The sequence below is a fragment of the Neltuma alba genome, unplaced genomic scaffold, assembly GCF_004799145.2.
Source record: "Neltuma alba isolate B1F8T4 unplaced genomic scaffold, ASM479914v2 tig00011245_pilon, whole genome shotgun sequence".
NCBI classification, from domain to species: Eukaryota; Viridiplantae; Streptophyta; class Magnoliopsida; order Fabales; family Fabaceae; genus Neltuma; species Neltuma alba.
In genome coordinates, this window is record NW_021635962.1 from 161352 (window position 1) to 290615 (window position 129264).

Below are 129264 nucleotides of genomic sequence, written 5' to 3' on the forward strand. Positions count from 1 at the left end.
AATTGGGATCTTATATCTAGAATTAAATTAGCTTTTGTATTAAGGGCGAGAGGTAGTATATAATTTTTCAAACTGATTTTTTTCCTTTTAACTTTACTCATTAAATGTTGTAAAGGAAAAAAAATTGTATAAAACTGCATTTAAACATTAACCCCATTGTTTGGATATTCTAGATCAAGAAACTTTTATAGAACAAACTTATATTGTGGAGCAGGTTTGGATATTTTATTAATGTTTTTATTATCAATTTTATATAGAAAATCATGTATAATTTTTTTCAAAAAAGATATTATAATGTTATAGAGATATTTTATTGGATGATATGATTTTAACTCCCCTTACGTGTTATAATAGGTCCCAAACACATAGGGTTGCGTTAAGCTTTCAACAGCCAACATAAAACTATGCTAAATTTTCTATGACATGTTGGGCCTGTTGTCCAGAAACAACTCACTTTATGACTCGAGTACTGTGACACGTGAGCGAACGCCGCTATATTGACGGGGTATCGTGTTACTTGCGCAAAGCCTCAAAGGCTGTTGCGTTTTTCTGGACAAATGCAGCTATCAAAACTCAAAAGTTGATCCCCGAGAACAATATCAGATTTGGCAGTTGGGATATTAGGACCTTGTCTCGAAAATATATGGAGGTGGTGGGCGTTATGAATTAGAGAAAAAGGCGTCATGTTGTGTTGTGTCTTCACGAAATTAAACAAAATGCAATTCTCTCACTGAAACAAAAAACGCAATTTACACATATATATTGACACAAGGACTTATTTGAACTTGCAAATGTATATGTAAATATTTTCATAAAACTCTCCTCAATTTTTTTTTTTTGTATTTCATAGAACATAATTTAAAAATTGTTCATAAGTCATTTCAAGCAAACGCTTGAATAGCCACGAATCAGAAGCCGGCAAGACTCTTCATGGGATATTTTCCTTTATTTGTAAACATTTCATTCCTCTATTTTGTTGGTCCGTATCATTTGGCGCCAAAAGACAATCAAATCAACAAATTGGCAACCCTCGCCCTTAAGCATACAATATAAAATTCTATTGATCAAAATTCACATCCTCCGTCAGAATATGTTAATTCACACAATAATCGTACACAGCAAGGACGAGAATTACACAAAGCAGCACCTTTATGATACATGAATAATGGACCCCCCATGATTTTTGATTTGTATATCTCACCATGACATAAAAAAGCTCTCCTGTCCTCTTGAAGGGAAAAATTAAAAAAAAAAAAATTAATAACAACAATAGCCTAAGGACGAGGGAAAAAATATGTAAAAATAAATGACAAAAATAGCCAGAACTACCAAACCATGAGAAACAACCGTGACCTTGACTTTGCCTATGGCTCAATTTACAAGGGGGTGGGGGTGAGCCCCGACTCCAACTTCTAGCTTGTCAAAGTAAGCCTAGCTGCAGCTATCAACCTGCATCTGGAACTTGTATCTTGCTCACAGGGACTGCGGATTTAAAGGTGAAAACCAAAATTATGAAAGCGTTTGAGCTTTCGGCAGGAATTGAGAGTACAAGTTCGCAAGCCCCCATAGTGGCATCATGATATATACAGAACACCAGAGAACCAGGCGATAGCACAAGCCAGCAATGCATAAGTATTAGGGACAATCTTATCGATCATTATATCCAAGCAAGAGAACCTCGGTCATTTGCCACTGGAGGTCGGCCTCTAGTTGGTGTTGGCGGTCTGTTAGCATTCAACTCCTGTCCATATAAATAATGAAATCCAGAACTTAATACCATACAACAAATAGAGTACATAGCAGCAACGTGAAACTTTGTGAAGTCGAAATACTGTAATACTCCGCTTCCAAGAGGATGCGAAAAATCTTCCTGTACCTGCATCCATGTATCTTCAATATGACGTTCTGGTGATGCTTCCGGGGAAGAAATTGCAGGGGGCAATGGATGAATCAGTTTAGGAACCACAACAAGATCTCTACCCAAAACTAGTATTGCCCCGGCATTATTGGCAGTACCTATTAGAACAAAGAAGTTCTAAAATTTAGTGGGCAAATAATCCAATGTGGAAAGAGCTGTGCGCTGGTAGCAGCCAGAAACATACCGCAGTAGTTTGTGGCTGAGAAAAGTGTTATAAGATGTCCCTGAGCAAAGCGCTCAAAACCATCCATGACACATTCGTGTGCACGGACAATCAGCTGAAGATCATTGTTGTTGCAGAATTCCATGACACGGTCAGGCTGCAATAGCAAACCTCACTTCTATGAGCATTATAGCAAACATGAAAAAGAACCCAAAGCAGCACAAGTTTATATACAGAGAATTTAAAGAGTATATACAAAACCAACCAAGTACAAATGCTTATAGTTAAGTAAATTCCCAAACCAGTAAATATAGAAAACAATTATCTCAAACACTATAATATCAGGAAAGGGGAAGTGGAAAAATAAGAGGAAAGATGCATTACAGTTGCTTTAATCGCTAATAAATGACATAAAATCAGATTTATCATCTTTTCAAATTTAACTCTACATAATATATAGCTTTCAATTAAGTGATAGCTGCAGATGAAACTTGCAGAAGTTTCAAAAATTGATAAAAATTTCAAGAGGACTTGAAAATCCAGCAGCAGCAGCAAATCAATATTGACTTGAAGTATAAAGGAAAAATTATTACATGAAAACAAATTTATCAAATTCTAGTATACACCGAAGTATCAATGTGGTAAGAGGTATTAATCATGTCAAACGTATTTATTGCTGAGTCATTCGGTACTCTGCTAAAAACAAAGCAAAATAAACAAGCGGCTTGAATTCTACGATTTTATCTCTAACAAATGTAAGACAAAAGGTCCATGATTGTATTTATTAATTTCTCAAATATAAAACAAAGCACTTGTGGAAAACGATGAATTCCGTTGAAAATGATAGTCCTGATTTACGCTGCTTTCCATGTGCACAAAAGGTGGGGAAGATAACCGTTGGCTACTTCATGGAATGTTCACACGATTCAAAGTAACAGGTAATCAACACTCACCCCAAAAGTAACCAACCCTGGACCTCTAGCATTGGGTCGTAGACCTTCCACACTGTCATTCTCTGTAGGATCAGACCTAGGGAGAAACATCTCACAGTCACTTTTCTGAAAGGACAGAGAACATTTGCACACAGGAATACAGATAGTAAACGGATGCACTAACCACAACAAATCCATGAGCACAATTGACCCTGCTTCCATTGTAATTGGACGCTGAATGTTCTCAATCTGTTCCACATGATTAATCGAACGGCCAATACCCCCGTGCATGCAAATAATTTTTTTCTCAATCAGAGCAGCTAGAGGAAGCCAATTAAACAACCGGTTTATACGATGCCATGCCCAAATTCCATCTCTCTCACCCTGATCAACAAGTTGAACCAGATTCTTGATTAACATGATAGCAAGAAAAAGCTTTGGAAGCTTGTTCAGTAGAAATAATACATAACATTCCTTACCATCCTTTCAATGCACTCAATCCGGAAACCAAAAAGGGCATTAATATCTGCTGCTTCATGGTTCCCACGTATTAAATGCACATTGTTTGGATACTCAACCTGCAATGTTCACACAAGTATGCATAAGTCTTGGGCTTCCAAACCCAACCGGGAAAAAAAAAACACAGAAAAGCTCTGAAAGAAAACCCAAATAGGCAGAATACCTTCAGGGCAAGCAGAAGGGTTATAGTTTCCAGGCTGTGTTGGCCTCGGTCAACATAATCTCCTAGGAATAGATAGTCAATATATCTGATAATCATTCATACACATTAGCAACATGGATAATTGAACACCTAAATCACGATTGCTATAATACTCGAACAAGAATATTAAGTAACACAAAATCATCAATCAAAGAGCACCATTAACAAGAGAAAATGCTTTGGCTAAAAGAAAATGTCAACAAAAAAAGGAACCTTAAAGACCATTAAATATTAAAATTTCTAGAGGATCAAAGAGATACAAAATCCCGCAGGGGCTTGCTGCATGGCCTTGGCTAGCAACATCCTTCAGGGCGGAAACCACAAATAAGACATTTTCTATATTAACTATAGGCCCTTCATGGATGATTAGTATGAAAAGACAACAACCATTGCCAAGGTAGATTGTCTTCTGCTAGTTGTCAAAACAAAATGCCATATAAGTAATACTTGGAAGAGCATGAGATGATCATGATATGTAAATTTTTTATTGTAAATTTCAAAACATAAACTAATTAGTAAGAGCTCGAGAATGCATCAAGTTTGAAACCATCTGTGATACTAAAGAAACTTACGCTATGTCACCAGCAGTTGATGGTGCACCATACTCATCAAAAAGCCGCATAAGATCCCCAAATTGACCATGTAAATCACCAAATATTTTAATGGGTGCCCTAAGTTGTAAAACACTCGGTTCACTTGAAAATATCCGCTCTGCATTATCACAAAGATCTGCAATTTCATTGCAGTCTAAGAAAAATTGCCGGCGAACTGGTGGTTTCCAGCCTCGAGGCTTTAAGAGGTGTGCTATGACCTGACAAGTCGAGAAAACCTCCATGAGATACAAAAACAAGCAAAGATAAAGCAAAGAGGCAGAGGTGATAGCAGGAATGAGGCTCTGAATATAAGCTAGTGTCGCTACACCAGTTCAAGTGCAAATGAAGGTCAGACTTAGACCCAAGCCCAACATAATGTAGACCCATCAATCAAGGGGGTAGTTTCCCAGGCCCATGGATAAAGCCCATATTATCCACATGCTAACCTGGTCTGCATACAGCTCTAGTCGTGAAAATACCCAGTCCAATAGTTTTCAAAAGCATTGTGTAATATAACAGGTAGAATCCAGTCCTCAATGACAAGAAAATAGAATTAATAATGTACATAAGTTCATACCTTTTTGGGAACACTATTAATAGACATCTGCCTATCTAATAGTTTTCTGGCTGCAGTTGCATTTTCTGGAGTTCCATAACTGACCCTCCTGCCTTCATTTTCAAACTGGTCAATGGAAAGCTGTCTAACCATCCCACCTAACGCCCCCCCAGTCTCAGCAGCAACAACCACCTGAAGAAAAATCTAGCTAATATCAGAATTTGTGCTAAAATATTCAACAAAAAACTCACATGCATGTTGGGAAAATAAAATGTGACTCACAGCTCTATGATGCAGTCTAACTCCACCAGGAGTAATACTATTTGATACTGCAGAATCAGGCTTAATCAAAGAAGATATAGGCTTCCCACTTGGAGTAGCCTCAGCCCCACCATCTCTGTCAGGCAAATCAACTTCACCATTCACTTGCCGTGCCTTAGCAGCAGCCAATGTGGCACTGATAGCTTCAGCTTCAGCAGCTGATGCTTCAACTAGATATTCAACACCTTTGCTAGTTCGCCTGTTAAAAGTTCTTCCAATACATGACAAATCCAAACAAACAAAAATCAATTGCTAAAATACAATCTCAATGACAAGTATCTTACCTTGATCCCTGTAACATGGCATTTTCAGTGCTAATATCAGTATACATGTCACCATTTATAGGGGGAGCAACGGGATTGCCCAGAACAACTGCCCCATCAGCAGCCGCTTCAGGCATTGTTTGCCTTGATCTATCATCAAACCCATATCGTCCAGGCATGCACCCTGGTTGTAAATTAGTTGCAGCAGCTGCGGCTGCATGTGAAGCAGCAGTTGTGGTTTCAGCAGCAGCAAGATCTTCAGCAACAAGGAGGTCATCCAGCAAAACTCCTGCAGGATAAACAACTCATTGTCATCAGCCCAGCTCATGCATAGTAAGAATACTTATAACAAATTTAATTTCAAGGGAAGTACTATATTCCAGAAAACTAACTAAAAGCATTCATTTTCAAAATCCTGCCTATGACCAAAGATCTCAGCATGAAAGATGGACAAGTATTTACTAATAATAAAGGCAATAAGGTGAATTTAAAGAATAAAGACAAAAGAGATCCTCTCAGATAAACACAAGGGGAAAAATGAAAACAAGCTAATAGCATTGTCGAATCTGCTTGAGCATGCTTACATAGCCAGAATAGCTTGTGCTACTTGATTAGGATTGCCACAACATTGTACACCCTTCATCTTTCTTATTACACTCTTACATGTGAGGTATTCTCCAACATTCCAATGCTGGCTACTTTTTTTTTCCCAAAAAAGAAAAAAAAAAAAAAAGATATTTGCTCATGTTCTTTGACCTTGAACCTCGAAAGGCCTTTGGTCTGTCATTTTTGCTTTTAATAAGGTCCCCCCAATGTTGCAGCCGTTAGACTCTGGTACCATGTTAACTTTTTGTTTGGGCTTTCTTCTTGGTCATGTTCATTTCACCAAAATAGCTCAAGCTACTTAATTAGGATTGCACAAGCATATGTACTATCATTTTTCATGTTACTTTTCGATGTGGGACTTAGCATGTAAAGGAAACCACCCAGTGACTAGTTTAGTGGAATTCCCTACTATAACTTATTAAATCGGTGTTAAACCTAACTGAGTAGCATTCCCAGATTTTTAACACAGATTGGCTGTGCCATAGTTAGTTTAATCAAACTTGATTTTTATTTGAAACAATTTGTCAAACCATAGTGTTCAACAGCATGAAAGCCATGGCTATTATGCTTAATGAATGATCCCTTGATAGTAGCCATCCACCTACTCTTGTAGCATCGATTAGAGACTTTCATGTTCCGACTGTAGACACTAGCATTCCGTGTCATCTGAACAAGAGTAACTATCCAACTAATGTAAGGCACACACTACATCTAAGATTTAAATGTCCCTTTTCTTTCAAGCTTACACAAAAATCGAAAACAAATTCAACCAAAATTAGCAGAAAAATCAAATATGAGATATAAACAAAGTTGCTAGAAAAGAGCTTTAAGCAATAAGTGTAATCAACACAAAGTAAACATCTAAATTGTCATTTCAATGCAGGAACTAAATCAATCAAACTATCTCATGACATTGACCAAATAATAATAATAATAATCCAGCAAGAGAATTCCACAAAATCTCATAGCTATGTCTTACCACCACGTAAACCACCATAAATAAAAATTAGGTCACCAACAGCAGCGGCTGCATGCCTACAACGCCGGGTCAACTCCACTGAAGCATCCCCACCAGCTGCATCCGCACTGTATCGTCCTGTCCTTGGACTGGTAACAACAGATTTTGTATCACACCAAACGCCAGCTGCAGTATCCAACACTACAAACAGGAGAAACATAAATGATTTTCCCTAAAAAATTAATATAAAAATCCATTGGCACATCACTAGATCAAACATAGAAGCGAGAAGGGGAAAAATATGGAAGAAAATGCAAAGAAAAGAAGAGGTATTTGGTTAGAAAGAAATCACTAAAGACTACAACATCAACTAAACATCAAAATACCGCCCTCACAGCAAAAGACAATATTTATGAAAGTACCCAAAATATTTGTTATCGCTAATAGTTTTTCTCTTCTTTTATCTCATTTAATAAGAAATTTCCTGTCAGAATGTTCAACAGAGAATAAATATAAACAAGAGAGTGGAGGCAGAAGATTGAGAGCAAGGGCATTACTAATAGATACTAGATTATAACATTAGCAACCAGAGCCTGCAATCCACAAGCATCTTCCAACAACCAGAAATTTTGAAAAAGTAACACCATGGATCCACGATCAATTACCTGCAACACTTGACGAATCTTCTACCATCCGCCCTCCACCAAGAGCCCCTCCAGATACATGTAGCCTTGCATTAACAAATACCTAAAATCGTTGAAACAAGAGAATTATGATCCTTAAATATATAATCAGCTAAGTAAACAGAGAATAAAATGAAAGAAATGAACCCTACAGCTGCATGCTGATATCTCGGAGATGGTGAAAACCAGGGGCAATTGCCCATTCCCATCGGCCATCCCTATGCTTTGCAAGACCGTATGCACTTGCCAACGGCTGCAAGAGTTGAAGCGTCCCCCAAAAAAAAAAAAAAAAAATCACAGCAACCATAAATTTCTACTATTTAGTGCGAGACTGCTTGCTGATATGAAAATAGGTATGTTAAACAGAAAATAAAGGCAAAAAAATATTTGACAGGGACAAGTCACTCTGCACATGTAAAATTGAAAACGGCTATCAGAAGAACATTGAATTTTCGCATGAAGTCTTAGACTGCCTGAGTGATTTGGTCGAGTCTGGATTTCAACTCCAATCAGCAAAACAATATAACAGTTACTACTGAATTACTTATTTTGATCCTTTATTTAAAAAATATAAAATAAGCACTAAAATAAAAATTAATAGATCCTAACATGTATGGAAAATAAATGTTAGTTCCTGCAATTCAATGGGGTTTTTTATGGGCAAGCCAGAATATATTTGTCATTCTAGTAAAAGATACAACAAAGAAAATTAATTCTGCAAGAGACAGATAAATATAAGAACCCATTATACAGGCTAACCCATTCAATTGGGGTGGGGGGGTGGGGGGACAGTGACAAACTAATGAAAACATTTCCAGGTATACAAAAACATGGGAATGAGAAAAATGTCTGATTCAAAATGAGTAACTCACCACACTATTGGCATCCCTCCCCCCACAAAGTAAAAGAAGCCCATCAGAGCGTGCACTTGCAGTTGCATACCTATTCAAAATAAAAGTCAACATGATAACTAATCGTTAGATGGTCTTATCATACATAACTAGAAAGTGTTAAATAGTATCCAGCTTAAACAACAAACAAATCCATAAAACCAAATAAATTGAGCATGTAATACCCACGTAAACTCAAAAAGGAGGTAGTCAGTCACTTTTTTAGAATACAGAACATGACTGAACAAAGTGTGTTAATCTAACCATGCAATTTCACTAGAATGGAAGATAATAATATGGAAAACGGAATCACCCAAATAAAATACTTCAAAATCAATTCAAGAAGTCAAAGGTTTCAAAATAAACATGGTTTCTTGTATTCATAATAAAATCACGTTCACAAAGGAGTCAAAATGTTAGGTTGAAAGGAGATAAGGAAAATACATGCATGGCGGTGGCCCCTCTCCTTCTGGCTCCAACTTGCGCCATTCATAAGGCTTGGCAGCTGTGTCCAAGGCCCATACATCAGCCAAAGGTCTCTTTCCTGGAAAGCAAGCACAAAAATAATATAACATCCATTAAACTTACACAAAAAACAAGAGACGAGAGAATAAACAGCTAAAACACACAACACAAAAAGAGCTGCATTTGACTGTTACCATCATTTCCTCCAATAGCCATTAGATATCTCTGCCCCACCAAAGCCATCACATGTCCATAACGAGGTCCTGGTCCAGGACCTTGAACAACAACCCTACAAAAGTTCAGCACCCCAAGATATCAGATAAATGCCAATAGAAGCACAATTAAAATAATACATAGATCAAAACCCAACCTATGCCATCGTGGCCGCTGCTGAGTGAGGTCAAGAACATGAAGGTCTTCTGCTGACAAGCCAGCAGGACCGATGCCACCCTGATTATTAATGGAAAATTCAATTAAGAAGTAAGATAGGAATTAAAAAGAAAACTAGATCGAAAGAAACTAAGATAACTTAAATAACGTCTTCTGCATGCTACCTGAATAACCACCATTGTTCCCACAGCAGTTGCCACATGAGCAGCCCTTGGAGTTGGAGGTTCTCCATAGGGAGTTATCCTGTGTAAGAACTCCTTTATAAGCACCGAAGACAGGTAATATAAACAAATACTCAAGTCATACAACAGGCCGGAAAGAAAATTATTCAAGTCCTACACTTTACCTGGACCATTTATTTGTTAAGACGTCATAACAATGGACATCAGCCGTGGCACCAGCTAGACCTGCAGAGTAAATTAACAATCACGAACATGATATGATTCAAGCGTAGGACTTCTCTATCAATCCAAATCATCAACCTATTATATAAGCATTGTCCTTCACAAAAGTCTCTCTTAAGTACAACAGCTATTAATTACTTAACCAGGAAAAAAGTTGATCATCATCTCATACCACCCTCTACAGGCAGATTAGCAGAGTATGCCAAATATCTATAAAATCAAGAATAACTACTGAAACATATTGGGGTTGCATGGATTCCAACACCAAAACGAATCAGAAACATTAAATAAAAACGACATCCAACAGGGCTAGCTGGGACTTCTTGCAAAATATTACGTCAGCTTTTGAAAGATGACACAGAAAATAAAGCGGGAAACGGACTCACTGTCATCTTCAACAGGTTACACTAATTTGCAATGTCATTTGGAACAAATATTGCTCACAACATTAACTGATGGTATGACCATCCTAGAGTAAATTAATGGGGTTCATTGGCTTTCGTTCTACTGAAACCAGCGATGCAACATGATAAGGACTCATAAACTGTAATCAAAGAACCTAACGCAACATGGAAAACACAGTCCAAAAAATTATTAGGATGCTTTGGATTGCTGGGAGCTACACACGCACAAACAGGTAGATATATAGAAGGGAGCAAGTTTATCCCATTACAATAGAAGTCAGCATGTATTGGCAGCTTTGAAGTAACAGCACATTGAAGTTCAAACACGACTGCTTAATGTGAAGATAGGATTGCTTTTATACAAACAATCAATATAGTGCCACTTGAATTGTCATTGCAATCAGAATTAATGCCCCCTACTACTGGGGCAGTACCTTTCTGCAAAGAAATTTACTGTCAATAGTTCGTGTTAAAGAACATTAATTGGAAAGGCTTCATTGAATACTGACAAATATTAAAATCCAATTTTATCTACCAACAGTAAAAAATGAAAGATTTGTAACAGTCAGAATGTTTGAATTTATCTAGTAAATATCCAATTCACTTTAATTCTATTTCATAGTATTACCAAGCAAATATAATGATATTAATCTCTCACACAGTGGGATAAAGCTCGTCGTTGTAATCTCCCACCCCTCAGATAGGCTATCCAATCAAAGGAATTCTCAATAGTATATTTTCCATACCCATTTCTTTCCATTCAATACAACAAAGCCATCCTAATGAACTGTCACAGGGTTCTGCTAATCAGCAAAATTAAATCATACTTTTGAAGGAAACAAATGTTTGTTCAAAAGGACCAAAGACCACAGTATAGAATAGAACTAAAAGCCACAGAACTGTTGAATAACTGCTATTCCATTATCTAAGCAATGAAATTGGCGTCTTCACATTCGAACAGCTGGGCCCAACCCTAGACACTCACATCGTTTCCCAAACCTTCTCCCATTTCAAATAAATAGACATAACAATAGAAGCATCTCATTGAGATCACACGATATTAGCTAAATTTACTTCAGCTCTAAAGGATGCAAGCGACAAATTTATTAGACTACATTCAAAGTGAAAATCCCCAAATCTAAATGAGAGGCCACCAAGTATATGCAGCTTCTATTTCACAATATATCCAGGAACCAGAAATGATATGTGTTACGGAGAATGAAAAATGGTTTATAGAAGAAAAACATACGTATTCCAGCATTTCCTGCCGAAGAAGGAGTCCCGGAAGCTGCCGAATTCCCTTCAAGTGCAGTGGCACCACCGAACAAAATAAGCCTTGGGCCAATGTACCCAGGTGTACCTTCCTCTCCAACAGCTGCGACGGCCGTCAAGGTGTGGCCACACCTAGGCCCTGGTCCGTCCTCCTTCTTTTCAATTATTGCATTCACCACGGAGTAAGTTGGCGCGAGCCTAGGTCCAATAACAGAACTCTGCTGCCCCTGAGAAGACACCTGCTGCTGCTGCTGCTGCACCGGTGACTGGGTAGTCGATGGAGATCCGCCGGCTGACGCCGGCTGCTCTTCAAGCTGCTCCCTTTCCATTGCCGCAGAAGGCTGAGCTGTGTTGTTATTCTGCAAAACTGGATCCTGATCGGTTTCCGACACCATCGAGGAATCGACATCCATTGCTTAAACTCGAAGATTCGCGCAATTCCGCAAGATCAAAACTATAATTCCCGCAATATCGCATTACGAATCAACATTTTTATTCACGTCGGATTCCAAACCCTTCAAACCGTCCCCTGCCTTCAATTATATCCACAGTATATATGAAAACCCTAGGTCAGATCCTCGACACCTTCATCAAATAAAACTATATGTTAATCATGAGGAGCAGCAATGGTCAGGCGAAAAATTTTCTAGGTTTCCCTCCTTCTATCTTTCTCACACAGAACAGAACCTCACAGAATAGAAGAAGAGGTCGAAGAGAGAAAACAGAAAGGATACAACCAAATTCACACTCACAAACCCAGAGCAGGGGAAAAAAAAATCAATATCAATAATAATAATAATAAAATAAAATCCAATCACTTTCTCTGTCTAGAAATTGCTGGCGGTCTCATTCCCTTTTTCTCGCATTGTTTCTTCTCTCTCTCTCTCTCTTTGAGAAAATTAATAATTTTTGGGGACATGCATATTCTCTTTCTAAAATAGACTGACCGAGATCAACCGGTTACAGAATGCACAGAAGAAGTGGAGGGGCGGCGCCAGATGGTGTAGGATGAGTTACTGCGGCGGAAAAAGGAGATCCAGTGACCGGAACAACCGGGAAATTGCTTTCAGTATTTAACGGTGTCCACCGGTTCCTGATCATACGGAGGTTTGCCTCTTAGCCACCTTCCCGCGAAGGGATCGCTAAGCAACGAGTTACTGGGAGCAACAACGACAGTGGGGCCACGCGCTGTGTTAAATTAATAAATGGCTTTTTTCAAGCATGATATTTGACAGATTATGTCATTGTAATCGTAATGTAATGGAACGATAACAAAGCAGAATTAACGGAAAAAACAGTTTTTTTAATATTTCATCTAATATAAGTAATTTAGGCATCTACTACTACTAGTATTATATTAACTCACAATTTCACAATTAAAAATTTAAAACAATGCTTAATATAATTGGACCAGAAGGCCTCAGCAACCAAAAAAATAATAATAATTTCATTGGAAACTGAGCATTTTGGTGTGTTTGTAAGGAGTGAGAATTAAATGAGATTTTAGTTGTTACATCTTAACACTAGATAATTAATTAACAGAATTTCTGGTTTTGAATATGATTGTTTCCTGCAATTTGTGAAATTTTATTATATACTCTTCTGGTCCTAAATATAAAACTATTTTTATACTGTAATATAAAACTATTTTTATACTGTAAAATTACAATATAAAAATAGTTTTATATTTAGGACCAGCATAAGTACTTATTAATCTGAGTATTCATTATTATTATTTGTTAACTAATAACTGGTGAATCTGATCAAAATCTTTTTTGAAAAAAAGGGTATTTGGAACAAAAGGTTTACCAGCCTATGTCATGTGGGTGGCTTAGAAAATAAGTATTGGGAGAATTACACCAAAAGACTCAATTCACGGGTTAATTATTAAAAGAATTCTCAAATTTATTACTCACGTAGCGTAATTTATTAACTAAATTGCGAATATTTACCATTTACATAATGTTAATTTACAACTAAAAATGTATCTAACATCATTCATTACTCTAACAACGTCAATTTATAAATGAAAACAATGAATATTTGCTATTAATGATCCTTGTGAATAAAAGATTTATAAGTTTGATCTTGGGAAAATGACACATAAAGAAGTTTGAAAAAGTGAAATGTCAATTTAGGAAGCCAAAGAAATGTAATAATAGAGAAGGAAGTTTTTCCCAATTAAAATTTTGAAATTCGGTGAAATAAAAAAAATACCTTTTGTTTTTTTACAAAAAAAAAAAAACCTCAACTCCTCATCGGCAACCACCGCTGGCAACTGGCCGCTGCCGGCCACTAGTGTGGTGGCTGCTGGTGAATTTTGTTATCACAATATATTTTTCTTTTAACATGGGAGAATATGGTTTAAAGTAGCGGGGGCGAGATTTGATCCCACAACTCCTTAGTCGTAAGGGCAAAAAAAAAGAAAAAGAAAATGACCATTGGCCCATCAAAGATTTTTTTAATCTTATAATGCAAATAAAAATATAAGTTGACTCTTTTACTATGATTTCAGCTCATGATAACAATTTACCTGAGAACGACAAGTCTTAATTGAGAAATAACATGTCTAAATTTAATATTAACAAAACAACTTTCCTGATACATAACAAAAAGTAGCATGTACATTAATAAAAAATAACTATAATTTATTTGAAAATGATACGTTTTTACTAGAAAATAACAAGTCTAAACTTAAGATTAACAATATGTCTTTTCTTGATGCATAACAAGAAATAACATGTACATTAATTAAAAATAACTATAATTTATTTGAAAATGACACGTCTTTATGAGGAAATGACACGTCTTTAGTGAAAAATGTCAACAATTTATGTGGAATGTACATATTATTTCTTATTATGTATTAGGAAAAGTTGTCTTGTTAATATCAAGTTTAGACTTATCATTTTCCAATAAAAACGTATCATTTTCAAATAAATTATGGCCATTTTTAATTAATGTAGATGTTATTTCTTGTTATATATCAGGAAAAGACATATTGTTAATCTCAAGTTTAGACTTGTCATTTTCAAATAAATCATGGTCATTTTTAATTAATGTACTTGCTATTTCTTGTTATGTATTAGGAAAAGTTGCTTTGTTAATATCAACTTTAGACTTGTTATTTTTTAATTAAGATTTGTTATCCTCAGGTAAATTGTTGTCACAGGATGAAGTCATAGTAAAAAACTCAACTTTTTTTATTTTTTTGCCAAAGCATAGGTATTCTCCTATTGGAAGCAATTTTTTTTTTTGGCTAAAGTATAGGTATCTTCCTATCGGAGGCAATCCTATTTGAGGCAGGCACTGTCGGGCACTAAATGTGGGCACCTCTCCTAGCAGGGATTTGAACCTTGGCTCACCACGTTGTAGGAGACTAGCTCCTTTTACTAGACCCAATCCCTGTTAGTGTCAACTTATATTTTTGTTTGCATCATAAGGTTAAAAAATATTTGATGGCCCCAATGGTCATCTTCCTTTTTGTTGGCGCAAATGGCCAAGGAGTTGTGGGATAAATCCCACCCCGCCGCTTTGAACCATATTCTCCCATGTTAAAAAAAAAAAACATTGTGACAAAAATGCTTCACCAGCAGCCACCACACTGATGGCCGGCATCGGTGGGGGGCGCTGGCTATCGGTGAGGGACTGGGGTTTTTTTTTAAAAAAAAGATAAAGGTATTTTTGTCATTTTACTGAATTTTAAAATTTTAATTTAAGAAGGACTTTCTTCTCTGTCATTACATTTTCTTAACTTCTCAAATTGACATTTTACATTTTCAAGCTTCTTTATATGTCATTTTCCTTTGATCTTTGGGCATAAACGTCCTTTCCAAAGTGCTTATCATCTTTTTATAGGCTGGAGGATTGATGAAGAAGATAGAATAACTTTATACACTTGCATGGAATTTGAAATAAATTATGCTGGTGGAAATTAGAAAAATGAGATAAAAGTGCACGGCACCTTCTACATCTGTATTATTTCATATTAATATTGATTACGTTAAATTTTAGAGACAAAATAATTTATCTATATATTATTAAATTTAATAATATTCTCACTATTTAAAATTTTTTTGGACTAAAATATGTAATTTTATTTGCGTATGTTTAAAATGATCAACTACATTGTGAAATATGATAAAATTATATTCATTTGTGAAAAAATTTTACGACACTATGGATAATTAAACATTTTTCCCTCCAACCATGAGGCGATTAATATAGAAGGTTTATTTTCAAACAATTAAGTTAGGTAAGCTGTTGCGTAGATCCTGTTTCGCAAGTATATTTTGGAAGGAAATATCGAAGACGAACACCCAAAAAAAAAACTATTAATGCTTAAAATTAAACTGAACCAAGTCAAATCGATTAAAATTGAAGTAATAAACAAAACAAAATATTTTTTTACATGTCATAATTGATCTTGTCCAGTTGATTTCATAATTTGGTTTGGTTAAGGTTACTCAAATCAAATCAGTGGGATTAAATAAGTTCTCTACCTAACTTCAAATATATGACGCCTGAGTGATGCGTTATCAACGGCCAGGCTGCGACAAGGTCTAATAATTAAATAATATAACGAGTTTTTTGACGAGAAAATAATACTACTTTTATAATTAGGTGTTATCTTTCCTAAAATATCCTTACTAATTAAGTGTATTGACTAGAACTACCATTATTAGAAGAACTACCCTAGAAAAAAATACATAAATATGAGAGATAAAATAGATTGAGGTTTTATATTTATAATTAAAATAAAAATCAAACAACATCAACAGCAGGTAGTATAATAAGCTAAGCATGATAAATTAAGATTATTGGTTATCGAAGAAATCATGTCCAATCAATCTCTCTCCCCCCCCCCCCCCCAAAAAAAAAACATCAACAATGATTGAACGTGGACATTCATCCATGCCTTACCTCATTCTTACCTCATGATCCCCCCCCCCCAAAATTTTAATCGAACTAGATAGTGGATCTATGGCAAAGAATTTAAAATGATTTTAATGTTATTGGTGACTTGTTGAAACTGATGTTGATCTAAATATGTTTTTTTAACTAAAAAACCCCATATTTAAATTTAACGAATAGTATAGTTGAAGAGAAAGGAGCTGGTACTTGAAGGTGAACTCATACCTAAAACTAAATTCAAGCAAGTGATCTGCTAATGAATCAATCATTAAGGAGAACATCAAAACATTGTGCATAATCTCCGTAAAAGACAGCGAAATTTTCTAAGCGCCCGTGATAAAACAATTAAAAAAAAAATCATCGAAGCAATCTAAACTCAAAGTAGTAAAATATGTAGATATATACATAATGAATAAAATATAAACAACTTCATCCCACCTGAAATAACTGTAACTACTGCTGATGAGAATGCTTTAAAAGAGGATGTTGCGAGATTTGATCTGGATTCTGGAGACCGGGAAGAAGGAAAGGAACATTGTACTACCTCAAGGGGATGCTCATCCCATAAAACCCAAGCGAAATTGAGGTGGAATTCTCTTCTTGACAAATGCCACCACAACCACCAATCGACTGCCACGTCAACTGCTGTCGCTTTCTCTAATCCGCCTCTTCTCTTCACCCTTTATTCCTTTTAATTATTTGGTATTAATTCTGTTTGAGTTATTTTTAACGTAATCTATGGTAAGTAAGAAAAAACTTAAATCTTATTAATTTTATTTTAAAATTTAGTTTTTTTTTTACTTTATTCCTATTTAACGTGTATGTTTTCTAAGAAAATATTAATTTATATGATAATAAATGAAAAGTGAATGTGCTAAAAGTTTAATAATATGAGTTATAAATAGAATCAAAATAAATCTTATCCCTGTGCATTATAGAGTTACAACACCACATTTCAAAAGTAGTCATCATTTACACAATTCAAAATAAAACTCTCTTCATAATTTGATAATCTCGTAATTTATAATTGAAAAATTGTTTTAAAAAACCCTTACGGATCCCAAACAGCCAATAAAAAGCTATCAAGAGCATGTAAAACCTTGCTTGGGGACGTGTCAAGACACCAAGTGCTGACAATACACGAAGTGCGCATCAGAATCTCTAGCTTTTTCGCCGGCAATCACTCTCAACGGAATCCCAAAAATCCTAACAACTCTCACCTGAACGCCCCGTTGCAGTGAGACCCAAGAAGAATAGAAGCGCTTGGGCTTGGATTGGATTCCATGGCCGCCAACAAGCTGGGACGCATTATTTTTTATCTTAATTTTCTATCAAATCCAACCTTTAAAACAATCTTCTTTAATTTTCCTCTTTTTAAACAAATTATAATTTGATACCTTGTTACTAATTATCATATCTCACATGTTTAAAAATGTTTTTATACAACGCTTATATCACTCAACTTTATATTTTCTTTGTCCTGAAATATATGTTTGAATTACTACATCCAGTTTTTAATATAAAAATTAGTTTGACTTTTAATGTAGCAATAAATATCAAAACACAATTCACTTTGTCTTTCATATATATCTATTTTTTTCAAAATCGTCCATATAATAGTTGTACATGTTAAATATTTTATCAAATAGTAGTTCTAGCTAATATATATTATTATCAAGGATATTTTAGGAAAGATAATATCTATTTATTACAAATAACTAACTTAACAAATTTCTTTAATATGTTCAAATCAATCAACTAGCTTTTATATAGCACTTATTATCGTATACTCAAATGTTTGTCCAAGGAATCAATTTCAAGCTTCATATACACTCGGTGATTGTAAAAATTGGTTAAGCAAAATAAGGTCTGGAACTTGAATTTACCTAAAGATAAGTTGCTTCCGGTCTTTAATATAAGAGTTTATTGATTAATTTGAATATGCTAAAAAAATTAAGTTATTTATTTATAATAAGTAGATGTTGTCTTCTATAAAATACTTTTGCTAATCATGTGTATTAGCTAGAACTATCATTACAAATATTACTTTGAAAAAGAAATAAATAAATATGAGAGACAAAACAAAGTGAGATTTTATATTTAAAACTAAATTAACTTTTATATTAAAGACATAAGCTAGTGGCTATGTTCTGTTTTACGGTAAAAGCTTTAAAGATCCACATTCCACAAAAACCTGCAGCACCCATTTCTTCTTGTAAGCGTTGCGCGTCCCACGTAATTTAGAGAGTCTTGCGAGTAGTTTAGTGATATTCTTTTCTTCTTCTTTTTTTTTTTGTTTTTTGAATTAAGCAGGTGTTTGGATCAGTGAAAAATGCTTTTTAAGAGTACTTTTTTTTAAATCCAAATAAACTCCTCTACATATTTACTTCATATGTTATAAAAACATTTTTAAAACCATAATTTTATTTCTACCTAAACATCTTCTGAGTTACTAGTAGCCGGTGCAACTTAGATACTGCGCTTCTTTGTGGCCCAGATTTTTTTGGTCCAAACAACCGACTAATCCAGCCAAGGTATGAGCAGTTTAATGATATTCCTCCCCCCGGGTTTTAAGGTTTTGGGACTCAGAACCTTTCTTCGATCTCTACCTTCAGTATTCTGGAGCCAGAGTCAAGTCCGAATGACCTGGAACCCAAAAATACTTCAAGGAAGATGATATGGAAGCGGAATTTATATTGTTGCAATTTTGACAGTTGGAATTTTCAAATGTAAGCAATCAAATACTACCTGTCCGATTTTAAATATAACATCACTACAAACTAGAACTAGATATTATATTAGGTAGTAATTGAATACAATCACTTAAATAAAACAGTTTCTCCAATTATTCAAATACATTACATCTTTCAAGCATTTTTCAACGTCATCTATCCATATACCCAAGAGAAACCTTATCCTCAACTTGACAGTTGACCATTTGTAATGCACCCAAACCATTAACTAAATCAAAAATTTAAAATAATAAAAAAGAGAGATATAACATGCTCCTATCAAGCTCATGCATTCCGACCCTAACAGTTATTTAAATTTCCATCTGACTTATTGCTCCAATACAACATATTCTTGCTTCAGTGGCTGTATATGCAATGACTCGTAAACAAACGCCATTAACTTCACCCCACGCCCCAACCTTGACTACCCATCACCGGGGAAAATAGATGAGCAGTTGGGCTACTGCCAGCGGATATGACCTTTATCAGACTTTCATTGCACCTGTGTTTACTGGTTTCTGAAAGAATCTGCCAACTGGCATCCCATCCTCATCATCATCGTTTCCTACTCTCCATGAACGATCTTTTTTCCTCTGAGGCTTCTTATGATGTTTGTGAGAAGCATTAGACTTCTTGACAGTAGCTTTCTTTGGAGCAATGTCATTAGCCATGTCAAATGAACTGAGATCATCCAATACGTGCTCAAGACTAGGTGCAGCTTCGCTGTTGACATCCGAAGAATCTTCAATATGAGAAGAATCTGACTTGTTTAAGTTAACTGAGTCAAGTCCTCCGGGTTTGGCCACAGTTTGTTCCTCATTCAACATTCCAGGAGGCAATTCATAATGAGGCAACTTTCCATCAATGTAATCTTTCAGTATCTGACGGGCAGCTCTAGTTTCATCGGGTAGCCCACTAGAAGCAACATAGCCACGAGAAGCACAATAAGTTCTCAGAATTTCAGACGCTAGAGGAGACCTGGATTGGGGTTCATATGGCTTAGGCTTTGGAAGGGTGATCTTATAAACTTCCTCGATGACATGTCTTGGGACTTTATCGGCCACAACCTGGACAGCCTCCCTGTGTTCACTAATCCTATCAATGGGAAGCACCCCACAAGCAATCATCTCATGCCTGGAGCTTGAAAAAGACGGAAAAACTAACCCAGGACAGTCACAAAGGGTTAGCCTATCAGAAATTATTAACGTTTGGAAGTGTTTTGTCTTCCCTGGAGTGGAGGTAACACCTGTCCGTTTTTGGCCTACCAAAGCATTGATAGTTGAACTTTTACCCACATTAGGATAACCAACAAATCCCACAACTACATTACTTGATGACAAACTACCAGAAGCATTTTCACTACAAGATTGAATATCAGAAGGCCCTGTGTCAGAGGAGCTTGATTTTCTCCTCCTCTCCACAATCTCTTCTGCTTCTGACTGTAACCGAGCCAGGAGTTCGTCTCTGCCATATATTTTTGTATCTGGGTTACTGCACTTCTTCAAATTATCAGCATCCGATGATGAATGAAGCTTTTTGCCTTCCAGAGCTGCAGAAGCAGCTTTAGCTGACCAGAAGATGAAGAGAATATCGTGAGCCCGGAAGTACTCTGCCCATTTCTCTCTGCAGGGGGGGGAAAAAAAAAAGAGGTATAAGAACCTAGGCAGGACAGAAAACTAAAGAGTGAGTTCACACATTAACTTCAAAGGGGAGATCAGAACCTAATAGGAGTGGACAAAAGATCTGCCTTGTTAACCAGCAGCAATGTCCGTTTATGCTCGTCAACCTCTCTCGCATATGCCTGAGCCAGAGCAGAATTAATGCCAAAATAAATTGAGTAGCTCTCATGGATTTCTTTTAAACATGATGATATGAGATTTGCCACGGGAATTTAAGGTTAGATATTTCCTTAAAAAAAGGCTAAATGGTAAGAGTTGAAGTAGTAAAAGATAACGCTTATAGTTTGAGTAAAGTTGAAGGTTTTTTAAGTAGCACCTGTGACTTTCAAGTAGTGGCCAAAGAAGCACAAAAAAAATTAACAAGCAATAATTTGTGGCTTTTATAAACATGATTTGATGATGAGCTTTAAGGGGTGGTGCAGATATTAACTTCCATCAAGTAAAACCAGTTAAAGTATCATGCAACCCCAAACATCATTATACTCCATTAACTAACGTGTGTATCATTTTAAAACACATCAATTGTTATAGATCTGCCAGGGACGAGGAAGATCTCAATTCTCGAGATTTGTCAGCTTAGTTTGAGTACACAATCCAAACTTCATCAATCAAGAAAATAGTCTCCTTACCTCAAGATCAGGACAACGGTAAAAAAGCGGATCTCGCGAATCAACAACCATCACAAGCTGGCCAAAAACACAGACACATATATACATGAGATTTACATACTCAATAATAGTACAATAAATTGGCTTTCAAAAGAATTACATGGTCTTGAAAACATAGGTAGACAGAAGTCAACATCTGGGTAGATGGCAATAACCAGTTTAAAATGATCTTATTAAGTCTATTAATATCAACTGTAAATGTCAAAAAGGAACAGACACTTGAGACTTCATAAAGAGGATCTTGCCTTTAACTTGCCAGTACATAACAACCATTCAATATGGAAGTTACATGGAGAAGGTACATTGGAAGCGAAAAGCAAATGCAATTATAGGATGCTAATATTTTCTACCTCTAACATCAAAACGTGCATCCTCCCTATGGCAGGAGTAAGCACAGCTACAGAACCAGCAATAAAGTAAGATCATAATAGAATAATAGCTTATTCGCTTCAGAGAAATTAATAAGTAACCTATGACTATCCACAGACTCATAAATAACAAGAATAGTTTTCCTCTGGGGCTAAGAATGTTTTTTTTTTTCTGGAGATCATTATTGACCATTTTTCAACTACTTCTCATCAGAACGAGCACTCCAATCTCAATTGAAAAAAGAAAAGAATTTTCAGCCTTATCCCAAATAACTAAGTCATTGAGATGCAGGGTATCGACTTACCAAATCACTACGCTCAACAACTCGCCAAAGCTGTCTCCAAATATCAAGATTCTTCTCAAAGGGTGTAAGGACAAGCTTCTCATTTTCCTCAAGTCTGAAACATAATGATTAAACACACGTAAATGAAACTATATAAAAAACTGTCCTAGTATTTTATTCTTCTGAGTTCTGATAAATCAGTCATCTGTAGCATGAATTCATTACGATTCAAATTAGCTAAGATGATTTATCAACCAGGTAACCACAAGAACTCAACCTTGCTAGACTGCGACGCCAGGTCAAGAAAGCTTGTCTTTCATTGGCATCAAGCTCCTCCACGGACATGTTCGCACTCCATGGCGGCCTAAAGGAGAACAAAGAGTCAGAACAAACAGACAAAGGAGAGTTGCAGAAATAATTTGGTTAAAAGAAATACCGGCGTGGAACTCGAAGACTGCCAGCATGGAGAGCCTCCTCTCTCTTCTGAAGATCTCTCCTCTCTTCAGGAGTCATTTCACTAGTGCTAGAGCTTGCATCCCTTCTCCCATGCAATAAAATCGCTTAATATTCAATATTCAGTATAAGCACTACAATTTAATAGGAGATATGTCTCCCTTAGTGGTACATGCTCACTAAACAGAATAGACACTGTAGCTTTCAAATTCCGGAGCAAGGATCGAAAAATAATACGAGATGCCAAAGGCAGCGTGATTTTTCTTTTCTTTATTTTAACCAAAAGCCGAACAAGGCCTTCGCAGCACCGCTCAACCTCGAAAAGGTAAATTCATTGTCACCCAAAAAAAAAAAAGGCAAATACATTACCTTTCAGGGAAATTTCGAGCTTAACCGTTAAAATACCCAGCTTAGATATCGAGATAAAATTGCAATCTAAGTAGGAAAAAAAAAGGAATAAGAGGAAATTACAAGCTCTTCTTGCCGCAAATTCGATGGAAAATAACTCACAGACTAATGGGGAGGTCAGGGGCGGGGTGGTTGGCGACTAAGAGACGCTCGGCCTCGTCTGCTTGTTCAATGATGGCATCAATGTCGGTGACCTCTGTGACCGATTCTAAAACCTTCTTTTGCTGATTCTTGTAGAACCGACCCTTTTCCTTACTCTGCTGGATCATCTGGTTGCGCTGCTTAACCAGAGCCCTCCCCAGGTCCGACTTCTGATTCTTTCCCATTGTAGTTAGAATCGGAAGGAAAGCCCCAAACAAGTGTCAGCACGAAACTATTGTCCAAAACCCTAAAATCCTACCTGTCGTCTCGAAAGCTTTTCTTCTCCGTTCTACACTTCTATTCTCCGGACGAGGATCGAGGGGCACCGTTTTTCAATATCTATATTTTCACCTCAAAAAAAAAAATCCATCTGTTTTTTCCCTGGTCAGGTGGGGTTTTTTGCCCAGGCGTCCCGGGGGCGCGGCTTTAAGAGACCATAAAAAGCGCAAAATGTCACCTTAAAAAGAGGGAAAATTAAAGCAAGAATGAGGGGTAGCGGGGGAACGATATATATATATATATATATATATTTATTTATATACACACACATTTTTTTTTTTATACACAAAAAGTTTAAACAGATTGCCCACCAACAAAGTCTTTACAAATTGCTTATTAATAAGGTCCTTAACATCAGCAGTGGGATTTGAATTTATAATCTTATGGGTTATGAACTGACTTCTTACCAGCTGGATCAACTCGTGTTAATGGGGGAGTGATATTTATTAGAGAAGATTGTAAACAAAATTAACTCTTGTACACTATAACGTGGACAACATTATACTAACCTTTATTCTTAATATAAATTTAATTAATTAATTTTAAAAAACTAAAAAAACTAAATACATTATTGGATAGTATTTAAATTTATTTATTTTTTCAAATTAATTTACTTGACTTATAAATTGATAATACTACCTCCGGTCTTTAATATAAGATCTCGTTTAATTTTTATTTTTGTTCTAACTATAAAACTTTAATCCACTTTATCTCTAATATTTATGTATTTTTTTCAAGATAGTCTTTTTAACAATGCTAATTCTTGCCAATACACTTGATCAACAAGAATATTTTACAAAAGACAACATCTATTTATTATAAATAATTACCTTAGCTTCTTTGTTTAATCTTTTCAAATTAGTCAATTAGCTCTTATAATTTGAACTAGTAGTACATGATCTAGTGATACACATAATATTTTAAAGAGATCATAATATATATTATAATTAAATAATTTATTGAGTTTTTTTAATCTCTCCAAATTAATCAATTAAATTTTATATTTGTATTAAGGACCAGTAATATGATTTGTGAATATGGTGGATTAAACAAGTGAAGCCACAGAACTTGTGGTTTGATTGTTTAACTTATGCAGCATGATTCATTTTATTGTACCAGAGAACTCTTGAATAAAATCTCAAACCCGCCCCCCTTCCTTGAATGGGTAAATTAAACTGGCTAACCTAAATTGATTTTGACACCTCTAGCTTGAAATGGCATTCGCACAGCGCCGTGAGAAACGAAGAGAGCTAGGTTGCCTCCAAAGAATAATAAAAACAGAGGGACATGTAAACAATTATTACTCCTAGTTCATGTATTAATGAACAAGGACAACATTAACATCAGATTTCTTATAATTATTATATCTCTCATTTAAAATTCATCAACTTTTCAACTTTATTCCTATTTAATATACATCATACCTCATCTAAACAAAATCAATATAATAATAAATGAAGGGTAAAATTTTACATCTATATAAAAAATTCTCTCAATGCCCTATAAATAAGACTAAAAAATGTTTTCCCTTTCTACCTTATAAATAGGACAAATGTTTTCCCTTTCTTCCTTATAAATAGGACCAGAAGAGTACATGATTAAAGAACCTTGAGTTTTGTAATAGTATATATACGAATCATTGAACTAATGTATATCTTTTTGCAACCTATTACCTCCTTGGATTCTTCGTATAAGAACTAATTTGATCTTAAATATAAAATTTTAATGCATTTTGTCTTTTATATTTATTCATTTCTTTCAAGATAATCGTTGTAATAATTGCACATGTTAAAAATTTCATTAAATGACGGTTTTAGCTAATACATATAATTAGGAAGGGTATTTTGAAAAAGATAACACATATCTATTATAAATAACTAATTTAACTAATTTTCTTAATCTATTCAAATTAGCCACTTTTAATTTAATCCTAAATATAAAACCTCAATCTATTTTATCTCTCATATTACTTCCGATCCTTAATATAAAAGCTAGTTGATTCATTTGAGTAGATTAAGAAAACCAGTTAAGTTGGTTATTTGTAATAAATAAGTTTTATCTTCCTAAAATGCCCTTATGGATTAAGTATATTGACAAGAACTATCATTATCGCAAGAACTATTTTTAAAAAAATGAATAAATATGAAAAACAAAGTAGATAAAAATCTTATATTTAAGACTACAATAAAAGTCAAATCAACTCTTATATTAAAGACCAGAGATAGTAGTTATTCATTTTTTTTCTAAAATAATCCTTATAGTTATTGCTCATGTTAAAATTTTTATCAAATGTGAAAGCTAATACACTTGATTGGTAAGAGTATTTTTAAAAAAAACAATACCTATTCATTACAAATAATTAATTTAACAAATTTTTTTAAGCTACTTAAATTAACCACCTAATATCTAGTGTCTGTAATATGATTCTTCAAATCACGTCTTTCGTTTTGGGACCCCCGGGCCCCGGGGTTTTTTTCTCTCCCTCCCCCAGCACGTTTAAGGAATTAAGGTTTTGAATTTAAGAGCAGTTCCCAGAACTGCAAAGAGCTGCTGAGGCTTGAAGAAATGCAACGCCAAGAACAAGAGGCTCCGATGAACGAATACTCTCGAGGGAAAAACAGTTTTTTCCCTTTGGCCAAACGAGAGATACACACGTAACCATTTAGAGTCAATACATTCCTTAGGCATAAAATAACAAATAAAATCTGAAGGCATCGTTATAAATCGCAAAATAAGAACAAATATGTCAAGAATCAGCAATAATAAACACAAATAGCAGCACCGAGAAATTACAAGACCGTCTCAAACAAGCAAACTCCAGGGAAAAATTGAAAATTTCTGGCTAAAAGAATTTGTTGTACTGGCTGGTCAGGGAGCCCCTCAGATTTGAATACAATCCATAAAGTGAATATTGGCGCATGTTTTCGACTTCGTACCATGAATTAAGCACTGTGAGATGCTTGTCTGTGCCAGAAAACGCTAGCTGGATCCCAAGACTACAATCCACTGAACCTCCCCGATTCTTACAAGATGATGTTCTAATTGCGCAGTCTTGTTTATTGAGGCAAACAAAGTTAGATTTTCCTTTGCATGAAGCACATCCGTCTCTCTTCCAGTACAAATTCTGTAGCCTGCCCTTCTTAAACTCGAGCACCTAATTTGACAAATCCAAGATGATCAAACAGGTTACGAAAAAGCCAAAATCTCAAATTGTCATGTCCATGATTTAACATTCTTACCAGTGTAGAACTTGTCACAATGTATGTGCTGTTTGCAACAAACGCAGGTAGAGATCTTGCAGCATATTTCCGTCCAGCAAATGCCACCATATACCCACCATAAGAATCCTATGTATCATGAAACGAAAAAGAATCCAATTCAGTAATAATGAAGAAGATCCTCGGATGCAAACTTTGTTTTTAGCTTCTCTAGTTTTTCTTTTCAGAAGAACATAAGATTCTCATCTACACAAGCAGTTTGCAGACATGCTAGTATTAGTATATCTTTTCAGAACAACGATTGTATATCAAAACATTCGTGCTGTCTGAGTGGCCCTGTCCTCAGAATCTCAGTCTAACCACCAAGTTGTTCTGAAGTACTGTGGCTTCTCAAAAGTCCAGTGGCTGAAACACTTAAGCGGATTTTTCTTGAAAACGAAGACATTGACAGTTTTGTTCATGTATAATATGCTCCCATCTATCTTGTTTATGAGTCACTATGAATATTTTTCACTGGAATCAAGAAAAACCTTTAAACTCGTTAATTTTGTTTAAAAAGGTCTTTTACTTTCCCACATCAACATTAAATAAGGGTAAAAGGGAAAATTGGTAATAGATAATCAATGTGGTGCCTTATGTAAAGGACCCAAAGACACCTCCTCCAAGTGTCTTATCAATAGAGCCAAAGGGAGTAATAGACAGACAAATCATATGTCAAACTAAGTCTACAAAGCCCCCCTAAGATTCAGTCGCCTGCAAGAATCCGTTTTATCATCATGTGGAAATAGATTTTTTTGCCACTCATCTTACTAATTTGAACATCAATTAGAGTCTTCTTATATACACACAAATTAACCTAATGATACATTACGCATAGAAAAATTTCATTCGGTACAGTTGCTTTCCTACTAAGGAATAATGATTCTTATTTCTTAACTTTACTATGTTTCCTTCGGCAATTCAAAATAATATGTTCAGTACCGTGGATAATTTGTGCTCATAATCCAGGTTCTTCGTGAAGAAATATAAGTGAAAAGGAGACATAGTAATGCAACTAGGTTTGTCGAGATTGAATAATATTCTACAATAAAATAATAATATAATACATACTGACATTCACAATCAGGCATATGGTTTGACGTGACAGAAATAGCATTAGCAGAAACTGAATCCGAGCATGGAAAGATAGAAGCAGGAGAAAAATAGATAATTTTAACAATCAAGAGTGTGCAGGCGACTTCAGTGGCAATATCAATGAACAGAAGTCAACGAGAAAAAAAAAAAAAACGACCAGTTTCAATGTGAAGTCCAACAACGTTTGTTGCCATCAAGAACAAGGCAACACTATTGGTAGAAAACAAATGAAGTGACAAGTGCAGATCAGAACTTATAACAATGATCTCTCTTCTCTCTTTCAGCACACAACTATACTTATAAATTGATTTGTTGTTTTTTTAAAAATGAAATATTGTTTTATCCTGCTTCATCCTTATCTGTTAGTAAAAGTCATTAAAAAGTTAAAATGCTTTTGGGAAACATCTTCAAGCAGATTCGAGTCAAAGCAGAATTTAAGTGCTCTTATAAATTAATTACAGCAAAGAGGGAAGCAGCAAATGGCAAACAATAGCTAAGGCATCTATCCGGATTACAGTAACCCTGGGTTGCCATCCAATTTACAATAACAATATTTAAACCAATAAATAGTAGTAACCATCACATTCATTCTCTGAATTCCAGCTTCAGAAACAAGATGAAATCGAATGCAAAAGTAAGATCTAAGAGCAGAAATTAGAAAGGAACTGCATCCAATACTGGGAACAAAAGAAGGGAAAGTGAAATGCACGCGTACCGGGAAGAAATTAGAGGTGTTGATAGAGAGGAGGGAGATCTCATCGACTTTCGGGCGGAACAATGCGAGCTGCGAGTTCTTCGACGACGAAGCCAGACCGAGACGGCTGTCACATGGAGAGAGCTGGTGGGACTTGTCGTAGAAGAACGAATCCCTGGAACTGAAAGCAATGCCAAAAGTGAAGCCATCAGATCTCTGAATCTTGGTATCAACGCATGGGTGGTAGACCCTGTTGGTGTTCTGAGCGTCGAGACAAACTACCAGCAGCGTCAGGATGAGCATCACCAATGCCGCCATTTTTGCAACCATAGTAGACCCGATTGGAATCTACGTTAATGATAGCTTTGTATTCTTTAAGGCTTCTTTTCTGCAAGGTGGAGGTTGCAGAGGAGTGCTGGCAAAAAAACAAAAAAGAGAAAAAACAGAGAGATTGCAGAGGAGTGATAGGTCGGTGACAACCGGCGAAGGGTAGTGTTACTGTCAACTTTATCCTACTAGTTTCTCGCTTAGGAACTTGGGTCTCCTTTTTCCGTCTTTGGAATTTGGAAACGGAAGGAAGAGGGGAAGAAAAATAACTGCATATCCGAGGAAAATAAGAAGCGGAAATAGTTAATCCTTTTTTTCAAGAAATTTATACCACCCATCACTAACTATTTGCTTTTTCCCCCCCAGTTTTGATATGCTTCATTTTAAGTAAAAAGTCATTAATTTTTTTTCGATACAGGGAAATTGTATTACTCAGTAAAAAGTTATTAATTGCTGTTCGAATCAGGTGGCTTGTATATTCCATAAAGCATGCCTCATATTCGAAAAGGAATGAGTACTTATTATTGTTGCTTGTAAACTTTTTACTATTAATAAATTCATTCTGCCTGGTTGACTAAAAAAAAGGAAAAGGAATAAGTACTTATTTGAATCTAATATTAATTAGTCATCTTCTACTAATTTGATTTAGCTCAGAATACAAGGTTAACTTGATATATGACGATTGATAATTAATGTTACAGCTGCTTTTTAATTATTTAGAATGGCTACATATAATATGCTAAATGATTAATTCATGTTTAATGTGGGGATTAAGTCAAAATAAGGAGAAAAGTCGTTGTAACACTAAATACAGTAATTACAGTGATGGAGATACACAGCTAAACAATCCCATCACCTTATCTCATTTAGCTTTATTTAGCTGCTTTGTTCCTTCAGGTGACATTCTTAGATGACCCCGCCTTTTCCACGGAGGGAGGGGGGAAAAATGGAGTCTGAATATAAAACATAGAAAATGAAAAATTTCGAACTCTTCTTGAACAAAAAAATTAATGTTTATGACTAAAATCAACTTTCTAATTAGTTCTTATATTTAGATCAAAAAATTATTATAAAAATACTGAAAATATATTACAGGAAAAATAACATTTTCCCTTTTATTCATGCAAACAAACAAGTCACAGAGCATCCAAGAATAGCAAGAGTTTCTTTGATTTTGCAATATTAGCTCTTTAAGGTAAATAAAACTAGATGCCTTCCCCTGTGTATTTCGTTTTTTTTTTTGTCCCTCACATCAATCATAATGATACAATAAGCATGAATAAATAAAAGAAACAATAGACACATATCCACGATGGAGTTATACCAGCTAGAAGTTCTATATTTTAACATTTAAATGAATTTAAAAAATTTAGAAATATGCAATTATGATGGACTTTTTCATCCGAGTATTTTGTTTCTATTTTTTTTTATTTGGCCAGTTTTATGGATCAACAGATATAATAATCAATCAATATCCCCAAAAAAAAAAAGCCATAAAAATCCCCCCCAAAAAAGCAAATATCTCAATTTTTTTTGTTTAAACCGAGCCGATAAGGATGGACCTCCTTCCACTGACTTTTACATTGACGGTAATGGTGCCGGTATCTGTACTTATAATTCATAATTTTTTATTTTTCCTTAATCAAACTTTTTTCTTGGTACATCCTTACTCAAACTTGACAACAAGGAACTTTTCAGGCCAACCCGTTCCGCAGAGGCCTAAAAGCAAAAGAGGCATAGCCTTTTGTTGTTGGGCCCAAGGGAAACCACACCCCTTTCCACTGAACGATTCGTTTAAAGCCACCGTGGTGATAAGATCAGACTATTATTTCGGGACAGATAACTAGAAAAAAGAAAAAGAAAAGGAAATTTAAAAAGATTAATAATCACCCACTGATTGTGTCAATCACCATAATGCTTTGCTTGTATTTCCGGGAAGGTGAAGGCCAACAACACCCAAATCTAAATCCGAATCAGCAACACCTTTCTTTCAACCCAAGTAAATGATAACATCAAAATACTAAATAAGACCTTCTTTATGGATTAAAAATAAGACTTTATAATTAATACCAGAGGTAGTATTTCTCCAATTCTAAATATAACAGTCATATCATCAATTTATAAATATTAAAAAAATTAAGTTAATTATTTGTGAAAAATAACAAAAGAGAGGTGGCTTTGTTGAAACATTTCATTCAAAAGAGAGACGACGCGGCACCACGACATCCATCTTTCTTTGATGTTGTCCCACATTTTAATTTTAATTAAACAAATAAATCTAGTACTATCAGACGATAACGGCCATGTGATTGGCAATCGAACAAAGTTGAGGCCTTCATCATTAGGTGGCCATGTGTAAGATTTTCACGGCAGATCCAATAACTTGAGAACAAAATGTCCATTTTGATTAGTTGGGACTCGCCCAAATATGGTGGCAAGTTAACAACTTAATTACCTAACGCAAACCCTTTTCCTATCCCCGCGGCGTCACTGCGACAAATTGACTCACATAACCTCGTTTAGGTGAGTAATAATACAAAATAATAAACATCCTTGTCCCACCATCACCTGCAACTGAGACTAGATCAGAAAGCATCCACCACAAACATAATTATAATCTTTGGTCCAAAATCAAGAATGTGAGCTTTGGAACTGCTAGCCTTGACAATCGCCATTAGGAAAAGGGCGCATCTCCTCATCCGGGGGGAAGACGGAAGATGGGTTGCGACGAATGTGCTGGAAGGATGAGTTATTGTCGGTATATACAAATGGCACACCATTCCCATTAAAGCCAGCAAAGCAATAAACGCGCCACTCGAGGGGACCATATCACCGTCTCTCTAGTAATCACCCGTTTGGTAGGATGGAATTGAGACTGAAGAAGCGGAAGCGCTTTGAATACTTCCAGGAAGCCTCTCGCTAAGCAGACTCCAGCTGGCCGCACACACCCCCCCCCCCAAACAAAAAAATCGCCATCACATCTCAGTCGGACCAATTGCTCTTTTTCAAAAAAAAGGAATCTCTTGGCCCCGCCCCCCCAGAGTTTTGGGATTTACGAAATTTATCATATTTTTCAATGGACATTAGTTACTTAGTTTCATGAACCTTACTGTAACAATTGAGTATCAACAGTGACACACCCACGGCCGTGGCCATGGGTTCTACAGGCTCATGGCCTCAACTGGCCTCGTTTCTATGATTTTGTATTTTTTGTCGGTGATTTTGGCCGTAATTCCCAGGCTTCAACCTCTAAGCCACATCAAACTAAAATGTCTGATCCTTTCTCACAGGAGAAAAGGGACTAAAATATTGTTAAAAGCAGTTTCCCAATGAACAAAAAAGAAAACAAGTGAAAGAGGGGGCAGGGAGGGAGCGACGAAACTCATACAGATACATAAACACATCAAGTAAACATGGTGTAAAAAAAAAAAAAAAATCTGCTTTCAGCATAATTACATTATCTCATAAATAGCTCAAATAAACATCATCATAAAATCTACTTTCATCATTTCTACGTGTCTCTTGGATCTACATTGAATTTCTTTGAAGAGTGGAAATAAAGGTAAATAAATTAGAAGGAATAAGCAATTGGCCAGAAGCATTTTTTTTCCCTTAAAAAAAACTACTTGCAGCGTCCGTTCCCCCAAGTTTAGGCAACAGGATTCGTTTCATCCTAAAGTACACTGTAGATCTTTGATCAATGTTGTCCACAACTCTGTACAGAAACATCCCACAAAAGGAAAAAAAAAAAAAAATTGACCAACGTAATCTTTCATAGCAAGTTGGCAACTAATTGAGCATTACCGTCTATTTTACGCCAACAAGATACACATGACCCAAGTACCTGCCTTTTCCTTTTAGGTTTTAGCTCGCGTTGGTGTCCAACATCCACCTGCTTTTCTGATTCCTTTCCTGAATCAGTATTACTTTGTCTCGGCTCTTTGCGTCGGAGATCTTAAGTGGTATAGGTTGTGAGCTGTTCATGCCTCTTCAAACCTTATAGCTCCCCCTCAAACTATTCCAACGGCAAAAAATTCCAATATCATTAGAGAATTCTTAACCCTTTTCGCCTGCAAGAATAAAATTAGAAATGAATTGGTTAGCACCGCTAGCTCAAGTGGAGCGTGTGTGAAATTCTAGGAGATAGGGCAGAAAAACACCCCTAAAGAAAACAAGAAAAGTAACTACAAGCACACTTATTTTAACCGCCAGCATTTAAGTAAGATGGCATCAAACGTTTTACTCTCGTCATAAACCAAGCAGGCATAAGTGCCAAAAGCAACGACACAATCTATAAGCAAAAAGGAGAGAACACTTCGCTTCATCTCAAAAACATGCCCCTAATCCCTAAAAATAATCTATTCTTCAGAAGAACGAGCCACTCACAAGTCACAATATAAAGTAGGATCTTTCTTTGACTCCGGAACTAATCTCAGGCGCATCTTTAGCAGAGAGAACGAAGAGAAATTGAACCAAGAATGCCAGGCCAGCCAATGTTAGTGGATAACAGGATAAAGTAAAAGCATCAAACCTGAGATCTAATATCTAATGCCAGGCGCATCCGTCATAAAAGTGAATCTGACATTGGCTTATATAGAAGTAAAGAGTAACTCCCAACCTGAGAAGCATGCATAATGATACGAGAAGATATGGACTGATGCACATGACAGAGTATGCAAATGTTCAAGTAAACAATTTGGTAGGCATCTATTAGGTTTTGGCAAATCCATATTGTTTATCCTTTAATCAACTCAAACTTAACAACGCCCCCAACAAAAGAAAACAGAAACAGGAACTCAACATACCCTGTTCAGATTTCAGTCCTTGAATATGACCGATTTAGCAATGCCCATCAACTTTTCCAAGCAATTAGGGGTGAATTTTCGGGCAAACAAATAAGATTCCGAGTGGTTCGACACCCGGAGTTGATGAATCAGCTCCGGCGATACTTCAGCGGGATGATACGTATAAGGGTGCCCATTCACTGTACCCGTCCAATTGACACGCGTTAGGGTGTATTTGGTGCAACCATCTGGATCTGCCATTGATAACAAGGTAGGGAAATAATGCTCTTCTGGGTAGCACTCGTCGTCTCTGTAACAGGGCAACTTGAATTTTCCCCAGAGGACCCGATCTTTTATCACCAACAATGCGTGTCGGCGGGTGAGCGTGAAAAACTGAGATCCAACTCGAAATTGTTCGAATGTCACCTCGGGCTTCATTGCGAATCGACCTCTAGCAATGTATCGTTTCCAAAGGCTACGCTCCTTGGAGAGAATCTCGATGAAACTCTTGTACCTCAGTCGTACACCCAAGCGAGCCGCTTCAGGATCATATTCATAAGAGGTCAAATCGAAGGTTGGGGACACAAAAAGGGAATGATAGACATATCGGAAAGAATGGAGAGGGACACAGTATTGCGAGAGGACGGTAAAATAGGAATTGGCGGGATCGTCTAGGAGTGCGGTGGCGAGCAACCGGCGGGTGGCAGAGATGAGCGTGGGAGACGCGCGGAAGGTCCGCTTGGCCGGGATGAACCGTCCCTTAAAAACGCCGCTGGTGGGGCGCGTGACATTTACGGCAGGATCTGCGTGAACATAAATGTTATACAAATCGGTGGGGTTGCCTTTGAAGAATTGATCCCAGAGAGGGGCAAAATGGAGGTCAGAATTTGTGAGGAATAAGAAAGCGATCTTGAGCTTCGGGTTCTTAGATGACGAAAGATGGAAGTGGCGGTTGGGGTTATTAGGATTGGACGACGTGGACGATTGTGCAGCAGCGCGATGGAAGAGAGCAAGATCGTCAAGCTCGTCGTCAAGGGAAATGGGGACGGAGTGTCGAGGAGGAAGGATGTGAGGGGCGAGGAAGAAGAAGAGGATTGGAAGAGACAAAAGAAGAGAGAACGAGAGAACAAACGGGGTCGAGAACATTGAACTAGGAGCAAATCTCAGGGGGGAAAGAAAGTGAGGTGAAATCGATGAAAAGGGTTTAGAAACTCGTGGGGATAGAGCGTGGGATACATGGTCTGGAATTGTGAAAGAAAGTGCGGGAAATTCAGGGAGAAAGTGCGCAACTGAATTTCAGCAGAAAGGCCTGGAATTGTGAGAAACTCGGTGGGAGAGAGCTCATAAAGATGTGAATTTTATTTTCCCGGGAAAGTGAGAGAAAACTGAAAAGGAGCTTCGGTGGGCTTATGTTGGGTGTCTGCGAACACTGTACTGGTAAGAGGCGAATGAGGGAAGAGGACGAGAGCCGGTGGAGAGGCAACGGGGAGTCTCATTTCAACTAGTATAGACGAAGACATGGAAAGGGCGGAGTCGATGATTGGGAAAGCGTCGCCTAATCCCTCAGTACGGTTGGTGCAAGGTGGGAAGGAAGTTCGCCGTTATATGTGACGGCGTAGCTCCCTGAGGTTACGGTAACACGAGCAACGGCGTCTGTTAGGGCGGCAGTAGTAGAATGCCAAACGTGCCAAGCCTCGGAGGATGGTTATTGGGAAAATAATAACCATCACATCAGAAGAGGGGAAAAAAATGGGACAAATTACAATGAAACTGAAAATACAATTGTTAATAATTTAGGATATAATAATTAATAATTATCAAGACAAATATTAACAACTTATATATTATATTTTTATGATGCTCTGAAAAAATGTGCTGTAAATACCTATCTTGATAATTATTAATCATTACAACTTAAATTGTTAATAATTACTCTTTCAGTTGCCAATGCATATTTAAAAAACAGAATAATTTGGCAATTAAACAAATAGATCTCTTACAATGAAATTCTTTGAAATTTCAGAATAATTTGATAATTTAAAAAGATTTTTTTATATTTAATTCTCTTAAGCAAGTCTTTATTGTTATTTTCTCGGGAAAAAAAAGGGTGAACTGTAAATTTGACATTCATTGTTTTATTGTAATAATAGTAATTCAAAAGATCACGCATAAAATTTTAAGGGGATTTCGGATCATTCCTGGTCCTGATTCTCTCTCCCACTCAAAAACAAAAAGGATCATTCCTGATCCAAGTGGGGATAAAATAAAATATCTCAAATGCGGAAGTCTTGAAAACGGCAGGGGAGTGTAACTGTAAGTAACTACATTTTTTTTTTGGGGTACAGTAAGTAACTACATTTGTAATATGTGCTTTTACATAAAACTGGCAAATGTTATCGTGCGGAAGCATGTTACCGTTCATGAAGTAAGATAGGTCTCAAAATATGCAAAATAATATTATAAAACAAAATTATAAGGAAGAAAAAAATTAACATATCAATATATTTTATAAAATATCAAAAATATTTCGTATTATATTTTACTATTATATAAAATGTACTCTTCGGTCTAAGACTTATTTAATTAATTTAATAAGATTAAAAAAGTTATATAAATTAGTTAATTATAAAAAAATGTCATTTTTTGTAAAATACCATAATTATTTTCTTTAATATCCTCTCTTCTTCTCCTACTTGATTATGATTAAAAGAGTATCAATAGAAATGATTTAAAAAAATTGATAAATATGATAAAAAAAATCTTATATTTAGGATTAAGATCAACTCAATAATTAGATGGTATATTAAGAATAGGAAGAATACTTAATAAACTGACTTTTATTAAAATTAAAAGCAATATAGACGATGTTTTATTTAACTCTTTCCTCATTTTCTCCAGCTTCATCCACAAAAAAACACCTGTATGTTCCTAGAAAAGAACACAAAGAACTGATACCCCGCAATCGCACTCCAGAGGTTGTACAGTTGAGGATAAATACCGCATTATCACAACCGACAAGAATAAATAATGCATAATTACAACAAACATTTGTCAACTTCGAAAACACTCCTCCAAGCCAATATCCTGGAACCCAAGCAACCAACCCGCTCACTACCACAGCAAATCAGCATCTCCATGGAGGATCTTGTGCATACCGATTTCAAGCCCTAATAATCACAAAGCATGGATAGTATGTACAAACAGACAACGGGCAGGTGCCTAAGTTGGAGAGAGGTGGGGCTATTTCTCTAGCATTACATTTCTGCGTGTTGAGGAACAGTTTTTGTTGAATTCACATCGCCTCTTCCACTGAGCTTAGGCTTGTCACGAACAGCTTTTTGAGTGCTGATTGCCCCCTTCACATTAGTTCTGGCAGGATTTTTGGCTGTTTGAGCTCCGGCGCCTCCCCCTGCTGAGACAACCAGATTTATAAGTTTCGCTTTCGAACCAAACACAATCTTTAATTAGGCTTGGAAATTTCATCATATTGATTGCTAGATGTTTTCTATTTTATCTTCGCAAGCATCCTTGAAATCAGGAAACTAATTTTTTATAGAATCATTCTTACCAGAAGACATTAACAGAGTTTCTACATCAAAATTGCAAAGGGATAACATCAGTGGTAACGTTAAACATCAGTCTATTATGTCATACTCCTCCGGTCCTTAATATAGGACCTAATTATTGAGTTGATTTTGATCCTAGCTATAAGACCTATTTCTCATATTTATCAATTTTTCCTAAATTACCTTTATGGATACTCCCTCAACCATAATTAAAAAAGATGATCATGGTGTTTTAGGAAAATCATCTCATATTTCTTATAATTAACTAACTAACTTAACTTTTTTAATTTAATCAAATTAATTAAATAAATCTCATATTAAGGACCAGAGGAGTAATATTTAAGAACCTTTAGTTAAGGAGATGCCGGGTTAGAACCACACCAAGTAAAGCCCGAATTCAGCATAAAGAGGCTACAGTGAAATTGGCCTTGTGCCACACGTGCCAACATTTTTTAACAAGAGGCGAATTCTACGAAAGGTAAATATTTATATAAACAAAGGTGCTTGAAGTCATCCTAAAGGGAAAGAACAACCTGCACGCTTAGCTGTTCACCCATCCATCTAAGCTACCAGCATTAAGGTGAATATCAGAGACGTGTAGAGGAAGAAGGCAGATAGAGTGGCTCACCATTGTTAGGCAGAGATAATCTTTTTTTTGCCTGTTTATCAGCTTGTGTGGTTCGCTCCTTCGGATTACTATGAGATCTCGAACCAAGCCCAGGTTTTGAGTTGGCTTCTTCAGTTGCAACATTTGCATTAGATTTCGTCTTAATCTGCGGTTTTGATGCCTCCAGCAAACCAGCAGACTTGCTAGGTGAAGAGTCACAACCATCAGATAATGATGGCCCGGTTTTCTGACTGGTAAGGTTTGGACTAATACTTGGCAGAACCGATTTCTTGCTAGCAGATCTTAATTGAGATCTGATTTCATTTTTACCCTCCACTGCTCCATTTTCACACACCATTACTCCATCCCTTGTATTAATGTCAAGAAAACGATTCTCCCAAGGACGGACAGCCATCCATCTTTCCAGCCAATTCCAACCCCAGCCACTCTTATCTGGTTCAAATCCAGAAGAAGCAGCCTGCTGTCTTGATGCCGCCTGCCACTGAAATAAAAAGAGATTTTGTTCACAAACGTTTGGGCAGGAATAAAAAAAAGTATTACAACTCCCGGGCATCAATAGAATTGAATGGTTGTGTTGTTGCTTTGTAGTATTTTGGACTTACAGCCCCGTTTGTACACCCACAAAAAAAAAAAAAGGGTGTAATTGAATAGTTGAGGAACTGATCTTCAAAATTGAATTCCATTTTATAAGCACCCTTTACAGTCAATATCACATAAATCAAAAATGAAAAAAAGATAAACTAGACGTTGGAAGTTGGAACCTGATAGAACCCTCTACTAAAGAAGCTTATAAACAAGAGTAAAAACCAAAAATAAACAACACAGAACAGGAATACTTAAGATTTACTTTTACTGCATAAAAGACACTATATATGACAAACAAAAGACACAATACACTCAGATACAACTCTCACAAGATACAACACACAGTAGGATACCAATCTTTCGAGAGGATTGGCTCTCTCCCACCAAAGAACTCAGCCACACTTGTCAAAATTCTTCTCTGCCCCCTTGCTCAACCAAAAGGGCAAATTTATGGACCCAAAAATGACTTTCGCAGCCCCCAACTCATAGACTTTGACTATAGCGATCCTATAGCTACTCTACTTTCTAGTTCTTTCTTCAAACTAGCAAGTCAAACTTCTGCCCAACAAAAAGTAATTTTCCCTCTTCATGTATCTTCCTAGGTCTCTGAAAGTGGTCCTAACAAAACCACAACCAACATAAGATTATAGGCCAAATCGATTGCATGTACACGGACAATTCATTCCAGGGTTTTACAAATATAATGTTCCCACATCTAATGGAAACTCATTATCACAAATATCAGAAATTTCTCACATGTAATGCCAGAAAGATTCAAGGTAAATTTCTCACATGCACATTTCCAACCTGCATGCCTCGACAACAAGCAGTAACTTACCTGATGTGCCAGAGCGTATGCCATTGCTCTCTCTCGTTTAGCTGCAGCCTCCTGTCTCTTCAATAATTTGGCTTGAATTTCTTCAACAGATCCCATACTGTCACACCAACCTTCCTGTATCAAACACGTATGATGTTTAATTGTTAAATTGCAAGGCAGCATTAAACACGCACCTCAAAAGCAAACTACAATAAAATTTTACACTATAATATTCTGCAACAATAACTGAGTAATCATATCATAAATATAGCTTCTCCAAGACATTTTCACCTTGACAGAACATTCTAAGCACAAATGGGATTGATATGAAACTAGACCCAAACGTATAGTAGTTTCCAAAATCATGTGCATAGACATTGTTTAAGAAGCTAGATATAGAAATGCCACAAACAATTGTATAAGTTTACTAATTTTAGACATCAAAAGAGGCGGGGGGGAATCCCTTTTCTTACACATTTTCCGCCTTTTTTTATCTTTCATTAGGATGCATTAGAAGTCATTTATGAGACTACGAGCCATTTGTGACTACAAAATAACTATCGAACTTAAAGTAAAAAAGTTTTATCGGACTACTGTATGATAGTCAATGTTGGACATTGGAAGGATAACAAGAACAAAAAATAGAGGCAGTATACATGAGCATGTTAATATGACTATGTGGTCATACAAGGGAAAAAAGGATCCAAAATAATTGTATGCAATGAAAAATTGATGCGGTATCTGTTGGGAAGGAAAAAATAGAAAATTGATCAGGGCGATTTAAACATGCATTCAGAAAACCGCTAGAGGTGCTAGTGAGAAGAGTAGAGCAAATGGTCTGGTAACCTATGAAAAGATGTAGAGGAAGACCGAAAATAAAGCACTTAAAGAAGTTGTGAAACGGGATTTTATGGTGAATTATATATCTAAAAAATTAGTAGCTGATAAAGCCTAATGATATTGTGATCCATGTACCCAACGTCACTTAGTGAGATGAGGATTGCCCTTGCTGCTGTTGTATCTTTCCATTAAGACATTTGGCTAGAGCAAGAAGAGACTGTCCTGCCATAATTAAACTAAAGAAATCTCTTTGAATGCTTTACTGCCACAAATAGCATTTTTGAACAAGTCAGGAAGTGAATCTGACAATGGTTCATATAGGAGTAAAGAGCAGAAAAATGGGCTTCCATATTTGTTTTTGAATGTATCTAATTTGAAGAGCAGATTCCCAGGTCCAAAATCCATTCTCGTTCTGTCTAATTTCTGCTCTCACTAGAATCATCTTATATCTCCAACATCTAAGCTTTTCCTCCCAAGCTCCCAATTTCCATCCTTTGAAATGTTTCTAGAATAAACTCTCCAGACTCAACTATTTATCTCTGGCCAATTTCCTAACTTTTGCAAGGTTAATATTTTCTAGTTTTCCCTTCTAGTGCTCCCAATGAGCAAGTGTCTGAGAGTTCAACATGTCAAATTGCAGTTAACTCGAATCTCAGTCAGGTATCCTACCTGAGCAAACACTGGGATTCTGATAATTATCAACATATGAATCAATAGTGAAGAAAAGGATTCAGAGTTTAAAAATTCAGGATAGAAGACTCAGCTAATCTAGAATACAATAATCAAAAGAATATTTCAACAAAAAATTAGATCTAAAAGCCTGTATCATGGGCTCAGCCTAACACATAGTAACACATTATATCAACTAACCTAGTGATTTAATGAAACAGGATAGGCCTCACAATTCAATGTCACCAATCTAATAATAATCTTTTTTCAAAACATTTCCAACCCCTAGCAAGTGGATTACTAAAGAAGCTATCTCATATAAATGGAAGCAAGATATTTTAGGAAAGGCCTGCAACATATACAGAATTACTGTTGGAATGATCTAATACTGCTTACTTCTATTTCTCGAACACGAGCTTCATTTGCAAGTTGTTGCTGAAGTTTCTGTTGTGCTGATTGACTTTCTAAGGCTATGCGCACACGCCTTGCTCGAACACGTGCCTGGACTCTCACCAAAGCTTGCATACAACGGAGAGTTATGGCAGCTTGTTTCCTCACAGCATGACCTCTTACAAGGGCCTGAAGCCGTACCAATCCTTTCAAAGCCCGTAGTGCTCTTCGGGCCTGACATGCATAACAAAACATTCTAGCACGGTCAAATAAGTACGGTAGTAATACTCACTGGACCTCCACACATTCAAAAACTCCTCTAAACACGCCAAGGCAATAATGGACTCCAGAACATAACATCCCCATATAATAAGCCCCTTTAATCAGGTACTGAAGTATACGATTCTTCAATAATAAAAGTAATTTGTAATCTAAAGCCAAACCACAATACTGTCAGTGAATATAATATTGTATAGCTGTTGGAGATTAGTTATGGATTTAAATTTAAAAGCTATTCCTAGTTTACTATCTAGTTGTATCAATCACCTAAAGAAATTAGATTACTCAGTTTGCACCGGCATGCAGTTAAAGAAGGCCACATAGAGGAAAACTTTGCAGACAAGGGCATCAAAACATGAAGGAGAACAGAAGATAGGACTATCAAATCAGATTAAAAACAATCGCTGAGTTCCTATTTGCACAGAGTTAAACAAGATGAAATAGAGGAAAAACTTTCAGACAAGAACCCCAAAAAAATGAAGCAGGAAAGATGATTGGAGATCAAATTGGATAAGAGAGTGTGTCTGCATAGAAAGGCATACTGCAAGGGTAATATTGCCTATGGGAGATCTTTCTCATAATTCTGTTTCAACCAGACGACAGGATTGGTGCAATCTTTTATTGAGAACTCATGTGAACAAGCTACGTGTTTCTTTGGTTTCTCATAAAAGCAAAGTTACTTCATAGCTGTATGAAAGGTTAAAATATCGCATCAATACCGCCCTCTAATCATTTTCAGGTAGAAGAAAATAATTCACAAATGATTTTTTGTGCAAATTGATTAAGCTTGAAACAATATGGAGCAATTACCAAAAATCCTCGGAATGCTGTTTGAATGCGTGTTGCTGCCCATTCCTCCCTCATAATTTGATGCCCAAATGCGGCACCCTGTACTTGTTGTGAAGTGGAAGGTGAATCTTGGACATCAGTGACTGAGTGGATATTGGCATCCCCAAAAGGAGCAGCGTCATGGTTAAACTCATTTTGGAGTTTTTCATTGTCCATGTCAATGGATCGTTTCCTTCGGTGCCGTATTTTTCCAGTCCTCTGATCATTGGGAAACCAAAAATAGCATAAGTTCTCTTTAGCAGCGTGTAACATGCAGTGCTTTAAATTTTGACATACTCAGTTTCTCCAAAAGCTAGAAGGAGGAAATTCTATAAGCGAAGTACCATAAGACCTCATACAAGAACATCAAAATCAGGCACAACTCAATGAAATGAAGACTGAGAAAGTTTGAAACAATTCAAATTGATCTTAATTGTAAAGCATTCTCTAAACTATTTCACAGAGGTGAAAGAGAAGATGGCTTTGCTCCTGAGCAGAACCAGGCATCGGTTGTCTTTTTTAACAACCAGTCTGTAAATAGTGAAAATCCTAGATGAACTGCCAAGGTGTTTAGTCCCATATGAATATAGTGCATGTATAAACACACATAATCTAAAACTTGTCCCTATTACTTCCTAATTGAGTCAAAACCCAACGATGAAATAGAAAAAATGTTTATATGAACTTTAAACAGCCATTCCCCAAATGCCAGCAGATAAAGCCGGAGAGCTGAAAGTTCGTATACACCGCACATTAGAATCCATGCTTCAAATATGGGAATCAAGTCCCAAACCTCACAATTGGGTCATTACAGTTTTTTCTTTTATCTCCTAGTGTTGAGGTTAGCAGAGAGGACTTTATTTGATTCCAAGTTCTGGAGTTTGTTATGAGTAATAATTTAAATGCTACAAGCAGGATAAATGAAATATTAAAATGGCAACACATCAGTGCCATGTATGTTGGGATGGATACCCATAAGTTAGCCACTAATCTTGGATTAGGACCTACTACACATGTATATCTGATTTCCATGCTACAGCTTCATAGATAGTATGAAAAAAGGGAAAATAGGGGATAGAGCAAACTAGTAAAGAACAATAAGAACTGGAGCATCATGACAAAGGAGTACAGGGATGCCCTGCAAAACTACATCATGAAGATAATGTATTATCTTATTAACGTAGGATACATAGACTAAAGACTCAGGTCTTTATACTGGTTCTAAATCTCTTTGTGCATGGGACTTCAATCAATTGAAAGATCTGAATGAAAAAGTAATTGCATTTATATTTAAGGAACATTCTTTCTCCATCGGTTTAAGGAACAATGGGATAATCCGATTCAACTATATTATTCACATATTGAGGCTGAGATTTATACAACAAGAGAGAGGGTTTGGCCGATTAATAATAGGCCGAGATTTGAGGGAGCAGATCGGGGAATAAACAATCAGATCAAAATGAAATATTTACATTGAAAAATCCTATAATACCGAATCTGGGTATTAAGCCTGATTCGGTATCTCCTAAAATCATGGAGGATTTCCACACTCCCCCTCAAGATGGACCATAGATGTCTATCATGTCCAGCTTGTTGACGAAATGCTCAAACTTGTCTCTTGCTAGTCCCTTTGTGAGAACATCTGCAGTTTGCTCTTTTGAGGGCACATACTTCAGGCAAATGATGCCATCATCTATCTTTTCTCTGATGAAGTGTCGGTCTATCTCCACATGCTTAGTCCGATCGTGTTGGACTGGGTTGTGTGAGATATTGATGGCTGCCATGTTGTCCGAATAAAGTTTGATAGGCAGATTTAGATTTTTCTTCAGTTCTTCAAGAACCCTTTTTAGCCATATTCCCTCACAAATACCAAGAGCAACTGCTCTAAATTCTGCTTCTGCACTGCTTCTGGCAACTACACTCTGTTTCTTGCTCCTCCAAGTGACAAGATTACCCCAAACATATGTGCAGTACCCTGATGTAGATTTCCTGTCTTCTTGATCTCCAGCCCAGTCTGCATCAGTAAAAATTTCAATATCCTGTCTGTCAGATTTTTTGAATAGCAGTCCACGACCTGGAGAACCCTTTAGGTATCGAAGAATTCTGTAAACTTCATTGAGATGTTTCTGCTTGGGATCATGAGAATGTTGACTGACCACACTGACTGCAAATGCAATGTCAGGTCGAGTGTGAGAAAGATATATGAGTTTTCCCACCATCCGTTGATATCTCCCTGCATCTACAGTCTTACCCAGGTCCTCTTCATCACTGATCTTATCAGTTCGTATAGGAGTATCACTTGGTCTGCATCCCAACATTCCTGTCTCTTTCAGGAGATCCAGGATATATTTTCTTTGCGAGATATAAATCCCTCTTTTTGAACGAGCCACTTCCATACCAAGAAAGTACTTCATTTCTCCAAGGTCTTTGACTTGAAATTCCTGAGCCAAGGCTGCCTTGATATGTTCTATTTCTGTGTCATCATCCCCTGTGAGGACTATGTCATCAACATAGACTGCTAAAACAGTTGTCTTATCTCTTTGATGTTTGAAGAACATTGTATGATCACTCTGCCCTTGATTGTAGCCTTGTTTCTTGAGGACTCGTGTGAATCTCTCAAACCAAGCTCGTGGGGATTGCTTTAACCCGTACAATGACCTCTTTAATTTGCAAACTTGGGTAGAACTTTTTTCTGGGAACCCTGGTGGCAATTTCATGTACACCTCTTCCCTGAGTTCTCCATTGAGAAAGGCATTCTTCACGTCTAATTGGTGCAGAGGCCAATCTAAATTAGCAGCCAACGATAATAGGATCCTGACTGTGTTAAGTTTTGCAACAGGAGCAAACGTCTCTGTATAGTCCATCCCATAGACCTGTGAAAAACCCTTTGCAACTAACCTCGCCTTGTACTTATCTAGGCTCCCATCTGCGTTATATTTTGGAGTAAACACCCACTTGCACCCAACTGGTTTTTTTCCTTTAGGAAGATCTACCACTTCCCATGTACCATTTCGTTTCAGTGCTTCCATCTCATCTATAACTGCTTGTCTCCACTCAGGTGAGGCCATGGCTTCATCAATATTGTTTGGTACCCTAACACTGTCAAGATGAGATACAAAGGCATGATATTTTGAAGAGAGAGCCTTATATGAGACAAACTTTTCTATAGGGTGTCGAGTACGGGGCCTTTTCCTTACTGCAATTGGAAGATCAAGGTCTTCCATAGTCTGGTTGGGACCATTTTGTATAGCATGTTCCCTTTCTGGACCTGTTGGCAGATCTGACTTTTGACAAATACTAGGAGCCTGTGGTTCATTACCTATTCTTGGTTTTCGTGTATAGGTCTTAACTTGTTGGTTTGTGTCTCCCCCCGAATTAGGCTTTCCCTTATCATCTATGTGGTCAAGGTTAGGTTCAGGATCAAATTCAACAAATAGGTCATTCGTCAGTGTAGGTACCGCTGTTTCACAAGTCTGAGATTCATTCTCACTCTCCCCCTGAATCGTAGACGGTGTGTAATAGGGTTCATTCTCATGAAACGTGACGTCACAGGTAACAAAGAGACGTTTGGAGACAGGATCATAGCATTTATACCCCTTTTGAGAGGAAGAATACCCAAGAAAAATACACCGAATGGCTTTGGGATCAAGTTTATTAGTGTGATGGAGGTGAACGTAGGAAGTGCACCCAAAAACTTTGAGGGGAAGAGTGTTTTCAAGGTAGGGAAGGTTGTAGTGTTGGTGAAGGACCTGACTAGGAGTTTTGTATGACAGTGGCTTACTAGGCATATGATTTATCAGGAAGGTAGAAGTGAGGATGGCATCATCCCAAAAGTATTTGGGAACGTGACTACTGAACATAATTGCCCTGGCAGTTTCAAGGATGTGGCGATTTTTTCTCTCAGCAATACCGTTTTGTTGAGGGCTATTGGGACACGTGCTTTTGTGGATAATGCCATGAGAGGTGAGGAAGGCAGAGAGTGTGCGGTTGAAATATTCTGTGCCATTATCAGTATGAAGGATGTGGATTTTTGTTTGAAACTGGGTTTGAATCATGTTATAAAAATTGATAAAAATTTGTGGGACCTCAGTTTTCTCTCTCATTAAGTAGACCCAGCTCACTCGTGTGTGATCATCGATAAAAGTGATAAACCATTTTGATTTTGTTCGATTTGGAGTACGTGATGGACCCCATAAGTCGCTGTGAATAGTGGTAAAAGGTTTGGATTCTTGATACGGGAGACGAGGGAAAGTAGTTCTATGATGTTTAGCTCTCTCACATGAATCGCAATAAAACTCAGAAGAATTTTTATTAGAGCAAATGGAAGGAAACATTTGAGACATATAATTGAAATTCGGATGACCTAACCGTTTGTGCCATAACTCCAACTCACTAGTCCTAGGGAGAGACACTTTATTACAAGATGGAACACGTCTTATTTCACTTTCATCTAGGTAATAGAGACCATCAAACTCATTCGCACTGCCAATCGTCGTCCCCGTCAGCAGATCCTGAAATAAACAGTAAGTGGCAAAGAAGTTAACATGGCATCGTTCTTCTCTAGCCAATTGGCTCACAGATAGGAGATTGCATTTAAGGTTTGGTACATGCAAAACATAATGAAGAGTAAGTGCAGCGGAAATTCTAATGGTACCAATGCCAGCCACAACAGAATCAGAGTCATCAGCAATTTTAACTGTAAGTCGCTTAGTAGTAGGCTCATAGGATGAGAATAATGTTCTGTCATCAGTCATATGATCAGATGCACCGGAGTCAATAATCCAACAATTTCCTGTGCATTTATTCTTAATAGTGGTAAGGGCCGTTAGGAAATTACCGCGTTTGACAACTGTAGCAACTGGTTGTTTTCGGGGCTGCTGGGTATTTTGAAGTGTAGTGAGCATCTCAAGGATTTTGTTTAACGGATCACTTTGAGAAGCAGAACTCTGTGATGTGGTTGCACCTTCATTCTTTTCAGCAACGTAACCACGGCCTCGGCCTTTCTTTGGCTTCCAATCAGGAGGCTTACCATGAAGATCCCAGCAGGTATCCTTTGTATGGCCCTGTTTCTTGCAATGGTCACACATAGGACGACCTCTATTGTTGCGTGGCTCTGTTGAGCGAACAGCAAGAGCAGAGAGTTCAGGGACATCAATCCGAGGGACAGACTCCTCTCGTAACATTGTTCTGCGCCTAGACTCTTCCTTCCGTAGCATAGCAAAGGCTACACGGACTGATGGTAAAGGTTCTTGACTAAAGATACGGGCCCGGATATCATCATAGGTTGAGTTAAGCCCCACAAGAAGCTCAAATAGCCGTTCTGTTTCTTTTTCTTTATGGTCTGTCGCAGCATCCGCATGACAATGGTGTACTTTGCTTGTGAGGGAGTCTAATTCCTGCCAAAGCGAGGTTTTTTCGAGATAGTAATCATTTAAAGATTTGTCATTCTGTTTTACCTGCCAGAGCCGAGACTTAATGTCAAAGATTTGTGAGATGTTTCCTGTTTCTCCATAGGACTCACGTACAGCTTCCCATATATCACGTGCGGAGGGAAGAAACATGAAGCTCTTTTTGATCGATGGTGTCATTGTGTTCACCAACCATGAGGAGACCATTGAGTTTTCGGACTTCCATAGCTGAAATTCCTTTGTGTCCGTCGATGGTGGTGCCTTCTTGTCACCGGTGATGTAGCCGAGTTTGCTTCGGCCGTCGAGAGCCAGAGTTATGGACTGGGCCCACTCTCTGTAATTGTCGCCGGTGAGCTTCTCGGGGATGATCATCACGGACGAAGTCTCCAGACTCGTTGAGGCAAGTCGTGAAGACCCATTCGAATTTGAGGAACCCTCAAGTCCAGACGACATTGAACGCGATGGGTCTGAACGAAGGTTCAACTCTGTATTAGAGGAAGAAGAATCGGATGAAGCGGACGGTGTGTTCTTCGGTTGCTCTGATACCATGAAGAACAATGGGATAATCCGATTCAACTATATTATTCACATATTGAGGCTGAGATTTATACAACAAGAGAGAGGGTTTGGCCGATTAATAATAGGCCGAGATTTGAGGGAGCAGATCGGGGAATAAACAATCAGATCAAAATGAAATATTTACATTGAAAAATCCTATAATACCGAATCTGGGTATTAAGCCTGATTCGGTATCTCCTAAAATCATGGAGGATTTCCACAAGACATACTCCTTCGGTTCTTAATATAAGACATAATTAACGAACTTGAGTAGATTAATGATGTTTGTTAAATTAATTAATATGATATGTTTTTTCTAAAACACCCTCAGCATCTTCCTTAATTCCCTCCCTCCGTTTCCTACTTGATTATTGTTGGGGAAATATTAATAAGGTTAATTTAGGAAAAAATTAATAAACATATGAAATAGGTCTTACATATACGACCAATATCAATTTCTCAATTAGGTCTTAAATTAAGGACCGAAGGAGTAATAGGCAAAGGAACATATAATGGAAAAAAAATCAATATGAATGTTCTATCTGGCCAAGAATGTTATTTCAAAAAATTTCTATATATACACATAAACTAAACCTTGTCCTTAGCAAGACCCACTTAGCAAAAAATCAAGGGTGAAATTAGAAAAATGTAGTGCACACTTGGCAAAACAGGAAACAATTCACAAAAGTAGTTTCTTTTCTGCCAGGATTGGGATAGGGAATACTAACAGAGATGGCTTGATTCTAACCTCAGCGAAAAGCAACATATGTGACAGCCATGTTTGCAAGAGGGAATGAAAAAAATAAAAATGAAACTTGGGGGGAAAAAAAAAAAAAGTTGCTAAAACGATGAAAAGAGGCTAAAGATAAACAGAAAGTTATACTCACATTTACATCCTTATCTGAAGACTCTGCCTTTTCAGATTTCTTTAGACCAACCAAAGCTTTAATCCACTTCCCTGAGACGCCCATAGTATCATTCACTGTTTCTCAACCAGGCACAAACTTAGCAAGGGAATTTCCTGGCAAAATCAATGCAGAAGTAGTGATTATTCTAGATATCATTAACCAGCCGTAAGTTGAACTCCATTGAACTATGGCCAATGGCTCATAAGAGGATTCAGAAAGCAAAAGGTCAACTAGTGAAAACTGAAAACTATCTAAAACCAATTCAATTTTGGTGAAAGTACCAGGTCTAAGGGAAGGGACCTAAATAAACTACAATTCAATAATAATAAGAATGATTTGATTTCTCAGGTTATTTCATAAATATTCGTTTGCTGATCTTGTTTTAAAAGTGGGATGAATTATGAGCAGCATAAACATTCACTACAGGGTAAAAATTGGTGAAATAATTGCAGCAGATTATATGAGAGTCAACTTTCTATCATTCCGGTTAGTTGTTTGATCAGGACATTGCACAAAAAAACAAAGAACGTTTGTAGTAAAAAGAAGGATGGTCCGTGAGAAATGGTGCCAACATCTCAGAGCCAAATTTAGTGCTGTAGAAGATCAGCCATAAGATGCAAACAGAACACAGGATGCCAGGATACTAATCTTGAGATAAAGCAAATTTTTTCAGAGACATGTATGTCACATGGAAGGAACTAAATGAAACAAGTAATAAAAATTCAATCACAAAGACTTTGAGCATTAAAGGGGGGAGGTAAAAGCACGAAATCCCTTTATAATGTGGTCTTGAGATAATGAAAATTTCCTTCAAAAACACATCAAGACATGTATTTTATTGAATTGAACAGGTAATAAAATTCGAAAGCAAGATGCTCAGGCAGTCAATTTAGAATCTTCAATCAAACAGTTTGAAGGAGGCCAATTGGCCTGATTCAATAAGACCAAGAAAAAAAATTATTCGTGTGAAAGAACAACGAACACAGGAGGACTAAAGAAGAAAAAGGAATCAAGCAGCAATACAGATTACCATAACAGTCCAATACTAATTTGAGTTCACTAATCATCACAACGTCCGAGCACCAACTGCATTCATAATTCCTTTTACAACTGCCTTTAGATATCAACGTACTAATCAAAAAAACTATATGACTTAAGTTTTTGAGCAGTCATTCTGAGAAAAAATATCCAGGGGAGCCAAGACCAATCCTTAACTCATTAATTGCTAAATATACCAAATCCTACATTAAGACGATAGAACCGTGCTATGCAAATAAATGAGGATTAAGATGCAATAAAAACACAAGACTGATCTGCACAGGAAAGTAACCAAAAATGCAAATCCCAGGAGAGAAAACATAAAAGCAACGCGCTGTCCACGAACCATATAGCAGTCTGAAAATCCGAAAAAAACTTGCACGGACCCGCATAAGGCAAAATGACAAGGCAAACTTTCTTCTCAATCCATGTACAAGTAACCGTATACATTAACAAAGCAGAAAATATAATGATAGATCCACAACGATTAAAATTGCGAGAAGTAAAATAGCAGAAGAGGTAGCTGGAGTTTACTACAACTCTCCTTGTTAGTTGTAGTTAGTTATGCTAAGCAATATACACTTGACCCGGTTGTTCGTAGATGACTGACTCGCTGTTTGTTATAAAGACCTAGTAGATGTGACAGCTATACAATATGAAGAACATCGGAGCCGATAATTCCAAGTTTTGGAAATGGCTGACAGATAAGTTCAACATCGGGGAAAAGAATGGCCAAGCAGGACAATCTCAAACACTGCACAAGCCAATGAACCAGTGCAGATCAAGGGATCAAATAGCTGAAGCTCAATTCACCTAAGATTCATATGAAGTGAGACTGAGCTTAAGCATCAGTGAGGAGAAAAGTGCGAATACCTTTTGAAGCGTTGATCCATCAATCAGTCAAAGCAGTAAAATGGCTTCTTCTCACAGCTTTTGAGACGATTTACAAGTGAAGTGAGCTGGAGAGAGAGTTCTATCTATCTATCTCAGTCTCCCTCCGGAGGCCTTTTTTTTTTTTTTTTTTTTCCTTCCCAAAGTCCCGCGAACAATGCGAAGGCCGGCAAAGGGGCAGGACCGGTGTTGTCTAACGTGCGCCGGGAGGGTGCGGGAGCACGAGAAAACGGCGTCGTGCGGTGATTGGCGACGACGTGTCGTTGTCAGAAGAGAGAGCCATAAGAGTCAATCACGGACGTGTTTACCCCACCTCGCTAACGAACCCACATCAGCTTTGTTCCTTTTAGGAAGGTGGATGGTGCATGTTTTTGACGGTCCATTCTAATGCTAATATCCCGTCACCGGGCGGGGGTCTCAAGGGGGGAAAATAAAAAAAATCCAATTTAATACTTTTAGACAAGAATAATAATGATAATACGGTCTTGCGTTGCGGGGGAAGATGCTTGAATTTGTCAATCTCTCTTTTGAAAAGGTTGATAAAGTGAAAAATTAAAAAAAACAACAACGAATAAAATGAGGGGGGAAAAAGCTTACAACTTTGGTTTTTTAAAAATTATAATAATCGGGCTTTCAATAAAGAAATCATCATTCAATCAAATCATCAACAATCCGCTTTAGAAAAATTAGTCTCATTTGACGGCAGCATTTCTCTTTCCTATTAAACGTTAAATGGGATTCATTTCATTTCATGTGTTGTGCGTGCGGCTTGCTAATTAATCGTATCCTATTATTTATACCATAGTACTTGTTGTGTATTTTAAATTTAAATCATATATCAATTTCATATCATTATATCCAATATTACCAGTTTTTTAATATAAGAACTAGTTGACTAATTTGAATAAATTAATTTTATTAAATTAGTTATCTGTAATAATTATGTGTTGTGTTTCATACTTTTGCTAATCATATGTATTGGTTAAAACTATCATTTGATATAACATTTAACATGTATAATTATTATAATGAATATTTTGAAAAAAGATAAATATAAGAGATGGAATTGATTAGAATCTTGTATTTATGATCAAATTAAATGTCAAGGTAACTCTTATAGTATTAAGAACCAGAGGTGCAAAATATAAAATTTAGGGAGAATTAGCAAAAGGTCCTAAAAAAAATTTAATTACCAAAAAATCTCAATAACAAGTAGGCAGCCTAAACCTATTATCATTTTCTACTCTGGATCTTATCATTATTTACTCTTCACTTATCAATAGATTTGAGGGTAATTAAATCCTTCCTTAGACATGATTGTAATTCCCCCTAAAAATTTAAAGTAGAGCATGGTTGTTACAAAACATAAACAAGAACGCCGGCCTTAAATTTAATATGAAGGACCCTGTTGTCGAGTTAATATGCTTTTCAGCTGAAGCTGATATTGTTCCTCCACAAGTGCACTTACAAAATCCAATCTGATTCTCTGCGAAGTTAGATGTCAGAATCTAATCTTAAGCTGTGCAGAATAAATAAATACGCGAGTAGGATTTTATTTTATAAAAACATTAAAAAAAACTTTTTTAAATCGATTTTGAGGAGTGACCGAACAAGCACAGGTTCACGTTGCTTTTTGCCCCTCCTGTTGAGAGGCAACGAAGCCTTCGAGTACGGGAGATTCTGATTCTGGGCGTCTGCAAGAAAGGGAATTGGTTGGCTAGATTCCAAGACAGGGGCGGAGCAAAATGGGGTCCGATGCCAATAAGAATTGATTTAGTTGTTAAGTAATCGACTCATAACTTATAAAGTTATAAATTCAAATTCCACTACCGATTAAATATCTTGTAAGTACTTCTATAAATATTTTGAGCCTGAAAATATATTATAGTTCTGATGAGCTCCCGAAACCGACTCAAGTGAACTTTTTGGTTACTAAAAAAAATTGGATCCAATGATAATGCCTGTATTTGGCCTGAAATGTATTTCATTCTTATCGTTGTTCAGGTTTCGAATTTTGATGAATGATGATACGCATAGAAGCGCACTTTAACTTTAAATAAAGGATAAGTTTTTGAAATGATCCCATCTGTCAACAATCTCATCTCATGTCTCGAGAAATTTGATGCAGTTGGCGGGTTTTGATGTTGCTTTCAGGGGCTTTGTGGCTTGGCAGCAAGCGCGCGCACAACGGCGGCACAAGGCTCATTATATATTCGAGGCAAGAGCAGCAAAATGACTTCTAAATAACAGAAACGATCATAACAAAGGGCTCGCTATAATGATATGCGTGGGTGGAAAAATTACAAAGGGCAATAAGTTTGTGGTAAATACTACATGTAATTTTTCATTTAATTTTAGTGGATTAGAAAAATTAGTTAAATCGTTTATTTGTTATAAATAAATATTGTCCTTCATAAAATACTTTTACTAATAATGTGTATTGACTAGAATTATTATTTGATAAAATATTCAACATGTGCAATTGGTACAATGATTACTTTAAAAATAAATAAATAAATACGAAAGATAAAATTAATTGGAGTCTTATATTTAAAATCAATTCAAATATCAAACTAGCTTTTATGTTAATAATTGGAGTAGTATTTGTTTATTGGTACCTGGAGTTGAGGCTTGATGGAGTGTTGCACGTGTTGGCCTTTCTGAATCAAAGATCTCAAAAGCCACGGACTATGGTGCATCCAAACGGTATTCAAATTTTGTTGGTAAATCCTTTAATCCGGTTGTCACCTTCGTTTTGAATTAGGCCCCCGTAAGTTGATTCACACCTCCAATCCACAAATCCACCCATGTCGTCAAGACATACCCATATAGCTCGAGGAACCGATGCTCACTTGCACAGCACATTTGGTTTAGGTGAACTGTATGGAAGTGAAGAGGAAGAAAGGCACTAAAGAAACTTCTCCAGTTTCACAGGAGTATATTTGAGAAGCATTCCATCAAAAGTAGAAAAGGAACGGTGTCCCATAGACATGTAGATTATATAAAGTCCAATTACCCCCTAACTCGGTTCAATTGTATATCATGCGCGCTCGCTCATCATTACTTCCCTCGTTTTTTAATTCTTAAAATTAATTAAAAATCAAACCTATATAATTCATCCGGTCCTAAATATAAGACCTCCAAAAGAGATCTTATATTTAGAATCGAAGAAGTATTAGGAAATGCTCTCCCCCTACACCCCTCCGCAAAAAAATGACAGTACTATGTCAAAACACCTTTTTTGACAAAAGAAAAAAAACATCTTAAAACAGTTTAGAATAGCTTAGTAATTTTTCAATAATGATTTATGAAATGTGAAATAAATAGGTGGAAAGAGTTTTATTTTAACTTATATAAAATATATTTGTAAATATTTTTAAATGCTATTTTAAACATGGCCTTGCTTTGCGCGGACTCCAGCTCTTTTCAAATCAAATGACAACCACACACGTTGGAGTGTACGCAGCTTCACACGTATCTTCACTAAAGCTCTATTGAGATTGTAATATAGCAATACTTGTAAATGAGAAAATTTTCCGTGTGAAATAGAAAAGACATGGCACTGGTGCTAGTAACTTTATAAGAAAATTACAATCAAGTTTTATATAAGAGAAATAATTATTAAAAGATTCAATAATAATCTGAGCAGTCTGTAATGACAATTTTTAGAGTGGAAAATAACAACTTCTGAAATTTGTTTTGAAATTTTTTTCCTTACACAGGACCTCATTGTGATTTTTTCTAACTTTATTGAAGTGCTTCAAAGAATAGGGAAAATTTTTGGGAAGTTATGCTCAAATAATGAAGACAAAAAAGAAAAATATAACCCTAATCATAATTTAAAATGACAATCTCTAAATATAACCGGAATCTCTGCTCTATAACAGATATCCTCCTATCTATCATGCAGAGATAATAGACAATGATAAGCAACAAAGTAAAACTAAATCGAGGAAATCTTGAGATTTCCATAAATAAGCTACTTTGAAGGCTACATTAAAATAATATGTGCTCCTAGACATGGTAGTAATTAATCCAATAATAATATACTGCCCTCCATTTTCAATACAAGAGCTATTTTTATATTTTAATTTGGTTATAAATATAAGATTTTAATTCACTCTATTTTTCATATTTATCTATTTTTTTAAAGTAGAATTTTTATAATAGTTACATGTGTTAAAGGTTTCATTAAATGGTAATTATAACTAATACACATGCTAAATAAGAATATTTTAAAAAATACTTATTTATTTCAAATAACTAACTTAATTAATTTTTTAATATATCTATATCAGTCAATTGGTTTTTTTAATTAAAGATCAAAGTTAGTATAACAGAGGAAGCAATGATTTCGATCTTTTTTTTTTTTTTTACAAACTGATTTCGAGTTTTTAAATATCAGTTCTTCGCTTTCTTTAAAAGGTGAAAATAAGAGACGAAAGCGCAGTATCAAATAAAATTTAAAGTTCTAAACATATTTTTGCGGTCAATGGCAATTAAGTTGGTCAAGGTCAATGTTGGTTTCTACCAATCAAAGTCGTTATTTTTTTTGCTACATGGGTTATTCACTTTTGTCAGTCACAACAATGGGCCGTAATAATCAAAAAAAATTTTTGGGGTCAATAACAATTAATTTGGTCAACTCTGGATGGCCTAAATAAAAAAGAAATTAAATCACAAACACAAGGGGAAACGCTCGCGGTCTTTCCCAGAGCTTGCCAAGAAGCATCTAGAACGAAATCGTTGATCGATGAGCGTCACATCCAACGGTCTACATTTATCAAAGGAAATTGCTGGGAGGCTTATAAAATTCTAGACCCTTCTTCGGTCCCACTCCATTCACAAGGGCAATCTGAGCCGTTTATTAAACCCTATTTTTAAGTGAAATTAATCTCGTGTCATCGTATATATGCGAGGCTGAGAATTTCTTCGTCCTTGTGCTTCTTCTACGGAAAAGTTCTCTCGCCTGCGGCATCAGATCTAGAGTCTTCTTCGCTTGGGCCTCACTGCGTGGGTTATTTAGTGGTTTCCGTTCGGGGATTTTCTTCGATCAATTGGTTTAATTTGTTTCTTTAGTCGGCGAGTAGAAAGGTAGAAGCAAAGATGTTTGGGAGGGCACCGAAGAAAAGCGACAACACGAAGTACTATGAAATCCTGGGAGTTTCGAAGAACGCTTCCCAGGATGATCTGAAGAAGGCTTACAAGAAGGCAGCTATCAAAAATCATCCCGACAAGGGCGGTGATCCGGAGAAGGTAAACTTTTTTGTTCTTCTAGCCGGATTTGTGGTTGTTCTTACAATATAAATATTGGTTAGTGCAGTTAGAATATTTCTCATTTAAATTGAGTTGGCTTTATAGTTCATCTCTCCTACTGGATGGCTGTGCTGTGGGCTATTGTATCAGCGGTATTGTTACAATTCTCTTTTTAGCAGAAATTAAGCGCTTCTGATGTCTTACTAAGCTGGGTTTCCAGGTATATGTAAATTGTACAGCTATTCGAAATCTAAGAAGATTTGGGGGAGAGAAAGTAGGGAGGGATTGTATGGATTGATTTCGGTCGGTTGGGTTCTCTTGTTTTTAATAATCTGCGAAAAACCTTGATCCAAAGTTAGCTTTGGGAATGGAGTTTAATTAATCAGTGGATTAAGATCCATTTGTGGGTGCATTTTATGCGCGCCGAGTCGTTGTTTTAATGGAATATCTTTGTTGATTTGTTTACCTTGTTATTATTTTATATGGAACAGGTAGTATCAGCCTGTTATGGTTGTAATTTTGTGTAAGCCGATGAATTGAAGCCTGATATGTTTATTTTCCTGTAGTTTAAAGAGCTGGCCCAAGCCTATGAAGTGCTGAGCGATCCTGAAAAACGTGAGATATATGATCAATACGGGGAAGATGCTCTTAAGGAAGGAATGGGCGGTGGAGGCGGCGGCCACGACCCATTTGACATCTTCCAGTCTTTCTTTGGTGGCAGTCCTTTTGGAGGTACGGTTTTATAAAAAGGATCCCTTTTGACAGAGGCATACTTATGATTCTTTATCTCGCCTCGTAAGGGAAATACTTGAACCGGATTGTGTCATTTGCGTGAATAGGTGGTAGCAGTAGAGGACGGAGGCAGAGACGGGGAGAAGATGTGGTTCACCCTCTGAAGGTCTCTCTAGAGGACCTATACCTTGGAACATCCAAGAAGCTCTCCCTCTCGCGAAATGTGATATGCTCAAAGTGCAGTGGGTGGGTGTCGTGGCTTGCTTTTGTCTTAATGTCTGCATGCTTGTTCACTTTGTTTACGGCATAAAATCTGACATAATCGTTGATTGTTAATAATTGACTACAGTAAGGGGTCAAAATCAGGGGCCTCCATGAAGTGTGCTGGTTGTCAAGGAACTGGTATGAAGGTTTCTATTAGGCACCTCGGTCCCTCTATGATTCAGCAAATGCAGCACCCTTGCAATGAATGCAAGGGTACTGGAGAAACTATAAATGATAGAGATCGCTGCCCACAATGCAAGGGAGAGAAGGTTGTCCAAGAGAAGAAAGTACTTGAAGTTATTGTGGAGAAGGGGATGCAGAATGGACAGAAGATTACATTCCCTGGTGAAGCAGATGAAGCGGTAAGCTGAGGACTTATGTGTCTTACAAAGAGTTTAATGGAGAACACGAGTAAAGCTAATATCGTTGCTTTATGTTTTGTTGGGTGTGCAGCCAGATACAATTACTGGGGATATAGTCTTTGTCCTACAGCAGAAGGAGCATCCCAAGTTCAAAAGAAAGGGTGAAGACCTTTTCGTAGAGCACACTTTATCCCTCACTGAGGCTTTATGTGGCTTTCAGTTTGTGCTCGCTCACTTGGATGGAAGGCAGCTCCTTATTAAATCCAACCCTGGTGAAGTTGTCAAGCCGGGTATGTATCTGATTCACATTGGCTTAGCCACTGCTAATTTTGCCTAGAGACTAAAGTGGTTTTTCTGTATGCTTGATAATGCAGATTCTTATAAGGCTATCAATGACGAGGGAATGCCGATGTACCAGAGGCCATTCATGAGAGGAAAGCTTTATATTCACTTTACGGTTGAATTCCCTGACTCTCTTAGTCCCGACCAAGTTAAGGCGTTGGAAGCTGTACTGCCTCCACGGCCTTCATCACAGCTGACAGACATGGAGCTGGATGAGTGCGAGGAGACGACACTTCATGATGTTAACATGGAGGAGGAGATGAGGAGGAGGCAACAAGCTCAGCAGGAAGCATATGAGGAGGATGAGGATATGCATGGCGGTGCTCAGAGGGTACAGTGCGCCCAGCAGTAATGAGTCGATTTGGCCAAATGTAGAATCAAAGACGATAAAGATTCGAACTGAAAGCAAATGTAGTGTTTGATGATGGATTTTGAAAATTTTAACCGTCTACTTATCTGTTGTCGAATGGATAACATCCATTGTGACGTCCTAAATACTCTAATCTGCCTGTAGGGAAACTTGTCTTTCTACGCAGTTTCAGTTTTATGGCTCATTTTTGGTGTTTCTTATTGGAGATCTCTGGTTTTACTAGCACTAAAGTCGCTTCTGAAGACTTGTAACCGTACGGGTGAGTGCGTGCATGCTTGTTTTTGCGTTGCAATATTTGGGTATAGTACTTTAGTGACATTTATGTTTAGACCAAGGTGAAACTGGATATGCAAAATGTAAAATTATACGAGAGCACGCCAAACCACTAATCTTAAGCATTACTATAACTGTGATGCTATTCCTGCCTGCTGTTTTTCCTTTAAGCCAAGCATTTCCTCGTTTTTGTTGCGGGGTCAGCCACGGCAGGAGGGTAGCGACGACAGTGAAATTGGTGTTCGAATTGATATGAGAATGTGAAACTGTAAACGGGATTGAAATCAATGGTGCAAAATCATATGCTTATTAAATATTACGAAAGAGCAAATGAGCACCAGCATCAGGCGAAGATGGCTTTCTTCTGTGGAGCGATGGAATTCCATGAAGTTCCATGGAGCTATAGATGTTGGACCTTTTGCCCTCCTAGGAGACCCATAGATGCACGGCGACCGTAAACAGTTATTTTTTGGGGGGGGGGGGGGGTTGAATTAAACTAAGAGTCTGATTGGAGTAACAGTAAAAATTATTTATAAGTATGTTTTATGTAAACTAAGATAAGATTTCTCTCACATGCTTGTTTTATATTTCGTAAATCACGATTAAAAAACTACTTATAAATTGTTCCAAACGGGTCTTAAAAAGGGTGTTGAATTAAACTAAAGGCCTGTTTGAAATAACGATAAATTACTTATAAGCACCTTTCACGTGAGCTGAGATAAAACTTCTCACACATTTGTTTTGTATTCCACAAATCATGATTAAAAAGTTACTTATAAACTGTTCTAAAGAGGTCCTAAGAAGGCTTAGCAATACATAACAAATATTTCTTTGGTCATATTTATAAAGCGGTGAGAAAAGTTTTTTTGTCCTATTTATAATTCACTTCATTAAATTTTTAGTGTAAATGTACTATTTTATCCTTTATTTACTATGGTGTAAGTGATTATCTCTTTTGAAATGTGTATATATTAAATATGGGTAAAGTTGAAAAATTATTATAGTTTAATGGAGAGTTAATACATTTTAAGATTTTTTTTATTTGTATGAAATATACTAAAAATACTTTATAAATCGGATAAGGGGAGTGATAATTAGTAAGTTGATAGTATCGAAATGACTTTCGTCTGGACTTACTACAACCTCAATTGTTTTGCTATTGTCGTGATTCGGCCCAAATGTTTTGAGTGTTCGTTTGAAATAATAGTAAGATACTTCAAAAGCAAATTTTCTAGACGTATCTGATAGTACTTCAAATAGGATTATTTCTAATAAAAAGATACCTATATTTTAGAGGAAAAAAAAGAAGAAGAAGCAGATTTTCAACTATAATTTATGAAATAGAGAGAAGTTTTCGAATTACGTGGATCACGGTTTTGTCCTGTTGTTTTCTAAACGAGGACTACATAATTTGTTAATGCCTGCCAGTGAGTGGCGACCCTGCAAAATTTTTAACGCATTGTGGAGTCAAATCAAATGCTCTTTTGATTCTTATTGTAAACTTCAAATAGTTAATTTATAAATAATAAATTGTTAGTTAAAAATACTACCTCCGGTCCTTAATATAGGACCTTGTTTGACTTTTATTTTGATCTTAAATATAAGATTCCAATCCCTTTGGCTCTAATATTTATACATTTTTTTAAGATAGTCCTTCTAACAATGGTATTTCTAGCCAATACACTTTATTAGTAAATATATTTTAAGAAAGATAACATCTATTTATGAAAAATAACTAACTTAACTCCTTTCCTCAATCTCCTCAAATTAGTCAATTAGCTTTTATAATTAAGACCAGAGGTAGTAATAAGTATATCAGAAATATAAATTTGTTTTTAAATATGCTGCTTTTAATAAATAAGAAAAAAAATGAAAGAGAATGTGTTAAGAAATATAATAGAAGAAAGTATGGTAAATGAAACAGAATAACTAATTAAAGACAAAATAAAAAAAACATACTCCTCCGGTCCTAATTATAAGACCCAATTGACTTATTTGAGGAAATTAAGGAAGTAAGTTAAGTTGGTTATTTATAATAAATAAGTGTTGTCATTCCTAAAATATCCTTGCTAATTAAGTATATTGGCTAAAACTATCATTATTAGAAGGATTATCTTGGAAAAAAATGCATAAATATAAGAAACAAAATGGATTGGGTCTTATAATTAGGACTAAATAAAAAGTCAAATTGGGTCTTATAATAAGGACAGGAGGAGTATTAAATATTAAGACAAAATCAAATTAAAATTTAAAAAAATAGACCACGTCCTTTTCTAAATTTAAAACTTATAAAATAGGGTGAGAGGGAACATGACGTACGAGGTGATAATAAATTGCATGATTAGTCACATAGTTGCACATAGAAAACTGGGAGAGAGTAGGCTTAATGTCTCTTTTAATTGTTTTGAAAATTTTCCTTTATTCTACTAATTCAGTTCTTAATGTAAAATCTATTTAATTAATTTAAATAGATTAAAAAAAATTAAATAAGTTAATTAATTATAAGAAACATCATATGTTTTTTTAAATATAATAATCATTTTTCTTAATATCTTTCTTTTTTGTATCAATAGGAATAATTTAAAAAAATTAATAAATACAAAAAATAACTCTTATATTTAATATTGATATCAAGTCAACAATTAAGTTATACATTAAAAACTGAAAGAGCATGTCAATGAATTGAGTATAATGTATGTTTATATTCTTCAAACTTCCGTGGGAAGCAGGAGAGATTCCTTACTCTCCCTAAGATTATTTTTTGTAGTCTTCAATTTATAAAACAAAGAAAAAAGATATTTTTTTGTCCTATTTATAGGGCACTAAATTTTTTTTATATGAATGTACTACTTTCAGTCCTAATTATAAGACCTAATTGACGAATTTGAGGAAATTAAGGAAGTAAATTAAGTTAGTCATTTGTAATACTCCTCCGGTCCTTAATATAAGACCTATTTAACTAATTTGATTAGATTAAGGAAGTTAGGTAAGTTGGTTAATTATAAGAAAAGTGACACATTTTTCCTAAAAGACCATAATCATTTTTCTTAATACCCCATCTCCCTCTTCTATTTGATTATGGTTGAGGGAGTATCCATATGGGTAATTTAGAGAAAATTGATAAATATGAGAAATTGGTCTTATATTTAGGACCAAAACCAACTCAACAATTGGGTCCTATATTAAGGATCAGAGGAGTAAATAAGTGTTGTCATTCCTAAAATATCCTTGCTAATTAAGTGTATTGGCTAGAATTATCATTATTAGAACGACTATCTTGGAAAAAATACATAAATATGAGAGATAAAATGGATTGGGCTCTTATAATTAGGACCAAACTAAAAGTCAAAAGGGGTCTTATATTAAATACCGGAGGTAGTATAACTTAATAATTCATTTATTATTGTATTAACTTTGTTTACATAAGGTATAATGTATATTAAATAGAGATAAAGTTAAAAAATTATTAAATGTTAAAAGAGAGTTAATAAAATTTAAAATTTTCTTAGTCGGTATGAAATATGTCATGAGTAATTTACCCATCATAGTAAATTGCAATTTTCTTAAAAAAGCTAATCTCTATGCACCACGGAATTTTTTTTAAAAGCGTGAACAGTACTCGTGCGTGGTAATCGGTAAAGGTGTTTGATTTGTTAAAAAATAGCATTGCACGCACAACACGCAATGCGCGGGTGATTTTTTTTCTTTATTGTTTTCCGTTTATAATACTACCTCCTATCTTTAATATAAAATCTTATTTGACTTTTATTTTGATCCTAAATATAAGAACCTAATCCATTTTATCTCTCATATTTATGTATTTTTTTTCTAAAGTAATCCTTCTAATAATAGTGGTTCTAACCAATACACTTGATTAATAAGGATATTTTAGGAAAGACAACACTTGCTTGTTACAAATAACTAATTTAACTTCTTTCTTTAATCTCCTCAAATTAGTCAACTAGCTCTTATAATTAGGATCGGATTTAATATTAAAAAGGTGTTTAAGAAACTGTAAAAATACTTTTCAATAATATTTTTTTATAAATTAAGACAAACTTTTCAACGTATTTATTTTTAAAACCAGTATTTCTATCTAAATCCCTCCTAACATTTTGTTTTCGGATAAAATAGGAATTAGAGACCGTCTGATTTGTTTTCCTAAAAATAGGGTGTCAGACTGTCAGCAAGAAAGTGAACACACCCGCCGATGAAAGTCTTACACCTTACAGGTGAACAAATGAGTCGACCTTCTAGCAGGGAGGACCAAAAAAGTGTTTAATATATGTTAAAAGTAATTTTTTTAAAAAATAATTTTATATAAATAGAGATAAGTTTTTTTTAGATATTTATTTTGTATATTATCAAATTATTTTTTAGAATTATAATTTGGTTCCCATCTTCTAAGTGTTCTCTAAATGTTCAATTTTATTGGTTCAGTTGGGACATAATTTGGCCAATTTCCACCAACTTATGTCTTATAGCATTATCGTTGGCGCTGCATATTCTTTTGGTCTTGACCACAACAAATGAGAGTTTCAAAAATTTTAAAAAAAATGTCAATCCAATTTTATATTTGTACCACTTGTCTTTGTTCAACGAATAAAGATTCTATTCTTTTTTTGGGTTTTTTGGTTAAGGCCTCAAAGGATGCTTTGGTTAATGACTTGGGAATGGGCCATAATTTCAGGACGGTTACGAAAAGGGTATCTGTGTAATACAAAATATTGCTACAGGTGAAAGTGAAATTTTGAAAAAGATTCAGGACCAAAACGAGAATTCATCCAAGAATTAAATAAATATCCGGCCTGTATATTGTTTGGAAGCGCCACGACGTTCAGGAGTCGAAAACATCTAGACGGGAGTTGTCCGGTACAGTGGCCGCCTTCTCTCTCAGTTTTCCTGCTCATCCTGCTTTCGTTCAGCGACCCATGGCGATTCAGTCTGCTCTTAAGTTCCACCTTCTTCTGTGCTTATCAATCCTCTTGCTTTCATCTCCTCATGCTCAAGCTCGGAGGGTCAAATACTGCGGTGAGTTTGCTGTTCCCCACTCGTTTGACCTGTCTTTTTAATCGAGCTGAGTCAGTTGAGGATATGAATTTAAAGTGAGTTTCTTTAATTACTTATACTGTCCCGTTTAATTTGTTCTGGTTGCTGATTAGTGTTACTTATGAATCTTATCTTTGATCCAAACTGATGATAATTGTACCTCTTCTCAGTTCTCACCCAGTAGGTTTTCTTCTCTTTTACTGGTTACTTTTCGTCTTTTGAAATTGCTAGTAGAGTCTCTTTGCTTTCCATGTTTTCATTTGTGATCTACAGATTTTTAGTTTATTTTTCTATTTAAATCTGCTTTTAGATTTCTATTTTTGGTTAACTTTTTCTTATATCCTCTATACTTGTGTCATGTCGATTTTGAGCTTCTGGCTGGCTGACGTAGTTAACTAGCCACTTCGATCAACTTCTTTCAGGTCGTGATATATATTTTGTATATTAATATTTCGTCTCAAAATCCATGCAGATAAAAAGCAAAACTATGCTGTGAAGGTGGCTGGAGTTAATATAATGCCTGATCCCGTGGTGAGAGGGAAGCCTGCTACCTTTAAAATATCAGCTTCTACTGGTGATCTCTCTCTTCTGTTCCTTCTTTCTATTTCTCTTTATTTTCATTTTATATTGGTGTTTTTCCAATTTCCGTCATGCTCTTTCTTCTCACCTTTTGGCGCATGATAGACTGTTTTCATTTCCTTGCTAGAGGATGGACTCTGTCAAACTTCTATCAGGGTGAAGCTAACCACACTTAATTACAACATGGTTGAATTTGTTTGTATTTCCTTTTACAAAGAAATAGAATGATTCATATATAAAATATACTTAAAGATTCGGGATTCTTTTAACAATTAGATCGAACTTTTTTTTTTACAATTCATTATGTGTGTGAGAGATGCTTGTGTAATTTAATTCTCACCGTTTGGTTGCTTCAACTAATAACAAGTGGAGTTTCTGCCCATCTTTCTTGCAGGTGAAGCTATTTCCGGTGGGAAACTAATAATTGAAGTTTCATACTTTGGGGTGCATGTCCATACAGAAACCCGTGATCTATGTGATGAAGTGTCCTGTCCTGTTGCACCAGGCGACTTTGAGATTGCTCACACCCAAACACTGCCTTCATTTACCCCGCCAGTTAGCTTCATTATACCAACTACTTGTTCTTTGCAATATTGATTAAATACATTCTAAAAACAGCAATTTATCTCATTCGAATGATGACAGTTTTTTATCAGCTAAATTAATTGTCCTCAATTATATTTTCATGATCATAAGTTTTGTTGACATCTGTTTGGGGCCCGTTGAAGTTCCATTCCATGCATGCTGGCATTACTGAATATGCTTAATAGGGCATTTACAAAATTGAAGTTGATATGCTATCTCTCCTCGAGGATCTGAGCTGCTAAAACCGTTGCAATGTAAATGCTACAGTATTGATTTCTTCTCTTATAGTGTTAAACATCACTGGTGCATCTTTGATGCTTGTAGAGTTAATAGCCTATGCAATTGATTCACTTGTTGCCTCTAAAGTAACTTGGATGTTTTGCTTGCCCGATTTGGACTCTTTGATATCTACGCCAAGCTAGTTGGTAATGGTTAATTTGCAAGCCTTTCTGGAAAGGGATAGTTGAGTAGGTTCTCTTACAGTTCCCCCCCCCCCCCTATTTTATCAAGTTTTTATCCTTTCTTGTGACACTAAGTTCATCTGATGTTTCACTCAAAAAAGTTCATCTGATGCTAATTATATTGACAGTGAGTATGTAAAAGATAGCTGAGCAGTATCTTTTACATTTTTCTTTTACCCCTTTTATCAAGGTGTCAGCCTTTGATGGTTTCACTTTCTTGTGACACTAAGTTCATCTGAAACTAAATACCAAATTGTCATGGCAGCAAAACGTCCAATATTTCTTGACAGCATGAGATTTATGTTTGCGTTTTGATGGCTTCTCACTCTCTTTCACGCACACCATTGGCTCTCTGAAAGTGCATAATACCATAACTAGTCATATCATTTTCTTAAAATCGCTATGAGTGCACTCTTTCTCTATATTTTTCTTTAAGTACTTGCAGCTCTAGCATTTATATTGGCAATTCACCCTATGGTTATAAAGTTGATATTCTTTTGAAAACTTCTAACAATAGCTACTTATTGACTGTCTGTCTATCTTAGCATATGCTTATACTCAAATCCCTTTGTTAGGTTAATCGATAACTTCAATTTTGGAGTTTTTAAAGTTATCCTGGAAGCAGAATCATTATCGACTGTCAATTGGTTCAATTCCTTCTTTGCTTGACAATGAAGAATAATTTAAATTCCCATGTGTGAGAGGGAGCCTGTAGTGCATCGTATGTGCCTTGAATTTAGCCTTTATGCATTAGGCCTTACTTTTGTGGGAGTTGTAAATTATAGAAGACCTGAAATGCCTTCTCCATAAACAACTATTAATTGTGAGACTGTAGAAGCATAGGATGGGATAGGTCTCTTGTGTGCTGCTAATTGCATATTCATGTCAAGCTTCCATCATCTAATACCCTTCTTTTAGATCAACGCCACTGACATCCAGTGTAACTCCTCTTCCCTTGTCAGAACTTTTTTTGTTTTAGTTTAATGAATGTTTTAGCCATTTTTGCTGCTTGAAGGATTGATTCGCCTTTTGTATGATTTGTATCTTTTACTCTACATCTTCTTCATGAGTAACTTGGACTCTTTTTCTGTTGTCCTTTTTACCTCATGTTTGATTGTTATATGAATGTTTTAGCCATTTTTTCTACTTTAGCAAATGATTTGCCTTTTGTACAATTTCTGTTTTATGGTTTAGCACAAGTCTGCGTTTTAATGCTGTTAATTTTGCAGGGTTCCTACACTTTAAAGATGACGATGGAGGATGTGAACGAAGAGCAGTTATCTTGCATTAGCTTCAACTTCAAAATTGGTTTTAGGTCTTCAGTGTCGGATGTTTAAACGTGCTTTCCATCATTGATCTCCTATGTTCCTGTAGCCTTCAATTCGTAGTTGTTGAGTGTCTTGTTATATGTGCTATGTGTATGTCAGCTGTCCCAACGCATGAACCAATGCAAATTACTGTGCGAACATATATTTGATTGTATCAGTGGGTCTGCTCTGCGGACTCTGAAGTGGTATTTGCATAGCATGACGCAGTTTCATGTTAACCTGATTTCCTCCATGAGGATATTTTTCTCACGCCAGAACGTCTGATGTGGCGTAACGTTTTGCCCCTGGGAATTCACCGGGTAAAAAGTAAAGGTTCGATGCTGGCTATTACTTTCAAGATCATGTCCAGGATCTTGAAATGAGTACGGCTTGAGCTGTAATGAGAAAAGGAATCTTATAATTTCAAATGCGAGCGTGTTTATTTTGTTTTTGTTTCCACGCTGTAAGATCGCCTTTCTCCGAAGTTTCTGTGATGCTGACAAGTAATCATTACGTCTTGAAAATTGACCGGGAGTTGTATTTAGAAATAAAATAAAAATAAAAATCATGCCTTATAATATGAGTGGAGATAAAGGAAGCACATCTGTACTAAGTATGTCATGTTACAGGCTCGCTCAGGCGCCCATTTGCATATCCACAAGTCACGGCGGCCCTTGGGCCAATGGCCTTCTATTAATCTTGGGCCAGTCACATGTTTTATTTCATAATTTATAATTTTGTAAATTTAGAATATATAATTACGTATATGCATACGTTTCTTTTAATTTTTTTTTCCATGCTTATTAAATATGAATATGTTGATAAATATTGTCTCTTTTATTATATATATTTTTGGATTCAAACATATAATTTTATTATTATACTCTTCCAGTCCTTAATATAGAATCCAATTTTTGAGTTGGTTTTGGTTCTAAATATAAGACCCATTTCTTATATTTATCAATTTTTTCTAAATTATCTATATAGATACTCTTTCAACCATAATCAAGTAGAAGAGGGAGAATGGTATTAAGAAAGATGATTATGGTGTTTTAAGAAAAATGTGTCACTTTTCTTATAATTAACTAACTTACCTAATTTCCTTAATCTAATCAAATTAGTTAAATGGGTTTTATATTAAGGATCAGAGGAGTATATATTCATGATTATTTCCAATATTGTTATCCCATAATTTTTTTTTTTCGGTAGGCTAACTTCTCCAAAATAGGAGAGCGTTTTTTGACCAGCAAAACAAGGAGAGCGTTTGCATGTTTTTTTTTTTTGGCCAAAAGAGTTTGCATGTTATTCACCGATAAAATCTTATATTAATAATAAGATTCGAATTTATGAGCCACTCTTTATCAAACGCCTGATGGACCTTAGTGGTAGCATTGTCCCATTGGATGTCTCCAAAGAGACTCAGCACTATCCCATAATTGAACCGTGCCTGTTGATGAACCTCGTGTAATCATTCTGAATTGGATCCAGATCTTTACACCTGATGGTTTGGATCGGATGGATTATTTACCCACCAATGTGCCGGATCTTTTTCTTATTTAAAAATAGATAAAGTCCAGATTCAAGGGCATTGCCATTTATCGCCAAGCTGCCAACGCTGTTCTGAGTTCTGACTGTCACACTCCGGTCTCTGCGTCACCTTCCTGGCCCCAACTCCGACCGAAGACGGAGAAGACAGACGTAGACGCACGTTAGTATGCTTATTTTCCTGCTTATTTCTATCTTCATTCTTCTCATTCATTGTTTTATTTTTTGGGGAGAGTTGTAATTTTCTAGGCGAGTTTCGCTGAGCCTCTGCGAATTTGCCTTTTTGCTGACACTTAGGGTTCTGATTAGCTTTCGCTGGGATATATGTCGCTGTTTTAGCTCCCATTACTTGTCTCATTTGTCGTTACTTCTTATAATTTGGTTTCCTTACATGTATCGGATAAGAATTGACGAACTGGGAATATGTGATAGCTGCCTATTTTGTATCTTCAGCAACTGGGATGCATGGGTCTATGGTATACGCTCGGAACTGGGCAGTTTTCTTGCTCACAAAACTTATCATGCAATGGAGGAGGGATTGTCGATTCTTTTAATATGGCAGATTGATTAAAGTTTAGAACTTTAGAGCATTATGTCCTTTTTCATCGATGCTATCATATCTCTCTTTTTCCTATCTGATAGCTTAGTTGGCTTGTTGACTTGTCATATCTTCTTGTTTCGCTTTCCCATCCTAATATTATTACGCCTAATATGATGTTTATGCTTTTGATTATTGTGCTTTCTTAGTTTCTTTGGGACTAATATTCGTACTCTTCGTTTGTAATTAATTGGTAGGTTTTACTAAAAAAAATGTATCATCGATGGTGGACTTAAGCTGAAGTTGATTTTCATGTGTTGGTCTTTTCTCTTGTCTGGAGGCTGTAATATGTGATGCTCAGTTTGGAAGTTTTGCAACATATCTAATGTGATTGCGCTTTGAAACTTGAGAGATATCAGTTTAACTTCTCAAAGGGTCTACTTTATAAAATCCCATTATAAGATGTCTTTTATCAGGTGTTCACTTTCTCAAGTTTGTAAGAATGATTTTTTTTTAAAAAAATCTAATGCATTTTGTCAGTGGACTATGCCTATTTCTTCATCTGGAAACAGTTCTTATGATAGCAAAACATACGTACCTATACTTGCAATCTGGTTCATGTCTGATATGGTTTAATAAATTAATCTTGGGCTCCTGTGGTTCTTGTGTCTGACAGGTCTATATAGGAATAGTCTTCATTATTTGTAAAAATGAGACAGCAGGCACAGTATGGTGATCCATCGTCCAATGCTTATGTTGCTGCTCAGATGCATCACATGGCTGATCAGAGGATGGAAACCAAGCCTAATAATTTTGAAGAACAGCTCGAGGCCTTCACTCCAGAGAGAGAGAATCCATACGCAAATTCCAAGCCAGAGGTTCAGCGAAGATGGGAAATGGATGGATCAAATATGATGAATTCGATGGCATCTTGTATGTCAATGTAGAAAATGTGCTGTTTGTTGCTCCTGCATGCACGCTTGTGAAGTTTTCTTTAGATGGAGACATAACGAAGTCAAAGCTAGATGTCTGAATTACAAGCTTTTATAATTTCAAGTTTTAATGAGTGAATTTATTTATTCTAGATGCAGTGAACATGTTACTTGTCTTTTTCTTTGTCACTGTAAATACATCCAATGCTTTGGTCTTGATAGTCTTGGTGGCCAGTGCATAGGTTAATAAGCGGTGTTCTGAATTGGTGGGGGCATTCACTAAATCATTAGATGTGTAGTTTTATTCAACAGCATCTGTCTCAGTTCTGCCAATAAGTGCCAATGCCTCATGCTGCTTGGGGTGAGGGGCCTGCATTAGGACCCATTAATGAAGGACTTAATGATGTGTTATGATACAGTGATGCCTATTTTTTTGACACGTGCTTTATTAGTGATTGGAATTGAATAAATGCGACATGCTGATCGTTTCTCAGGGAATTAGGTATCTAGAATGGGAAAACACTTTCCTGGTTATTGTTATCTTTTTCAAAATGTTAAATCATGAAGCATTCTGTTACTAAATGAGATATGGCGTACCAATATCCCATGGGTCAATTAGGTTAGTTTCTTTCTTCCAGAGCGAATTGCTGTTGGCGTCATTTGATTTGGTTGAGCTTCAAAATCTGTCTAAGTGCCGCATTTTTTGGTTTAATATAGTGTGCTAGTCTGTATGCATCTTTTTTCTTACCGTACATTGCTAATTATAGAAATTACTTACATCCTTAGCATCGTTAGAATCAATTTGTAATATATTGGAAAATTAAAAATTTCTTGTTTGTTCATTGATTAAACTTTAATAATATTGTTGTTCACCAACCATTGCCACATTTGCAGAAACTGTCTCACTTTTGAATTTTCGTAACATTAGTTTGTACGTGTGTAATGCCAAGATCCTGATGTCCATATCCATCAGGGACAGCATTTTTGAATTCCTAACTTAAGGAAACCATTGTCTGTCAGGTCAAGGGGGTGATGCTCCAAGATCCTTTTTTCAGGATCAGAGGCCGGATCATAAGATAGCTTTGCAGAATCAAAGCAAAAACCTCAGATCTCTGGTCCATAAAGAAGACACAGATGTTATATATGAGGCGAATAATTTATCACAAACTTATGAAGGTCTTGAGCAGAGGTTTCTGGATGACATTCTAAAGCTATCCAAAGAACAGAATGATGCTGAAGATGTAGAGAACGCCAGGCACAGAGAGGTTAGTTAGGACATTTTGTCTCCATTGTTTTTTCCAGTTTATTTTAACATTGTTAATTTATTTCTTCTGTTTTTGAAATGACTGAATTCTTCTCTGCCTTTCATTATCTTTTCGTCTTTCATCTCTTATTGTCTTGATATGTGATGCTTCAGAGGTCAGACCTCTGATGGAAATCGGAGCACCTTGTGATCTTTGCAGTCTTATTTAGTATGGATTTTTTTTTTTGAAAAAAAAAAATCAAATGAGGTGATATCAAACCAATTAACTGATTGGTTAGACTTCCACACACAGTGAAAGGTTTTGATTAAGGCCACTTAGGTCCTTCTGTATGGAACTGTGATATTTCTTTTATAATGAGAATGAAGTAAGTCAACATTAAATGGGTGATGGAATGTGCTGAGTGTTTTCACTTTGTATTAAATGCGTGACGAGTGTGCTAGTTTATTAGGAAAGGAGTTAGCAAGCCACTAGGTTTGGTTCATTGGTGAGAGGTATGAGTTCGCTCTTAGCAGGAGGGAATTAGCCTGGGAGCTCAGGTTTTGACAAGTTTTACTTGGTGTCCTTTAAAGGGAAGAGCTTGTCAGTTGTATATAATATGTAAATCTTCCAACCAAGGTTCTGGCATATTAACATAACTCAAGCTTGTCCGTTTCCTTGATATTTAAAAAATTTAAAGTGACTATGGCGTTTTGCAAATTCACATAAATAGAAACTTATACACTACATTTGCGTCTTTTAAAGCAGAAAGATAAATTTTCAGTATTGTATGATCTTGATATTGTATTGAATATTAGTTCTATGACTCTGATCCGTATCTTTCTATGCTGAGTTAGGTTCATCTTTTAGCACCAATTCAACCCTATTTAGTTCTTGGCTGCTTGTAGCTGCCTACTGCCTCCCCGGCCTCTTCTTGGAAATTCACCTTTACTGAGGATAACTTGCATTCATAGATTCACAAACCAAAACCGTGAACAAAATTTTGCTTACTTGAATGCTTTTTGGGAGCATGGTGAAGGTGGGGGCAGATGATGTCCCCCCCCTTCGTGTTTTTGAGAGCATGTTATCACAAATTTTAAATGTTCTCTTAAATCAATTTTATGTTCTAGCCATATGTTAACGTTGTTTCTGAATTGTGTAATTTCAGAAACTAAATGCTATCAATGCTCGGTATGAAGAAAAATTGGCGGCACTTCGAGCTCAGCATGCTGGCAGGAGAAATGAGTTTCTTCAAAGAGAATCCAAAGCAAGACAACACCAATACCAGCAAAACATAAGAGATCCTCACCCAAGTAGTGGCATGCCTCCCGGCGATCCTTGTGGTTACAATTCTGCTATTGCTTCCACGGCAGTTGGAGATATGCAAATGCAACGTGGCTATGCAGCCGATCCCTACGATCGATATGGGGAGCGTAGTCGATTTCTTGGAGGAGGTGCAAGAGTTCAAGAATTTGAGCCTAGAGGATCATATCCTGGGGGCCGTGTTTATGACACTGGATCGCGCCACTACAACTGAGTTGCCATAGCCCATAGGTTCAAATTAAACTGCTTATATAGATGTATCAGTGATATGCTCAATCTGTGTCTACGAAACTGTATCTTACGCATTTATTTCCCATAACGAGGATTTCTGGCTAGCTCTATATAAATCAAGCTGTGAAAGTATATTAATAATCCTTGGGGAATTTATTGAAGTAAATTTTGACATGAAAATATTTTTATTTTCCTGGATCAGAAAGACAAAAGGACCAAGCCAATGACATTCTTTGTCTGGCCTTTGTCTAGTACCGGAGATTAGAATGCAATGCAGAATTATTCTTTTAAGTGAAAAATGGAGGGTTATTCTTTGAAACATTAGATGTATCTATTTTCTGATTTACATTTTTCGGTGTTTGTTCATTTGGTTGTTGACTTCGTGGAAAATGTTGGTTATTTTGAGTTTACCAAATAAGCAATAAAATTCATAATTCGAGTCCATGAAAATTTCTCAATAGACTAGACTGTGAGCGCATCTATATAAATTATAATGTCACATCTGTATGTATACTTATCGTTGTCCGAGTTTGTGTTCTTGCAAGTGACTGAGAACACTCAAAAAATCACTTTGGGACAAAACTTGTAAAATTACTTAAAATAAGCTAAGCTAAACACCTCCTAAATTGTCTTCCAGTCCGTATCGTATTTAACCAAACTTCTACCTGGGCTGGAATATGCCATTGTTCGAACTCTTGATCAAGAGAGATCTTTTAGGAAGACTAAGATGATAATTAACGTTGTATATAAAATTAAATATTGCTAATTTAAAGTTGTTAAAGAAGTTTTGATTTAAACAATGATATGTTTAGGGTGAAAGGCTACGACCTCAAGTTATGTGCAAAAAGTTAAACATAAAAAGCATTGAATCAATTTATTTAATTTTGGCCCAAAAAAAGCCAATTAAGTTAACGAAGGATTTCCCTGTTCCTTGTCCTATGGGAGGAGGAGACAACGATATGCTTTGATAAAAGATCTCTTAGCCCCAGATCAGTTGTCACTGTCAACCCATGAGTGACCATCCTGGTGCTTCTTAGTATTTTTACCCATTTTTAAGGACTACCTTGGTCTTCCATCATTTTGACTTTTTAAATATATATATTATAGCCCTTTTTACTGGATTGGTGTAGATCCTATTTAAGTAGAATAAAAAAAAAGAAAATAGAGCGACGTTGAGATTTTTTCGGGTGACAATGAAATATTTTAACAAAAAGAAAAAAAAACAGAGAGAGAAATAAATTTCGTAGGCGCGCACATACATGTACATAATATCTGAATCTCGTCACGGAACAATATATGATGTGTCGAGCAGAAGAGAAATTACTTTAAATATCGGAATTAAATGTCACGCACATTACTAATGATTCGTACCAATCATAAAAGGAAAAGGACATTATTATAAAACAATAATTATTTTCTCATAAATTGCACTGGATTAATTTGATTGATAGTTTTGATTTTTCTCATTTCTGGCATTAAAAATGATTCCCTCATTACCGGATTGTCCTAATGCATGAACGTTTTTCATGTCATAAATAACTGCAAATTAATCATTACACTTTTTATCTTTTAAAATTACATCAGTTGATTTCAAGAGTATTAAAATAATAAGTACTTAAGTTTTTAAATACGTGAACAGGCACAAAATTTAAAATATAAATGTGTTACGATTAATGAGATTCTTCCAATATTTGCTAATATTTTTTTGAGACAGCATATAAACATAATTTTAACAAAACTAAATAAAATAAAATTTCCAATTTAGAAAATTTAAAGGCAATCAAACTACAGCTGATAAATACTACTTCTGATTCTAAATATAAAAGCTAATTGACTAATTTGAAGAGATTAAGGAATGAAATTAAGTTAGTTATTTTTAATAAATATATATTGTCTTTTTTAAAATATCCTTACTAATTAAGTGTATTTGTTAGAATTATTATTATTATAAGGACTATTTTAAAAAAAATAAATAAATATAAAAAACAAAACAGATTGGAGTTTTATATTTTTAATTTTTTTTTTGACCGAGAAAATTTTCAATTTGTCCACCTATAAATAACGCAGTTTTACTTATCGATATATTTTTCCCTCCGTGTATCCTCTTCACAGACAAGCTCCACTTGTTTCCCTGCAAATCGGCCATTCCCTGCTTTCTCTCTCCTTCTTTCTTGAAATGATCTGCATTTTCCCAAGCAATTCCTAAATCCCCCCTTCTCTTTGCGATGGACAGTACCTCCGAAGATATCTCCGATAACACTCAACGCCCTGAAGACAACGACCAACGAGTCTACTTGGTTCCTTACAGGTCTCTTTGCTCTCCAGATTCACTCCTTTGTCACTTCAGTTCTGTACTTTCCTCACCAACTTCTTCGAATCTGAACTAAATTTTAACTTTCTTATTTTAGTTTCATCATTGGGGTTCGTTTGCTTTTCAATAAATTGCACATAAATCCCAATAAGTAAAAGCAAGTTTGAGAATGGCTATTCTAATTGGATGATTAACTGCCAAACGAAAACAATCAAGAGCAATCAAGCTGCGGCTTAATTGCTTGCCTCTATGGATCAGCTTTGTATCTTTTTCACTATTCGCTATCAGCCACTGTATCGGTTTTCTGCTTTACTTTTTACTTCTATACGATCTGGCGTTATCTGCATTGGCAGATAGTCATTGAATGTATCAACAGAGTGGGTTTGGGTGTTAGCGCTCACTTGCGTGTTTCAGGTGGTGGAAGGATGCACAGGATTCAATTGCCGGAGATTCGGATGGGAAGAGAGGGATCTTGTATACTGCTTTTCCATGTTCATCCTATGCGGTCCTATGAAGATAATCAATAACATTTTCAACTCGGATCTCGTATTCAATCTTAGGAGAGAGGATGATTCAGCCCAGAATCGTGAAGATGGTGAAGCAGGAGTGTCCGGACGGGACTTTGCTTTGGTGCCTGGGGATATGTGGTTGCAGGCACTGAAGTGGTGAGTGGTTTAAACTTACTTCCCCCCGTCTCTCTCTATATCTATCTATCTATCTATATCTGGCTGTTTTGAAGATTGCACATGTGTGTAGAGAGATGGTTGTATTAAAGCTGTGTGAGATTTTAGGTAGAAAGTAAACTGGTGCAAGTATTTGACTGAACCTTTAGTTTGATTTCCATTAACTTTGGGCAATTTAGATAGCTGCATCTGCTGTGCGAAGTTCTCGTAGGTTTTCAAAATTATGGTTTATGTTGCTGCATTGTGCTTATGCCATCTTAACCGTTCTCTCATTCTGTGTATAACTGATGAACGTCCTTTGTATCACTCTCACTGAATTACTAGGCAAAGTCATCGTTCATTATGATTCCATTAAATTTAAGATCAAATTGGAATCTTCAGTTATTTGCCATCTGATTTGAAGCCACATCCATATAAGTCAGAAAATGTCATGTATATTGATCTGATTGAGGTTTTTAGCTGACAATTTCATATAACTTTCATCCCCTTTTTATAGCTGTTTCAGTAGTTCCTTCTTTGCTGTGACATGATGCATTTCTATTGTTCTTCCAAACATGAGAGGGAGACCTTTGTATCTATTGACAGGATCATGATTTTTTGAACAAATAGTTTTTCAGTTATTCAATGAATCAGGTCAGAAATGTTGTTGCTTGCTATCATTATTAAGAATTTGTAAGTTGGAAGAAAATGACATGCATGGTTTCTGACTGCAACAATTGGTTATATGTCTTGAAGTGTCTATATTCCATGCTTATTATTAGAATATCTAGTAGCGAATGGTATAGCTGTATAAATAAATGGGTTAATGCTGGTTTCTTTTGTGTTCTTTTATCAAAACATTATTAATTTTTTTGGTCGATTTGACATTAGAAGTGGTTCATGTCCCTTTATGAAACTGATGAAAAGTTTTCTGGTATTTAGAGTACTAAGTTCGTTAACACATTCCCTACCACTTGCTTTGAAATTTCATTAGGCATAGTGATTCAAAAAATACAATGAAAGACGGTAAAGCCTTTTCAGCTACAGAAGATGACATTGCAGAGGTCTATCCATTACAGCTCAGGCTTTCTGTCCAGAGGGAAACAAACTCATTGGGAGTAAGAATAAGCAAAAAGGTAAATCTCCTTCCCTCCCTCTCTGCCGTTGTTCTTATCTAAGAGGTGCTGTAGTTAGTGGAAATGCTTTTGGATTGATCAACCTCCTTTATCTGTGGTCTAATTCTGTCAGTAGAGTTTTTCATGAAATGTTGGAGGAGACTGATACATGTGATGAACCTATGGCATAAACTTGGATTTTGTAATCCATTAAAATGTGGTTTGAAATGATGATATCTCTACTGGAACATTTACTGTCTATAAAATTAGTCGTGTTACCTTATTCAGTGCATCAGGATGTTTTGGTGGATTTATGGTTTTCAGTTTTGAGGAAATAGTGAACAAAACTGAAATGTTATCATTTTTGGACAGTTTGTTCATGTTCGAGTTATTTTTATGTTCACTTATTATTGGTGAATCATGGATGCCATTGTTAAAGTGTTCTTTTTGCTTTTTAATTTCATTGAATTGTGAGACGTTCTTCCATTTTTTATTCTTTCTAGGACAATACAGTTGAGCTCTTCAAAAGATCCTGTAAGATATTCTGTATGGATTCAGAGATGGTAATGAAATATTCTGTCTACAATTTTACTTAATGAAGAAAATCTTTGTACAACAATTCATATATTGTTGCAAGAGAGGGATAACATTTTAACCTGTAATTGCAGCTACGCATTTGGGACTTTTCAGGTCAGACAACCTTTTTTCTTTTGAATGACAATAGTAAGGTCCCAAAGGACTGTCAAAGACAGTCTGATCAGGAGGTAGGTAGCAATGTTTTCAAGAGCAATATTCTGTTTGTGTGTTTTTTTTTCCTCCCTTAATTATCATATTTCTGAAGTGCTAGTCTGTTGAACATCCCTTTGGTAATTTAGCAAGCTATTAAATAAAGCATCAATATTTTTGGATATTTTGACTGTTGGAGATTGTTTGTTGAAATTTCTGGACAAGAAGGCCATGAAGGTTTAAAATCACAAGTTCTTATGCACTTTTAGGTTTTTCCTACATTTGATCCTCCTTTAGGATTTGTTTTATAGTTCATGACATACAACTGAGAGTTCTGGAGGAACTTTATGAATGCATTTATTTGTGGCATATTAGTATTGTCATAATAACATGTGATACTTGCATTTATTGTTTTGGTTAATGACAGCTCTGTCAACCTCATTCACTTGATGTGGAGGACATCTCTGTTTGAGTTCAAAGCCATTGGTTTGATTCATATATGGTTAGATATCTGTTCAGGCAACTACTTACCATGAGTTTTGTTAAGTACCTGGGTAGTATCATAAGGCTGTCCCTAAAAAGCAGGGGGGAAACCCTTCTCACTGGTTTTTTGTTAGTAATTGTAGTTTTTAATTTTTTGGTTGCTGATTCTATGTCAATGTGTCCTGAGTTAGATTTGTAGAACTGCAGGTTTATGATTTATCAACTTATATTGAATGTGAAAGGAAGGGAACAACAGTTTCATGAAGTCAATTACTTGTGTGTTTTGCATGCTTCAAATGTTAATTTCCATCTTACCTTTGCTAATTGCCAGTATCACTACTCTTTTGCAACTTAGCTAGGGAAAATACAAGGACTATGAATTATGAAAATGGCTTGACTTTGAATCATAGACTATGATTGGACACCTTGTGTTCCTTACTGATGTGTGGCTCTAAATGATATACAGATTTTGCTGGAGTTGCAAGTTTATGGGTTGTCAGATTCAATGAAACGAAGGGAAGGAAGAAAAGATGATATGGCCAGTTTTTCTGGTGGTACTTCACTGAAGATGAATGGAAGTGCCAGCAGTATGAATTCTAATCACACTCATGCCAATTCTTGGACCTTCTCTTCAAGCCCTAGTGAAGCTGGTTCCTTGGGATTAACTGGATTACAAAACCTAGGAAATACCTGCTTCATGAATAGTGCACTGCAGTGCTTGGCACACACACCAAAGATTGTTGATTATTTTCTTGGAGATTATGGTAGAGAAATAAACCATGATAACCCATTGGGAATGGATGTATGTATATTGCCTTCCAATGATTTTATATTGATATTTTTTAGCATGGCTTTTGCATTTACCTTTGTTATTCATTTGTCTTTGCCAGGGTGAGATAGCTTTGGCTTTTGGAGATTTGATAAGGAAGTTATGGGCTCCTGGAGCAAGTCCAGTGGCACCAAGAATGTTCAAATCAAAGCTTGCTCGATTTGCACCTCAGTTTAGTGGATTTAATCAACATGATTCCCAGGTCAGTGTGTCTTATTCTTTCTTTCATTCTTTCTTGGTTTTAACTTTTGGGTTTGTCTTATGTAGCCTTCCATTGTCATGATCTTATGTCCTACAGGAGCTTTTGGCCTTTTTATTGGATGGACTCCATGAAGATCTGAATCGTGTTAAATGCAAGCCTTATGTAGAAGCCAAGGATGGAGATGATAGACCAGATGAAGAGATAGCTGATGAATATTGGCACAATCATTTGGCGCGCAATGATTCTATCATTGTTGACGTGTGCCAAGTATGTTCCCATCTCATTCTATGCAATTGCATTATTTTATTTTATTTTTTTATACCACATCATTTATTTTGCTGAGATATGTTTTAAGTCTAACGTAGGAAATTACTTAAAATATTTTAACTCTGGTGTCACCAATCGGCTATAAGTAATTATGATGTCTTTATTCCTGTCATGTTAAATTCTGGCTCCCACAAGACATTATAGGATCGTTATTCACTACCATATTTTTCGTTTATTTCAGTTATATGATGTAAAGGTTGTTTACTCTGGAAAATGTACGTTAACTTGCATAAGAACGTCCTTATAGAGATCAAAATTCTTGGTAATTGTAAAAGTAGTTGTCATTGAACTTGGGGTACGGTGGTCAGAGCACATTGCTCTCACCTGTTAGGTCCCAAGTTCAAATCTTTGATGCTGCTATCTCCAACTTCTATTTCCATCAAAAAAGTAAAAGTAGTTAATAATAACAAAACCTGTCACAGATTTTTAAATCATCTAAAGAATGGTTTTCCTTCACGGTTCCACTGCAGCACTTTATACTTCGCTTTCCCTTGGTTTTCATAATTGAAAGGGGTCAGAAAGTAAGATGACATTTGGTCCAAGATGGTGAGAAGGTATAATGGAATGAAGAAGGTGAGTGAAATGGAGAGAAAATGACACTCCTGCCCCTGCTTTAAAAAAGATAATAAAAAATAATATACTGTTGAGTAGTAATAACAGAGACGGATATTGCATTATAATCCGCCCTCGCCCCATTCATCTCTCTCCCTCCAACCTAGCATGCCCATAAAAAGATTAAAAACTTAGTAAATATTGCCCAATCTGAAATTTGTTATCTTCTTTCATGTTCAGGAGAACTAGTCTATATTTGCTCCATTCTTCCTAGTGGCTGCTTTGTTTACCATTTTACCTGATCACATGCATCATCTTGTTCAGGGCCAATATAAATCAACATTAGTTTGTCCTGCATGTAGAAAGGTCTCTGTCACTTTTGATCCGTTCATGTACTTATCATTACCTCTACCCTCAACAACTATGCGGACTATGACTTTAACTGTTATGAGCACTGAAGGAGTTACTCAATTATCAACATATACCGTTTCTGTCCCCAAAAATGGGAGATTTGAAGATCTGATCAGAGCTTTAAGCATTGCTTGTTCTTTGGGGCCTGATGAGACCATAGTAGTAGCTGAGGTACATTGTTTCAGCTTTGAATTCTTTTCCGTTTTCTTTTTTGAGTTTCCTTTATGGATATAGAGTATAGGCCAATGCTGTTCAAATGCATCTGAAATTATGGCATTGTTACAGGTATACAACAACCGCATCATACGTTTTCTTGAAGAACCAGCTGATTTGTTATCATTAATCAGAGATGAGGACCGACTTGTTGCTTACCAATATAAAAAGGATGTCAGGGATGACCCTTTGGTTATCTTTGTAAATCAGCGGTTGGATGAGTGAGTTGATTTTTCTATTAATATTGGTGATCTTTAAGTTGCTTTTCTTGTCTGATAGAATTAGACTACTAGGATATTATTTCTCTTGAGCTGGTCTATACCAAACTCTTTTTTTTTTTTTTGGTGAAATATATCAAACTCTCTTTAATCATTGGCGGTTTAAAATAATCGGAATAGCTCATCAATCTTCTGAAACATCAGATAAGCCTTCCTTTCAAAAGCAGCAATTGGAAGCATGTATAAATGCAGCATTCCATAAAATGATGAGCCATTGGTTTGGATCACAGAGACAGTTGAATTATTTGATTAAGACACATTGCCAATACGGTTGTCAACCTGATTGCTTTTTATTATGTCTACTGAACAACAAGCTTTGGCATTAAGGCGATTGATCCTAATGATCATTATTTCGATGCAATTAAGTTTCTTGCAAAAGCCAACCAATCACACCCAATACAAATTCTATGATAACACACCTTATTGTTATAGTCCTGAGTTAATGTAACCATAGTTTCTAATTTGTTATTTCATTCCACATTGATGGTTAATGTGAATAAATGAGCATGTCAGTAAAGTTCTTGTTGTTTTAGCAAGGATTCGTTTATAATGTTTATTTAGGCCCTGATGTGTATTTTCTTTATACTCTGGTTGTCTAATCATTGTTCCATCTCTATAACCTGTCATTTAACGTATCAATTCATGGAAATTTGTTTATTGAACTGGTGATTTTATAGGATTCGAATGGTGTCAAGACCTTCAGCTTTTTATTTTATATGTCTTCTCAATTATAAAAATGTTATCTAATTTCCTTGAATTTTCATGAGCTATTGTGGTCCTAAATTGGTAGCAAATTTGTTGGCTTAAACACGAGGCATTTAAGAAGAATTAAAGGGTATGCAGTCATTTGCAGGCTGAAGTAGTTCAAACTTTGCCATCCTATAATCAATAGAACATGTGATTTTATTCTTGAACACGGCCAATGTTAGAGGAGATTTTATTTTCCTTTGGTCCTTTGACCTTTACCTCCTTCAACTTAAGCCAAGGAGGCAAGGACAATGCCTGAAACGGATGACCAAGACTTTTCTCTTGTTACCTTGTATTAACTGATTGCGAAGAACTTTACTTTCTTATTTCTTCTATTTTACGTTTTACTGTGCCTTTGACTATATTGCAAAGCACAGTAATGATGTATGGCGTTCATTAGTCACCACCGAAATCTCACAAGCCTTTAAAGAAACACAGTTAACATAAACATGCATGCTTTAAGGCTTGTTTCGCCTGTCATTTCCTTGGATTAATATAAATTCACTGTTTGTCAATATTGTCAGGCAGTATATCCATGGGAAATTGGCTTCAAATTGGAAGGCATTTGGAATTCCTCTTGTTGCTAGGTTTTGCAATGTTACGAGTGGATCTGATCTCTCCAATTTGTATCTAAGGCTGCTCGATTCATTTCTATTATCAACTGATGATGCCTTAAGAGCCTCTGAGGCCTCCAAGAAAACGGAAGAGGCTGCTGGAATAGAGGGCGTCATAACTCCTAGTTTAGGTCCAAGTGAAAATGATTCAGATTCTCCTTCTGATGGAGGACTGGAGTTTTACCTTACAGATGAAAAGGGGGTTATTAAAGGCTCCAAGATTTTAATGGATGAACCATTCCCAATGAAAGAGGATTTAAGGCAGTTGACTGTGATTGTGTGTTGGTCAGATAAACAGATTCAACAATATGACACACGACGTCTTAGTTCATTGCCTGAGGTTTTCAAGCCTGGCTTTTTAGCAAAGAGGCCTCAAGAGTCAGTTTCTTTGTACAAATGCCTTGAAGCATTCTTGCAAGAGGAACCACTTGGACCGGAAGATATGTGGTTAGTGAACCTTAAACCTTGAGCTGATTGTTGTTACTCCGTTGTGTCTGGAAAAAGCAAAAATTAACTTCTTTTTTTTTTTTTTAATGAGAACAAAGATTAGCTTTTTCTGAAGAGATGATTGGATACATGTATGAAATCCAAAATTTACATTACTTCTGTTCCATGATGTTCTGATTACTTTTTAGTACTCTATAAAAACTGATGGGCAGCAGCTACTTGTTGTGGAATTTTATATGCGACAAATCATAAATTAATCTTTTTTCCCAGCAATTGTAGTTAATAAAAGTTTATTTTAGTTCTATGCTGCAATAGTATCTTATGAAACAGCATTTTTCAGCCATAAATATGGGTAATGTTTTATTCAACCACGTCTGGTCAACTGTTGTTTCTTCGGTATCTGAACTTCCCATACGCCCAGGACAGACCCTTTTATAAGATAACCTCCAAGTCTTCCAATTTGAATGATTATCAAAATTTATTCTGCCTAGAGCATAATAACTATTGTGAAGCAGTCTAATAAGGTTTGGTTTTCTGCATTGTTAGGTTCTGCCCTGGCTGCAAAGTGCATCGTCAAGCTAGCAAGAAGTTAGATCTGTGGAGACTTCCTGAGATCTTGGTTATTCATCTTAAAAGGTTTCAGTATAGTCGCTTTATGAAGAACAAGCTGGATACATATGTTGACTTCCCCATCAATGATCTTGATTTGTCAGCTTATATTGGTCATGGGCATGACAAGACTTCTAACCGTTACATGCTTTATGCAATCAGTAACCATTATGGAAGCATGGGAGGTGGTCATTATACAGCATTTGTTCATGTAAGTTCTTGTTATTCTTTTCCAGCAATTCTTTTTAAGCAGATAAAATTTTTACTAATAGATCAACGTGAAGCCTGCAAATTATAATAATCAAGAACTAGAAAATCCAGAGGATTACCTCCGTGAGGGTCATCCTGAATATGTTTAGTGTAAATACTTTTAAACTGTTGGCAATATTTCTGATAGTAGGGGACAAATTGACTTCTTGAGATAGTGACTTATATGCCATCTGGGAATTTCACTATATTTGGTTGGCGTTGCTATTATCATTTTCAAACTGTGGAAGGAATTTTTTTTTATGCAGATTGTTATAAATTAAACTATATACAACAGTAATTTTCACACTTCTCTGATCTTGCATTTCATGTAGCATGGTGGAGATCGATGGTATGACTTTGATGATAGCCATGTTTACCCCATCAGCCAAGAGAAGATAAAGTCTTCAGCTGCTTATGTTCTTTTCTACAGAAGAGTTTTAGACGCATAACATAATGGTAGAGTAGCGATTGATTTGAACAGCCTATTGAAGCTAGATGCTATTGATTAACATTATTGCCAACTTAGTCTTACAAGTATACCTGACAAGTTAGCATTCTTTTGTCTTGCATATTTTTTTTGAAGTTTTAGACTAGTTGAGTTTACGGCTGGGAAGAATTGAAGGGGATACTGTAAAACTTAGTGGGGTTCTGAGGAAGAGTGTAACATAGTCACAATTGAGAGGTGAGCGTGCAACTTGCCCACAGGCTCGAAGAGAGGTGTACTAACTTCTACGATTTAGTTTTTCTTAAATAGCAATTTTTTTTTTCCAGAAGCCTGTGAACCAAGATTTTGAATTCTGTTATTGTAGTTTATGATTTGTGTTCATCAAAATTTACCAGTTGTCATCACCACGGGACTTGGCCAACATCCTGAGCAATCATTGTATTACTCTTTCAAGTAAGAGCTCATTGTTTGTAGGATATTCTGCCTATCCATTTATAGTGGAAACCCTCAAACACGATAGTCTTTTCACTCATAACGAGAAAATTCTTTCTTTTGGTCTTCAATGTCCCACTTTACAGTCCCCAGCATCAAGTAGCGGGCAGAAAAATTCATATTTGCCATAGCGGCAGAAGAAATATAAGGGAGAAAAAATTGTGAAAACTAGCTTCTGTATCTCCTGGAAAATTTCACAGGCTCTTGTTTCCCCATAATTGAATACTTTATTCAAGGAAGAAACGCATATTTAATGAGTTTTCTAAAAGGGAGAAGCTGATGTACTTGACATGTTTTTCTGTTGCCACTTGGGGACGGATAATTAACCGAAGTGACAGGGTCCTACTATAAATAGAGTTGGTGGTAGTTCAAGTAAAGTCTGCCATGGCAGAAAGATCAGCGGCAAAGCCATGGAATTGATGGAGACCAAGGTGAGTGAATTCGAAACTTGAATTCAATGTAAGTGCTGAGAGAATATTTCTTGACAATTCTTTATTTTTCATTAGAATCTAAAGATGGGGGGAAAAGAAAAGAAAAGAACAAGCGAGGGGGAGAAGTAACAGAATTGCACACCTCTCTGTTTATACAGCAGCAGTGGATCTATGAAGTATACTGTATGATCTCTGGCATTTTGTTAGCACTCAGCAGAATGGACCACCTCACCATGGTTTCCAAATTGGTGTTAAGTGGTGGCTGACCCATGTCTGTGATTATTGTAGTACAATGGTACCTGAGCCCAGTCTCAATCAACTCTAGGACCACTCTCTTTCGACCCTCTTTCACATTATCCTCAGAATTCTGTGGTTCCTACGTGGATACCCGCCGAATTGCCCATCGGAGCTCCAAAGACCAATAAATAAAAAAATGATAGTGTCAAGAAACTAATGGATATTTCGCATTACATTCCACTAAAAGATGACTCAACTGATTTTGCCCCACAGCCCTAACGTTGAAAACAGAGATGGAGCCCGGTTATTATCATCAAGATGACAACGCATCTTTCATATCTCTGGGTCCATTTTAGTTGCGCCTAATATTTTCATACTCTTCCGGTTCTTAATATAAAATCTATTTAACTAATTTTATTATATTAAAAAAATTAGATAAGTTAGTTAATTATAAAAAATATGATATTTTTCTTAAAATATTATAATCATCTTTTTTAATATCTTCTTTCTCCTTTTTGATTGTGATTGAGAGAATATTTATAAAGATAATTTAAAAAAAATTGATAAATATAAAAAATATGTCTTATATTTAAAAGTAAAATTAACTTAAAAGTCAGATTCTATATTAAGGATAGAAGGAGTATTATTTTTGAAAAAAAATATTTCCAAATTTACTCGGCAAGATATTAAAAAGAAAATACAATGAAAAATTAACACACGCGCACAGGAGTCAGAGAAAAAGGTAATCTTACAACCAGGTGTATTAATTAATCGTACCCTGAGGCATTTACTTTTCTTTACGGATTTGAACGTGATTTTGAAGAAAGCTGGTCATAATGTTCGATAATTCTGATGGAGCTCTGAGCTCTTAGTACACCCCAGTAAATATGGAAATAAACGTATTGTAAAATTAATCTCATTTTAGTCATCCCCAGACATGATATGCTTAAGATGGCAGTTAAAGGTGTTCGATGAAGTTGTTGTTTAGTGTTTAGCAATCACATAGAGTTTAACCCTTTGTTTCCCCACGCCAACGAACCCATTGTGTTCCGCGCGCCATCGAACTGACACTCCAAGGATCAGAGAGGGAGCTTCTTCCATTGCATGACTGTTTGTCAGCTCTTGTTATTCTCAAATCTTTGTCTGTTTAACAGAAAAGATTCTTTTATCTTCTTTTTTTCCCACAATCTAATTATCTTGAGTGATTCAATTACCCAACAAATCAATTTTTATAGTTAAACAGTACTCCGTTTTTAAATAAAAAAACTTATTTTTTAATATAAAATTATACTATAAAATGGGTCTTCAAACCGGAGGAGTATTTTTTTTTTTAACCAGCCTGACAGCTAATGTATATTCATATTCATATGCGAAAATAAACAACTTCAGATGAACTCGATCTGGTTTTTTTTTTTTTTGGTTGTTGTTGATTTTATTGCCTAAATTATATATTTACTCTATTTTTAAAGACTAACTCGTATAATGTATAAATTAAAAGATTAAGAGTTTACATGTATTCAATGTGTGTGTGTGTATATGAGAAATTGATTTACTGAACAACCAAGGCATATATAATTAATAGCGGACGGTGTTACGATATGAGAAAGAAAGGGGACAGTGTCAAGGGCTTCAGAGACACCATTCATTTATCGTTTTGATGTTTTCTGTAACTAAAGAAAAGACGAAGGCTCTGTTTGGGTACTCTAAAACCGTGGTTTCAGAAGCACTTTTTCGCAAAATGAGATAACCTTCTCCACATATTTACTTCGTAATCCGTAAAAGCACTTCTGAAACCATGGTTTGATTTTTATCCAAACACTAACGAAGCCAACTTTCCATTCAAAAAAAAGACGAAGCCAACTCACAGCCTCACACTCATCTCTCTCTCTCTATAAATATATATATATAGATATATAGATATATGGGGTTCAGACAAGACCCACTTGGTGAGCAGTGCCACTCATGGATCCCCATTAACATATCGACTCTCTTTGATTTGACGTTTCAGATTCTGCACTTTTGAGTTTTTAACTTCTTCTCATGCCATCGAACAAGAAGCCCCGTCTACTATAATATGTTTATTTTTTCCTTAATCCTTGCAATTCGAAGGGGGAATTCCTGCCAAGTCTAAAAAATTTAATTACTTAAAAAGACTTAATAATAATGGAGCAGACTGTAATAATAAATTTCAAAATAATAAAAAATATACTCGCTTGTCATTAAAATTTATTAATACTTACTTTTTTATGTGAAATTTTATTGTAATTCTTCCTAATTCAAGTCAATTCATTTTTACTATTCAAAATATATTACATCTTATATAATATATAAAAATACATCTATCTTGTAAAATAAATTAATTAATCACTATCATGTTTCATCGTGTATAGTGCATGGGGAGGAAAATAAAAAAAATCAAAGCAATATTGAGGGTGAACAATAATTGAATATGATTTTTGTATAGTATAACTAGCTGTTATAAGTTTTAAATATTGCAGGGATCACACCATAGAAATATTTAATAAATAATATCATTTGTTAAAAAGGCTAATATTATATATAAATAAGGAGAATCTTAAAAGAATATCTTTAAATTTCAAATTTTCAATTCAGTTTTATTTACTACACAATTGATAATATTTAAAAAATAAATAACAACACAGTTTTATAATTATTTTTCATTTAAGATTTTGAAATTTTAAAAATATTTTGTTGACTTTTTTCATATAAATAGGGTATATGTATCCTAGCTATTGGAACAATCTTCAATTCGCTGGGTGGGAGCTCACGCATGCCACCACTATTTCTGATGGGACTGTGTATTTCCCAATTAAAAAACGTGCTTATTATAATATAGGCAAAATAGTATCTTGGATTCTCTACTTCTACACAAGCTTATGATGTTTTATTTTTCACAAAGTATATTTTTGGTAATCTAATATTATTAGTTTCAGATGAGCTTATCATTAAGCTAAAATGATACTCCTCTGATCCTTAATATAGGACCTAATTCTTGAGTTAGTTTTGGTCCCAAATATAAGACCCATTTCTCATATTTATAAATTTTTTCTAAATTACCCTATAGATACTCCCTCAACCATAATCAAGTAGAAGAGGGAGAGGAGTATTAAGAAAGATGATTATGGTGTTTTAGGAAAAATGTGTCACTTTTATTAGAATTAACCAACTTACCTAACTTTCTTAATCTAATCAAATTAGTTAAATAAGTCTTATATTAAGGACCGGAGGAGTATTTTTTATCATTCAAATTTATTTTTAAAAATTTAATGTATATGCTAATATTTTTTAATGTTGTGTTTTCATAAAATTAAGATACAAAATAAACCTGGCATAAATTTTATTATATTATCATTTTTTGGGGTACGCTTGTCTGAATCAAAGGCAGATCATTGAGTTTTGACCATAATAGGCGGAACCACTGTGTCAACCATTACACGTCATGTCAGCATTGCTGTAGCAGCATGTTGTAATAGTAGTTCACTGTTCCTAATACACTTTAAATTTTATGATTTAGAAAATATCTTTTTTGATTCATTAATGTTAATGTGAACATATGATTTAAGCTGTGCGGGTGGATTATCAAATTAAGTATGCATTAGCATTCTGCTGATGACGACAACATAATAATGCCATCGAGGCCGTAATTTGTCAACCCATTATTATGGGATGAATACTAGATTGATGGGTGTCTGTCAATTGTCTCTTTTTCTGACCTTATTTAATATGAGGAGGACATTAATATATTTATTGAGCAATCAATTTCTGCAATAGCTTCATCATTAATTGCATTCTGTGAACTAACAAGCTATGGAGGTGTTTGGAGGACTGAAAAAAGTGTTTTTACGGAAATTAAAATAAAAACTTCTCTTATATATTGATTTTATATATCATAAAATTACTTTAAAAATTATAATTTAATTTCCACTCAAATATTTCATAAATAACTCTTCAAAATATATATGACCTCATCTTACTCCGATAACACTAAATTAAATAACTGCTCTTTTTATTCTTGATGTAAAAACTATTTAACTAATTTATAAAAACTAAAAAAGTTAAATAAATTATTTAATTCTCATAAATGTGACATGATCTTATTGAAATACTTTTATGAAACATTAGATTAGTTTTTAAAAAATGATAAATATGTAAGAGATAAAATTGATTAGAGGCCTATATTGATAACTAACATAAATTTTTCAACTAGGTTTTATATCTAGAATATAATACATGCCAGGGCAAGAGAATAGACACTCAGGCGTCATCCAATGAGCTTGTAACACAGAGAGGAATATTGGGAATAATAACACTACCCAATTATTTCCAACCAGTTAAGTGGAACTATTCCATTATTCAGATATAGATGGTTTAACTGGCATAAAATTAACGCCCTGTTATAAATGGGTCTTTCTGTGGTTGTTCCTGTTGCTATAATTGTTTCTGGAATCTTTTCATGTGACGGAAATGATCTGTCTTTCACTAATGACACGATGCAGGTAACAGTAAATTAAATGACACAGATACCGCAGCACTGGCTAGTTAAAGGAAATACATACACTGCGATATGTTTCGTTGCACTTTTTTCGCCTTTCTTTGTTTCTTTCCCTTGCTGCGTAGCTGCTTTGCTTTTATCGAACTGTGACCTGGTTTTTTGACTTTAACAAGTCTTGATTAGGAAAATTAGGGTTTTCTCAACTTTTATCTCATTCTTCTCGCAATAATTTTCTTGGAAGAATAAAAGAAACTGTAACTGTGTCAGGTCTAGACATGCATGCAAAACCTGCATTACATGTTGTTCCTTTAATAGGTGGCTGTACTGTATAACTGAACAAAGCGGTCCAGCAAGAAAAATAGAAAAAATCAATTATAGAACAAAAGAAAACCAGCCAAAAAAAAAAAGTCTCCCACACACACATCGCAGGCCAGCTCGTACCATTATTTATTTTCTCCTTTTCCTTCTGTCTACAATATATATATATATATATTTATATTCTGGGATTGTAGAACCACTGTCCAGATAAACCCAGGCCAGAGCACAAGAGACCAAGGCAAGGTGGAAGAGTAGCAGAGATAAAAAGTAGAAACATCTCTCGTGCAATATGGAGGGGTTAAAAATCACTGTCCCTCTGCAGGTTGAAGCACCGTGAAAGACTCAAATGGTGACTATACCAGCAATGAAAAGCACTATTCATGTGGTCCTATCTATATATGGAGAGTGGGACTGATACGTTACCCCCCATCCCTTATTTTTTGCAATTATTATGGAAAGAATAAAGAGAACAGGAAAGAAAAATTAAAAACAGCTGCCAGCAATGATAAGAATACTTTGAAAGCTTCTTAAATTATGACCGAAATGGCTCATCATCAGAACCAACGTATTGTTTACTTAACTGCTTCAACAGTTATGATAAATGCAATCATAGAAACGGCAATCATATTCATTTCACAATAACAACTAATAGAAAAAGGGCAATACATGATTAACTAGCTAATATACTGTTATAATTATTATAGTTAACATGTGAGGCTCAGGTTTTCAGAAGTGTCTCTCCCCCATATCCAGTTGTGTATGGGTGAGACATTTGATCAACCTCACTTTTTTCTTTGACACGATTTAGGTCAATCATAGAGGAAACTGGCAGAGACTCAGCCTTCTATTTATATCTCAGCACAATCCATTAGACTTTTCAGTTCCCTCCCCCTGGTCCAATTTGGCTTTGCTTGTTTCCATCCACCTTTAGTCCAAAGTGAATGTGAGGGAAATGTGCCCACTGCACCCAGAAACGACACACATATTACGGGGTAATAAAATCCAGACAATCAACCAGCATATGTAAGAAACATAGGATTAAAGTTATTTGTTATAATGAACTGATTATTCACACAGCACCAGTTGAAAATAAATGTATATATCTCACTTTAAATTGACAAGTGAATCTTGAAATGTGTGTGTGTGGGTTTGTTTTGTATAATGGGTGCACCAACTTATTATCATGGTGAAGAGGACGTTATACAGTAAAGGAACTATATATATATATAGTACTTCCCGTGTCTTCCTTTTCCTTTTTCCTTTCTTACTGGTATGCTAGCTTGCTAAGCAAAGTATATGATGGGACGTCACTAAACTGGAAGATTCTAAAAAAGATGCATTTATGTGTAAAATTTAAATATTCTCTGCATATATGAACATGGGAGATTGGGGACTATCACCATCAATGATAAGGGCACAGACCCGATGTATGCAGCTAGCGAAGAATGCCTGAGAGACTATTAATTATAAGGTGATGCACATGCAGGTGGAGAAAACACAACATAAAGTTTTCACATATATAATCTTACGTGCAGCGTATTGATGCCCTTAGTCGCAGAAAAGAGTTAGAGCCTGCTTATATATATGTACTATAGAGATATAAAACAATAGTATAATACATCAATATAATGACTCGTTAAACAATGTCAGGGATGTAAGGTTTCATGATAACTATATATGCAGCAGTCAACAATATGTGTAATAAGTATATATTTTTATGGTAGAGGTCGTTTTCTGCTGTAATACTACACAAAAGTGAAGAAACTTTGGCTAACTTGTGACCCTTGTTCTATTAACTTAGGTGAAGAATATTATTTTGTTGTGCACAGTGCACCAAAACCCTACATAATATATACTGTACATGAGAAATATTATGTTTTTTCCCCCTTAATTAATACTTCCTAGAACCAGTTAAGGAATTATATTACGTAAATATATGAATCTTCTGATGAGGCCTACCGCCCCTTGTGATAGTACGATTTAATATCCCTCTCTTGAACCAAGGAAACAACATACAACACACACATGCGGGCACTTTCTCTCCTTAACTATGAGGGAAAAACTTACTTAGCATCGCATATATATGACGTATTCATTGAAAGAAGACTCGCTAATAATATACACAGGACTTTGTCTAGCTACGGTTCTCGATAAATTAATACATTAATCTCAGGTTGAGCGCCAGGCACTCCCTTTGATCCTATATTCAAATCTTGTTGGAAGCAGCGGATTCTTTTTAGTATATATGATTTGTCTCCACTGGAGAATACATAAGGTGAAATATATCGTAGTACTTTTATGTTTGATCCATTAATACAGACAAAATTAACATTTGAAATTTGTTACTATGTACGACTTTGGATTATGACAAACACATGAACCTGGAGGTGGTGGTTTTATTACTGCGTCTTTTGTCCAGAGTTTTAAGATGACTTTGATTTAATTAATACTACTTATTTAATTTAACACTTCTGTTTTTGGCCAACCTCAAATAATGATGTTGTTTTCCTTTTTGTTATATTCCTATATCTAGTTCATCTATATGAGAATGCTCATGAAGATGTATATGCTAAAAATTAAAACAAATGCAATTTTGTTCTTAACAAATAAAAATAAACTTACATTTTTTGCTGCTGTGCTAAAAGCCTCCCTGTGGCTGATATCAGGATTACTAGCCTTAATCCTTTGGATTTCCTCCCTGCAAAACCATAATAAGAAAATTACAACTTGTTCCTTTGTTTTTTCCCCCCTCTTTCGACTGGCATCAGATACAAGATGAAGATATAGCAGTATATGTGAAGTTAACTCAAATAAAAATTTTTTTAAAAAATAATTACTTACTTAATGAACCGATTATAAGCAGAAGGAACACGTTGTCTCTTCTCAGGAGCTGCAATATTGAATTATTGATCATAACTAGAGCATGAAATTTAGAAGGTAATGAAGCACAAAATACCAAGTTAGTAGTATATATGTCTACATATATAGATATATATAGTACACATTAAATAACTCAGCATAGATACTTTTTTCCTTTACATCAAATGGGATTCATTTTGAACTAATGTTTTGACAAGCGCAGGCCCCATAAATAGATCACTGCACTGGCCGTGGCATGATCATTTACGTCTCATCTGTTTACCTGAGAGTCCTTTATGTGCCCTACCATTAGTCGCTTCTCTTTATTTTTGCTGTTATATATATTTTTCCTCAAATTGTCGCGATTTTACTTTTAAAAAAAATTCACATTCCGTCCCACTGAGAGAAACTCATGATATGTTGTACAATTATCTATCATTTTCAGTTTACCTCAGCAAGCTTTTACGGTAAGTGGAATCTGTAACTGTATAAATTGATTTTACATATATATGAGATACGTTCTAGGGCACAGTAATCAATTACAGATGGGTCAATTTGTTTTTTTATGTACGATCACCATCTAGGGGGGGCCATAGCCATATACAGATCTGGATACCCTTTGTACCAAAACAGAAATTGGATAATACTCAGACATTGATTCTCCACTCTTGTGAAAACTAGTTTAATGACAAGTGGGCTCAACTTGGGTTGTTCTGCACAGTTGCTTATTAACATATGCCAGTTTGTGAAATGGGTCTTAATTAGTGTCTTTGTCCTTGAAGCTCCTGGGTGTATGGTTATGCACCATTCGATGCAAAAGCAACGCGTGATACAAAAAACAAAACTTCAAAGGAAATAGAGAATGGCCCTAGTGAGCACCGCCTCAGTTATGGACCACAAATAATCACACAAGGTTGTTAAGCAAGACTAAATAGGGGCTCCATTGTGTAGTAAACAATTGTCTATGTTAATTTGTTGTTAATTCATTCAGCTAGAACTGTGGTCTATAGATGACATGGTAGACAACACAGCCTACTTCAAAAAAATTAAAAAGAGAAAAAATTACAGAAGAGAGTGACTCACGGCGAATGGGAGGAATCCTAAGTTGCTCATGCTCTACCGATTCAAACGGGGCTAACTTGCTGCATTTTGAGGATGATCCCGGATCTTTGTTACTTGGTTCCTCAAAAGTCAGATGCTGTTTCTGTGACTTGTAGCAACAGAATAGAAAAGTTAATGAAAACACACCACTCTCACACAAGCACAAACTAACTTATATATATAGATGTTCTTCTTCCCTCTTCTTTTCAATAAAAAGGAATGCAAATCGATTGCACAGAAACACTGAAAAAAGAAGTAACATCCAGCTATCCATTACGCCATAAAAAGGGAGCCCAAAAGAGTCTGAAAAACCTGAGGGTGACTCTGGTGAGGAGGAAACGCTTGAAGTGAAGCACCCACGTTAACTGAGAGCAAATTGGCACAATGCCCGCATCTAACCGTCACTATGGTCAGTAAGCTGTTGCATGGAACACTAACCTGCCAATACCCATTTTGGAATACAAAACAAATCATCACTCGCAGTAATACTAGAAAACCACAACGATTCTCTCTCTCTCTCTCTCTCTCTCTCTCTCTCTCTCTATAAGACACAGACACGAGATTTTCTCAGACGATAGAGATGTAAGACTAACACAGTTAAGCAGTGGGAAGGAACCAATATATAGCAACTAAAGTGGATGTGTCTCATCCCATCAGGTTCTATATCCGGTTTATTGATGAGTTTTTATTCATTGGCTTCTTACATTATTATTTGACAATCCAGAGTGTACCTAAGAATTATACTATCTACACATACAACAACACAAGCGCTCAAAACTCTATAAAATCATGCACGTGTAACCTCAAATTTTGGGATTTCTAACAAACCCTTCTTCAAATTCCCCATATATCATTTTCTGAATCATTACTATAGCCACAGATCAGCGAATTTGAAAATATAGTTGCAGGGAAGCTTCCACATTTCCAAGAAAGGGGCTTGCAAGAACTAGTAAAGTGATAAGATGAAAACAGAAGGAAAAACAAGAAACGAAGTTCGGAAGAGAAACCGACGAAAGAAGTAGTAGATGATGATAAAGAAGCTTTCTTTTTCATGATTCTGAGAGGTCATGTTGCTTTTATGGGCTAAGAGAGTGAGCACTTCAATACATCGCTCGGCCAGCAATAACATCAGGACCTGACATGAGTAATAACTAAGAGGGCTAGAGCTTATCTAACTTTGAAATTTTAAAAAGTTAGCACTCTCACGATGCGTAGTCTATGACTTTTTGAATTATCTGACACTGCAAGGCAAGATGATAAAAGAAAGAAACAGTAGGGGTGAAAAGGACTTGACACGAACGGAAACCATAATTAAAGGCCAAGAACTGAATACCATTAGCCCGCTCACCTATATTCGAATTAAGACACGTACATATGGAGAGAACCCAAGAAAAAAGAAAACAAGAGGGAAGCATCATCATTGATGTAGATTAAATATTTCACTGCTCTTTTTTGCTACGGAGAGAGGGAAATAAAGATGGGATCCCAGCGAGTGCTTTCTCAAAAGGAGTAATATCACAGAGATGTTATGATAAAGAGAGAGAGGGATCGGTAAAAATTTTTAAAATGGCTAGCTTAACTCCTGAGATTTTGTGTAGATAGAAAGAGAAACACGGCTTTGAGTACCTTAAGGAAGCAGAAGGGTATAGGATCGTAAACACAGAAGCTTTACTTGCTAAACCATGACGAACTGAAATACCAACCTTCCTTCTCATCACTGAAACGGAAGGCATTTGAGGAGAGAGAAAACCATACTGCGAGCCATCACATGGACTCCCTATACGGATTCTTTGTAACCACAAAGGACAGAAAAAAACAAAGAAGATGTTGAAAAACTTAAACAGCAGTAAACTTTCTTTATACTTTATATATATATATATATTTGTATATTCGTTCATCCTGCTGCAAAGAAGAAAAGTGGGAGGAAAGCTTTACAATAAACGGAAGAACCCTAATCCCTTTAGTAGCCCTAGTCATAAGGGCTCGCAGAATAATACTTTGTGCTGTCTATAAAATTTAGGACATACGTGACTCGTAGCTTCTTTTAGTGAAAGATCGAAAAGTGTTTTTAGGTTTTGATTTTGCATTTCTTACCTTACACCGTATGTATGTAGTTGGGATTAGCGGAGCAAAAGCCAGTTGCACTTTCTCATTAAAGATAAGATACGATTCAAAGTTCTCGGTCTGAATTACATGGGTAGTAGTAAATTAAAGAAAATCACTTCTAATTAATGGATTCCAACTCTTATATGGGGAAAGTTACCCAGAAGAACACAGACTTGGCTTTTCTACGAATCGGGGTAACAGGTATGCATTTCGACATATAGTTCAATTATCATTCTCTCATGTACATTCATAATTGAACAGAATTTGTCTTTCATGGCTACCCAGAACAGCTCGTTCCTTTACAAATCTTAGCTGGATGCCGTAATAGAACTGATGAAGGACGAAGCGGCATCATGAAAAGCTAATCAGAAGAACATGCAATTGAATTAAAACACAAAAATGGTGTGTGTGTGTGTGTGAGGGGGGGGAGAGAGAGAGAGAGAGAACAAAATATAATTGATGAGAAGGCTGTACCGCTAGAATGGTGTTGCAGAAGTTGCAGTGAACATAACAAACACGTTCGGCTGCCATCATTTCCATTGACATTTTTTCTCTTGTTTTTTATTTGGGACTGAATAATCTCTGGGCTTCTCTAAGAGTAGAACTAGATTTATAAGCAGATCACAGTGTGAGAATTCCTCAACTGAAAGAAGAAAAAGCCGAACAGGATCAAGAAGAAAAACAACAAAAGATCAACAGTTCAGAGAAAAAGATAGAAGAAATTAAAGAAGTTCCCCGAGAGAGAAAGAGAGAGAGATGAGTACAAAAATCTGAAGGAAGAGGATGGGATGGGACTAGTGAAGGGTGATGTGAAGCGGGAGTGATGTGAAGTGGGGTTGGGGCTAGTGGCTTGAGATTGATGAAGAAAAGATGGATTATGGGAAAGTTGAAAACTTGTGTGTGGATTGGATATCTGAGAAATAATAATGTGAAAGTGTAATTTGTGCGCGTGTGGGTGAGAGACAGAGAGGCAGAGAGTGGGGGAAGCAAGGGGGTGTGGATGGTGATGAATGATGCGTTATGATTGAGAAAATGAGTGGGTGGGAGTGACCCATCTCTCTTACCATACTGGCAGCTCTCTGTAGCGGACGAGGGGGGCGAGATATTAATGCTTGGAATGTTATAGGGATTAGAGAATTCAAAAGACACAGAACATAACTTGATTCTCTTCTTATTATAGGGATCCGAGTCAATAATCCTTTGAATTTGTGCCATTCATTTCTTTGCTTGTCACAGTCAGCCTAAGATTCCATCCTACTTATCTAAATCAGCATCTAATCATTTTTCTAACTACCTATCAGTTAATGATTTGTTACTTTTACTGATGAATCTAGTTAAGTACGTAGATTTTGAAATATGGGTATATCAGTAGAACGAGGATAATTAACTGGGGACCAACTTGGAGTCTGATGTTTTGCGTGACAGTTGGGGGGGCGAAATGGTTTTTCTAGGTTGTAGTTTTCCTTCAGTCACTTTACTTCTTCTTCCCAAAGATTTGAACTTTATTATTATTATTTTTCTATTGAGTCTACGCCTTCACAAGAGAATCTTGTTTCAAATCAAAAAATGATCTCAGGTGATGGGGAAGTGCTAAATAAACAAAATCAAGCTGTCTTAATCAGGTTATTCTGAAGCTTCTTTTGGGTTAATTGCATGATAAGTCAACAAAGCGCAGCGATGAGATTACTGGGGTACGTACTAATCATGACGTTGAAAAGACTGCGAAAATAGCATGTAATTTGAAATTATAATCAGCTTAATCTTGTCCAGTTTTCCGTATTTGGGTGATCTCTTTGTTGTGTCGTATTTGCCCAGGTGATCACTGATTAGACATTTTCCTGTGCGGTATTCACGTATTTCCCAGAAAGACGTCTAGGTCGGATTTCTCTCTTACTTTTAATTTGGTAGGATTAACATTTTCCCTTCTAATTTCTTTCCTTTCCTTTCCTTTTTTATTTTATATTAAAATGTCTTTATTATATAGATAGTAAAACTCTACGTGAGCACTTCAAAAACGATCTTGCATTCCGAGGATAACATATACCTCTTTAATTTTTTAGGTATATAAAAATAACATGCACATATTGTTAACACATATGCAAACGTTATTTATGGATAAATTTGATTAAATTTTTGGTATTCTAAATTAAGAGCCAGTTGTTCTACTTTTTATTATTAGTCATTGATCATTGAATTAATTAATTAATTAAGGTAGTGAAAGTTAATTAGGTGCATAATTTAACAGTTTAACTAAAACGGGATATTTGAACATATGGATTTCACCTAAATTGTCGATTATTCTAAAATAAGCACCCCGCCTGACTTTATCCAGTCCGATGATTAATCAAAGAGGAATTCAATTAACTCTCGCTTCTTGAAATGGGAATGCTTTCTTGGTATACATTATCATTAAACATAGAGATTGATAACATATCATCTCTAAAAAGAAAATAAATGGCTAGCTAATTGAGACTTATAAATTAATCCAAATAAAATGATTACATCTAGTGGGAAAAAACAAAAATATCTTATTCTTCTTTTTTGTGTGTAAACTCACAGTTTTTCCGAATCACTTTGGATTTGAGACTAATTTCTATCAAGCTGAAAACATTAAAGTTGAAACTTTTTCAACAAGTACATTTCCCAGGATTTCTTGACTCAATTAAAACTACTCTCTAAACATTGATCCAATGCAATTCTGACATTACAATTTTAATTTGATTAAAACTAAGTCCCTAAACCTTAACTCAATACAACTTAGTATTCATAGTATTAACATTTTAAAGAATTGTCCCTAACGTTCACAAAACAAATCTTGATAGTTTTATTTTTTAAAGTATAGAGGGACTAACATTTTAAATAGTTAAAATCATAAAGACTAAGTTATATTGAGTTAAAATTTAACGATCAAGTTTTAATCAAGTAAAATTTATAGGGATATGAATTGTATCAAAACAAAGTTTAAGAATTGAATTTTAACCGAATCAAATAACACCAAATGATTAAATTTACCAAATACGAAATACGTAGATTGTTTCCAAAGAATGTCTTTATATATGAACATGTGACTTTATTCTTTATACCTCTCCATTATTATAATGAATAAGAATATGATTAAAGGTTACCATCATGCAGAGACGGGAAAAAAAATAGAATTTAATTTTTAAACTAATCACGATGAAATATTATGACAAAGATTATATATGAGGTTATTTGACTGGGGCACTACGAAACTTTTAACTGATCAGAGCTTTCCAGATGCAGATAATAACTAACCCAGCATCCATATGGTGTGATTTAACCATGCAAAAAAAGAAAAAGAAAATACAGTAACTCTCTCAGTCGATTAATTAAAAGTTCATAACACCCACCAACAAGTTGTTCAAAGTGGCATTATAGCCAAGTAAGAAGATAAATATAAGTTCAAATTTCAGAAAATGCACTTATCGAGAAAACCTTAATTTTAACCACTCTAAATTAGGAAAGAATTAGTTTTGAGTCCAGAGTGTGATTTGGAAATATTCCGGATTCACATCGGAAGAAAATAAGTTCTAACAATCATATATTGATTTTAAATATATCATTTATATATTTTTTCCTGCCGTCAACTTTAGGTTGGCCGAACTAAAATCAATTTTATGTATTTTGTCGGTTTGTGTGTGAGATCACAACTCAGAAATGGGAATAAATGGATAATTACGGTGGAGGCATCACTTGATAGAATGATTCTCGGAGACAAACAAAGACGGGAGAGACTTCTGGTTGATGATATGTTAGGCATCTTTCAATACGATAAGTCGTCGTCTGTTGGGTTAGACGTGTCGGAGACTTCTCTAACCCTAACCCTAGCCAAACGAATCATATCATATTTTTATTTTTTATTTTTTATTGTTATTATTCTTCATTCTCTCCTGCTTTTTTATCTCTTATATTTGCGTTTTTGAAGTACGTTTTTAGCATCTATTTCGTACCAGATACGCATAAGAGTTAGTCGACTAATTTGAGGAGATTAAGAAAAAAAGTTAAGTTAGTTATTTGTAACAAATAGGTGTTGTTTTTCCTAAAATATTCTTGCTAATCAAGTGTATTGGCTAGACTTATTATTATTAGAAGGACTTCCTTGAAAAAAAGTACATAAATTTGAGAGACAAAGTGGATTGGGGTTTTATATTTAGGATCAAAATAAAAGTCAAACAATGTTTTATATTGAGGACCGGAGGTAGTATATAGAATACATGATGTGATATCATGTGATGTATTTTAAATTTTTAGAATATGGGGGCATAGAATATCGTGTGTAAATCGTGTGTACACTCTCCCCACCTCTATCTAACACGCACAAAAAATAAAGTAATGCGTGAAAATGAAATTCACAAATTGAGTTCTTGGTCTCGAGTTCAGAACCTCCAAATTAAATCCTCATGTATTTACCATGAAGGCTAAATTTGTTGGTTCACAAAGTGAGTTCTGAAGGCATATATTTCAAACATAATACAAAGAAGTCGCCAATAAATTAAAAGGGCATGGCTAATGGTCATCAATCTGGTTTTGTTCTATCTACGTAGACGGTCATGCGGCTTTCTATTTTATTTTGTTCTCGTAAACATCCAGCTTACAATTTATTCACGACTATTAATTAATCTTATAACACATGCAAGATAATAACTTTAACTATATGATGTGTTATTTTTCAAATTTCGTACAATTTAATTGCCTCGACCTTTATACATTAATTTTACCAGTAGAGATATCGTGTCCATAATCTTTGCAAAGAACGAGGATAAGATCAGTCATTATTTAAGGGAAAAACCATTGTGTGGTATGAAGAAGAGAGAATATAATTATAAAAAACTCCTTTAACTATATACATACAGTGAATCACAAGTTTCAATATAAGATATGGCGACAAGTTGCATACTGTTCACTTGTCATTGAGTTTTTTTTTTTTTTGTAATCATATTAATTACTGTCGTCATCCACACTTGGCCACGGGGTATATGTCATGTGTGCATAGAAAGCTACTGAGAAGAAAATAATACGATGTTAAACTAAAAGCTAGTGAGATAATTGATTTTAGTTTTAAACATAAGATTTTAATCTATGTTATACTACTTCCAATCCTAATTATAAGAGCTAGTTGACTAATTTGAGGAGTTTGAGTAAAAAAGTTAAATTAGTTATTTTTAATAAATATGTGTTGTCTTTCCTGAAATATCCTTGCTAATTAAGTGTATTGGCTATAACTACCATTGTTAGAAGTATTATCTTGAAAAAAAGGTATAAATATGAGAGACAAAGTAGATTAGGGTCTTATATTTAGGATCAAAATAAAAGTCAAACATGGTCTTACATTGAGGACCGGAGGTAGTATGTCATAATCATTATTTTTTTCTAAACTAATTTATCTAACTTATAAATTGAATTTATTAGAATTGAGTTTCCACAAACACTCACAAAACCAGGTGGTTATATTATTTTCAACGCAATCATGATATGCACATAGACACAATCATGATTGGCCTGGAATCGAAATGCATACATATAACAATGTGGTTTCAATTCGACGAGGAGATAGAAACGTAAAGCTGGGTTGAACTATAAAAGAGAGAAGGCCATGTGAATTTAGAGCATATGGAAATTTGCTTTTGTATGGGCATGGACCACAGAGGATTGGATACCCAGTCTTTACTGTCCCACTCAAAGTTCATACTTACAAGATTGGCCCAAGAAAGTGAAAGAAACATATGGCTTGTCTCCCCCCACAACAAAACTGGGCTTTAACTCTAACAAACATGAGGACCACTTTCTTTACACCAGTGAAAGGGAAGCTAGTGCGGTCTTATTTTTCATTTTTTTTAAAATTTTTTAAATACAAGTGGAAAAGTAATAACCAATCACAAAGCCTAGGCTCAATTTACTGGATCCAAATGCCCAATCTGCATGAGTGTGGTCATTAGTATAAAAACTAGTTCAAATTAAAAAAATTAGTTAACTTAGTTATTTGTAATAAATAAGTGTTATCTTTTTTAAAATATCCTTACTAATTAAATATATTGACTAGAATTACTATTATTACGAGGACTACTTAGGAAAAAATAGATAAATACAAGATATAAAGTGGATTTGAGTCTTATATTTAGGATTAAAATAAAAGTCAAATGAACTCTTATATTAAAGACTAGAGGTGGTATTATGACCCTACGATTCTTAATATAAGAGCTAGTTGACTAATTTGAATAGATTAAAAAAATTAGTTTAGTAAGTTATTTGCAATAAATACGTCTTTCATAAAGTATCTTTATTAATCAAATATATTAACTAAAACTACTATTATTACAAAGGTTATCTTAAAAAAATAAATAAATATGAAGATAAAATGAATTAAAATTTTGTATTTAAGATTAAAATAAAAATTAAACGAAATCTTATATTATACTCCTCCGGTCCTTATTATAAGACCCAATTTGACTTTTTATTTGGTCCTAATTATAAGACCCAATCCATTTTCTCTCTTATATTTATGTATTTTTTTCCAAGATAATCCTTCTAATAATGATAGTTTTAGCCAATATACTTAATTAGCAAGGATATTTTAGGAATAACAACACTTATTTATTATAAATAACCAACTTAACTTAATTCCTTAATCTCCTCAAATAAGTCAATTGGGTCTTATAATTAGGACCGGAGGAGTAATTAATTTTTGTAATTTTTTTTTTTTAAATCTACCAGCCTACCGCATGGACATCTAGACACTTTTTGGTTCCGGCGCGAGAATTTATTGCATGTAACTTGTGCAATGAAGGGGCCTCATTCTCGTGGGCGGGGATTCCAGCAGTTGGACCCTGAACGAAAATAACGGTCTCTGCGTGGCCTAACAGAACCGGAAGTATTTCAACCTGGAAGTGAAAGTCCGAGGGCATCAATGTCCAATCATCCAATTCCAAGGACATAATTGGCACTTCAGCCTCTACCTACTGCTACTCTGCATCCATCCCAACCAAATGGCTCACCTGCCACTCTAGCGGTACAAAGTTATATGAGGTTGCATCGTATTCTTCTCCTACCCCTCTCGTTGAAAAGGAGTTCCCATTTTAAAATTTTCTGCATTGACTCTCTGGCCTAACATTTGGAAAACGTTGTCTCTCCTGTGCTTTGCATTGTCATTTTCGCCGGACCTGGACTCAAGCTTTCAGCTCTATGCGATGACGCTGGCTGGGGTTCTCGCCATTCTCTTTCTCCTCCTTGCTCTGTACTGTGGGTTAGACCCTTTTGGGCACAGCCCCATCGCTGGCTTCCCGGAGTTCGAAGCCTGGAAAGTCGATTTGCCGGCTTGGTCCGATGTTCCCACTGACGTTGACGCGGAAAACTTGTTGCAGAAGTCGGAGATTAAGTTTTTGAATGAAGTTCAGGGACCTGAGAGCATTGTCTTTGACCCTCTTGGTCGTGGGCCGTACACGGGCGTCGCTGATGGGAGAATCTTGTTCTGGAATGGGCACTCTTGGACTGATTTTGCTTATACGTCGTCCAACAGGTCTGAATTTTTCTCCCTCTCTTCTATCTCGATAGCTAAATTTTGAGTCCTTGGAAATGGAATTTAAAACTATTATGTCTCTATTTAAAACCAGAATTTTTATTCTTTTATTCTTGTTTTTTCTAAATGACTGTATGATTCCTCTGTTGAGTCATTATTTTGTAATTAGCTCTGAAATGGTTCTCTTCCATTATTTACAACTGTTTTCGTTTCTTTTTAATTTTGGGTTTGATGACAGCGGCATGGTCTTTCTGTTCATGGTCCTTTTGCGTGCTTATTAGAATTCAAACGCTAGACAACTGAATTCATTAATAATGTTTGTAAACAGAGATTTGTTGTTATTGGTGTGACACATGAGACCCCCGAGATTAATTTGTCCCATGAACATTATATTTTTAGATTTCAGAATTCCATTTTTTTTAAATACTGTAATCAGAAAATGCAGTCGGACAGAAATGATTTGTTAGTCTCAATTCTAACTCTTAAAGAGAAAGTTATTCGCTGATTTTGAGAATGAATAATTGTTGGAATCAAGTGGTGAAATGAGATTATTGAGATAGAAAGGTGAGTGAGCGGACAATTTATTTATAATCTAGCAGAACTGAATTCACAACTCAGTACTGATAACTCCAATCTTCGTTTGAGATAGTTACAGGATAATGAATATCTCAGAGCAATACCTTGAGCCTCTTTCGTTTTGTCTTTGGTTTCCTGTTTTAGATTTCGTATTTTGCTGTACTGTTGTTGAGATGTCTAATTTGGTTGGAATGGTACTGTATATATTACAAATTGTGAGTTTTCTTATTCTTATCGAAGTTTAATGAGCACAACACATCCAAGTCTTCTCATGGCCTATGAATATAAAATTTCGGGTGCAGGTCAGAAATATGTAATCCCATAGCATCTTCTACACCTTTTAGTTACGTAAAGAATGAGCACATCTGTGGAAGACCTTTGGGACTCAGATTTCACAAGAAAACAGGTGACATGTATATCGCGGATGCATATTTTGGGCTCATGAAGGTGGGGCCTGAGGGTGGTTTGGCAACGTCTCTTACAACTGAGGCTGAAGGAGTGCCTCTCAAGTTTACTAACGATGTAGATGTTGATGCAGAAGGAAATGTATATTTCACGGATAGCAGCACTAAATATCCAAGGAGGTAGGCTCGCGTTGTTCAATTATTTAAGACGCTAATTGCTGAGACTGCACATTTTGTGATTGTCATGATTCTGGAAATAAGAGAAATTTTCAAATAGAACATGCTGAAAGATGCCTGCAGCACTGATTATAGTTTAATACTGCTGCAATTCTACTTGCCCTCTGCTTATCTATGATGTGTGTGTGGGGACAATTTTTTTATTACGACCATTCTCTAACCAGCATGAACAATATGGGTTGGTTGTGGACTGCCATACCCATGCAGCAGATAAATAAATCTAATGATGAGAATCAAATTAAGTGGTGGCTTCTGTTTTCAAAACAGAAGGCTACAAAGAGATGATACATTGTGGCTCAAGGGCTTTTGAGACCACTAGGAATGATATGGATTTCTGATGTCATTTTCGGCGTAAAACATCTGATGTCATTTGTTGGTATACAGAGCACAAAAAGAATTTCATATTTAGCAGTTTGTTGACAGTTGTGGAAAATATTTAGAATTCTAAAGCTTAGAATTCTGTTGGACTGCTTCTTATTAATTTCTTCCCAGTCTTGGATTCTTGGTTATGACATGGACTTTTTGCAGGAATTTCCATCAGCTGGTATTCTCTGGCGAGGATAGTGGCAGGGTTTTGAAATACAACCCCGCCACAGGCGAAACCAGTGTTCTTGTCAGGAACGTCCAATTTCCAAATGGCATTTCCTTAAGCAAGGATGGTTCCTTTTTTGTCTTCTGTGAAGCGTCTATTGGCAGGTGAAACTATCATTTAGCACTTTCTGTTTTCTCTATATGCATGGTACTCTAGTTTCTTCTCTAAATTTACATATACATGATCCACTGCTATATGTAGGTATGGAATTGGAATCTGGATGATTTTATGTTATCATTGCTTCAATTATATTTTTCATCATTTAACCTAACTCTTATCTGTCATCCTACTATCGAATTTGGATAGGATGCTAACTTTGGTTTATTATTAGTTAATACTACCTTCTGTCTTTAATATACAAGTTAGTTCACTAATTTAAGTAGATTAAAAAAATTAGTTAAGTTAGTTATTTGTAATAAATAGATGTTGTATTTCCTAAAATATCCTTGCTAATCAATTGTATGGGCCAAAACTATCATTATTACAAAAACTATCTTGAGGAAAAATGGATAAATATAAGAAATAAAGTGGATTGGAATATTATATTTAGGACCAACATAAAAGTTAAAAGAGCTTTTATATCAAGGACCGAAGGTAGTAGTCAGTAGTTATTGGTGAGAAAATCGCTTCTTGGACTGCTGCTCCTTAATTACTATGAATAGGTCCCTGGATCGCTCATTTTCATTCCTTGAAAAATGGTGTGATTATCAATTCGAAATTCTGAGGATTTTTTCCCTCACCCTAGTAACCCTTCGAAAGCATGCTTTCATTCTGATTTCATCCTTTCAAGACTCTAAAATTAGACAATTCGATTTTTCGAGGATCAAATGTTTTGAGGCTGAATCAATATTATAAAATGATTCCTGTTGGGAAACCCGACACAGAGCTCATATAAAGGTGCAATACGTAGAGCAAATACTTTTGGCTATGCGGGGGGTTTTGATCTTATTTATTTTTTTAATAGCACTGGATTCAAAGAGTCTGGAACTAAACTCGAATTCATGTTCATGTTAGTGACCCAAAGTTTCGTATTCTCAATTTCTCATTCTCTAGGTTAAGTAAGTTCTGGCTAAAAGGCGATAAAGCTGGGACCTCGGAGGTGTTAGCCATTCTTCCTGGATTCCCCGACAATGTGAGAGTCAATGAGGATGGAGACTTTTGGGTGGCTCTTCATTGTCGAAGGTATATGTACAGTTACATAAATGCCCACTACCCACAGATCAGAAAATTCATGCTGAAGCTTCCTATTCCAACAAGGATTCAATACTTACTTCAGATAGGATGGAGGCTCCATGCAGTAGTTGTTAAGTATAGCCCCGAGGGTAAGCTTCTGCAGATATTGGAGGATAGTCAAGGAAAAGTTGTGAGAGCTGTGAGTGAAGTGGAAGAGAAGGATGGTAAACTCTGGTTTGGAAGTGTTCTCATGCCCTTTGTTGCAGTTTATGATCTGAAATAAAGCGAGGAAACTGGAGGCTGAATTTTTCTTTCACATTATCAATTAACACTTACACGCGTCTTTGTAGTGTAAGCAACTAGCCCCATGTAATAATCAAGAAGATACATTGAGACTTGGTTTTGTCCACTCTCATTGGGAGGCTTCCCCTTTTGCGTCATTGTTTACAGTATGATTTTTACCAACGTGAATTTGTAAATAAGGTTATAAAAAAGTCTCTAACAATCGTAACTGGTGGATTGTGATCCGGAAAAAGTTTTGACTATTGTTGTATATAGCTATTTTTTGGGAGTCTAACAACGTGGCAATAAAAGTAATTCTTTTTTAGCTGAAGGCAATAAAATTAATTCAATTCGGGCGTTTTGAGATTCAAAATCCTTGGTTTTGAAATGTTTCAAGAAAGTTTTAATTATATGTCTGAGTATCGAAATATCTGATACATCATTGATATCTAGCAAAAAGTAACAAAAATGCCATCTCAGTCTTTGAAAGAAAATCAAAACAAATCTGAAAAGATCACAGTGAGATAGAGAGAGACCCTGGTACCCGCCTTAATCCATTGATTACCAATACCAAGTGCTTCAAACTTGTAGTTATAAGCTGTGCTGCTAATTGAACACATTTTTTTGGCCTAATCTAACGCATATTTTTTTTTTAACTAAGGTTTATTACATGCTGAATACTAATGATACTATATATCATGGATTTTATATACTAATAATAAATAAGATACCAATATATATATATTTTGCCTTGTAGCCCACATTTCCACAAGAATGTTGCTTTTTTGCCATGTCTGATGATGAGAAGTTCAGAGCTGCACCGTGTCCTACTAATTATTTCAAAAGATATTTTGGAATTAAAAATAAAAAATTACCCATCCTAACATTAATATTTTTACAAAAAATTAGTATAATAAAATTAACTAAATATATTGTATTTTAAAGCAAAGGATACTTTTGTTCGAAGAGTTCATATTTATCTTCTCCAGCGCCACATGATAAATTACAAAACATAAAATTTTGTCATCTCTTATTCTTATCACGTCCTATAAACTTAGTAACCTTTCATTTCTACTTTGTTTACTTTCTGAGCTCCGCTGCACCATTATTCTGTTTAGGAGAACCCCACGGTGCGTTTGAGTGCATTGTGTCATTATTCTTGACCACCCCGTCCATGCCCATCGTCTCAGCTCTCTAGTGTTTCACTGCAGTGACGAAACCGTGCGATAGCCTTCCTAGTGAAACTGTTCCTTCCCGCCTTTGCGTACAAATGGTGAGTTAGGGTCTTGTTGTTTATCTCTCTGCCTCGTGCCTTCGTTGCGTTCTTGAAGCAGTTGACAAGTAAACTGTACTTGACCTGATGTTTGTTTAGGCTTTTTGATTTTTATTGGCGCTCTTGAAATTCTTTAACACATTGTTTTGCGGTTTCTGTTGATATTACAGTCGGAATACGGAAATGGTTTATGAAATCTCATAACAAGAGCAATGCTTCGGAGTCGAAGCCTACGAATCAAGTGAAGCCTTCTCCAGCTAAACCACAAACCAGAAAACCAGTGAGCTTCGTTGCCCTTTTGCCCTTGTGTTTATTCCACGTTGGTCAAGCTTTCTGAAATGCGTTTCTAGTGTTTCACTGCAGTGACGAAACCGTGCGATAGCCTTCCTAGTTGAAACTGTTCCTTCCCGCCTTTGCGTACAAATGGTGAGTTAGGGTTCTTGTTGTTTATCTCTCTGCCTCGTGCTTTCGTTGCGTTCTTGAAGCAGTTGACAAGTAAACTGTACTTTGACCTGATGTTTTGTTTAGGCTTTTTGATTTTTATTGGCGCTCTTGAAATTCTTTAACACATTGTTTTGCGGTTTCTGTTGATATTACAGTCGGATATACGGAAATGGTTTATGAAATCTCATAACAAGAGCAATGCTTCGGAGTCGAAGCCTACGAATCAAGTGAAGCCTTCTCCAGCTAAACCACAACCAGAAAAACCAGTGAGCTTCGTTGCCCTTTTGCCCTTGTGTTTATTCCACGTTGGTCAAGCTTTTTCTGAAATGCGTTTATTAAGTCACCATTTAGGTATAATTTCTAGGTTCACCATTTAGGTATAATTTCTAACTCTTTTAACAGGGGATTAGGGGAAACTGTACAGGAAGAGGTTCAAGTGTGAAGAGTATGGAATGTGCTTTCTTGTACTGTTGCATGTATGCATGATGGACCTTCCATTGAGCAGGCTTCTTTTTTCTGAAGTCTATAGCTGAGGATTTACTTCCATGTCTAAGTTGCATGTCAATGGGAACGCGAAAGACCGTATTTTCTTTTGTTTCTGTTTTCATTGTGACCCTGTAACTTTCAAGACCTGGCTTAATCAAAAGTGGGGGTTATTGATAGATTTTGGTTTCTGATCAGCCTGAAACCTCTGCAAATCAAGGCACCAAATGTCCCGTAGGGTTGTTATGGGGTGGAAATAATGGATGACTAGATATGGTTTCATATTTCTTTTTGATTGGCCTTGCACACTTTGTTTACCGTCAACTTCATGACGAACATGGAAGTAATGAAAGATCTCTTTCTGCAGGTGGTTGGAGGCCAAGATAGTACAGGGAAGAGGAAAACTAGCAAAAATGCTGCCACTGAAAAAAACAAAAATGATGAAAAAGAGGCACAGGAGCTTCCTGCTAAAAGGAAGAATCCTAAGGACAGTGAAGACTTGCAGAAGCCTCTTCCTAAAAAAAGTCATTTAGATGATGACAACGACGACACTGCCTTGCTTACATCTAAAAGGAAATCAGTTGATACCACCCCAATAAAAAAATTGAAGAGGGAATCTTGTAGGGAAATTCCCCTTAAGTCTCCTGATTTGGAACAAAGTGATGAGGATGATGTCAAAGATGATGTATTGCCTGTTAAATCTGGCGGAAGGGGACGTGGAGGAAGAGGAGCGTCTGCACAATCTAGTGGACGAGGTAGAGGGGGTGGAAGGGGTGGATTTATGAATTTTGGCGAAAGAAAAGATCCTCCTCACAAAGGAGAAAAGGTGCATAATTATTATATACGCAAGGATCTATCAAATAATAATATCATGTCTTATTAAAGACATTAAAACTTCGATACTATTTTTATTTATTTATTTATTTCAGGAAGTACCTGAAGGTGCTCCTGATTGTTTGGCTGGTTTGACTTTTGTCATCAGTGGAACATTGGACAGGTATTTGCATAGGCAGAACTTGCCTCCCAGTTTCTTTCTTCTCCTTCAAATTTTTTTCAGCTGTTGATTAGGTTCTCATTCTTCTTAGAGTTAGAGATGATGGTACATAACTCTGGGTTAGCCTTATTTCTCTATCTTGAGTTTTGTGGCATTAACTGCTACATATTTATAGTTTGGAACGAGAAGAAGCAGAAGATTTGATTAAACGACATGGTGGTCGTGTCACTGGATCAGTCAGCAAAAAAACGGTGCTATGATTAAACATCTTGCTTCATATGTGGTTGAATTCACATTATCGGCATGTGATTAACATATTCTGTGTGCAGAATTATCTTCTATGTGATGAAGATATTGGAGGTCGGAAATCTTCAAAAGCCAAAGAGTTGGGGTTAGTATTGCATATTTTAAGGAATCTCCTCAAACAATACCTCGTTCTATTTTCTATTTTGACGTATATTTTGTTTTTGTTTTATAGTACGAAATTTCTCACAGAGGATGGGTTGCTTGACATGATTCGTGCGTCAAAACCTGTAAAAGCTCATCCACAGGAAGAATCAAAAAAATTGATGAATAAGGTTGTTGCAACCCAGTCTAAAAGTCCTCAGAAAGCAGGAGTCAAGGGTAGGATCTATGAGCATATTCCTTTATCCTTTTGGTTATCACCATTGGCATATGTTCTTTTTTCTTTCTTTCTTTCTTTGTATCTTTGAATTGGCAGCAAATCTTAAGAGTCCAGAAGTTGTTAGAATATATGGGTACAGCTCCGTATGCTTTAATTATCATGTTTCTATCAACATGTGCAGTCTCCCAACCTTCAGGCTCAGCTTCTGCTCAAGTGAAGCCTAAGACAGAGAGTTCTGTGCAGTCTTCTTTCATGTGGACAGAGAAGTATCGACCTAAGGTTCCAAATGACATCATTGGAAATCAATCACTTGTATGTGTCAACCCTTATCATCATACTTTGTGGTTAAGTTTAATTTCATTCATACCTGGATTTGAAGAGGCGTTATAAAATTTCCTGATGTTATGGAATACAGGTTAAGCAGCTTCATGATTGGTTGGCACATTGGAATGAACAATTTCTTGACAGTGGAAAGAAAAAGGGAAAAAAGCAAAATGACACTGGTTCAAAAAAAGCTGTCTTATTAAGTGGAACCCCTGGCATAGGAAAAACCACTTCAGCAAAGTTGGTTTGTAAGATGCTTGGTTTCCAAGCTATAGAGGTGGGAGCAAGTCCCTCTACAATCCATTTGTGGCAATACCTTTTTATCATCTAATTCATCTCTTATGAGTTTCAGGTTAATGCTAGTGACAGCCGTGGGAAGGCTGATAGCAAAATTGTTAAAGGAATCAGTGGAAGCAATGCAAACTCTATAAAGGAACTTGTCACCAATGAAGCATTGGGTGCTAAGACGGATGGGTTGGTCTTGTTTGTGACAATTTTTATGCATGAATGACTGTGTAAATATACATGTTCCCATAAATTCCATGATATTTCAGGGCGAAGCATTCCAAAACTGTGCTTATCATGGATGAGGTTGATGGCATGTCAGCAGGTGATCGGGGTGGCATTGCTGATCTTATTGCTAGCATCAAGATATCAAAAATTCCTATTATCTGCATTTGTAATGACCGCTACAGCCAGAAACTGAAAAGTCTTGTGAACTATTGTCTGCTGCTTAGCTTTCGAAAACCTACAAAGCAGCAGGTATTTTTGCACCTGCTTTTTTCCCCTAATATTCTTGTTTATTGTTTATAAAATCTTTGTTCGCATTAGGTCCTGGTAATGATCTTCTTGCCAGTTTTGTTATGCTCATGAAATCTTTAGGAAATGAGGATTACTTTTTGACAAATTATCAAGCTTATTTGTGAAAAGAGCATTAGAGTTGGCTTTTCTTGTTGATAATAGAAGTACAGCACAGTTTTGAGAATTGAATTCTTCTCCTGCAATTGCTTGATCCTTCCATGGTAAAAATCGTTTGTGTCTTTTATTGAATGTTGATACTCTATTTTCCTGAGGTTCATATGGTACATGGAATGGAGATGAGTGGATTTAAAGATAGAAAATGGCCTTTTAGTTCTCACTTTTAAAATAATAGAAAAGAACACAAAATGTTAAGTAATGATTATAGGAACATAATAGAAATCGCAAAGGGAGGAAGGAGAGAGAATCCCTCACTCTTTAAGATAACAAACGAAGCTATAATAATCTCTTAATTCTTTGGTTCTTCCTCTTCAATGATTACATGAGCTTCATAAATCATATCACTTTGGAACATGGATTATTTGCAAACAATCCATGTTCAGCCCCAAGACGATAATCTGTACTGAGTGGGTTGCTGAATTATTGAGTTTAATGAGCTCAAAGTTTGACCAGACCTATATATGTTTTTAAACATTTAACTTTAATTTTCTCTACGTTTTAATACAAGTTTGATGTTATATGGAAGGTTTTTTCTCTATGTTTTGATGCTGGATTTGATTTATTCCAGATGGCAAAGAGGTTGATGCAAGTTGCGAAAGCTGAAGGGCTTCAAGTCAATGAGGTATAAGTCTGATCCATCAATTAGTTCTATCCTATTGCCTGGAGCCCGTAATTGCAATTAGTTGTGTGGATTTTGAGGGTAATGAACTTGTTTGAACCATTGATATTGGTATTTGTCAGTCACAAAATCATTATTATCTTCACTGTATTATCAAATACAGATTGCTCTTGAGGAGCTGGCAGAAAGAGTTAATGGAGATATGCGCATGGCGCTAAATCAGTTGCACTATATGAGCCTCTCCACGTCTGTTATTAACTATGACGACATCAGGCAGCGCCTTTTATCTAGCTCAAAGGATGAGGACATCTCGCCATTCACTGCTGTTGATAAGTATGGAATTAGTCCTTCTATAGTTAAAATTATGTACTGTCGTAGTCTTGTGGCTTGCACAACAAGGACTTTTCCATTTTGGAAACCCAAGCATGTTTATTTAGAAGATGTAAAATGTAAGCCAGCACTTATGCTAACTTGTCATCTTATCTTGTAGGCTTTTTGGTTTTAATGCTGGGAAGTTGAAAATGGATGACAGGATCAATCTTAGCATGAGTGATCCTGACCTTGTTCCTCTTCTTATTCAGGTTCTTTAATTCCTTTGACTGTTAATTTTGGAAATGTAATGTTGGAAAAGCACCTGAATCCTGCTTTATGACTATTTGATTCTTGCCTAGTCTTGGTCCGTAATTTTTTCTAGGCAAATTTAACTTTTTGGGTTCTATTTATATTTTAACCCAGACCTTATTGACAGAAATACTTGCTGTGCAGCACAATCTGAAGTTCAAAGTAGTCTTTGCTTTTACTCATTGTAGTACTGGAGGGTTTTTTGCTGCACAATAGCCATATGTTTCATGCTGCATTAGAACAAGTAGTCAAATTACACCTTATAACTTCTTTTTGGGATATATACATGGCAGGAAAATTATATTAATTATAGACCAAGTTTGGCTAGTAAAGATGACAATGATGTGAAGCGCATGAAGTTAATTGCCCGTGCTGCTGAGTCTATTGCTGATGGAGATATAGTGAATGTACAGATTCGAAGATATCGGCAGTGGCAGCTCTCTCAAGCTAGTACTCTTGCATCAAGTATAATTCCGTATGTAGCTTATATCTGATCTGGACTGAACTTCTGCTCATCAATTCTTTTCCATCTAGTCGTTCATTCTAATAATTTTCTTTGCGTCTGTTTCAGTGCTTCATTGTTGCACGGGCAGAGAGAAATCCTTGAACTGGTAAAATAGGTTTATCTCATGAATGCTATTGCAATATGTCCCTTCTTACTTTTCATTTTTTGTTTTCTGTTTGTGATTCTGTCTAAGTTTTGATCTAATTCCTTAATGTACCATTTGTCCTTAAGTTTCTTCTCCTGACCCCTTGACGAGGAAAATCATAAGTTTGAACTTTCATCCCTTTGTCAGAACTAAATATCTGAGGTTATATGCAGTCAACTTCTTCTTCTTTTTTCTGGTTCGGTATGAGGGTGTTGATTATGGCATTCAGATTCATGTATGATTTTGTTGTGATTTAAGATATAAGGTTGATAATCTTCGAAGCTGTGTTCTTGTACAATTTGAGTAATCGGCATTTTAGAATTTGGGTTGATTAGGTGTTATTTCATTTTCATTTGAATTAGGATTTCTTGAGTTAGCATTGCTTAATCTTGAGTTTGGATCATAATCATTTACTGAACTCGTTGAACCATTTTTTCAAAAAATAATATAGAAACAATTCATATGGAAACTAATAAATTAAACAATGCAATAAAAATTTACGAACAAAATGTCATGAAAATTATGTTCACGCATAAATTTTAATAATTTTAATTGAATTTGATAAGTCCTCAGCGTTGTGTCCTGCTTGTGATTGTTATTTGCTAAAGATTTGACGTTGGAATTGACTGAATGCATTGAACACATCCTAGTACCACTTCAATTATCGGAAACTTTCTTTTTACTGCCTCGGTCTACGCACTTGGTTTTGAAGTAGTTTTACTGTGAATTAGTTTAATTATCACAGCAGTTGTAGCCTATAAGAGAGGGCTTTGGCTTTGTGTGGCCTTTAGATCTATTTTAAGCAATATACTCACTTGTTTTGAAGTGTTTGATGTCCTGATTTCCTTTCTTGTTACACATCAAATAGTTTTTATTTTCCTGTTTTTCTCGTTCATGTTGGTCCCTCATTGAGAGAGTCCTGATAGGTTTAGATTCTTATGCAGTGTCACTACTCACAATTTGCATCATATATGCAGGGTGAACGGAATTATAACCGGTTTGGTGGTTGGCTGGGGAAAAACTCAACAATGGGCAAAAACTTCAGGCTTTTGGAAGATCTGCATGTTCACGTTCTTGCTTCTCGTGAATCCAGTCCAGGAAGGTAAATAATTATTCACCGTAATACCTTAAGTTTATTATCTGCTTGTTTGCTCATGCATCTAACGTTTTGCCTGTTTCATTTGATTGTTAAACATTCTTGTCAGCACGTGCAAATAATTTTTTAGGAGTTAGCATGGGACTGATCTGTCTTGTGCAACTTTCAAGCAGTTCCTGTTCGAACCTTCAATTCAAACTGTGTTTGTGTATCTAATTTTCAATGTTAGGAACTTCTATCAATTTTAAGCATCTGGAATAATTTGATCCGACTTGCCTCTTCTTCAATATCATACTTGAAGATAGGTGTCCTGTAGATTTATGGACGTAATATTTTTTTATTAATTGTTGCAGGGAAACCCTCCGTTTGGATTATCTTAAACCACTCCTTCAACAGTTGACAGAACCATTGAGAGTCTTGCCTAAGGTTGGAAGTGTATCTATTGCTGAAGGTTGTAAATATGGAAATATTTAATCTGAATATTAGTTGAGTGGCACCTTTCCTCGTGAAAATATCAGGATGAAGCTGTTCAGAAGGTTGTGGAATTTATGAATAATTACTCAATCAGTCAAGAAGATTTTGATACTATTATCGAACTATCAAAATTCAAGGTGATTTACCGTATCTGATGATGCCGTTACAAACTTCCACTACCGCTAGTTTATCTTTTATATTTTATGCATCAGGGTCATCCAAATCCACTGGATGGCATACCGCCAGCTGTTAAATCTGCACTGACAAAAGCATACAAAGAAGAGAGCAAGTCTCGGATGGTTCGAGCTGCAGATCTAGTCGCAATTCCTGGAATGAAAAAACCTGTTAAGAAGCGAGTTGCTGCTATCCTAGAACCATCCGACGAGGGACTGGAACAGGGTGAAGGTGATATCCTGGAAGAGAGTGAAGAAGAGAATTCCTCAGACACAGAGGAGTTAGGTAAGTTTTGTCTGCACTTCAGATTATTCTTATTGGCTGTCTAATTTATGGCAACTAACTTTTTTGCACCCCTCATCAGACGGTACCGCCACTGGTGAGAAGCTGCAGTCAGAACTTCAAAGTTTAAATTCAAAGGGTATATCATAATCTCCCATTAGTTTGTGGTAATATATATTTCGGGCAATTACTGTTGAACGAGTGATGATAATTGACGGTTTGTTCTGCAATGTAGCCATGCAAGTACAATTGGATTTGAAGGGAACAGGAAATTCAAGTGCCAAGAAGACGCCAGCTGGAAGAGGTAAAGGTGCTTCTGCATCGGCTGGGAAGGGTGGTCAAGCTTCAAGAGGTGGGGCAAAAAGAAAAAGGTAAAGAAGCAGTGTGAATATTGGAAGGGATTTTCATGGAACAAGGGAATGAACCGAGAGTCTTGTTGAATTTTGTTAGGCAATGCTTGAGAGATTCCTGTTTCCGGTTGTACATGGTCTCTGATTTTGTCATATTTTGCCATGAGAGAATCAAAAGCATTGAAACATGGACTGCTTCAAAGTTAACGCGCTAGCAGATTTAGATAAGTCAATATTATCAATGGAGTTAACGATTATGCTGGATTAACTTGCAATATCAGATGTCAAAGTTAATATGAATAGTAATTATATATCAATATAGCAATATAAACAAGTTACTCTTTCATTTATCATTGTCCTCATGTTGGCACGTGAAATGAAAATATAAAGTAAATTAATCCTACTGAGAGAACACGAGGAGTTTAGAAATAACCTTGGCTGTTCTCTCCTTCCTTCCAAACACACACCAAAATTACTGATAATTTACCGAAATTACCCGTAATTTGGTTCTCGAAAGATCAATGAAAATGCACCTTGTTAGTTAGAGGATAAATAGAGACCAAAAATGGGTATGAGAGCATGGGTTGTTGAGTTTAATTTATTTTAAGTAATTTTTTTGTTATTTTTGTTAGAAGAAAATAACGTGTTATCATATTTTTGCCTTCCATAACTGCATTTGATTCCTGAGCTCCCCATGTTCATTGAAGTGATTTTACGGTGTACGAGATAAATATGTAGAAGAGTTTATTTCGACTTGCAGAAAACTACTTCTAAGAAGCACTTTTCAGGGTATCCAAACACCATTTTAATCTGATACAAAAGTTTGAGTTTATTTGTAACTATGCCATATTCGAGTTGAGATAAGATTTGGGTCATATTTTGGCTGAATTACCGGTGACGTAATACGACTAGATCAACCAATATTTCTTACCCAAATAATAATAATAATAATAATTCCACTCAGATGCACCTTAGACAAACTGAAAGAGAAGAGCTCAGTTGCTTTGCTTGGGAAGGAGGTCTTATTATTACACAAAAGAATTGATTTTTTTTATTGTATTTCCCACCTTTTTCTGGGTGAAAATACTTGCTCAATGGACACGTATCGGGCAGAGAGATCCCTGCCTTGTGTTGCACAAAAACCTTTGGATCCCACCAACACCACCCCTCTATGATAAGAATTGAGATTATCCCCATGAATCATCTACATACATTATATGCATTATATTGCATTGTTGCATCACAAGGCTACAGAAACTTTTGTTCTTCAGCCTACCACCATTCATTCCACAAACAAAAACTTGCAAAACAAAATGATCGCACAATCACGGCTTCTATTCTTTATTCAACCAAAGCTACCTCCATATCCCGTGATTTTTTTTTACATCTTTGGGATTTCCACCAATCTGCAATCCAAGAACAACAAAATGAAGTCTTCTACAATCATGCAGCTATGTGATCATTTCTAAAAACGACGAACTTATAAGTGGAAGTATATTGAGGAGGAGGAAAATAGGTTATAAATAGTAGAAAGGAATACAAAACCTTGTATTAACTGAAGTTTACAATGAGAAAACATGAGATAATGTAAGTTGGAATCTCACATAATTGTGAATGCTTATGTTGCCAGCCAAAGGATTGGTTCTTCAATGGCAAGCGGCGAATCTAGAATCCTGTCCAAAGGTTCCAAGCATCCGGCATGCTGCTTCCAGCAATTTTCCTGTCATTTTATACTTCTCTTGAGATTAAAGACATACATAAAAAATTCGACTTGTTCAATATACCTCATCCAACGTTAAATCAATTAACCTTCGTGTAAATTTAGACATAATAAGGTTGGACACAGCACAAGTCACATGACCAGGATTGAACTAACAAAGATATGAACAAAAACTGCACAACAACCAACAAGTTATTGGTTGAGATGTTAAGCGGTGTCACCTCACAAGAAGAAGAACACAAGTTCAAATTCCTGGAAGTATACTTGTTGGGAGAGCTTTAATCTTAATGCTCCCAACCCAACAAAAATTAGTCTTTAGCCGAAACTGACTTGAGGATACTTCGAGTTATATTATAAAAAAAAAACAAAACAAAACATTGCTGCAGAACAATTTATGGAGCATCAAAATATTCTGTTCTAGAGAAGAAAAGACAAATAAAAATGAACAGATGTCAGTGAACAAAAACTCGTTCTTGTTTCTCCATATTCCGTTATTTAAATTCGGTGATTTCAGAATTTGGCATCACTTTAATCCGAATTTTCTATGTTAAGTCCTGTCTGTTTTCAAGATTGGCATCTTTTAGCGTTCCACGTTAGACAACGACTCAATCTTTGAGCATCAGGCATGGTCCATCGCACATACAATGAAGATAAATTCCTTTTAGCTAACTGTGCATTGTCGCGCACGAATCCGAACTTTGTTGGCTTATTTTGAAAGCATATATGCACAAATTTGCAAAATTTGAGTAATCAAAACTTTGTCAGGAAATATTCATCCTTTGATTTAGGTTTAATCAAGCTTTATTTTCTTCCTTCTCATTCATTCCCCTCAAGCCAACTATCTTCTGTGAAAAATATATTAGATATAAATCTCTATAAAATAAATAAAAATCCCTTGCACCAACCACAGGTAAACTCCTAGTAGAAAGGCGATGCAGATAAATGGGGACACTGCTATACCGTGTTGGATTAGTTTGACTAATTCACGCTAATAATATCTTTTAACGGTTAACTTGCAATTGCAACCATAATCACATGAATTTTTCATCTAAACACATCTGGTTGTTCAAAACTAGACATTAATTACAACGTTGTCCTGCGAAGTCGTGGCTCTCTAATAATATCTATTCATAAGTTCCACCATATTTCTTAAGGCTTAAGTCAAGCCCTCGTAAAACAAACGCAAGAACGAAAATACCAAAGAAAACAAAGGCAATCACACACTTTCACATCATTATCAGTGTCCACTTTTCCAGCCAATAAACAATTCACCAAAGTAAGAGTATAGAAAAAGAAAAGTACCTCTTCTCTGTTTAACCACGACTTTGGCGGGTTGAACCGTCCGGGTCACCGGTTTTTCCTCCTCCTCCGGTGGGAACAAAACCCCGTCGATACCCTGAACCGAGATACGACCGTCCGTGTAAATATCGGGGTCGAACAAATAAGCCGACCCGTCTCCCTGCCCGAATTTGACCGACCCGTCTGCCTCCTGAGCTACCACCTTATGTGGTAACCGGAGCGTATCGTACCGGACCTTACCAAACCTTCGAACTGTATTGTACATACTCTCTTCGGTTTGATATTCGGGTATTAGATGGTAGTACATTATTTGCTCCGGAGCACCCGGTTCGCTCAGCTGGTCCGTGGTTAGTTTAGCCATGGCTTCGTCGTTCGGAGCCAAGACAGTTAGGACATAGCCCTCAGACACTAACCGACCCATTTCAGTTGCCAAGGATGTCAGATTCACCAAAATGTCGGCCATTTCATTGTACCCACCGTAATGAAGCAGTGTCTGAATGAAATCCTTGACCTGGGCTTCCCCGTTGAAATGATGGTGTGGTCCACCGGGACCGGGAGCTGGGGCAGGCGCCAGAGAGGGTCCCGGAGCCATGGCATCGTAAATGGGCAAAAGCGGCGGCGAACCTGGTTTAACAGGCGGAGCCGGCTTCTTGAGGCGATGCGTCCTGGGGTCAACCTCCGGCGCTCCCTCGGGCTTCACCGCCGTAATGGACTGAAGACTCCGCCGGCGGTTGAAGTCATCTTGGACGGAACGAGGGACAAGGAGGCGCTCAATCCCGTGGATCACTCCGTCGGGTCGGGAGACTACATCGGGGTGAATAATCTTGGCGCGATCCACTGTCCATTCCCCGGTCCCATTATTGGCAAGGCGAATGAACTCGGACTTAGAGAGCGTCTCGTGACGGGTTGACCCGGTTTGAGTGGGCAACGCCTGCGATCCAATTCGGGTGGGAATGATATGAAACATGAGCAAGGACTGAAGAGACTTGAGATTGCCGGGTTCGAGAAGGAAGCGCTTGAACTCTGGGTCGAGATCACGCTCGAGAGCTTCGTTTCTGGGTGCGAAGATGGTGATGTTGTGGGCACCGACAGTGTCTTCGAGAGTCTGCAAAAGCATAGCTTTCTCGACCAGCTCGGCAAGCTCCGTGTAATGCGAGTCCAGAAGAGCCACCAGAACTGAGTTGGAGTTTATTTGACCAGAGGAAGAAGCGACCGACAATCTGAGATTTGGAGAATCGGAGAATGCGAGGAAGGGGAGGCCGGAGAGGAAGATAAGAAGAGAGAAGAGGAGCGTGGCGACGCCATGGATTCGACGATCCATGGCGACCAGAGAGAATGCGGAGGAATGAAAGACCCGAGAGAGAAGGCTTACTTTCTTCGGTTCTGCCTCTGATGTGAAGGAGCAATACAAGGCTCACTTCATTGCTGGTAGTACGAATAATTTTTTGTTTGATGTTTGGTGGGGAATAAGATGGTCCCAGAGCACCAGATTAGTTACAGTTAGTGTAAATGCGGATGCGAGATGAGAACCAATGAATGGGCGCAAATTGTTTAATTAATTATTAATCAATTAATTAATTATCCCTCTATTCCTAGTGCTCCTCCCTTGCTTCGCAGTATTAGATTAACGGTGAGTGAGTGAATGAGTGTCGGTTGCTCTGCCAGCTACTCTTTCCACGTGGCGAGTTCGCATTGGATGAAATCCAGATGTTCTTTTTTCTATTTTTCCATTTTTTAATGTTTTGGGCCCCGCCCACGGTGGGATGTTCATTGTTCTGTTCGGGATCAAGCGGGGTTCTGGAATTATTGTGGTTCAACCCATCAGTATGTTCTTTCTTCGCAATCCTGTTCTCAAGGGATAAACTTCATAGGTTAAGGTTTCCGGTCATTTGCCGTTTGTGATGTACTACTGTATACCCACCCCTTCCCCACTTATTTATAAAGCAAAGTGGATTAGTTTCACAATTTGTGAAGAATTATGCTCAATATTTTTCAATTTTAAAAAAAAAATGTATGACTTTTTAATTTCATTCTTCGGTTTTAAGATTCATCCAACACCTCCTGAAGCATTAGGGGGGGGGGACAACTACTGTTGCATGTAGTTTCCTAGTTCGGCATATCAGTTTCCCTCAACTTGTTTGTTTACTTTTAATGAAACATTTCAGATTTTTTATGGATTCTGCTCTTTAAAGGAAAAGGTTTAGCTTAATCAAGCGGAAAGGGGTGGGAATTCACGTGCATGTGGAGAAGTAATTGGGATCATAAAGTGAGGAGCTCCATTCCTTCCATTGCGTTATTGCGACACCCAAACATGTAAAGATCTCGGAATGGAGCCTCTCTCCTCGTGATACCGAAATCCTAAGTCCTCACGTTTTACGTAAACAAAACACTTTTTTTTTATTTTTAAAAATATAATACATTTATTTATGAAAAAAAAATGATATAAGAAGAAGTTGAAAATTACAATATTTTAATTTAGACACTAAAGAGGTCAAAATCTCAAAAAAGAAAATTGTGCCTAATCTGGTATTTTGTAAATATAATTAAATAATTAAAATGTCCTTGTACCAGCCTTTAAAAAAATATATATCAAACTTGTCATAGTCCTTGCATTTATTGTTATTGATTATTCAACACATGTCATTATCAGTTCACAACTTATTAATAAATAACTTGTCATTATTAGTACATTTTTTGTCATTTGCTATTCAACATTTGTTATTGTCAATTCATAATTTGTTAATAGACTTTTTAATATAAGAGTATTTTTGTTATTTAACTATATTTGCAAAATATCATATGAGACATCATTTATTCTCCTAGGATTTTAACTTCTTAGGTGCCTAAATTGGAATATTGTAATTTTCAACTTTTTTTTATCATTTTTTTATTCATTTAGTAAGTAAATAAATACATAAAGGATCACTAAACCGGCGTCTTCCCAGGTATGCTTATTTTTATTTTTTCATTTGGCAGACAGACACACTATCTGATTTTGTCCATTCTAAAAATTACAATCTACAATATGAGCCAATTCATCCAAAACGAGTAATCTGTCGAATGAAAATGACTTACATCAAGAAACACGTTATGTTTAGGATATACTTAGATTAGATTTGTTTTGGCTTGGGGCATCAAAATTTATGAAATGAACTTCTAGAAAGTGTGCGACGCCTCGTGAGCTTAATTTCTTTTTTTTTTTTAATCTGTCATTTGTTGGCTTTTGGCGACATGTGAGGAGTAATCTCTTTTTTTTCCCCCCTACTTATTATTCTATTTGCATTTTATACTTACCGTAAACATTTATCAAATACTGCTATGAATTAACAAGGTATATACTAATTTGTTTACATTTAAATTTAATTTAATCATATATAAAAATACTGGAAATATTATTTGGGATAAAATTTAGCAATACTAATTTACATTTTTGTACGCCCAACTATTTTTATATTGATACGATACGGGTAAGAATTTTTAGATATCCAATCATATGATTTTACCATGCGAAAATTATATGTTTATTGGTAAAACTATTATATGTCCCTTGCGTTGTCCAAGGGTTAAAATCTAACAAGCTGATTAATCCTTTTTATTAAATATGTTTCAATCAAATTTCCCTTTAACCATGATGTAAATTATTCGCCCACTTTTTTCTTCGACTGTGCTATTTAATTTATCATGAATTGATTTTAAAATGCGAACATGACACGGTGATGGGGAGAACTTTTGTTTAATTTCAACAGAAAAATTGATATAAGGATCAAGTTAGACAACAATTGAAACATGAATGATGAAGGAAAAAAGAGAAAGAGGTTAACTTGACCAAAAAAAAAAACTAATAGAACTAAGCATTATAAACTGATTAAACCAGTCAGTATAAACCTCAAATATGTGTGTGTGTCCATGTACTTCACAGACCAAATAAAACAGTTGATTCTTGAAACCATATATTACTTCCGGTTCTTAATATAAGATCCTGTTTGATTTTTATTTTAGTCCTAAATATAAGATCACAATCCACTTTGTCTCTCATATTTATATATTTTTTTTCAAAGTAGCCCTTCTAACAATGATAGTTCTACTCAATACACTTGATTAGCAATGATATTTTAGGAAAGACAACACCTATTTAAAACAAATAACTAACTTAACTTACTTCCTTAATCTCCTCAAATTAGTCAACTGGCTTTTATAATGAGGACCGGAGGTAGTATAAGACACAAGAAACCACCAAGGCTCTAAGGAAAGATGTTATACATGTCATAATCTTCTTAAAATTAAAATTGAGTTATATGCAGAGTTATTCTTTACATTTAAAAGGTGGGTTTCCAGTTTATTTATGGATGGCGCGTAATTATTAATGTCATGAATTAAACTACATGTGATAAGATATTTAATAACTCATTCTGGTAATGTGTATCTCTCAACCGTTAGGTATCATCATAACGTAGACGGTAGTGTTGTTTAGTGTTGGCACCTCATGCACCTCATAAATTCTTACATCGCTGTCGGTGGCAATAAGCCAATAATTATATATTCCTTTTGTCTTAAATATAAAACTCATTTTATAGTATAATTTACACTATAAAATGGATCTTATATTTAGGATTGAAGGAGTATATAAATTGTTTCTTTAGTAGCTTTATTAATATAGGAGTTGGTTGAAAATTTAATGTAGTTTTAAATATAATATTCTAATTTATTTTATCTTCGATATTTATTTATTTTTCTCCCAAAGTAATTCATATGATAACGGCATATGTTAGAGAGTTTTCATGAAAAAATAATTTCAATACACTGTTGTTTATGAAAAACATCTATTTATTACAAATAACTAACTTAACTAATTTATTTAATATTTACAAATTAATTGCCCGGTTCTTATATTAAATATTAATAGCATTATATATTTGCAAATGATACCATTTCCCCTCAAAATTTAACTCGTGTTTCTGATTGGTTATATTGTTATTCAAATTTAATCTACGATGAAATAGTTATTATTACAGACATTTATTCACACTGGATTAGTACAATGACAATCATTACTTATGTGTTACTCTTCTGGCAAAGAAAAAAATTTGTCCGTTTTATTAGGAGAGGATAAAATAAACAGAGAGTTGGTGTAGCTATTGAAGAGCGTTCCAACTATTTTAAACTTATCAATTGGTCCGAATCTTAAAAGTAGTTGTCATGCGAATATATTTCGAGGGGGTTTTAAAGCCCTAAAAATTGGATTCTTCTCCTATTGCACCGGGAAGCATATTTATTAATTAATTCGCCGGTCATAAATTAGTCATTCGTTTAAATTTAATATGCTCCACTTTCATATGCGATATATATTTCATTTATTTATTTTTTCGACAATAATGGACTTCTACGTGTTTTGCTGTGTACGTTGTTTTTGTCTTGAGGGGTGGCATCTCTCCCACATTATTAGTGTGTTCATATTTTATTATTGGGAAAATTAATCTTTTGGTCCCTATAATTTTTATTCATTTGTAACTCTGTCTTTATACTTTGATTCGATATAACTCAATCTTTATAATTTTGACTCGATTGTAACTTAGATCCTGAAATTTGACTTGCTGCAACTCGATCCCTATATTTTTATCTATTTTATAATTCAGTTCCTTTTTTTTATTAGATATATAATTTTACTCGGTCCTTATACTTTTATCTATTTTATAATTCAGTCCCTCTTTTTATTAGATATATAATTTTATTTTTCAAAAACATAAGAACTAAATTATAAAATAGGTAAAACTATAAGAATCGAGTTGCAGCAAGTCAAATTTTGGGAATTGAGTTACAACCGAGTTAAAATTATAAGGATTGAGTTGTACTAAGTCAAAGTATAGAAAGACTGAGCTACAACGTGTTAAAACTACAATGACTAAAAAAAATTAATTTTTCCTTTAATATTTGAGTTCAACTGATTGTCTCCCATTAGAGAAATCGCATCATCTAATCACATATCGATTTTTATCGTTATTAATTTATCAAAATCAGAACCCCCCCCCCCACGTCAAAAACAAAAATTGAAAATCACATCCCTATTTTTAAAACATAATGATGTAAAGTGATCCGAATCGAAATCCAGTAAAATTAATCAATCAAGAAATATTGACCAGAAAAAATTAATCAAGAGATAAAATTAAATTAGTTAGAAAAAACTTTTAATTATCAATACAGATAAAAAATTTTAAAAAAAAAACTCCGGGTGCGCCGACTTTTTCAATTCATGATTTTTATTTTTATTTTTGCCAATAATTCATGATTTTTAATAACATCCTAAATAATTTTAATTAACAATCCATTTGACTACACAATAACAAGCTATGACTATCACTTCGGAAAAATAACTCAGAAACATCAATAAAAATGCACAATTAGTAAAAAACCTCCCGACCTCAAAATCTGACGTGGCCAAGATGGCATCCGGTGTGAGACCTAACTGGGAACTAAACCCGTGATAAGAAGTCCAAACACGACCTCGATCCACTGCAGGGTCAAAAAGCCCGTATTCAATATTGGTAAACGGGTTGGGATTCGAGCCCAAGAAGACGAAGAAGTGGCCTCCACGTGAACATGCTCAATGGGCTTGAAGGTGGTGCGTTCTATTCCATGGGTTGGGGGGGCGGGGAACTCTCAAATCACTGCAAAGCTTAATAAAATCAAATCCAGTTTTACGATCACATCAATTTTTCCTAAACACGCTTTTTCTCTCCATGAATGTAAACAAAGTTTCCTAAGGATTAATATTTTGTCTTTAGTCTTAATTGGCCATAAATATATATCATTATCTTTTATATTTTATAAAGTAAATGAATTTTTTTCCCCCCATATGAACGACGACATTTTGATTTGTTTCATTCCAAATTTCGACGTTGCTGATCATATATCCAAGTAAAAAGGTCTGACTCAGAGATGGAAAAGTAGCATCTTTTCATTACATGATAACGGGGATGCAAAGGTATTAGTAATCAGCCGTATAAATCAGTGATTTTGGCTAACTGCAGCCTGAGACAGCCAAATATTTCGTGTGTGTCCCTCTCTCTCTCTCTCTCTCTCTTAGAGTCAATTTAAAACAGTAGGAATTAAACTTAAAATTATTAGGATATCATTTGTGTGAGAACGCATTTGAGGGGAAAAGTTAAAATAATGTTAAATTAGAAGACACGCTGTTAGTGGGAAGAAAGATGCTCTAAGATAAGAAGAATATCAGTCATTCATAACAATTTGCTTTGACTTTAACCCTGCAAAGTCATGGGAGTGGGGCATAGAATCAGATTGGCATTAAGAAAACGGAAAGCCTTCTCAAGACTAATCAACAGTTACACAACAACCACGCCTAAGTCGCAATACGAGTTAAACTTTTATCAACGTCAAAACCGAATTTTTTTTTCCCCTCACCATAACTCACGCAATTTTTCACCGCGATCAATAGATATAATGAGACGCTTTTTCGTTACAAGATGAACTTTTGCTAGCATTATAAGGATTTTGCCTGCAAAATGTGAATTAAGTTGATTATGAAAACTCAACCTACTGGGCACAAATTAAACATCTCCATCTCTGAAGCGGTGAAACTTCTCCATTGCCCATGGCTACAAGGTCTTTTTTTTTTCCCCCCTCTGGGCAAATGGCCTTTGAGCTTCGGAAACCGTAACGCACGAAACATTCTAGAGAATGTATAATTCGCGTGCTTGCATACACACGAGGTTATGATGTACTTCAGGTGTTTTATCTTCAGGATTCACAATTGAAACGCAGTTCACAACTTCGTGCGGTTCAACATTCAATAGAATGCTAACACGTGTCGGATACCTCGCGAAGAGACCAATCGGATTACCGGAGCCACTTGGGGCCCTGCGCACACGGAAACAACCACCCCGTTTTGCAGTTACGCTTCTAGCCGTCGAGAAGAGCTCCTCCAGAATCCGGTTCCATGGAACCGGGCCCACATCTCCTTCTCCAACTCATCGGCCTCCGATCCTCCTTCCACCTTCTCCGCCGCGTCGGCGATGCCGCAGGTCTTCATCTCCTCCGATAGGCATTGCTCCAGCGTGATAATCGCGTTGCTATTGTCGGAACACTGTTGCTGCAAGTACATCTTGTTTTTCATCTTCTGCAAACGCTGCCGTTTTCTCCGGCGAATAGCCTTCTTGCACAGCCCCGCCGGAACCCTGTACACCGCCAACACCAATATGTTGACGACCGCGCACGGACAACAGCAACATACAGCGGCGCACTCCGCCGCCGTCCCACCGGCAATCTCTCCTGCCCGACGATTCCCTCGCGGCGCCGCTGGCGTTGGTTGCGGCACCAATTGCCGAGTCATCAATGATTTTATCAGAGCTTTCTCTCTAATTCAAAGACAACTATAAAAATATCGGCGGAACAAAAGCAAAATCAAAACGGATGAACCGAGAAAGGAAGGATTAATCAGGCAATGCTATTAAAATTATCGACAAAATACAATCGGTCAAAGGGTTAGGCGCTGAGGCGGTTGATGCCTACGTAAACTCCATCAAAAAGAGAGAAAAGAAAAGAGGACACAATTTTCCCAGAAAATTAACGATATCTTTCCCCGGAAAAGAGAGGAGAGACGAGAAATCTGAGATATGAAAAGAGTAAAAGAGAACAGGGAGACGAAAGGGAAGGGGGCTAAAGAACAAATAGCGGGATTGAAAGATTTCGTGGGAGAAGGGGGGTGGACGCGTGGGTCGTTAGGGAGAGAGGAAAATGAAAATAGCGTAACAGAGGATTCACTAGGCTCGGGATCACTACTCGATTTTGTTAACGGAGCCAACTTCATGCTATGTGCGCGCGTTTGCATTGTGTGTATATAGGCCAAGAAAAGCAGAGGGGGCGTTTTATTGCGTGTTGTGTTTGGTGTGATGTCCTCACTTGTTAGTTCCCGAGTCCTCCCTCTTTCTATAACTGGCTATTGGGATGGGATTCTCACTGATTGATTTGGTGTTCTAGATCATTTCTTTTGGCTATTCTTTCGCAAGCCGTTATCCCATGCTCCTCCCAAAAATAGGACTCCTCCGTTATTTTTTTAATACTCCTCCGATCCTTAATATAAGACTCATTTAACTAATTTGATTAGATTAAGAAACTTAAGTAAGTTAGTTGATTATAAGAAATGTGACACGTTTTTCTTAAAATATCATAATCATCTTTTTTAATATCCCTCTTCCTCTTCTACTTGATTATGGTTGAGGAGGTATCCATAGGGATAATTTAAAAAAAATTGATAAATATGATAAATGGTTCTTATATTTAGGACCAAAACTAACTTAATAATTGGGTCCTATATTAAGGATCGGAGAAGTACAATTTAACCCTGAAAAATATTATGACAATTGTCTACATTAATCAACAATCAAGTTAACATTATTTCTGTTACGAGTTTATATTATGCATAATTATATCCATTTATGCCGGGCGGTATGCTAAATAAATGATTAAAAAAAAGATCGTGTGCGCCCTTTTTATTAAGTAAATCTGCTGTACAATCCTATACTAACACTTCAATTACTAAAAATTTTACAACAAAAAGGGCATGCTAATAGTTTGTTGTGAGACTTTTTTAGTGACTAGACTGTTTGTAAGCAATGATTAAGTTGAGGTGAAACGTTCAATATGAAAGAAAGCGGCATGAGCGGGGGAGGGAGGGTGTGAGTCAGCACGGGGTCAGACAGGTGGATGATCACAAGGGAAACCGTGTATGAGACAGGACATGACTGCTAATTATTGAGAAGAAGATCCAGAAGGCACAAGAATGGCCCCACTTGTTTGTTTTACAAGGTATGAACCACCAAATCAGCCATTTTTTGTGAAGAACGTTTATAGAGAAATGGCAACTGTTTGATGTCAAACATGTCTCCGCAATTACTTACATTTAGGCTTTGTTTGGTTCAACCCTGCCAAAGAAATACGAAACAGGGGAAAAAAAAGAAAAAAAAGCCCCCATGTGGTTTTCCTCGGTGCTTTTCTCTGAAACATGACCTCATCTCTGCTTGAAAGTGAAAATGCTGCCCGTGAAGCTGGCAAAAGTCTAATTACTTTGGAACGCCTGTGTGTGGAATGATATGTCTCGAATGTGTTTGGTCTTGCTCTTGCTACCTTCTTCGCTAGTTTTGTCGTCAATTGCTGAGAAAGAAGCACATGACTGTACCATCACCACTTACCCTCATGTGGTTTCCATATAAATTTCAAGCAAATATAGTTAAAGAGAAATAACTTATATTTGTTGACACAACTAGTTTGACGATTTTTCTTTAATTAATATTGTTATTATATTGCATAAATGCTTCAAACTAGAAATTTTTAAAAAAATGAGTAAGATTTT

General features: G+C 35.9%; 13 protein-coding genes across 20 annotated transcripts; 6 read left to right on the plus strand and 7 right to left on the minus strand.

The window, feature by feature from the left end:
* Positions 1-1036: 1036 nt before the first annotated feature.
* On the minus strand, positions 1037-12336 carry LOC114762883 (serine/threonine-protein phosphatase BSL3). The gene is given in 22 exon segments (XM_028952481.1): positions 1037-1741; positions 1877-2016; positions 2103-2238; positions 3035-3110; positions 3198-3397; positions 3493-3591; positions 3696-3780; positions 4307-4545; positions 4905-5075; positions 5166-5403; positions 5489-5756; positions 7053-7232; positions 7697-7778; positions 7867-7898; positions 7901-7967; positions 8587-8656; positions 9049-9148; positions 9264-9358; positions 9440-9519; positions 9624-9702; positions 9806-9866; positions 11517-12336. Coding segments are annotated over 22 exon segments (3018 nt in total). The 5' UTR covers positions 11953-12336; the 3' UTR covers positions 1037-1657.
* Positions 12337-19325: 6989 nt separating this feature from the next.
* LOC114762910 (GTPase LSG1-2-like) lies at positions 19326-23462 on the minus strand. The gene is made up of 7 exons (XM_028952515.1): positions 23148-23462; positions 22621-22722; positions 22462-22548; positions 22206-22299; positions 21494-21550; positions 20907-20986; positions 19326-20808 (listed from the first exon to the last, which is right to left on the minus strand). The coding sequence occupies exons 1-7, from the start codon at positions 23369-23371 to the stop codon at positions 19671-19673; spliced, it is 1782 nt and encodes a 593-aa protein (XP_028808348.1). The 5' UTR covers positions 23372-23462; the 3' UTR covers positions 19326-19670.
* A 2596-nt stretch (positions 23463-26058) lies between these two features.
* Positions 26059-29110, minus strand: LOC114762904 (uncharacterized). Its single transcript, XM_028952508.1, has 3 exons — positions 28533-29110; positions 26705-26812; positions 26059-26619 (listed from the first exon to the last, which is right to left on the minus strand). Exons 1-3 carry the CDS (start codon positions 28839-28841, stop codon positions 26308-26310), a joined length of 729 nt encoding a protein of 242 aa, XP_028808341.1. The 5' UTR covers positions 28842-29110; the 3' UTR covers positions 26059-26307.
* Positions 29111-32426: 3316 nt separating this feature from the next.
* Positions 32427-35177, minus strand: LOC114762911 (glycosyltransferase BC10-like). Of its 2 annotated transcripts, none has more exons than XM_028952517.1 (2): positions 33644-35177; positions 32427-32859 (listed from the first exon to the last, which is right to left on the minus strand). In XM_028952517.1, exon 1 carries the CDS (start codon positions 34766-34768, stop codon positions 33656-33658), a length of 1113 nt encoding a protein of 370 aa, XP_028808350.1. In that variant the 5' UTR covers positions 34769-35177; the 3' UTR covers positions 32427-32859; positions 33644-33655. The 2 variants fall into 2 exon arrangements, with proteins under 2 accessions (XP_028808350.1, XP_028808349.1); XM_028952516.1 differs by having other exon boundaries at positions 32427-32908; positions 33644-35174.
* A 1267-nt stretch (positions 35178-36444) lies between these two features.
* On the minus strand, positions 36445-51160 carry LOC114762896 (protein IQ-DOMAIN 1). Of its 6 annotated transcripts, none has more exons than XM_028952496.1 (8): positions 51010-51154; positions 49078-49211; positions 48919-48933; positions 42207-42443; positions 41124-41351; positions 39240-39353; positions 37817-38297; positions 36445-37031 (listed from the first exon to the last, which is right to left on the minus strand). In XM_028952496.1, exons 2-8 carry the CDS (start codon positions 49159-49161, stop codon positions 36877-36879), a joined length of 1314 nt encoding a protein of 437 aa, XP_028808329.1. In that variant the 5' UTR covers positions 49162-49211; positions 51010-51154; the 3' UTR covers positions 36445-36876. The 6 variants fall into 6 exon arrangements, with proteins under 6 accessions (XP_028808329.1, XP_028808326.1, XP_028808327.1 ...); XM_028952493.1 differs by having other exon boundaries at positions 36445-37034; XM_028952494.1 differs by lacking the exon at positions 51010-51154 and adding an exon at positions 50671-50690 and having other exon boundaries at positions 36445-37034.
* A 4812-nt stretch (positions 51161-55972) lies between these two features.
* LOC114762873 (dnaJ protein homolog) lies at positions 55973-58558 on the plus strand. The gene is made up of 6 exons (XM_028952473.1): positions 55973-56283; positions 56850-57015; positions 57123-57261; positions 57365-57641; positions 57733-57931; positions 58016-58558. The coding sequence occupies exons 1-6, from the start codon at positions 56134-56136 to the stop codon at positions 58333-58335; spliced, it is 1251 nt and encodes a 416-aa protein (XP_028808306.1). The 5' UTR covers positions 55973-56133; the 3' UTR covers positions 58336-58558.
* A 4908-nt stretch (positions 58559-63466) lies between these two features.
* On the plus strand, positions 63467-66877 carry LOC114762875 (putative phosphatidylglycerol/phosphatidylinositol transfer protein DDB_G0282179). Its single transcript, XM_028952474.1, has 4 exons — positions 63467-63657; positions 64148-64249; positions 64649-64809; positions 66530-66877. Exons 1-4 carry the CDS (start codon positions 63558-63560, stop codon positions 66635-66637), a joined length of 471 nt encoding a protein of 156 aa, XP_028808307.1. The 5' UTR covers positions 63467-63557; the 3' UTR covers positions 66638-66877.
* Positions 66878-68021: 1144 nt separating this feature from the next.
* Positions 68022-72708, plus strand: LOC114762870 (uncharacterized). Of its 2 annotated transcripts, none has more exons than XM_028952468.1 (4): positions 68022-68315; positions 69367-69623; positions 70643-70887; positions 72032-72708. In XM_028952468.1, exons 2-4 carry the CDS (start codon positions 69401-69403, stop codon positions 72398-72400), a joined length of 837 nt encoding a protein of 278 aa, XP_028808301.1. In that variant the 5' UTR covers positions 68022-68315; positions 69367-69400; the 3' UTR covers positions 72401-72708. The 2 variants fall into 2 exon arrangements, with proteins under 2 accessions (XP_028808301.1, XP_028808302.1); XM_028952469.1 differs by lacking the exon at positions 68022-68315 and adding an exon at positions 68406-68628.
* Positions 72709-74545: 1837 nt separating this feature from the next.
* On the plus strand, positions 74546-84911 carry LOC114762894 (ubiquitin carboxyl-terminal hydrolase 8). The gene is given in 15 exon segments (XM_028952492.1): positions 74546-74725; positions 75143-75228; positions 75231-75393; positions 76385-76526; positions 77009-77068; positions 77174-77269; positions 78181-78516; positions 78605-78745; positions 78842-79012; positions 79949-80206; positions 80321-80469; positions 81798-82334; positions 82881-83154; positions 83525-84560; positions 84636-84911. Coding segments are annotated over 14 exon segments (2613 nt in total). The 5' UTR covers positions 74546-74642; the 3' UTR covers positions 83642-84560; positions 84636-84911.
* Positions 84912-90131: 5220 nt separating this feature from the next.
* On the minus strand, positions 90132-96419 carry LOC114762886 (putative axial regulator YABBY 2). Its single transcript, XM_028952483.1, has 6 exons — positions 96169-96419; positions 93901-94026; positions 93571-93691; positions 92470-92518; positions 92251-92326; positions 90132-90589 (listed from the first exon to the last, which is right to left on the minus strand). The coding sequence occupies exons 1-6, from the start codon at positions 96238-96240 to the stop codon at positions 90506-90508; spliced, it is 528 nt and encodes a 175-aa protein (XP_028808316.1). The 5' UTR covers positions 96241-96419; the 3' UTR covers positions 90132-90505.
* A 6356-nt stretch (positions 96420-102775) lies between these two features.
* LOC114762885 (protein STRICTOSIDINE SYNTHASE-LIKE 3) lies at positions 102776-106755 on the plus strand. The gene is made up of 4 exons (XM_028952482.1): positions 102776-103228; positions 104107-104388; positions 104974-105141; positions 106091-106755. Exons 1-4 carry the CDS (start codon positions 102900-102902, stop codon positions 106491-106493), a joined length of 1182 nt encoding a protein of 393 aa, XP_028808315.1. The 5' UTR covers positions 102776-102899; the 3' UTR covers positions 106494-106755.
* Positions 106756-108110: 1355 nt separating this feature from the next.
* Positions 108111-116196, plus strand: LOC114762907 (replication factor C subunit 1). Its single transcript, XM_028952512.1, has 22 exons — positions 108111-108191; positions 108365-108475; positions 109060-109518; positions 109622-109689; positions 109862-109937; positions 110016-110077; positions 110165-110310; positions 110493-110623; positions 110727-110912; positions 110988-111109; positions 111190-111397; positions 112182-112235; positions 112396-112565; positions 112723-112813; positions 113147-113328; positions 113425-113464; positions 114481-114605; positions 114953-115025; positions 115118-115210; positions 115286-115532; positions 115612-115668; positions 115765-116196. Exons 1-22 carry the CDS (start codon positions 108189-108191, stop codon positions 115902-115904), a joined length of 2844 nt encoding a protein of 947 aa, XP_028808345.1. The 5' UTR covers positions 108111-108188; the 3' UTR covers positions 115905-116196.
* A 682-nt stretch (positions 116197-116878) lies between these two features.
* Positions 116879-120365, minus strand: LOC114762905 (fasciclin-like arabinogalactan protein 17). The gene is made up of 3 exons (XM_028952509.1): positions 118902-120365; positions 117484-117599; positions 116879-117285 (listed from the first exon to the last, which is right to left on the minus strand). Exons 1-2 carry the CDS (start codon positions 120217-120219, stop codon positions 117526-117528), a joined length of 1392 nt encoding a protein of 463 aa, XP_028808342.1. The 5' UTR covers positions 120220-120365; the 3' UTR covers positions 116879-117285; positions 117484-117525.
* Positions 120366-129264: the final 8899 nt, after the last annotated feature.

Coding starts and splice junctions, on each gene's coding strand:
- LOC114762910 (XM_028952515.1), bottom strand. CDS start 23,371: ATGGGAAAGAATCAGAAGTCGGACCTGGGGAGGGCTCTGGTTAAGCAG. Junction 20,987..21,493: donor ACCGTTGTCCTGATCTTGAG/GTAAGGAGACTA, acceptor GCTCTGGCTCAG/GCATATGCGAGAGAGGTTGA. Junction 20,809..20,906: donor CTTTTGTCCACTCCTATTAG/GTTCTGATCTCC, acceptor CCCCCCCTGCAG/AGAGAAATGGGCAGAGTACT.
- LOC114762904 (XM_028952508.1), bottom strand. CDS start 28,841: ATGGTTGCAAAAATGGCGGCATTGGTGATGCTCATCCTGACGCTGCTG. Junction 26,813..28,532: donor ACACCTCTAATTTCTTCCCG/GTACGCGTGCAT, acceptor CATGATACATAG/GATTCTTATGGTGGGTATAT. Junction 26,620..26,704: donor TTGTGACAAGTTCTACACTG/GTAAGAATGTTA, acceptor TTGTCAAATTAG/GTGCTCGAGTTTAAGAAGGG.
- LOC114762911 (XM_028952517.1), bottom strand. CDS start 34,768: ATGTTCTCGACCCCGTTTGTTCTCTCGTTCTCTCTTCTTTTGTCTCTT.
- LOC114762896 (XM_028952493.1), bottom strand. CDS start 49,161: ATGGGCGTCTCAGGGAAGTGGATTAAAGCTTTGGTTGGTCTAAAGAAA. Junction 38,298..39,239: donor CATACGCTCTGGCACATCAG/GTAAGTTACTGC, acceptor TTTTTATTTCAG/TGGCAGGCGGCATCAAGACA. Junction 37,035..37,816: donor ATTATCTCTGCCTAACAATG/GTGAGCCACTCT, acceptor TGGTTGTCTCAG/CAGGGGGAGGCGCCGGAGCT.
- LOC114762873 (XM_028952473.1), top strand. CDS start 56,134: ATGTTTGGGAGGGCACCGAAGAAAAGCGACAACACGAAGTACTATGAA. Junction 56,284..56,849: donor AGGGCGGTGATCCGGAGAAG/GTAAACTTTTTT, acceptor ATTTTCCTGTAG/TTTAAAGAGCTGGCCCAAGC. Junction 57,262..57,364: donor ATATGCTCAAAGTGCAGTGG/GTGGGTGTCGTG, acceptor AATTGACTACAG/TAAGGGGTCAAAATCAGGGG.
- LOC114762875 (XM_028952474.1), top strand. CDS start 63,558: ATGGCGATTCAGTCTGCTCTTAAGTTCCACCTTCTTCTGTGCTTATCA. Junction 63,658..64,147: donor TCGGAGGGTCAAATACTGCG/GTGAGTTTGCTG, acceptor AAATCCATGCAG/ATAAAAAGCAAAACTATGCT. Junction 64,250..64,648: donor TAAAATATCAGCTTCTACTG/GTGATCTCTCTC, acceptor TCTTTCTTGCAG/GTGAAGCTATTTCCGGTGGG.
- LOC114762870 (XM_028952468.1), top strand. CDS start 69,401: ATGAGACAGCAGGCACAGTATGGTGATCCATCGTCCAATGCTTATGTT. Junction 69,624..70,642: donor GATGAATTCGATGGCATCTT/GTATGTCAATGT, acceptor ATTGTCTGTCAG/GTCAAGGGGGTGATGCTCCA. Junction 70,888..72,031: donor AGAACGCCAGGCACAGAGAG/GTTAGTTAGGAC, acceptor GTGTAATTTCAG/AAACTAAATGCTATCAATGC.
- LOC114762886 (XM_028952483.1), bottom strand. CDS start 96,240: ATGTCAATGGAAATGATGGCAGCCGAACGTGTTTGTTATGTTCACTGC. Junction 92,327..92,469: donor GCTTATAATCGGTTCATTAA/GTAAGTAATTAT, acceptor ATGGTTTTGCAG/GGAGGAAATCCAAAGGATTA. Junction 90,590..92,250: donor TTAGCACAGCAGCAAAAAAT/GTAAGTTTATTT, acceptor TTCTGGGTGCAG/TGGGCACATTTCCCTCACAT.
- LOC114762885 (XM_028952482.1), top strand. CDS start 102,900: ATGACGCTGGCTGGGGTTCTCGCCATTCTCTTTCTCCTCCTTGCTCTG. Junction 103,229..104,106: donor GCTTATACGTCGTCCAACAG/GTCTGAATTTTT, acceptor TTTCGGGTGCAG/GTCAGAAATATGTAATCCCA. Junction 104,389..104,973: donor AGCACTAAATATCCAAGGAG/GTAGGCTCGCGT, acceptor GACTTTTTGCAG/GAATTTCCATCAGCTGGTAT.
- LOC114762907 (XM_028952512.1), top strand. Junction 110,913..110,987: donor TTGGTTTCCAAGCTATAGAG/GTGGGAGCAAGT, acceptor TATGAGTTTCAG/GTTAATGCTAGTGACAGCCG. Junction 112,814..113,146: donor TTGTTCCTCTTCTTATTCAG/GTTCTTTAATTC, acceptor TATACATGGCAG/GAAAATTATATTAATTATAG.
- LOC114762905 (XM_028952509.1), bottom strand. CDS start 120,219: ATGGATCGTCGAATCCATGGCGTCGCCACGCTCCTCTTCTCTCTTCTT. Junction 117,600..118,901: donor CGTGGTTAAACAGAGAAGAG/GTACTTTTCTTT, acceptor ATAAAATGACAG/GAAAATTGCTGGAAGCAGCA.